We start from the raw sequence: 121,896 nt of genomic DNA on the forward strand, positions 1-121,896 counted from the left end.
ACCGCCCACAGTGGATAGGGAATGGCACCGCCCACAGTGGATAGGGAATGGCACCGCCCACAGTGGGCAGGTCTTCCCTCTTTGAGGCTATCAAGATAATTGTCCGTAGGAATGGCCAGAGGCCCAACTCCTGAGCGTCTTGACATTTCTATCAAGTTGACAACAATAATCATCACAATGAGGAGTGTTTATTTGTTTACTTATTATTTATTGCAATGCTGGAAATGTGTTTTACCAAACACTCGGAAACGGAGTTTGGAAACTAGACTCAGTTGTTGGAAATGCTCTCTGCTCTTCCAGAGAACCCAAGTTTAGCTCATAGCTGCCTGTAATTCTAGCTCCATGGTATCTAATACCCCTTTCTGGTCTCCTTGGGCACCCACATACATGTAGCATACACTCACACAGACATATTAATAAAATAAAAATATTTTTTAAAACGAGATAGCAGGGGGCTGGTGAGATGGCTCAGTGGGTAAGAGCACCCGACTGCTCTTCCGAAGGTCCAGAGTTCAAATCCCAGCAACCACATGGTGGCTCACAACCATCCGCAACGAGATCTGGCGCCCTCTTCTGGAGTGTCTGAAGACAGCTACAGTGTACTTACATATAATAAATAAATAAATCTTTAAAAAAAAAAAAAAAAACGAGATAGCATTTTCAGCTTATCTTTGCTAATTAATTGAGACCTGTAGACCAGATGGCTTTGAATTCCCTATGTAGGCGGGGATAGCTTTGAACTCCTCCCTAGTCTTCCTGTTTTCACCTTGTAATCCTGTGCCAGGATTACAACTATGTTGCCATCATCCCTGGCTTAGGTGGCGCTGGGGCTCAAACACAGACTTTCCTGCACGTTACGGGAGCAGGCAACCAACTGAGCCATGCCCCAGCCCCAGCCCACCCACCACAGTCCTTACAAGGTGCTTTCTCAGACCGGAGCAGCATTTCGGACTCCGCCCCCTTTCATTAGTAATTTGCATATACCTTACTAACTGTGGTCTCAGGTAGACAGGCAGGCCTCGAACTTGAGATCTTCCTGCCTCTGCCTCTCCAGAGCTGTCCTATTAGGCCTGGCTTTGCTAGCTCCATTCTGGAAGATAACCACAGAAAATCTGCTTTCAGCTGGGCGGTGGTGGCGCACGCCTTTAAGCCCAGCACTTGGGAGGCAGAGGCAGTCGGATTTCTGAGTTCGAGGCCAGCCTGGTCTACAGAGTGAGTTACAGGATAGCCAGGGCTATACAGAGAAACCCTGTCTCGAAAAAGAAAGAAAGAAAGAAAGAAAGAAAGAAAGAAAGAAAGAAAGAAAGAAAGAAAGAAAGAAAGGCAGGCAGCTTTGGTCTCTGATGAAACCCTGCTCCATTTCTATGTGCTAACAGGACGGACACCATTTCTATGTGCTAACAGGACGGACACCATTTCTATGTGCTAACAGGACGGACACGCTTCCTTACAGGCCTTCTGCCTAGCATGGAAGGAGGTCCTAGGTCTAATTCCCAGCTCCACAAACCAACAACAACCGCCAAATACCCCTTGACCCTCCATCCCTGTAGTGTACAAGCTTAAAATTCTGTTGCAGAAAATTAAAAATACCTACTCACATTTTTTCAGTTAAGAGCATTATTATTCCAGTAAGTACACCGTACCCTGGGGCCTGGAAACTTCCCTATTTATAGCAATGTTTATCCAATAATTGTATTTATTCCCGAGTGTAGAAAGCACCCAGGCAGCCTGAAGGGGAATGCCCCTGACTGTTTTTCGCTCCTTTTATAGCTTCCCACCACCAGCGGAGACGGAGACAGCGCTGGTTTTCCAAGGGTCTCCTAACTCAGGATCGTTCCCAGACTCCCCACCCCCACCGCCCCTCTGCAGACATGAGAATAGTTCAAAAAGCTGTGCTTTGGCCAAAGAAAATTTATCCCTGTCAACGTTAGTACCCAGCTTTGTAGGCGCAGGCTTTTCTCAGGTCCGGGAGCCTTGCTTCTTTAACGGAAAGTGAGAGCAGATCCCGGGATGGATTTCCGGGAGGCTCCCTTTTCATAGACAACCCAGGCTGACTTGTGCACCTCTTTCTCGCAGCCTTTGCTGCTCTGCCTTAACTTTCTCCCCAAAGCCTAACCCCTGGGCCTTTTAAAAGCTCTATGAGCCGGGCGTGGTGGCGTACACCTTTAATCCCAGCACTCCGGAGGCAGAGGCAGGCGGATTTCTGAGTTCGAGGCCAGCCTGGTCTACAAAGTGAGTTCCAGGACAGCCAGGGCTACACAGAGAAACCCTGTCTCGAAAAACCAAAAAAAAAAAAAAAAAAAGTTCTATGTAAGGCTCGTCCATCTTGTTTCTGACCCGATTTGCGCATCCACCTCCGTGCATGTTCACATGACTAAAATTGTATGACTCCTCCCTAAATCCTGTTAATCTCTACGTTGTCAGGTGATTTCATAGGTTAAATTCTAGAACCTTCTGAGTGAAAAAATAAATTAAATACCTTCCTACAGCCCGCGAATCACTAGCCTCATCTTCTACCCTAGACCAAGTTAGGCTGTTTTTCTTAGTTCTTTTGTTATTTTCATCAAATGGTTGTTTTAGTTTCAAAACGTGGCACCAGGTTGAATTTTGTTCTTGCGGCCAACCGAACCCCAAAGCCCAGCCCGCTTCTTCCTGAAGCAGCTTCATTCCCGGGGATGGGAGGGGGTGGGGGGCTATCCTAATCTGCTCATTGATGCGTTTTTTTGGTTTGGTTTCGGTCCTGGGCACTGAACCCAGGGCCCCCAACATTCTAAGCACAGGTCACTTTGCTATATATACCCTCAGACCCTGTTTTCTTTGTCTAGATGCTACATCTAAAGACACCTCTCACCCACACCTCTCACCCAGCACTCCAAAGTAGCCCCCTGGGCTTCATCCCTATACCAAGGAATTCCTACGCTTCAGCTATTTATACTTGGTCCCTATCCCCATCCCCTCCCCATGCCCTGTTGGTTGGTTGCTTGCTGTGACAGGGTCTCCTATAGCCCAGAGGGTGGAGGCTTCTCAGTATCAGATGACTTTCAACTCCTGACTTTGCTGCCTCTACCTCCCAAATGCTGGGATTTATAACTGGCCTGTGCCACCATACAAAGATTTATTTATTTATTTATTTATTTATTTACTTACTTACTTACTTATTGGGTTTTTTGAGACAGAAAAGCATACTTAGGTTCAGGCCAGTTTGGGGGGGGGAGGGGGGAGAGAGAGAGAGACAGAAAAAAGAAAAAGGAAAAATTTGCATTTCTGCCTCAGGCCTCAAAGGTTGGGAGATCCAGGCGAACCTCCTGGTATCTTCTGTAGCTTCATTCCAGCATTATTCAATCACATAATATTTAAATTATGTATTATTTATTTTCTGGTTTTTAAAGACACAGTTTCTCTGTATAGCCCTGGCTGTCCTGGAACTCACTCTGTAGAACAGGCTGCCTGAAGCACAGAGACCCGCCTGCCTCTGCCTCCCCAGTGCTGGGATTAGAGGACTTTGCCACCACAGAGGAGCTGGTTTATTTATGTTCACTTCATGTGCATTGGTGTTTTGCCTGCATTTGTGTCTCTGTGAGGGGGTCAGTTCCCTTGGAACAGGCTTTACAGACAGTTTTGAGCTGCCATGTGGGTGCTGGGAATTGAACTCAGGTCCCTCTGGTAGAGCAGCCAGTGCTCTTAATTACTGAGCCACTTCTCCAGCCTCAATTCCACCACCTTTTCTCTTTTTCTTCCTCTATCTTGTTTGTTTTTTCTTTTGACAGGTCCCGTGTAACACTGGTTAGCTCTAAGACTGACAAAGATGGCCTTGACCTCTCTGTGACCTTGACCTCTTCGATGAACCTGCCTCTGGCCCTCAAGTGATATGATTATCTACGGGGTGCAGCACTGTGCCTAGATGGGGGGGGGTGGGGAGAGGGGGACAGAGTCTTGTGTATTTGAGACAGGGTCTCAGGATGTAGTCTGGCACTGGAGACCAGGCTGGCCTTGAATTTGTGGTGATCCTGCCTCTGCCTCTCAAGTGCTGGAGTTACAGGTATATACCATGTATGTGACCCTGGCTGACCTCTGACCTCTGACCTGCCCTTCCTGGGGTCCTTCTGCCTGCTATTACTGTGGTTCAAGGAGTAAGCAGATGCCCAGTGTGGCTAATGCCTTCCTTTCTGAAGCACCATCTCCTGTCAAAAACAGCAGCGTATCAAGTGTAGACCACATGCTGCCCCAGCATTTATGAGGCTCAGGCTAGAGGGTTAGGAACCTCAGAGCCAACTTTAGCTATGTTGTGAGTTCATGACCAGCCTGGGCTACACAAGTCCCTCTTCTCATAAAACCTAAACGGGGCTAGGAAGATGGCTCAGTGTCTCAAGGTACCTGCCACAAAACCCAGTGTTCTGAGTTTGATCCCCAGGACCCCCACATGACAAGAGGGGAGAACAAGTTACATAAATATATCAGAATGAGCCGGGCGTGGTGGCACATGCCTTTAATCCCAGCACTGGGGAGGCAGAGGCAGGCAGATTTCTGAGTTCGAGGCCAGCCTGGTCTACAAAGTGAGTTCCAGGACAGCCAGGGCTATACAGAAAAACCCTGTCTCGAAAAAACCAAAATAAATAAATAAATAAATAAATAAATAAATAAATAAATAAATAAATCAGAACAATCAAACATACTAGTATAGAACCACCTTCATATATACAATGTAAGCATATCTATTTCCGCTATCATTCAAGTCCAGAATGGTCCAGCCCCCGTGGAGATTTGGTAAAGGACGAGGACCTACACTCACAAGCCTTTGTTTTTAAAGCTCTTTGCGAGTTTATCGTGCACGGCAGTCTGGGCACTTTTCCCTTCCCCTCCAGCATAGTTTGTTCCAACCGAGTCTGGAATATAAGCTGTTTAGAAACCCTGGAAGGTCTCATGTTTCTGGTAGATCAAGATTTCCTCATTTTAAATTACATAGTTCTCTGTTTTGGTAAGCCGTGGTCCCTGCTGGCTTGTAAATACTTGATGTGGAACAGCTTGTAGCTACAAAAATCAACTTACTCCCTTCCCGCCGCCCCAGCTCCACGTATTTGTATGGAGCCCAAGGGACAGAGCCTGGCTCACATACTGCAGAGTGGGGCGAAAATTCCTTTGTGTTCAAAACAAAGAAACAAACTTAAAATTCAGGTTGCTTGGCTGTCTCGCTCCTTCTTCAGAGAAATGAACAGTAGTAAGGCAGTTATTGTACAGTGAGAAAAGAATTAGCCAGGTCTGTGGGCCGCTGGCAAGCGGCGAAACCACCTTTTCCTGGTGCTTGTTTGTTCCTTTGTGCTGGGGGCTCCATGGCCTCTTGGCCCGCAAGACCCAACTCTAAATACATCGTTAGGGAATTGGAAGAAGAGGAAGCCAGGTGAAAGGCAGTCTCGTTCTCAGTCATCCACGGCCAAATCTAAAGACAAGGCAGGGTGAAGCTCTATGGGGAAGGCACTGTGGGAAGGGGAAGCAGGTCGGGTAGCAGGAGGCAGGCATGGCTGATTGCTCCTCTGTCAACAAGCGCGAAAAACCTGAGCTACTGCAAGTGCCAGGAGTACAGGAAAGGCCCCCAGCTATATTTGGGCAAAGTTTTCCCTGTGTGAGGGGAGGATGACCCTTGCTCTGGGTGGCCTGGGATTCCAGAAGGCCTGATCTGACTGTAGGCTAAGTAACTGAACAACCAACCAGGTTTCATCATCCGCCAGACACAGTTCAGCCACTCTACCCTGCACCCTGAAAACTGTAGCGACTTCCTGATGATTCATGGGGCTGCGGAGATGGCTCACTGCTTAAGTATACTCGTTTGTAGCTGGTGGTACATAGCTTTAGTCCCAGCACTCGGAAGCAAAGGCAAGTGGATTTCTGATTTCAAGGCCAGCCTGGTCTACAGAACAAGTTCTGGGACAGCCAGGACTACACAGAGAAACCTTGTCTCAAAAAAAAAATAAATGAATAAATAAACAAATAAATATATTTTGTAGATTTTCATATGATATATTTTTATCATATTCTTTTCTAGTCCCCAACTCTTCCTAGGTCCTTCCCATTTTCTATGCTCCCATGTTCTTGCTATCTCTAGAAGGAGAAGAAGAAGAAGAAGAAGAAGAAGAAGAAGAAGAAGAAGAAGAAGAAGAAGAAGAAGAAAGAAAGAAACAAAAAGCCATTAGAAATTGATTTGTCTTATTTGTCTTTTTAAAGATTTATTTATTTATTGTGTATATGAGTAGCTGTACAGATGGTTGTGAGCCTTCATGTGGTTGTTAGGAACTGAATTTTAGGACCTCTGTTGGCTCCAGTCGACCCCACTCTATCTGTCCCTACTGGCTCCAGCTCAAAGATTTATTTATTATTATAAATAAGTACAATGAAGCTGTCTTCAGATGCACCAGAAGAGGGCATCAGATTTCATTACGGGTGGTTGTGAGCCACCATGTGGTTGTGGGATTTGAACTCAGCACCTTCTGAAAAGCAGTCAGTGCTCTTATCCTCTGAGCCATCTTGCCAGCCAGATATGTCTTATTTGTGTTGGGCATCTACTCTTGAGCCTTCCCTGAGGTGTGGCTGATATACACACTTCCTGGAACTCATACCCATTGCGGGATATTTGATCCACACTGTGAACCCCGAAATTGTGTTATTAACTGGGGAAAACCTGCTTCTAGTTATGGTGTGGCTCAGCCCTAGCACACACCTTTAATCCAAGAGTTGGTCATTGTAAACAGGATTAGTAAAGTCAACCAGAGGCTAAGAGGCAGAGCAAGCAACCAGCTGACAGAGGGTGAACATAGGAAAAAAACACAAAACAAAAAAACAGAGAGTGAGAGGAAGTCAGGAGGACATAGAGAGACACACAGGAAGTAGAAGGAAGGGACATTCAGCATTAAGGAGGCTTTAAAGAACTTTCTTTTGGGACATCAGCTGAGGAGGAAGGTCAGCCGGGTGCTTTCTCTGCCTCTCTAAGCTAGCAGGTTTTCACCCCAGCATCTGGCTGGGTATTTTGTTAAAACACACACACACATATGGATATTGTGAGTACTGCATAGTTTGTGGGTTACAATATGAATAGCTGCCACCCCAGTAACATTAACAGTGGTGAAGTGGAATGCCCAGCTTGTTAATGATCAAGAAGACAGCCCAGAAAGCACCTGTTTCGAAGGCAGCTGACAAGAAAGCATAAGGCCATACAAGGAAGAAAGGTTCTTCTTCTTTTTTTTTTTTATTATTATTATATGTAAGTACACTGTAGCTGTCCTCAGACACTCCAGAAGAGGGAGTCAGATTTCGTTACGGATGGTTGTGAGCCACCATGTGGTTGGTGGGATTTGAACTCAGGACCTTCGGAAGAGCAGTCAGTATTCTTACCCACTGAGCCATCTCGCCAGCCCCGAAAGGTTCTTTTTGATAGACATAAAAGAACAGGGCTGGTGAGATGGCTCAGCGGGTAAGAATACTGACTGCTCTTCCGAAGGTCCTGAGTTCAAATCCCAGCAACCACATGGTGGCTCAAAACCATCTATAACGAGATCTGACTCCCTCTTCTGGAGTGTCTGAAGACAGCTACAGTGTACTTACATATAATAAATAAATAAATCTTTTTTTAAAAAAAAGAACAGGGCTGGTGAGATGGCTCAGTGGGTAAGAGCACCAGACTGCTCTTCCGAAGGTCCAGAGTTCAAATCCCAGCAACCACATGGTGGCTCACAACCATCCGTAACGAGATCTGGCACCCTCTTCTGGAGTGTCTGAAGACAGCTACAGTGTACTTACATATAATAAATAAATAAATCTTTAAAAAAAAAAGAACATAAATAACTTTAAACATCTCATAGCCTTTACAAATTCAAACACATTAAAATCTCAGTCCCTTTAAAAATCCAAAGGTCGGCCGGGCGTGGTGGCGCACGCCTTTAATCCCAGCACTTGGGAGGCAGAGGCAGGCGGATTTCTGAGTTCGAGGCCACCCTGGTCTACAAAGTGAGTGCCAGGACAGCCAGGGCTACACAGAGAAACCCTGTCTCGAAAAACCAAAAAAAAAAAAAAAAAAAAAATCCAAAGGTCTTTTAAAATCCAAAGTCACTCAACTGTGGGCTCCAGTAGAATAAAAAAAAATTATTAACCAAATATTTTCTTATCTCTTAGGGAAAATAAAAATCATGGCACAAATAAGTCACGATCATATCAAAGCAAAATTAAACTTCAACTATTTAAAACACAACGTCTGATGTCTGGGATCCACTCACAGTCTTCGAGCTCCTCCAAAGGGCTCAGGTCACTTCTGTAGCTTTGCCCTCTGTACCACACAGCTTGCCTTCTCAGCTCAGGCTGGCTTCCCTCCACTGCTGCTGCTGTCTTTGGTCGTCATATCCCGTGGTACTGGCATCCCCCAAATGCTGGGGTCTTCTCCTGCAATTGGGGTGCACCTTCACCAATAGCCTGTCATAGGTAAGCTTTCTTCATGGTGCCAAGGTTCAACTTCTCTGCTTGACCCCATTCAGTTCTGGGCCTTCAAAACCAGTACCATGTGGGCGACTCTTACATGTCACCAAGTCAAGCTGGCAACACGAGGTACAACCATGACCACCTCTGGAACACAGCTTTGCTGTGTTCTCAAGAAACACCTCGGGCTGGTGAGATGGCTCAGTGGGTAAGAGCACCCGATTGCTCTTCCGAAGGTCCAGAGTTCAAATCCCAGCAACCACATGGTGGCTCACAACCATCCGTAACGAGATCTGGCGCCCTCTTCTGGAGTGTCTGAAGACAGCTACAGTGTACTTACATATAATAAATAAATAAATCTTTAAAAAAAAAAAAAAAAAAAAAAAAGGAAACACCTCGGTGATGCTGACACCGTCCTGACCACCGCTAAACTCTCAGCTCCAACCAGCCAGCATTGAATATCCCAGTAAAGCAAAGGTTTCACTTTACCAGTTCTGGTATCTTGTTAATCTTAGCTGATTCTTTAGCTCCAGATAATCAGAACCACAGAATCTTTTTTTTTTTTTTTTTTTTTTTTTTTGGTTTATCGAGAATGGGTTTCTCTGTATAGCCCTGGCTGTCCTGGAACTCACTTTGTAGACCAGGCTGGCCTCGAACTCAGAAATCCGCCTGCCTCTGCCTCCCGAGTGCTGGGATTAAAGGCGTGCGCCACCACGCCCGGCCAGAACCACAGAATCTTAAATCAAAGTAGCAAACGGCCCTGGTAAAGTCTTTACTCTTTCCTCTGAAGCTTCACCAGCCAGGCCTCCATCGTCCCAGGCCTCCATTGTCTGCACCGCTCTCAACAGTCTGATCGTCCAAGCTCCCACACAGCTCACTGAGCTCTCAACACTCAATGGCTTTTCTAGTCCAAAGTTCCAAAGTCCTTCCACAATCCCCCCTAGAAGGTCGGAGCAATATCTCACCCCTGTGGCAACTTGTCTTAGTTAGGGTTTCTATTACTGCAACAAAACATCAAATTCAAAGGCAGGTTGGGGAGGAAAGGGTTTATTCGGTTTAAGCTTCCATACCCCTGTTAATCATCAAAAGATATCAAGGCAGGAACTCCAGCAGGGCAGGTGCTGATGCAGAAGCTGGGGAGGGGAGCTGCTTACCAGCTTGCTCTCATGGCTCGCTCCTGGTTTCATTCTTTCTTGTTTTTCTTTTTCTTTTTTTAAAAGATATTTTATGTATATGAATACACTGTAGCCGTACAGATGGTTGTGAGCCTTCATGGGGTTGCTAGGAATTGAATTTAGGACCTCTGCTCACTCTGGTCAGCCCCGCCCTCTCCCTCCATCCCTGCTCCCTCCAGCCCAATAAATGAGTACACTGTAGCTGTCTTCAGACACGACAGAAGAGGGTTGTCAGAAGAACCCTCCTCTTTGTACAATAAATGAGTACACTGTAGCTGTCTTCAGACACGACAGAAGAGGGTTGTCAGATCTCATTACAGATGGTTGTGAGCCACCATGTGGTTGCTGGGATTCGAACTCAGGACCTTTGGAAGAGAAGACAGTGCTCTTACCTGTTGAGCCATCTCATCAGCCCCTCACTCTCACTAGGAAAATGCCTCACAGCTGGATCTTATGGAAGCATCTTCTCAATTAATATTCCCTCCTCTCAGATATCTCCTTTGCATGACAAGCTGACATAAGACTAGCCAGCCCAAGGGGTGAAGACACATGATGGTCCAGCCTCTTCTAACCTCCCTCCTGCTCCTCCAGCCCTGACCCTGGTTCTAATCAGACAGCCACTAATCATTAGCAAGTAAAGACAGGAGGATTTGGAGAGGCCAGAGATCTTATGAGTTATATCTGAGGAAACAGACAAAGATCAAGTATGTCTTACAGCATCCTGTGACTTCCAGGGGCTTCCCATAAAGTTTGATATTTCTGTATATAGTTCCTGCTTCTTTTACATTTTGTGATGCTGTATTTTCATTTTCATTCAGTTCAAAAATATTTTAAAAATTCCTAATGATGGCTCTTGGGCTACTTTAAGGTCTGTTTAAATTCTAAATTCTTGGGGGATTTCCCAATTACTGATTTTGCTTTTTCTTTCTTGTTTGATTCTTTAGGTTTTGTTGTTGGTTATTGTTGCTGCTGTTTTTATTTTGTTTGTTGGTTTGGTTTGGTTTTTTGTTTGTTTGGTTGATTATTTTGTTTCATTTTGTTTGGAGACAGGATTTCATTACATAGTCCTGACAGACCTGGAACTCTCTATGTAGACCCGGCTGGTCTTGAACTCATAGAAGTCAACCTGTCATTTCCTACTGAGTATTGAGAGGAAAGGCATGTGTTACCATAGCTGGTTTATTTTGTTATTTTTATTTTGAGGCAGGGCCTCATGTAGCCAAGGCTAGCCTCAAAACCCTGGTCTCCCTGCCTCCGTTTCCCTAGTGATAAGATCAGCTATAGCTCTCACAACTATCTGAGCCATCTTGGAATTCACTCTGTAGACCAGGCTGGCCTTGAACTCAGAACTCAGAGACCTACCTGCCTCTGCCTCCTGAGTGCTGGGACTAAAGGTGTGTGCCACTACCTTATTTACACACTTTTCACATTCTTTTTCATTTTAGTTTATTAAATAGACTAAGCTGTTCTAGAATCCATTATGTAGCCCAGGCTGGCCTCAAACTTTTTTTTTTTTCATCATTTTGCTTTGATATGATTGTGACTGTGCCCTGATTTGCTGGAATTGCAGTCCTCAGACACCACAGCCATTTTAAACTGTCACTATTTACTAATTTATTGTGAGTATGTATGTGAACCTATAAGAGTTTCTGGGCAGGCTGGAGAGATGGCTCAGCGGTTAAGAGCACTCCTCTTCCAGAGGTCCCAAGTTCAATTCCCAGCAACCACATGGTGGCTCAAAACCATCTGTAATGCAATCCGATGCTCTCTTCTGGTGTGTCTGAAGACAGAGTATACTCATATGAAAAAAAGAAAAGGAGAGAGAGAGAGAGAGAGAGAGAGAGAGAGAGAGAGAGAGAGAGAGAGAGAGAGAGACTGTGCACTACATATGTGTAAGTACCCTCTGACCTGGTGGCAGATCCCTCAGGAACTGGGGTTACTTGCCCAGTGTGGATGTCTGGTTCTCTCCACCAAGATCTCCCGCAGCAGCGCCATCCTCCCCCTCCCACGCCCACATCCCCAGCGTCTCTGCCACCATCTCTCTCCAGCCCCAGCTTTCACTCGTTTCCATCTTTCCCATTTTAAATGTTCCTTCTTAAGAACTGAAGTTGCTCCCAAGTTCAAAACTAGGCATCAATTTGGTGGTTAGAAATGGGCAGGGGTGAGGGTCGGGGTGGGGGTGGGGGTGGGAACCTTAGCCTAACAAAATATGTGGAATTTGAAATGGAAATGCTGTGGTGGGCCATTTGGAGCTGGGGAAAACTTGGTTCTTTGTGCAGCAACTGCAGTTTTTAAAAAGTGCCTCTTGCTTGTTTGTTTTTGCTTTGCTTGCTTTTCTGTGACCCTTCCCTTGGTTAACCTGGGGCTGTGTCAGTCATCCTACCATTAGTTTTTCTAAGTGTCAGTTAGTTTTGGGTTTTTCACACACACACACAGGATTTTTTTTTTTTTAAGCGTGCGTTGGTGTTTTGCCTGTGTTGAGGGTGTCTAATTTCCCGGAGTTACAGACATTTGTCAGCTGCCAAGTGGGTGTTGGGAATTGAACCTGGGTCATCTGGAAGTGACCCTAACCACTGAACCCTCTCTCCAGCCCAGCAGCAGTCAATTCTTTAATATTTTCCACCAACTATTGGGGAGTGTACCCATGGCCTTGGCTCCAGCTGGTCTTGAGTTTGCCTTCCTTCTGACTCGGTCCCCCTGAGCAGCTGGGCAGATAGGCATGTCTACTACGGTGTCTCTTCTGGTTCTCTGAAGGTGGTCTCAATAATTTCAAAGATCCTTGATGCCTGCCACTGTTCTTCAGTGTCACCTCCAATCAACAATGAACTCTGTTCCACTCCTTATTTAGACGTCTTTGGTGTTTCTCTCTTTTTTTTTAATTTTTTAAAAAAAGATTTATTTATTATTAAAAGGAAGTACACTGTAGTTGTCTTCAGACACACCAGAAGAGGGCGTCAGATCTCATTATGGGTGGTTATGAGCCACCATGTGGTTACTGGGATTTGAACTAGGATCTTTGGAAGAGCAATCAGTGCTCTTACCCACTGAGCCATTTCTCTAGCCCAGTGTTTCTCTATTGTTCCTAAAAGTGTTCCTGGATCCGCCTGACCTCAGGTACTTATTGGCACTGTGGTTTTCTTTACCGCTTTTGTATGTATGTATGTATGCATGTATGTATGTATGCATGCATGTAAAGTATGTGTATGTATTTATGTATAACATGTACATATGTATACTCTGTCTAAATGCAAATGTCTACAATGTACTTGGAAATTGAATGCTTTAAAATTATGCTTGTGGATTCGTGTGTGTGTGTGTGTGTGTGTGTGTGTGTGTGTGTGTAGAACTAGTTCTCTCCTTCCAACTTTATGTGGTTTCTGGTATTCAAGCTCAGCTTGTCAGATGGTAAGATGACTTCTGGGGTAAAGATGTTTGCTGCCAAGAGAAACAACTCCAGTTATAGCCCTAGGACACACATCGTGATCAGAGAATCGGCTCCCTCAAGCTGTCCTCTGACCTTCACACACACACACACACACACACACACACACACACACACACACATACAGAGGAAACAAACTGGACTGGAGAGATGGCTCACAAATTAAGTAAAAGCCCATACTGCTCTTTCAGAGAGCCTGAATTTGGTTTCCAGCATCCATGTCAGAAAGCTCACAGTCACTCACAACCCCGGCTCCGGAGGACCTGACACTCTCTTCTGGTCTCCACTATACTAAATCCATAAGTACAAACCCACATGCAGATATTACACTTGTATCCATAATTTAACGTTTAAAAATAAATAAATAAATAAATAAATAAATAAATAAATAAGGGCTGGAGAAGCCGGGCATGGTGGCGCACGCCTTTAATCCCAGCACTTGGGAGGCAGAGGCAGGCAAATTTCTGAGTTCGAGGCCAGCCGGTCTACAGAGTGAGTTCCAGGACAGCCAGGGCTACACAGAGAAACCCTGTCTCAAAAAACCCAGAATTCTTTTAATTAATTAATTCTTTCTTTCTTTTTTTTTTTTTTTATTCATATGAGTACACTGTAGCTGTCTTCAGACACACCAGAAGGGGGCACCATATCCCCAGGAGGGGGCCATCTCTCTCCAGCCCTTAACTTTTTCTTTTTCTTTTTTAATTCATATGAGTACACTGTAGCTGTCTTCAGACACACCAGAAGGGGGCACCAGATCCCCAGCCCTTAACTTTTTATTTTGAAACAGGTTCTCAACAAGCTGTCCTGACTGAATGTACACTTACTGATAACCCAGGCAGGCCTTGAACGTGTGAACCTCTCACCTCAGCAGCCCAAGTAGGTAGGATTACATAGAACACCTGGCTCAGGGATCTGTAATATTGTTTGTTTGGTTTTTTGATGGATGACTGATCTATGCAGCTCTGTCCCTGAACTCCTGCCTCAAGTGATCTTTCCACCAAAATAGTTTATCTCTGGGATCTTAACACTTCAATCTAGGGCTGGAGAGATGGCTCAGCGGTTAAGAGCACTGACTGCTCTTCCAGAGGTCCTGAGTTCAATTCCCAGCAACCACATGGTGGCTCACAACCATCTGTAATGGGGTCTGGTACCCTCCTCTGATGTGTCTGAAGACAACTACAGTGTACCCACGGACATAAATTGAATAAATCTTGCAAAAACAAAAACATCAATCGTCTTTATACTTTTCAGAGAATAGTCACAAACTCTCAAAGCCCTGTTATAGAACAAGCTGAAGGCCGAGGGAAAGGTCAACTCTAAAGAATTTTCCCTTGCGTGTTGCCAAGCACAAATATCTGAATTCTGAGTTCAGTTGCTGAGCCTTTTATAGGAAGCTCTGAAGAATGTTGCAAAGAAGGGTCCGGGTATCAGGAAGAAGAGGTGGGCAGCTCCTGTGGGTGTAGCTTGTTTCCTGGAGCATTGGGAGGAGACATTGATGGGCAGCTCCTGTGGGTGTGGCTTGTTCTAGTCTCATAAAGTCTTTCAAGTCAGCAAATCAGAGAGGTCCAGAAAAGCAGAGAGGAAAAAACATCCTGGTTATGGCTTCTCTGTGGCCACAGCTGGGGCTGAGAGAGGGTGAGGTGTCAAGAGCCCTGAAGAGCCCTGAAGAGCCCTGAAGAGCCCTGCTTCGCTTTTACAGCTGTGCTCCAACAGAGGCCTCTGAGGCGCGGCAGAAGAGAAGCTCAGTTCTACTCAAGGACAACAAGCTGCTTGCTTCAACTCAAGATATCTATACAAAGCCAGACATGATGGGACACGCCTTTAATCCCAGCATTCCAGAGGCAGAGGCAGGCAGATTTCTGAGTTCGAGGCCAGCCTGGTCTACAAAGTGAGATCCAAGACAGCCAGGGCTACACAGAGAAACCCTGTCTCGAAAAAAAAAAAAAAAAAAAAAAAAAAGAAAAGAAATCTATACGGAGTTAATACGAGGGAAACATAAAAGAAACACATTAGCGGGGGCTGGTGAGATGGCTCAGTGGGTAAGAGCACCCGACTGCTCTTCCGAAGGTCCAGAGTTCAAGTCCCAGCAACCACATGGTGGCTCACAACCATCCGAAACAAGATCTGGCGCCCTCTTCTGGAGTGTCTGAAGACAGCTACAGTGTACTTACATATAATAAATAAATAAATCTTTAAAAAAGAAAAAAAAAGAAAAGAAACACATTAGCTATGTCCTTTAGGGTTCACAATTTGAAATGCAAGACTAGTTTCCTCAGAATAAAACATACACTGGCACACGTGTGCACATGTACACGTGTACACACACACACACACACACACACACACACACACACACACAGAGATTTGTTTGTTTTCAGACAGGGTTCCATGGAGCCAATTCTGGCCTTCAAGTTAGTATTTAGCCCAAAATGACTTTAAACTTTTGATCTTCCTGACTCTGCCTCACAAGTTTTGGGATTACAAGTGTCAGCTGCTTTCAGTGTTTTGTTTTCTTTTGTTTGTTTGTTTGTTTGTTTGTTTGTTTGTGTTTTGGTTAGATAAAGTCTCTGTAGTCCAGACTGACCTAGAATACACTATGTCATCTAGTATGACCTCAAAGTTGTGGCAATTCTCCAGTCTCTGCTTCCTTTTTTAAAAATATTATTTATTTATTTTTATTTACACGAGTACACTGTAGCTGTCTTCAGACACACCAGAAAAGTGCATCAGATCTCATTATGGGTGGTTGTGAGACACCATGTGGTTGCTGGGAACTGAACTCAGGACCTCTGAAAGATCAGCCAATGCTCTTAACTGTTGAGCCATCTCTCCAGCCCCCTGCCTCAGCCTCCTAAGTGATAGAATTATAGGGATGAGTCACTGTGCCTGGCTTCTTTTTTAATTTTAATTTAATTTTATTATAACAGAGTCTCACTATGTATCCCTGGCTGGACTAGGACTTGCTATGAAGACCAGGCTGACCTATAATTCGGAATCACCTGCCTGCTTCTGCCTCCCGAGTGCTGGAATTAAAGGCCCATGCTGCTACCCCACCCACTTTTATATTTTATATATGTGAGTACACTGTAGCTATATTCAGATACACACCAGAAGAGGGCATTGGATTCCATTGCAGATAGTTGTGAGCCACCATGGGGTTGCTGGGAATTGGACTCAGGACCTCTGGAAGAGCAGCCAGTGCTCTTGACAGCTGGGCCATCTCTCCAACCCCCGACCCTCAATTTTATTTTTAAAGACTTATTTTTAGGGGCTGGGGAGTTGGCTCAACAGTTGTTAGCACTTACTGCTCTTTCATAGAACCTGAATGCAGTTCCCAGCAGCCCTGTTCGGTAGCAGATACCCTCTTGCTCTTCCTGTTTCAGGCAGATCTGCCTCTGGCCTCCAAGAGCACCTGTACCCACACAATATACATAATTAAAAATAATACTTAAACCCGGCGCGGTGGCGCACACCTTTAATCCCAGCACTTGGGAGGCAGAGACAGGCGGATTTCTGAGTTCGAGGCCAGCCTGGACTACAGAGTGAGTTCCAGGACAGCCAAGGCTATACAGAGAAACCCTGCTTGAAAAAAGGAACCAAAGGTAAAGGAAAAAGTAAACTCACAGCAAGAAAACTGTCGACATCAGCAGCTTTCCTGAGGACAAGAATAGAGGAAAGGCTGGCGTGGGGGCATCCATCTTTAATCCCAGAACTGAAGCGACAGAGGCAGGGGCAAGTCTGTGAGGTCAAGGCCAGTCTGGTCCATGGGTGAGACTGAGTCTCAACAACAGCAACAACAAAGTACACAAATAGGAAAACAGAACAGAGCAATGAGAGGAGGAGATCAAGCCAGCAAGGAGGTCAGCTGACATGGCGGGCAAGTGGTCACATGGTCGGGGATGGAGGGAGGGAGGGAGGGAGGAAAGGAGGCCAAAGTAGCAGAAAAGTATACTTGGGGTCAAGCCAGCTTCCAGGAAAAAAAAAGAGAGAGACAGGAAAAAAAAAAAAAAAAGAAAGAAAAAGAAAAATTTTGCTTTTTTTTTTTTTTTGTAGGAATCGTCTTTTATTGGGAGAGGGTTCATCAATCCTTGGCCGCCGCCTTCCTCATGGCTGCCAGCCTGTTGCTCAGCTCCTCCCGCTTTCTCTTGGCGTGGATGTGCGTGCTCACCCTCTTCTTAATGAACTTGAGTGTGTGCTTGTCCTTGGACTCTTTGAGCAACTCCATGGCTCGCCGCTCATAGGGCGCGAAGCCGCATACCTCCTGGATCATGCCCCGCATGAACTTGGTGTGTTTGGTGAGGCGCCCCCCGGCGCCAGCTGTGTCTTGCTGACGTTTTTTCGTCACCTTGTGGCCCTTGTTGAGGCCCACGGCCATGAGGTAGCTCAGAGCCATGGCTGCTGCTCTCCAATTTTGCATTTCTACCTCAGGCCTCAAAGACCAGGAGACCCAGGTGAACCTCCTGGTGGCTTGTGCAGCTTAAATTCCTTCACTCTTCAATCGCATAGCATTTAAATTACATATTCTTTATTTTCTGGCTTTTCTTTTCTGTTTCGTTTTGGGGGGGGGGGCGTTGGGGTGTTTTGTTTTGTTTTGTTTTGTTTGAGACAGGGTTTCTCTGTATAGCCCTGGCTGTCCTGGAACTTACTCTGTAGACCAGGCTGGCCTTAAACTCAGAAATCTGCCTGCCTCTGCCTCCCAAGTGCTGGGATTAAAGGCGTGTGCCACCACGCCCGGCTATTTTCTGGTTTTTCACGACACGGTTTCTCTGTGTAGCCCTGACTGTCCTAATTCACTCTGTAGACCAGGCTGGCCATGAACTCAAGAGATCCTCCTGCCTCTGCCTCCGGAGTCCTGAAGTTAAAAGCTTGCACCAATACCATCTGGCCCTAAGCATTATTTAATTAAGTGTGTCTGTATGAGCCAGCTCATACAGGAATGTAGGTGCCAGCTGAGGCCGGAAAGGGGCTACTTATCCCCTCAGAGCAGAAGTTATGGTGGTTTTGAGCCATCACCAAAAGTGGGTACTTGGAACTCAGGAAGAACTGTGAGACCCTTAACCACAAGCACACAACCACAGAGCCATCTCACCAGCCCCGTGTTTAGTTTTCTTTTTTTTTTTTTTTTTTAAAGATTTATTTATTTATTATATGTAAGTACACTGTAGCTGTCTTCAGACACTCCAGAAGAGGGCGCCAGATCTTGTTACGGATGGTTGTGAGCCACCATGTGGTTGCTGGGACTTGAACTCTGGACCTTCGGAAGAGCAGTCGGGTGCTCTTACCCACTGAGCCATCTCACCAGCCCCGTGTTTAGTTTTCTACTGCCACGTGTGGTAGCTCGGGAGTCTGAGCCCTCCCTCGCTCAGGAGTAGTGTTCTGAGTTTGAAGCTAGCCTGAGCTATCAAGTAAGTTCTAGACCTGTCTGAGTTGAGAATGAGTCTATCTCAAAACACAAACCAACAAAAAGATTTAAAAACAAACAAACGAACAAACAAAAACAGGCTCACAGTCCAGTTTCCTGCCGGTTCATCCATTACTACATTCATTGCTACATCCCCACTCCGTTTTCTTGGCTGTGAGCATCTTCCCTGAGTCCCTCAGGAGAGAGCTAATGTTGCTAACAGTAGAGCGGGACAATTTCGCCCACCTGGGCTTGGAGACTTGGCAGAGAAAGCCCTGGGAAGCATTGGCTGACACAGACCCGGAGGCCCTCAGGATCAGCCATGTTCCAGTAGGCAACACCATTTTTATCATTTTTATCAAAATAAAAATAGGGAGAGGCGTTACGCACACTCAGCGCAGGTGCCAAGGCTCCAGACCTTCTAACCCCGCCCCACGTACAGAGGATGCTGATTGGCTCAAATGTTCAAAATAACTCCATGGAGGTAGGTGAAAGTAGGAAGGCAAGGCAGCAGCGAAGGCAGAACACTGGACCAGGTCACTTGAGGGAGTAGGGAAGGCGTCGTTAACAAGGCCAGGGCTTGGCCTCCATCTTCCACACTAAAGACAAAGTTTTAACTGTTCATTTCATTTAAACATCCGAGTGTGTCGTCATGGAGACAGATATTCTCAGCTGCCCAGCAAACCAATGTTCAGAGAGTTCTTGGAGGACCAAGATGGAGGGGAAGGACCTACGAATTGAGATGAACGCCTGGGATAACATGGGAGGTCACCCCACGGGAACCAGTCTGTCATGGGAGGAGTGGAGCTGTCTTGGTGACCAACTTGCGAGGGAAGCCCAGGAGATTTGTGGTTCAAGCTGACTGATTTCAGAGCTGAGGCCAGAGCTATCAGGTCAGTCCCGGATCCGTATCCGGTTCTCTCCATCCTGAAGCCCCTGGTCGCTGCCAAGGCACAGGAGGACACTGGCCAGGGAGAATGCAGTGAGCCATCAGGAAAGGTGTGGGTGATTCTGAGCTATAACATTTTGCTTTTGCATTTTGTTTTGAGGCAAGGTCTCTTTAGGTAGTTCTGGCTGTCCTGGAGTTTGCTATGTAGACCAAGCTGGCCTGGAACTCATAGAGATTCACTCAAGCCTCTGACTCCTAAGTGCTGAGATTAAAGGCATGCACCTTTATGACTTGACTAGCCATACCATTTTGGCCAAGTAGCTGGAAAGCATTGGAGTTGATTGGCCAAACCACTTCATGGTGTTTGAAAAGCAACAAGAAGCCAGCCGTGATGGCACACACCTTTAGTTCCAGTGAGGCCAGTAAGGGCTACATAGTGAGACCCTGTCTCAAAAACCAAACAAATAGGGCTGGAGAGATGGCTCAGTGGTTGAAAGGCTGTCTGCTCTTCCAGAGGACCTTGGTTTGGTCCCCAGCACCCACTTGGTGGCTCGGCTCACAGCTATCTGTAACTCTACTTCCATGGATTCTGATGCCCTCTTCTGGCCTTCATTAGCATTGCACACACATATATATATATATATATATATATATTTTAATAAAGATGGATTTCTTGATTAAAAACTGTAGCCTTGGGGCTGGCGAGATGACTCAGTGGGTAAGAACACTAACTGCTCTTCCGAAGCTAGCATGCCTTTGACAGGGCTGCTTAGGAGGCCGGGGCAGATCACAAGTTTGATTTAATTTAAGTGAACTTAAGCGTGTGGAGTCCTGAGTAACTGTGCAGTGTTGTCATGGGAGCATGACCACGGCGAGGATGTCAATGCCTCCCCTGCTTGGGATTGAAGCTGCCTCCTCCAGGGGTCTACACACCTGGTTCCCAGGCAGCTGGTGGTACAGTTCTCTGCGGGGCCATGGGTGTGGGGGAAAGAGGGGAGTGAGAGAGAGTCTGCGACCCGCCAGAGTTCTGGTGCTTTGGGCAGGTGCGGGAGGACTGCACACGCTTTCCACGCGGCCCCAGGTGGGCATCTGGGCTGTGTGAAGCCACTGACCCCACAGGGTGGGTAGTGGACAAGGGGCAGCCCCAGGTACCAGGTTCTCAGCCTCCGGCATCCCACACTGGATATGGAGGAGGAGCTGAGAACAGAATAGGGGCCCCAGGGGCGGCACTCGGCCCCGCAGGGGGAAGAGGGGGTCCTGGATGGTTCCCATATGGGCGAGAGTCCTTGGTCAGATCCATGGCTGGAGCACAGGATGGCCTTCTGGCGGGAGGTTAGACGCGGGGCTTTTTAGGAGAAAGCCCATCCCATCGTTCAAGCACGTGTAGAGAGGGGGAAAGGGAGAAAGAAGAGGAGGGCTAGAGATTAAGAAAGGCGAGAGCTTAAGAGAGCGAGGAGGGGCCAAGCAGCCCCTTTTATAGTGGGCTGGCTATCTTGCTGTTGCCAGGTAACTATGGGGAGGAACATACCTGGCTATAGTCAGGTAACTTTGGGGGTGGATTCTACCCAGAATGCCAGAAGCTTGGCACATTGTCTGCAAGACTGATAGTCACAGAATTATGGACAGTCACCTTATTCTGGGAACGTGGCTCGCCTTTCCCCGTCCCTTGTAGATTTCTCTATTGGGTCACAGGAGCAAGGCCCATTCAACCAAAATAGGCAGCCTATCACAGTCCCACAGTTCTCCAGCAGAGAGCATGCCCCCCCCCCCCCCCCCCCCGCTTCTCCGTACTTTTGCCTGTGTGTCTTTCTTCATCCCCTTGTTCCCCAAGTCAGGTTCCCCGGACCTTTCTGTGTAGGTCCAAACACTTAAAGACCAGGCCATCTCTTAACTGTAACCCTCAGTAAAATTGAAAAGTAAATTACATTCTGCCGATATACAGTGGCACAGAATACAGATTATAATTCCAAGAGGAGGAAGTGGGGCACGGTGAGGAAATCCTAGACCAAAACAAGGCCGAAACCTGGCCCAGGCAAATCCCAAATCCTGTAGTCCATGTCTGATGTCAAAGCGCTCTTCAGATCTCCTACTCCTTCTAGTTTTAGTGACTGTAACACTCTCCTCACCCTGGACTGTTCCACTCCTGTCTGCAGCTCTCCTGGGCAGGTATCCCACGGCTCTGGGATCGCCAACATCTTAGTCTCCAAAGCAGGGAGGGGCAGGTGGGTGGAGCTTTTTGAGCTCCAGGCCAGCATGGTCTGAGAGCTGGTTTCAAAAATTAAAAGGCGGGGAAGGGTCGCGGAGGAGATGGGAGGGGTTGGAGAGGGGAGGTAAAGCGGGGAGGAAGAAGAGGAAGACAAAAGGTCAAAAGATAGCCCCAGGACAGGCGCCGGCTTCTCAAGAATGCTGTGTCTGGCCGGGCGTGGTGGCGCACGCCTTTAATCCCAGCACTCGGGAGGCAGAGGCAGGCAGATTTCTGAGTTCGAGGCCAGCCTGGTCTACAAAGTGAGTTCCAGGACAGCCAGAGCAAAGAATGCTGTGTCTGCAGTTCTCAACAGCCACGAGTGACTTAGCCAAAGTTCCCGCTTTGCCGCTGCCTTCCGTCCAGAACAGAGCTGTCACATCCTCAGCAGAGCCGCTGCGACCCCACTAAGATCAGGCCGGCCTCCATTCCCTCATCCAACGACTCTCAGCCCAGGCTGCAGTCACACCCTCCTGGGCACCAGCCCCTGGTGCAGGGGATACTGTGCCAGCGGCTCAGGACTTCTGGGGTATTAGCATGTACAGGAAGTAAAAGATTCATCGTTAAAGCTATGCAGCTTTCAGGAGGCTGGCTCCCACGCGGGGGCGGGGCTTCTGCTATTCGGCTGTTTGGGGGTCACCCAAACAGATAAACTCACTGACTCATCAGAAGTTCAACTTGGGTGGAATTGGTCCTTGGTGTGCTGGCGCCCTCTGTGGAAAGAACGGGCCTTTGTGTCTGGGGGGTGGGGTGGGGGGGCAGACACACGGTATCGGTGGCTCAGAGAGGGATGAAGGAATGTTTTTATTTTAGACAGGGTTTTATTATATAGCCAGGGCTGGCCTAAACTGGCTGTGGAGAGAACTCAAGGCAGTCCTTTCTCTGCCTTCCAAGCGCTAGGATCACGGGAATGTGCCGCAGTGCCTGCATGGTTTTTCGTTCTCCTCTCCTTTTGAGACAGGGTCCCCTGTAGCCGAGGGTGGCCTTTGCCCAGCTGCCCTCTCGTCCCAAGTCCCCTGTCTCCTCCCTCTGCTCCCTCTGCTTTCATACATGGGATCACAAGGCAGCTTTTCAGGTACACTGGACACGATTATAGGCTGATAAGATAAAAACATAGGTCAAGTTGTGTGGAAAATTCTTTCCTGTAAGATTTATTTGGGGGCAGGAGAGATGGCTCAGAGGCTAAGAGCACCAGCTGCTCATGCAGAGGATATAGAGAACAAATCCCTGCTCCCACACGGTGGCTCACAACGGTCCCAACTCCAGTTCCAGGGGATGCGACCCCCTCATCTGACAGCTGTGGCAACCAGGCAACACATATGGTGTACATACACTCTAACACATAGATAAACCATTTTAATAAACGGTTTTAAAGTATTCTCACACAGTAAATGAATTGTAAGCTTGAGATCCATGCTAATGTTTGCTGCCCCCTACTGGAATCTTTTGGAAGAAAACCCCGAGTCCTGGTTATGCATTCAAATAAAAATAACCCTGAGTGGACAGTTAGCGGATGTTACCTTCTAGTTGACATTTTCCGGAACTCGCCATACTCCGTCTCCCATTTCAGAGATTGGAGGCACGTTTCTGCTCTTCCACGTGGCCTTGGTAGCTCCAGGCCCTGGGGGCTCCTCTCAGGCCCTGTCTCCACAGAGCAACCTGAGGGCACCAGGAAGCGTCTTCTCAGAGGTGGCTTTGGCTCTGACATTCTGAGACACCTGTCATAACTGCCGAGCCGTCTCTCAGCCCAATATAATCAAATATTTTGTATTCTAAAAGTATATCCTTGGTGGGTTTGAGGTTGGGGTTTGTTGTTGTTGTTGTTTGTTTGTTTGTTTGTTTTTTGTTTTTTCGAGACGAACTCACTCTGTAGACCAGGCTGGCCTCGAACTCAGAAATTCATCTGCCTCTGCCTCCCAACTGCTGGGATTAAAAGTGTGCACCACCACGATGGGCGAGGGTTATTTTTTTTTTAGGATTTATTTATTGTTATTTATATGAGTACACTATAGCTGTCTACAGACACACCAGAAGAAGGCATCGGATCCCATTACAGATGGTTGTGAGCCACCATGTGGTTGCTGGGAATTGAACTCAGGACCTCTGGAAGAGTAGTCAGTGCTCTTAACTGCTGAGCCATCTCTCCAGCCCGAGGGGTTTTTATTGCTTTTTTATACAGTCTCCTATATCCTAGGTTGACCTCAAATGATAGATAGAAAGATAAATAGATAGATGATAGATAGATAGATGATAGATAGAGAGATGATAGATAGATAGATAGATAGATGATAGATAGATAGATAGATAGATAGATGATAGATAGATGATAGATAGAGGAGGCTGACCTTGAACTACAAATCCCCCTGCCTCTGTAAGTGCTAGAATTACAGGCATAGGCTCCCACATCTGATTTATGTTGTGTTAGGGATCGACCCCCTGGACCTGTTGCCTTCTTGGCAAGCATTCTGTCTGCTGAACTAATAATTCCCATAATTCCCAGCTTTCCTGTTAGCAGTTTTGTTTTCTTGTTTGTTTTTTCAGAAGGCTCTTTTGAAAAATGTGTATGAGTGGGGTTTTGTGGTTTTGGGTTTTTTTGTTTTTATTTGCATGTAAGTTTGCACCACATGCACTTGGTGTCAAAAAAGACCAAGAGAGAGTGTGTCAGATCCCTTGAAACCGGAGAGTTACAAGCTGTCATTTGTGCACTGGGAACAGAACTTTTTTTTTTTAATTTATTTATTTTATTTATATGAGTACACTGTAGCTGTCTACAGACACACCAGAGGAGGGCATCGGATCCTGTTAGAGATGGTTGTGAGCCACCATGTGGTTGCTGGGATTTGAACTCAGGACCTCTGGAAGAGCAGTCATTGCTCTTAACCGCTGAGCCATCTCTCCAGCATCTGAGAATTTTTTTTTTTTTTTAAATGTGTGTCTTAGGTCCTTTTCCTGTGGCAGGAATAAAACAGCAAACAAAGGCGACTTAGCATAGGAGAAAGGGTTTATTGTTTCCTGTGGTTCGCGGTTCAGTAGAGGGCACGAGGTCCTTGTGTTCACTGAAAAGCACTGGAACAGACACTGTCAGCCTTCCTGAGGCTGCAGCCCTTTAACACAGTCCCTCATGTTGTGATGACCCCCAACCATAAAGCCATTTCATTGCTACTTCATATCGGCAACTTTGTTGCTCTGAATGATAAATGTCTCATATGCACATTATCTGAGATTCGACCCCCACCACCACCCACACTTGAGAAGCCAGGGAAGGTAAACACTCGGGGAAGAGATGAGATTATAACCTACCTCTTCTCCACCCAGGAGGCTGGAAATGGATGTGGTTAGTAGCCAGGGTGACCTCTGTCCTATATGGCTGAGAACACACTGGATCTTTCCCAGGCCCTTCAGATGACACAGTAGTCTATCTATAGAACCCGTCTTCATGGAAGAGGTGACATGTACTTTGGAAAGAGTTGTGATGTCATTGTTCACACAGCTTTTATTGTACACACAGGATTGTGTTACACCGGGAAACTTTTTTCCAGGTTTTACTGTACTTAAATGTGTCTAAAATAAACTTCCCAGTGTCCAAGTCTTTGAAGTTGGGACCAACTAGACTTTCTTCTTGGCTCACGGAGACAGACACTCTGCTGGCTGGCTTGTGTGTGCAGAGACCCCGCACAACCGTCCATCTTATCAGGGAAGTCCAGACATCAGCAGCTTAAAACAGAAATCCCTTTGCATTCACAGCCAGGAAAAGCAATGGATACAAGCTGCTGCCCAATCCCTCTCTCTCCAGTTACACAGTCCAGGATCCACCAGGGAATGAATGGGCCTTGCTGCACACACAATGGATCGGGCCTCAAGGCAACCGAGAGAATCTTCCAGGGGCATACCACCAAGGGTGCCCATCTTTAGAGTCTATCAAGCTGACAATTAGCATTAACATCACAATGAGGATTTTTCTTGGTTTGCTGTGATATAAAGAATGTGTTTTATCAAACCCTCAGAAAGTAAATTTGGGCTCTTTTCCATTTCTCTTATTTTTCTATTTGAGACAGGGTCACACTCTCTAGACAAGGCTGGCCTGGAATTCACTATGTAGCTAAGGATGGCCTTGAACTCTTATACCTCCTGAGTGCTAGGATTGCAACTATGTCACCATCATACTTGGCTTAGGTGGCGCTGGGGCTCAAACTCAGGACTTCCTGCATGTTAGGCGAACACTCTACCCACTGAGCCACACCACGGCCCCCCCATGAGTCCTTACAAGTTGCCTTCTCTGAGCTGAGCAGCATTTTGGACCCTGTGCCTTTTCATTAGGGGTTTACATATTGCCATACTAGCTACCGTCTCTGTAGTCAGGTAGGCCTTGTGCTTGAGAATTTCCTACTCCTGCGGTAACAGGGCTGCAGGTCTTAGCCCGATTGACTCCATACCATTCAGGCTGTAGAACTCAGCACTTCGACAGCACCACCTACCAAAACTAAAACAAAGACCTAATCCATCAATGTCCATAGCTCTGGGAAAGTCTCTAAATGTACTAAGCTTGCTTTTTGGCTTCTGTAGTTCTGCTCCTGGCTAATTGTTCTTGTTTACTGAAGGATGTTGATCCAGGACATGGTTTTTGTGCTTAAAAGCTTACCTGAGAAAGGCTTGGTGCTACCGTGGGATTTGAACACCCAATATAGTCTCTGCTAGCTAATAAAGACTTTCTATTGGCTTACATCCCTGTCTCACCAGTCTTCTCTGGTGGATGCCCCCACGATACTGCCTCAGCCTCCCTAGTAACTGTGATTGGAAGCCTGTCCCACCAGGCCTGGCTTTTGCCAGCTCCATTCTGGAAAGCAACCACAGAACATCAGCTCCCACCTCTAAGATATCACAGTTCCTTTCCAACCAGATGGCATTTGGTTTTGCTCTGATCAGCCCCAAACTGGAAGCTTTTGAATCCTCCCTTTCCTCACAAGGACTGAAATGGCGCCTCTGTTTTTACTCCACAATGCAGCATTTTGAAAAGCCTTCTTCTTCAAACCTTCCCTGTAATCAAGAATCATGCCTTTTATAGCTTCTTGCTATCAGCTGAGACGGCGCCCGTTTTCTGAGGGTCCCTGACTCTCAGGATAACCTTTTCCCCTTTCAGTTTTCCTAGCTGCCTCTCTACCTGCTCCCTCCTTTTCCTCCGAGGACATAAAACCAGCCATTTTCATGGCTGCTATGCATTTATTGTTCCCTATATGATTAGCAGAATGGAAACTCGATATAGAAGAGCATCCGTGGGCTGGAGAGATAGCTCAGTGGTTAAGAGCACCAACTGCTCTTGCGAAGGTCCTGAGTTCAAATCCCAGCAACCACATGGTGGCTCACAACCACCCATAATGAGATCTAACACCCTCTTCTGGGGTGTCTGAAGACAGCTACAGTGTACTTATATATAAATAATAAATAAATCTTAAAAAAAAAGAAGAGCATCCGTGCATAATTTATGGTTACACAAGTTACCCTAGTGCTAAGGAAGCTGAAGCAATGTTACCCCAAGTTTGGGGCTAGCCTGAGCTACACAGAAAAATTGTTTTAAAAGCCAAGCAAACTGACAAAGCCCCTCTCTCATCTTCCGACAAGCCATTCAGCCCTTGCTAGAGGAGACATTTATCTCCTACTCTGTGTTCTTGGTGGCTGCTGTATCGTCTCCACATGTCCCTTGAGAGGGCTAATGCTGCTAGCAGTGGATCCGACAGTCTCACCCTGCAGGGCCTAGTTATTGAAGAAGCAGAGGAAGCTCTTAGAGCACACTGACTGAATATGGACGTTACCTAACATGAACCCAGGATTTTGTAATCAGCTGGGCTCCTGCAGGCCACAAGGTTGAAGTTATTTCATCTCAGGAAAACCATTAAAAGCTCATCCCAGAATATAAAAACTTAGTCTTGTTCAAGGTGACTCTGAAGCGCCAGTGGTCAGAGCTATGTGTTGTTAATATGTTTCCATTACCAAGGCTTCTGCAAGTGCAAGCCCGATTTCCCAGGTGGGTGGGCCAGTTTTAATCTGATCTACATTTCCGCTTTTCCCGGTTTTCCCCAAGTGGCTTCTGAATGTGTTGCAACAAAAATTGCAAGGATGCTGAATGAAGTATTTCAAATAAACAATGTTTACCTGAAAGCCTCTGAATAAATGTGTTTGCAAATGGGCTTAGACCCTTGTGTGGAAAGGGCCTGCCTCTCCTAAATAGAAAAATCTTCAAGTAAATCGAATCTTACCCAAGAGTTTGAAAAACTGGAGGCAGGGCTTAATGAAGAGTTCCAAACCCCGCCCAGGCTACCGCTGACCACCTTCAAGCTCCCAGCTCAATTTGCCACACTTTTACATTTCTTTCCTTCAACAAAATCAGTCCGTTCAGGAGAACAAGGGAACAGTGACGTCTCTGTCCCGGATACTCAGTTGTGTGCAGTGCTGAAAAACAAGCTTTTAGTTTTCAGCTAATGCTCAACATGGGGGCATATAATTAAGTGAATTCTGCCTCGTGCCATAGGGTATGTGGCCATGGGCTTGCCTGTGACCATCATTCCCAAAGCATTTTTCTATCAAAGGGCCAGTTTCGTAGGGGTTTGTTTTGGTTTTTTCAAGACAGGGTTTCTCTGTGTAACCTTAGCTATGCTAGAACTCACTTTGTAGACCAGGCTGGCCTCGAACACACAGATCGCCTGCCACTGACTCCAGAGTACTAGAATTAAAGGTATGTGCCACACCTTCCCGGCTAAGTTATTATTATTATTATTATTAGTGTTAGTGGTATGTATGTATGTATGTATGTATGTATGTATGTATGTATGTATGTATGTATTTGGTTTTGGATGAGCATGTAAATACTGCCTTGGCGATATTTCCTGGGCAAAAAGGGAGGTTTTCATGACCAAACGCCACACCTTACTGATTCGACCTGCACGTTCTTGCAGCAAGTCAGAGTGTCCAGCAGATGGCGCCACAGCTGAATTTTCTCTGGTTTTTGTGTATGCCATGCTTGTAGAAGGCAGGGGGGGAAAAGATTAAAAAGATATTCTCATTTTCAGCATATAATGCCTTCTTCGTCGCGTCAGAGGCCCTTTTTTTTTTTAAATTAGAACTGGTGAAATTAATGTTGAGATCTTTAAAAAAGTTAATTGATAACAACTCAAAAAATGCAGGTTGGTTTTGTTTTAGAAATATTTGCACTTTGTTCATTACATGTTCCACTTTTGTTTTTTTATATGTCCCATATGTAGCTGTGTGAGTTTATGTGCTCCACCTGCATAGAGGCTTGAAGTCACCTGATCTCTTAGAACCTGAGTAACAGGCAGTTGTGAATGGTGAGAAATGTCCGGTGCTATGGAGCCGAACCTCATCCTCTCCAAGATCAGTAAGCACTCTTTACTGCTGAGCCGCTGCTCCACGCCTAAGTATGTGAGTGGGGGCATGTGTGCAGGGCAAAGTACCACTGTTTGCGGTGTCGTGGTTTCCAAGTGTGCTCCAGGAATTACTCTCAATGAGCAGGGCCTGAGCTGCAAGCGCTTTTCTCCACTGAGCCCTTGGGCCTGCCCACGTTTTTCAAACAGTAGTAATCGCCACGGGAGCACAATGGGGCTGGGGATACAGCTCCGAGGTAGAATGCTCGGCTAGGATCAATACTCGCCGTGTAAACGTATGAAGCGTTAAAAAGAAATCAAAGAGATGTTACATAAAAGAAGAAGCACGTTGGTCCAGAAACTTAAGCAATCGCCCAGGGTGACTTCCAAGGCGTGGCGGCGGTGAGCTCACCCGCTGCGACGGAAATGGCCTCGGAGGAAGCCGGGCGGTGGCAGCAGCGCGGGGACAGCGCCGCCTGCTGGTTACAGGCGACAAAGAGCTGGGCCCGCAGGGCGTGGACCCTGCACATTCCAGAGAGCTCACCAGGACTTTAGGAGCCAGGGACATAGCTGGAGCCGCCCCTCTGTCAGAAAGAGAAAGTTCGATGCCTGCTATAGTTAGGGAAGGCAGTCTCCCTGGGGGTTTTAGCGGCTTTAATGATTCCTAAAGCTAAAAAGGGTGGATTTGATTTGTATAACGTTGTCATTTTAGACCACTCCCGTGGAGGATGGCAAGCAGAACCTGATAGGGGTCCACTTTAATTTTATTTTATCCCTGTCTTAATGGGACTTGTCAAATATTAATGGGGCTATAAGGCAGACTTTAAATATGAGCAGGGAATTGCGTTTTAAACGTGGATGCGCTTGTCATTTCTGTCTGGCAATATTATTCTAGGAAGGTTGCAGTGAGGTTTCTGGAGTCCCGCCTCCTCTCCCCACTTCCGTTTTCTCTTCCCTCATTTGACAAGAGCCTCTGCACCCATCTCCTTAGAACACGTCACCATCATCCACTGGAAGAGGATTGTGGTACCACGTTTCTCCCCTATAGCTGAAGCCGGCAGAAAGATGACGATTGCTATCTGCTCTTGAGCCTGCCCGGTTGCCGGGAACCCGGCAGGATGATGCTAACGCAGCTCTTACTGTGTTTCTTTCATTAAGTAGCAGGTGCCGTCTCATGGACAACCAACCCTGTGTTCACATTATTCGGTGACTAGGTCTTCCTTAGTATCCTCCACTCACAGCGACGGCTGATTTTAAGACTCTTTCCTAACTGCGTTTGACTTCTTGTAAGAGAATGAAGATCCACAGATGGGCGCTTTCATAGCACGCTTGCACCTGAAATTAGGTAGTTGGCCAGGGCTGTCAGAGATCCAGGAGGCCACACTTCCAACCTGAACACTGAACCACTGTGATGCACTCTGGGGAGGGACAGGCCTTGTCTTCAGCCGTGTACCCAAGCAGTTCAGACTGTTCCAGTGAAAGCAGCAAACCAGCCTGTGGCCACAAAGGGAGCCCTGGCTAACTCAGTGGGCACAAAACAGAAACAATAAGAGGTTCCACAGACTGGGAGGGAAATAGAGAAGCTGGGTATAACAGTGATTAGAATGTAAACAATGATTAGAATGTATGCATGTGTATATATAGAGCTGATTTTGTTTGTTTGAGACAGGGTCTCATCATGTAACTCTGGATGGCATTTAATCCATAGAGATTTATTCTTCTGCCTCCAGAGTGCTGGGGTTTAAAGGCATGCGTTTCCACGCCCAGCTGTATGAAATGGTAAAAGTCCCCATGGCAGGAAAAGTAGAAGGGATGCTATTTACTGGGTCCCTGTTTGACCTGAAGACCGTGATTCCCATCGCGGCCCATCTGTAAACATTAATTATAGGCTCTTGTTCACAAAGGCAGTGCCAGAAAAACCTGAATTAGGAGCTCAAAGGCAAGAGGAGAAAAGCTGGGTTAGTAGGTCCCATAGGTGTCTGGGCTCCAAGCCCTGGCAATCTGGATCCATCCTGATGAGCACTAGGGGTTCTTTGTTTTGAGGACAAAGGGGGATATTTAGTAACTTTTAGTGAATCGGGCCAGGAAGATGTTTGACATTTGTTTATCTGCCGGGAGGAAGGAGGGGAAAGCCTCCCCGAACTGTACCTAAGTGTCCTTCAGCTAAAAGATACAAGAACAGAGAAGCTGAAAACATTAATACAATGCAGGCACACATCTCCCTGCCGGACCCTGGACTATTGAACCAAAGGCTACTAAACTAAGCATGGACACGCAGAGGCCTCCCTTGGAGGACTCCCCAGAGAGAGTCTGCTCACACAAAGCCAAGCACTTCTGAGGGGGGAGGGGAACGGGCTTTTTCTTTGTTAAGGAAAAGGCTCCTTCTCTTCTTCTCCCCTCCCCCTTTCTCACCTGTCCCTCCTCCACCAGCTGGTCCCCTCTCTTAGGAGGTGTTGGCAGAATAAATCCCTCACCCCTACTATCGGTCTTGGATCTTCTGGAGCCCTGAGCTCCGGGAAAAGCAAGGTGGCCGGTCTATATTTAGAATTCTAACCTGCTGTGAGTTTTGCTTTTCTCCTTTAGTTGTGCAAAACCCAAGGCTTTGCAGCCTGCTTAGGCAGCGACACTCTCACCTTTTAAAAATTTGAATCTGAGCTCCCAGGCAAAATTTCCGAAGTGTGTCCTTTCTCCTCAAAATGAAATAAACCACAAAGATCGCCTTCGGGAAGAGGCAACTCAGTGCAGATCCTAAGCTGTAGCTGTATCGGGAGAGAAAGAGCCCCCGGAGCCCTCCCTTCTGCCACCACACCCTTGGCCGCTTTTCATCTGCAAAATCAGTGTGCTAAGCTAAGAGTGAGAGCCCGAGCTTACCTCTGAGAAAAAAAAAAAAAACAAAACTGTTACTTGGGGAAGAAGTCTGCAGTGCGCAGACTGGGTGGGGCACCAAAACACCAGGTCATTTTCTCTTTCCAAACTGGGGATCTTTCCATTTATTAAAATTGTATTTACTACTATTGTTTGTATATGAGGTGGGTGTTACAGTAAACACACACAAACACACACACAAACAACTGATGAAATATCTGGCCTTGGCGGAGGCCTAACTTTTCAGTTAGGCTGAGTCAGTCGTTTAGCCAAGGGACTGTCCCTAGCATCCTTAAGCCATGATAGAGACACACATCATAATCTAACAGTTCTTTAATGAGATACTGTGCTTTCCCCCCCCCCCGCCCCCCACTGCACCTCTAGTGCTGACGCTTGCAGGGCTGTGGGATCACAGCCAGGTATTATTCTGAATTATCCAGAAAAACATAACTTCTCCCACCTTGCTCTTTCTTCCTTCTATCTCTTTTCTAAGCATGCTTTGCTGGGTTCTTGCCCCCCCACACACACACACACTCTGAGTCGCCCTCCTTTGCCCCCCCCCACACACACTCTGAGTCGCCCTCCTTTGCCCCCCCCACACACACTCTGAGTCGCCCTCCTTTGCCCCCCCACACACACACTCTGAGTCGCCCTCCTTTGCCCCCCACACACACACACTCTGAGTCGCCCTCCTTTGCCCCCCCCCACACACACTCTGAGTCGCCCTCCTTTGCCCACCCCCCCACACACACACACACACTCTGAGTCGCCCTCCTTTTTCTCCAAAGCCTCTAAAGTACCACGTGGCCCCTTGTCCGCCATGTCTGACCTAATACAGATGGCACGGGGGCTTTGTTGTTATTAGTTTCCTTTCAGCCTCTCCCGGAGCTGCTGAAGCTTAGAACTGGCCTGCCTTGATTTTTGTTGTTGTTGTTTAATTTGAAAAAGACTCCATTCTCAAATCTTTAGCTCTTGTAACATTGCAGGGCTGTTGGGGGGCATGCAGATGTGAGAGGCCCATGTGGAGCAGGTCCCCTCTTTCCACCTTTATTTGGGCCCTGGGTGTTAGCATTCTGTCTAAGCTCCGCCCCACAGTTAACTGGCAACAGCCAGGTAGGCCTGGCCCACTATAAAATGGGCTACTTGCCCCCTCCTCTCATTCTCTTGATCTCTTGCTTCTCTCTTTCTCTGTCTCTCCCCTTCCCATTGCTTTCCCCCATCCCTCTCTTCACGTGCTCATGGTCATGAACAGCCTCCTCTACTTCTCTCTCACCCTCTTTTTGTTTTGTTTTTGTTTTGTTTTTTCAAATCAGGGTTTCTCTGAGTAGCCCTGGCTGTCCTGGAACTCACTCTGTAGAGCAGGCTGGCCTGGAACTCAGAGATCTGCCTGCCTCTGCCTCCCAAGTGCTGGGATTAAAGGCGTGCACCATGGTGATTCTACTACCCTCTTAACTCCCCTCCCCATGCCCTGAATAAACTATTCTATTCTATACTGTCCTGTGGCTGGTCCCTCAGGGGGAAGGGATGCCTCTGCCTGGGCCCACTGAGACATCCCGTTCCCCCTTACCTCACCGCACCCCCATGGAACAGATCCCCCCCCCTTCTCTCCTTATCTCTTTATAAACACATCACTGGGTCTCAGACTCCAGTTCTCAGGCTTGCACGGTGGGTACTTTTCCTCGGTGAACCATCTCGCCAGTCCTGGGAAAATTGGTGTCCCCTCTGGGTTTCTTAGTCTCTTTAAGAAAATTCTTTAGGAATGGATGCAAACAGAAGATGAAGGACCATTGTATTAGAAGTTAAAACAAACAAACAAACAAACAAACAAACAAACAAACAAACGGGCCAGGCAGAGAAGCTGGAAATCTCAGTAGCTTCCCAGAGGGGACTGGAGAAGAGAAAAAGAAAAAAACAACCCCATCCCATTCCAGCCAATCTGAGGTTGGAGGTGGTCACACACACACACACACACACACACACACACACACAGCGGGCAGCCACTTGCAGCCAAGATAGAACAAAGGAAAAGTTACATTTTTTTTTTTCTAAAATCCTAAAAGAAAAGCACTTGTGGCTGAGTGCAGCCCTGCAAACCTGCAGGGGTGTGGGAATTCTGGGAAGGGAAGGCACAGTCTCTCATTAAGAGGAGAAGTCTTCTAACTATCTCTTCAGGGGCGAGCCCTTTCTGCTGGTGGTTCAGATCCAGGTCATTGGCCCCCTAGACTGAAAGTGTTAGGCGTCCCATCTCCCTTAGCCCTTTATGCTTGCTGTGTCGCTGCTCAAGGTCTTTCTGGCCCCACATCCTTGGCCCAAACTTCAACACAAATGGACTCCTTAAAGACAAATGGGATAATCAGGGCCCAAACCTGCACCTCAGGAAAACGCTGGTTACCGTTCTCAAGGTTATAGTACACGCTCAGATTTCTTGGCTTTCGAGGCGTCTGTTCTGCTAACCTGTAACGCGGGTGAGGAGAGAACTCTGTCTTAGCCACGCTATCATTAAATCTCTTTTCCCTGATCTCCTTGACCAGCTCTTTGCAATATAAGGGGCGACGGCCTGACTTCATGAACCTAAGCACCTTATAGTAGTGGTGTTGCTAGTGTCCGACCAACTACACACTGCTCAGTTTCAGACCCAGGGACAAGGCACTGAGCTGCATATTTTACACATCAAAGCAGAGCTGGCCTCCAGACTCTGCCAGCATCCCTCAGTCCCTACCTGGCATAGGGGCCCCAACCCTGAACTCTTCAGCCCAGGGCTTGGGCTGCCCTTTCCCCAGAGGCTCTTTCCTATATAATTCAGAGATTTTGGGCTCTCTCTCTCTCTCCCTCTCCCTCTCCCCCTCTCTCCCCCCTTTCCCCCTCTCCCTTTCCCCCTCCTTCTCTCCCCATGTTAACTCCCTTGGCCTCAGTGAGTTCACCCTCATAAACTTGTCTTTAGTATAATCTAATCTGGCTTGAATTGGCTCAGTTCGCAGGTAGCAGAGAATTAACCTCCCACACGCCATCAGAGACACTTGTCTGCTAAGAAATTTCTTCAGTGTTAGGAGGCAAAGGCCAGGAATCAAGAATGCCAGGGCCAAGAAACCCACCCTCTTGCAGGCTGGGGTTGGAGAGAAGGAGAAGGGAAGGAGGAGGAGAAATCTCCGTGCACTGTGGCACCCTGAAAAGGGGCTTTCTTAGCAACGCTCCCTTTTCACGCTACTTACTAGTTGGTTTTCTTAGAAAAGTAATCTGACTTGGGCATGGGTGAGACATACCTGTCCCTATCACTCTGGTGGCCAAAGTAGGAGGGTGTCATGTTCCAGGGCACCCTGGCTACAAGGTAAAACCCTGTCAACAAAACAAGAAGAAAAAAAAGATGTGTGTGCGCCTCCCCGAATTCAATCCCTAATGCCTCAAGTCCATAAATAACACACAAAACCAAAAGGATATTTTAACGTTGTCCCTTTAAAAGAAAAGCATTCCGAACTGCTCTTCTCTGAGCTAAGCCTGGAATTAAGGCAAAGGGGCTTGGCTCAGGCCTCAGGCCTTGTCACATTCCACAAACACTTGGCCCATCTGCTGTCTGACTGATTTTCAGACCAGAATTCACACGTGGCTTCAGCTCTTGACAGCTGAAGTCGTCTTCTTGTTGAATTGGAATCTCAGTTTGGGGCTGGTTGGGATGAGTTCACACACACACACACACACACACACACCCTAAAATCAGGTTCTGTGGGTTAGAGAAAGCTCTCTGAGCCAGGAGGGATAGGCAGACATTTTAGAAACAACACCGGCTTATTTGTTGGAAACTGCCCCCAAATCAGGCTTGTTTCATGTCTAGTACCGCTCATTGCTCGTGTGTGTTTTAGTTCCTACTAAATTTCATCTACCCGCTAAGTATCCGCTTGTATTGTGTTTAGAACAATGGAATATTTGTGTGCTTCAGTGAGAGCTACGCAGCAGGAGCCCGGCTGCCCACAGCTGCCCCAGCCCTCAGACAGCCCTGAGACCAGACTGGTTAGCCCTCCCGGAGACCCTTAGAAGGTTCCCTTTCACATTCGAGGCTCAGCTAGAATAAGCAGATGTCACGGGCTTATCTTTACCTTTGTAAGTAAAAAAAAAAAAGATAAAATTTTTCATCATTTGAAAAAATATTAATATTCACAATTTGTGAATATTCATAATTCTGCCTTGTGTTGGTTGATGGCAGCTACCCCTACAGTGGGCATTAGCAAAGCTTTTAATCTCGGGGTTCGAAATTCCCCAAATATGTTACCTCATATTTTAAAGAACCACGATTTAAAAATCATAAGCACTTTTGGGGACAAAATCTCTGTTTTGCACTTCATATTTTCCACACATACGTCAGGCTTTAGGCATGCAGCAGATATCCAGGGAGTTCATGAGTAGTAGCCAACCAGGTGCGCTGGCTGGCACACGCTGGTAATCCCAGCACTCAGGAGGCAGAAGCAGGAAGTTCAGGAGTTCAAAGACAGCTCCCACCCCCACCCCCATCCTTGAAGGTCTCAAAAGAAATAAAGCAACTAAGAAAGGCACTAAAGAGACAGCGAATGTGAGCTCATGCCATGTTTAGGCCACACCGTTGGCACAGTACAATAACACATACATCATTGACTCCAAAAATACCCTAAGTGCTTTCCAGTCATAGATTATCTCATTTAGAAACTCAGGCCATGGGGCTGGAGATGGCTCAGCGGTTAAGAGCACTGACTGCTCTTCCAGAGGTCCAGAGTTCAATTCCCAGCAACCACATGGTGGCTCACAACCATCTGTAAAGGGATCTGGTGTTTCTGAAGACAGCTACAGTGTACTCATATAAATAAAATAAATTAATTTAAAAAGAAAGAAAGAAAGAAACTAACTCAGGCCGCGTCACAGGACGGTTAAAGGGGGCTGCACTTGGAAAAGACCAGATGTCACTATCATCACCCTTACCTTTTTTTTCTTTTGTTTTTCTTTTTTTTTTTTTTTTTTTTTTTTTTTTTGGTTTTTCGAGACAGGGTTTCTCTGTGTAGCCCTGGCTGTCCTGGCACTCACTTTGTAGACCAGGCTGGCCTCGAACTCAGAAATCCGCCTGCCTCTGCCTCCCGAGTGCTGGGATTAAAGGCGTGCGCCACCACGCCCGGCTTCTTTTGTTTTTCGAGACAGGGTTTTTCTGTATAGCCCTGGCTATCACCCTATTTTATTTTATTTTATTTTTTGGTTTTTCGAGACAGGGTTTCTCTGTATAGCCCTGGCTGTCCTGGCACTCACTTTGTAGACCAGGCTGGCCTCGAACTCAGAAATCCGCCTGCCTCTGCCTCCGGAGTGCTGGGATTAAAGGCGTGCGCCACCACGCCCGGCTCACCCTATTTTATATGTGACAAAGCTCACTCACACAAGAAACACCGCTAATCAACAGTATTCCCGGCTGGCATTCTCCAGTTTTGTTATAGTTGTTTCTGTTTTGTTTTGGACAGAGTCTCCCGGTGTCCGACAGACTGGCTTCTTCAGTCTCCCAAGGGTTTGGATCACAGCTGTGCATCCCCGTGTCCATCCTCTGGGACTTTCCAAGCTACCAACCACACCCACAGCTCCATTCCTTAACCACCCTCCCTCGAGCCACAGTGAAGTGCTTCCTCTGAAAGACCATCCCAGAAGTGAAAGCGCTCAGTACACCAGGTTTGCGATTCGTTCCCTGGGCTACCTCACCTCGTCTTTACAACATCGCCTTTGTGAGTCGGCTACTAATACCTTAGGTGTAAGGAATAAAGGACCGGACAGTGGGAGTTAACCACCCGGAGGCAGGGGGCTAACGATAAACGGTGAGAACACAGCGCGCCTGCGCTGGGTCTCTGCGCTCACCGTGCTGCTATGGGCCGCCTGCTTCTCCTGTTCCTCTGTGTTGTTAGTGACACTCCAGTCAGCCATGATGCGTGTGCCTGTTTCAACCCGCCCCGTGAATACAAACCCAGTTAGATGTTGGCTTGTGCCGTGAAGTCATTTCAAGAGCCCAAGCTCCGGGCTGAGTGAAAACAAGGGAAAGGTTCTGATGCTAGCCGCATCAGCTGGGAGGAAGAGGCAGAAACGTTTAAAAGGAGCTGCACAGGGCACAGAGAGGCAAAGGACTGACAAGTCAAACAGAAAATACAGCATGGCGCGGTTCCTGTTTCTAAAAGTCACACAAAACAATGACACACTTATACACATACATCCGTGAAGACCGAAGGAGAAATGTTGGTAACATTGGCTCTCTGGACCGGGACCTGGCTTAAAGTGACAGAGTAGTGACATTTTATAAGATAGTTTATTAACATAATGGGTATGTAAGAGAAAGGGGACAAAGAACTGGGCGGGGGCAGAGACGTTGTCAGAAAATTAAAAGATCAGAATAAATAAATCTAATAAACATTTAAAAAAAGAAAAAGAAAACAAAAGATTACCCCCTTGCTGTAAAGGGAGTGGCAGGAACACACCAGGCTAAAGCCACTGTCTGTGTCCATAGAGACAGACAGATGTCGGCTTAACCTCTCATTGTGAATTCGGTGGTTTTTAATATTTAATATTTCTTACTTCTACCAAAAAGGTTCTCACACTGTGGCTCTTGGAACGGGACCAGCCTGGGCGGGGGAGGGGAGGTACCGACTGTGTTTCTTTGTGTTGTTGGACTAATTTCCTTATCTACCAAGGGGAGAGGCTAGAAAGAGACAGGCTCCAGAGAGTGGTGTGAGGATTACATGAGAGAATAAATGGACAATAACTCAGGCCACAGGGACATGTGGGCCCCAGCCCTCCCACTTCACCTGATCTTTAACTTTATCTTTAAGATAATTAAATGTCCCTCTCTGAGAACTTTTGTTCATTACTAATGGCCTGCACCAACGCCAAGTTAAACGAATAAAGCCTTGGAATTTGGTATAATAGCTTGACAGACAGGCTCCACGGATTTGAAGCTTTGCATTGTGCAAATGTATCTTTCTAAGCATTAGTCGTATGGTTCATCTATTAATCTTAAGAAATATATTTAACTGGATTTAAAGAATAATACATCTCTCTTCCCTGAGACATACAATTTTTTTTTTTTGAGAAATCAAATTTTTGATGCGAGAGACCAATCACCCAGATCAGAGAGGCCATTTAAAGTACAAATCAGCCGGGCGTGGTGGCGCACGCCAGAGGCAGGCGGATTTCTGAGTTCGAGGCCAGCCTGGTCTACAGAGTGAGTTCCAGGACAGCCAGGGCTACACAGAGAAACCCTGTCTCGAAAAACCAAAAACCAAACCAAAACAAAACAAAAAAGTACAAATCAAAAATGTAAATAGTGCCGGGCGTGGTGGCGCACGCCTTTAATCCCAGCACTTGGGAGGCAGAGGCAGGCGGATTTCTGAGTTCGAGGCCAGCCTGGTCTACAGAGTGAGTTCCAGGACAGCCAGGACTACACCGAAAAACCAAAAAAAAAAAAAAAAAAGTAAATAGTTTTGCATCTTACAGCGTGTTTATTCATGACCCCAATAAAACTTAAGACGCTTGTGAAATTTCAGCAATGAAACCATAAGCCTTGTATAAAGAGGATTTCAAAGATGCTAGTGTCACTGGTAAAACCTAATACAAGAAAAGAAATGAGAACCCACTCATAACATTAACAGCAATAAGAGCATACACACACCCCTATGGTCAACAGCACACACAAAGCCCCATGGTGATCAGCAGACCCACAGTGCCACGCCCAAGGTTACACATGACGTAACCTTCTTCTGTTTCAACCTCACCTGCGGAACAAACCGGAGCTCTCTCTGGCCTGTGCTGGATGTGCGTGAATTTTAAAAAGCGAAGAGACCAGAAGATTTGCGGTGCAGTAGATAAGAATCCAGTGAGAGACGTTTTTACACTCTGAGTGAAGGAAAGGTTTGATCTGAAGGACTGTTCCCAAGCACCCGAACCATATCCCCCTGAGGTCCTCCCATCCTTAACCGAGGCTGTCAGCTCAGAGCCAGGCACCCATTGTTCGCTTTCTTCTACTCTAATTAGATTTGACAGATTGCTCTCTGGCTTGACTGGCTGTTGCCAAGCACACAGAGAAGAGTTGGGGCTGACCTCGTCACTGTGCTGCTGGGAGCAGAGCCCCTCGTCCTAGTCAACAGATGACAGAAAAACATACCAGCGGCTTCCAATTTGTTCCTTGCCTTCCTTCGTCTCTGGCTCTTTCTATAAAAGCTCCTGACGGTCTGAGTTTTCTTATCCTCCATACTGAGAAACTGATCGCCTGAGTAGGCTATGGGAGAATTGCTCGGGGCTACTCTAGATTGTGCATATTAACACTATAATCTTTGTAACATTGTGACTTTTGTCTGTAACACTGTGACCTTTGTTTTTCTGCAAGCTTCAGAAAGAGGGTAAGTAGGTGGGCACAGTCTCTCCCCTTCCCCTTCCCCTTCCCCTCCCCCCCCTTTCCCCTTTCCTTTCCCTCCCTTCCCCCTTCCCTTCTTTCCTTTCTCCCTTTCTGTGTTTCTTCAGGGCCTCCTATATCTCAGACTCAATGCTGAGGGTCTAATCTAGGAACTGCACACACCAGTCAAGCATTCTTCCCACTATGATGCCCAGGATACTCAGTCTAGCCATATAGCCCTGGCTGTCTTGGAACTTGTTTTTTTTTTTTTTTTTTTTTTTTTTTTTTTTTTTTTTGGTTTTTCGAGACAGGGTTTCTCTGTATAGCCCTGGCTGTCCTGGAACTCACTTTGTAGACCAGGCTGGCCTCGAACTCAGAAATCCGCCTGCCTCTGCCTCCCGAGTGCTGGGATTAAAGGCGTGCACCACCACGCCCGGCGGAACTTGTTATATAGACCAGGCTAGACCTAAATTTGTGGTAATCATCCTGCCTCTGCCTCCAGCAGTCTATTTATTTATTTATTTATTTATTTATTTATTTATTTATTTATTTATTTATTTATTTTGGGGTTTTCAAGGCACGGTTTCTCTGTATAGCCCTGGCTGTCCTTAAACTCACTTTATAGACAGGCTGCCCTCGAACTCAGAAATTCGCCTGCCTCTGCCTCCCAAGTGCTGGGATTAAAGGCGTGCACCACCACGCCCGGCTTTTTTTTTATATTTTAAAATTACATTCATTATGTATTCGTGGAGGAGGGGCACAGGTATGAGAATCAGTGTCCAGACTGACCTCAGGGTATCAGGCTTGTGGCAAGTCCCCTTCCCTGCCGAGCTGGTTCACTAAGATCCACCTGTTTCTGTCCCCTAGAACTGGGAATGTGTAACACCACGCTCCATGACCTCACCCCCCCACACACACACACACACACTAATGTTACAACGTATTAGTTTAGATGACCTTATTCAGACATATGATCTCACTGTCCCTCCCTCCCCCGTCCTTGATTAAAAAAAAAAAAAAAAAAAAAAAACACAGGGAATTCATTCTTTCCCCCAGAAGGAATCTCAGTGGAGGACGGCATTGTAAGAGCTAGTCTCTTGTAGAGGGTATTCCTACAGCAGATGCTGACTCATCAAACAGTGGTGGACTCTTGGGGACAACAGGTTTGGGAGTGACCCTGGCTGTGACCTTGGCCTGAAGACTATTAGAAAGTTCTTGAGGCTGGTGGCTTACCAGGCTCCGATGTAAACCAATTCACCGTGTCCACTCGCCTACTTGAAAGTCTTCTAAAGGACATGGTCACTGAGCTCTGACCTCCAACCCCCCACTAAAACTGACTCCAGTGAAGATCTAAATCACTGAGTGGAGCTTCCGAGGAGCCAGGAGCCAGGGGAGGAGTTGCCTCTGTGCGGAGGAGCCCCCTACTAGGGGAGCCATGATGGAAGGGAGGAGTGGTGAATTTTCCTTGCGTGAGTCTTACTCAAGTGGTTACAGAAAGATCACAGAGGAGGTGATACTGTAGCTAAGCTGTGGGAGATAGATGTTTTCCCAGGGGGTGAAAGGATGCATGTTGGTGGCTTGTAGCTGCGGATCTGCCAGTAGCTTGGGATGGGAATCGATGCTGCAATCCCAGCACATAGTCCTAAAAGCTATCCTTTAAGATGATCCTTAGCTGTCTAGAAAGACTGAGGCCAGCCTGGGCTACGGGAGACTCTGTCTCCAAAGAACAACAGACAAACAAACAAAAACATCCAAAAGTATGTGTTGGGGAGGGGGGGAATTGCTAGGCACAGTGGCACCATACAGAATCCCAGCACTTGGGAGGCAGAGGCAGGAGGATCTCTCTGAATTCTAGACCAGCCTGGTCTACAGAGTGAGTTCTAGGTCAGCCAGAGCTACATAGTGGGACCCTGTATCAAAAAAGATAAAAGAAAATGATGTGTTTATAAAAAGATAAAGAGGTATAACAATATGTTCTATGGGGGTGTGGTGAGGTATGGGGAGAGGGGTGTCTCAGCAGGCCCATGCCAAGGCATCCCTTCCCCCGAGGGACCAGCCACACGATGGTTTAGTATAGAATAGGGTTTATTCAGGGCATGGGAGGGGAGTTAAGAGGGTAGTAGAGGCAGAGAGAGGGAGAGAGAGTAGAGAAATAGAGGTCAGCCATGACCGTGTGTGTGTGTGTGTGTGTGTGTGTGTGTGTGTGTGTGTGTGGTGGTGGTGGGGGAGGGGATGGGTAGAGGGAAGAGCAAGAGGGAGCAAGAGAGCAAGAGGCAAGAGAGAGAGGAGGGTGCAAGCAGCCCCTTTTATAGTGGCCCAGGTCTAGCTAGCTGTTGCCAGGTAACTGTGTGGTGGAGATTGGACAGAATGGTAACAGAAAGAAAGAAAGAAAGAAAGAAAGAAAGAAAGAGAGAGAGAGAGAGAGAGAGAGAGAGAGAGAGAGAGAGAGAGAGAAAGAGAGAGAAAGAGAGAAAGAGAGAAAGAGAGAAAGAAAGAAAGAAAGAAAGAAAGAAAGAAAGAAAGAGAAAAAGCCAACATTACCTACATAATAAAGCCAGTCTGAGCTGTAGGCTACAGAAAGAGAGACAGAGACAGAGACAGAGAGCCAGAGAATATGAGCCTGTAGGGGGAGAGTTTTAATGCATAGTTTAAAGAAGCCTCAAACAGAAGGGAGCTCCCTGGAAATACAAAAAAGACAAAGGAGTCTGCTTTGCAGGCTGTTTGATTGATATGGTTGATATGGGTTTTTTATGGGGGGGGGGGGTTGTGGGTTTTTTTGTTTTTTTGGTTTTTTTTTTGGTTTTTTGAGACAGGGTTTCTCTGTATAGCCCTGGCTGCCCTGGAACTCACTTTGTAGCCCAGGCTGGCCTCGAACTCAGAAATCTGCCTGCCTCTGCCTCCCAAGTGCTGGGATTAAAGGCATGCACCACCACTCCTCGGCCCTTCTATCGTCTTCTTCTCCTTCTTCTCCTTCTTCTCCTCCTCCTCTTTCTTCTTCTTCTTCTTCTTCTTCATTCGTTTGTTTGTTTGTTTGTTTGTTTTATTTTTCAAGACAGGGTTTCTCTGTGTAGCCCTGGCTGTCCTGGAACTCACTCTGCAGACCAGGCTGGCCTCAAATTCAGAAATCTGCCTGCCTCTGCCTCCCAAGTGCTGGGATTAAAGGCTTTCGCCACCACTGCCCAGCCAAACTCTTTTTCATTTACTTCATTCTTCAACGTGTCTCTGAAATCAGTACTCTCTGGCTGGGCCTTCTCCCTGAACCCAGTTGTCAGTATTTAGGTATCTTTTCTCCTCTTCCTGGGCCTCATGAGCAGATTGCTCTTCCTGAGCTCAGCCCAGCATGCAGGATCAGTGCCTTCGCCGGGGTGACAGGATGATGACTTTTGCAAAGAAGGCCAATTGTGTCAGAGCCCAGCTCAGGTGTCACCTCTTCTTCAGGGGCCTTTCCTTTACCTCACCATGTGGCTCAGGCTGGCCTTCAATTTGCAGCAATCCCCTTGGGTCAGCCTCTTGAGTGCTAGGATTACAGATCTGAGCCACCAGAACTAGCAACCAAACACATCCTCTTTAAACATCCTTTTGTTAGGCGGCTGGATTGATCCAGGGCCTTTAATGACTGTTTTCTTGTTAAGCTGTAAGCTTAAACTCTGCCTGACTTTAAAGGCCTTCAAAGCTGGTCTGGCCAGGGCCATCAGTGCCACTGGGCTGTGACAGGAGGGCTGCTTCAGCCTCTAGGACAAGGTCCTGCTCAATCCTCTCCACACGAGCATCTCAGAGATCATCCAACGCTCAGCTCCGAGATCTTTCCTCCATAAGATCTTGCTTGCCCAGTCCCTGCCTCCACAACCTCCAGACTCCTGAAGCCCTTAGCACTTAATTATATATGCTTACATCATGTAATTGACTGGGCTGCTGAAAATGCACATTAGTCATGTTCCCTTCAGCTGGATTTATTGAGTGTATGGATCATAATTTATACTTCTTTAAGCCATAAGGTCTAGAATTTGACTATAGCCCTCTGTCCTGGCTGTTTCACAGAGCTATCTTATGCCATCAAGCAAATGGCCCACCTTCTCTTGTCCAAGTCCTAATACCCAAAATTAATACAGAAATAAAATTTTCAGGCCAGCCTGAGTATTGTGGTAAGACTCTTTTATCTTTTTTTTTTTTTTCTCGTTTTTTTGAGACAGGGTTTCTCTGTATAGCACTGGCTGTCCTGGACCTCACTCTGTAGACCAGGCTGGCCTAGAACTCAGAAATTTGCCTGCCTCTACCTCCCAAGTGCTGGTAATAAAGGCATCACAACCACCCAGATCACAAATAAACATTTTAATAAAAATTTCTCATTTGTGTGGTTTTCTCCTTTTGAGTGCATATTCTCAAAGGAAGTCATTCCTGCGGCGACTGCTTGGCGGCAGAGGGGACAGTGTGTCTAGGAGAGTGGAAGACGGTAGATAAGAAAGGTGAGGAGGAGGTAATTAAAGGCACAAGGCCAAGCTCCAGACACATCCTGTTATTACATTTTATATCATACCAATTACCACAGCCCTCTCCTTACTACTTTAAACGCCATCAACCGGCTTGCTTTGAAGAGGTGACGCTTTGTGTCTCGTGGGGTCCCTGGATTGCATCCTAGTAAAAAGGCCTTGGGACTCTGTTGCTATGGAGAAGACAAATTACTGCTGTGCAGCAGGTTCACGCGGCAGCGGATGCCACCAAGAAGGCCATCAAGCCTGTGCAGAACGCAGCCTGTCGTGAAAGATTGCTGAAAGTGAATTGTTTAAAGAATATCTGTAAGATGCTACCTGCCCCTGAGACACCCCCCACCATGCCTATGTCCACTGTCTAGTACACTAAAATACCATATTTGCGAAGGAAAGATTAGAAATTAAGAGAGGTGATTGGAAAACAGAATTGATGTGTGGTTTAGGGTGGGGGAGACATCAGTTATGTGGTTGCTGGGAATTGAACTCTGAAAAGCAGTCAGCGCTCTTAACTACTGAGCCATCTCTCCAGCCCCACCCAAGCCTCTTAAAACGCTGTACTGGGTGCATTGCCAGCTGAGGAGCCAACAGGCCCAGCTCTGTCGATACCAGGTTCTGCCTCTGTGGATTTTGCTTTTCTGGTTTAAGATTTCTTGTTAGTGCTGGGCAGTGGTGGTGCACGCCTTTAATCCCAGCACTTGGGAGGCAGAGGCAGGTGGATTTCTGAGTTCGAGGCCAGCCTGGTATACAAAATGAGTTCCAGGACAGCCAGGGCTAAAAAAAAAAAAAGAATTAGAGTATTTTTTGGGAGGAGGGTATGGGGGACTTTTGGGATAGCATTGGAAATGTAATTGAGGAAAAGATGTAATAAAAAATATTAAAAAAAAAAAAAGAAGAAGAAGAAAAAAAGATTTCTCGTTAGTAAGTTGACCGCAGACAGGAAACATTTCAAATCCTCTTCCCTGTCCTGCCTGCCCACCCACCCTAGCCTCTGACTTTCAGTTCTGAGGTACAAAAGCATCATTAACCCTACCTTTGCCAGCTGAAATGGTGCACTCTCTATACCTTCCCCTCCTCCCCCAGGAAGTGTCTGGGAAGCATTTGGGAGACACTTAGATTCAAACTGGCCACATCAAAGGCACAGACAGGGTTGTGACACTGAATATCGCCCTGTGGAGCTGTCTCAAGGAGTGTCCCACCAGAGCCGAAGAGAGCCACTCCGCAGAGAGCTGATGGATTTGCCAGCTCTCTAGTTTGCTTCTTAGATTCTCAGACTTCAGATTGCTCAAGAGTCGCCATGATTGTTTCAAAGCTTACTGAGCCTTTCGAAGCAGTTCTCTGGTAGAACTTCGGGGCCAGCAGACAGCACTAAGAAAAGAGCTCCGTCAGCTCTCTGCCTGTCCGTTGCTTGGCAGCACCCTCCCCTGGGATGTCTCCTGGCATCCATCCAGCCTCTCTTGCAACATTAAGCTGCTCTTTGTGCTTCCAGTAAAGACTTCTCCTTTGCACCTGTTTTCTAGGAGAGCTTCTTTCATGCCCCTCACCCCAGGTTGAAAAAGAACCGCCCGTGCCTGCCGCTTTAGAAAACACCTTTCAAATGCCCACCAAGAAATGGTTCCTTTTCGTCTTTTCCAATCGAAGTCATTTGGAGTAAAGTTTAAGTCACAGCCCCTTCAGGTTTTGAGGCCACCAGCCTTCCGTACATTATGCTGATTGCCTTGTTAAAGCTCTCTAGCCCTCAGTTCTCGCCCGTGGAGAAGGAGTTCAGGAGAGGAAAGAAGGACTGGTTCCCTGAGCAGAAGGGAAGGGCCTTCACTGGTACAATGTCACATGAAGGTAAAAGGACTAGACTGTCAGGGACTGCCAACTCAGCAAAACAGAGTTCCTATTTGACCAAACAAGAAAGCAGCCAACTAGAATTGCAGTCCAAACAGAGTCGGCATTGCTGACAGGAAACCCCCTGGATCACCAGGCCTTTAGTTACCGTCTGAGAGGAACGTAGCCCTGCTTCCCAGCAATCTGCAGAATGAGGTCAAGCAGGTTTTCTACAGCAGCCAACGTTCCCGGCAAAGGTGTCTGCTGAATTCTGCCAGCAGTGAGCCATTTCAGCTGGTTGGTCTCCCAGTTCACACAGGCAGCATGTGTCCTGGGGCCAAAACAAAAAAACAAAACAAAACAAAAAAACAAACAAACAAAAAAAAAAAGCAGGGGTTTCCCCTCTTGCATTCCACAGGTTGGGAAAGGCCTGAAGGGGCCAGAGTGAGCATCAGCAGAGAGAGTTGGCTTGGTTCCTATAAAGAGAGATTGCTAGCATGGCACGCTGACAGCTGCCTTTAATGTCAGCAAATGGGAGGTGGAAATTGGAAGATCAGAATCCGAAAGCCAGCCCCTGCTTCTTACGGAGTTTGAAGCCAACCTGAGCTACATGACATAAGATCCTGACCAAAACCAAAAAACAAGGCAAGGGTGGGTAAAGGCTTTGGGCATGAAGCCTGACGATCTGGGTTCCACACCCAGAGCCCACATGGTGGAGTGAGAGAACAAGATACCCAACAAAGACCAGTCTCGAACTGCAGGTCTCGAACTGCAGGTCTTCCGTCTCAGCCTGAGTAACGTGGATTATAGACACACGCCACCTTGGTCCTGACTGCTACTGTACTTTCACACACATGTACATGCACACACTTTGTGTATGTGTGTGTGTGTCATGGTACTATGTGGTTCCATACATCCCAGACAGACCTCAGGTTTACTGTGTAGCAGGGTGCCCATCGTTTTTGACTTTCCTGTCCTACCTCCCAGAGGGTCTGAGTGTTGGATTATAACGGATATGTGAAGCACCTGAGTTATTTTTGGTTTTGTTTGTTTGTTTTTATGTCTTGGTGGTAAGGGATCTTTTGGGTTCTTTGTTTTTGGATTTTGTTTATTTTTTGTTTTTTGTTTTGTTTTGTTTTGTTTTGTTTGAGACACGTTCTCTAAGCCCAGTGTAGTGTTGCACACTTTTAATCTCAGCACTTGGGAAGCAGAGGTAGGCAGATTTCTGTGACTTTGAGGCCAACCTAGGCTACACAGGGAGTTCCAGCAGGCCAGGGCTACATAGTGAGACCCAGTCTTGAAAAATAAATAAATAAATAAATAAATAAATAAATAAATAAAATTTTAAAGAGAGAGAGAGAGAGAGAGAGAGAGAGAGAGAGCCTTGACTGTCCTGGAACTTACTATGTAGACCAGGCTGGTCTTGAACGCATCGAGATCCACCTGCCTCTGCCTCTGGAGTGCTGGGATTAAAGGCGAGCGCGGGTCACCACTCCCAGCACCTGCTTTTTAAGGTGCCTTGTGCATACCGGGCAAGCATTCTACCAAACAAGCTATGTCCTTAGCCCTAAATGTGAATCTCTTTATGAGTTTATTTCCTTATTTACTATATTTAGAGTTTTTGCTAGTGTTGCCCCTGGTGCCTTTTTGTTTGGTTTGGTTTGGTTTTATTCTGGAGACAGGATTTCTCACTGAACCTGGTTTTGGTGGCTAATGAGCTTTAGGAACCCAAGTCTTAGCTCTCTAGTGCCGGCCTCGGACTCGTAGACTGGATCTGCCACGCCCAGCTGCTCTGCATGCATTGTGTATCCAAACCCAGGTCCTAGGGCTTTCGTGGCCTCCCCTTTCCCAACTGGGCGTCTCTCCAGCTCATACTCAGGTTTTCAGGTAGGGTCTCAAGTAGCTCAGGCTGGCCTTGAACTCAGGATGTGGCTTAGGATGTGTCTTGGATTTCTGGCCAGTCTCCCTCCATTGCCCGAGGGCTGGGATTACAGGCTGTGGTCCAGTGCCAGATTCTACAGTGAATTTAGGATGAACGAACTATTAAGTCATTGAGATAACTCAGGAAAAGTCACTTCTCACCAAGCCTGACAGACTTGAATTCAATCCTTAGGAGAAAACTGACTCCCTAAAGGTGTCCCTCTGTACCTGTGCCACAGGGGACCCCTCCCCAATAAAGAAATACATGTAAATTTTAAAGGTGGTGTCTTAGTTAGGGTTTTACTACTGTGAACAGAAACCATGATCAAGGCAAGTCTTATAAAAACAACATTTAATTGAGGCTGGCTTACAAGTTGGTCTCAAGTTGAGGGTTTTTTCCTTGTTATTGCTGTTTTTTAGAGGTTAAGTCTATTATCTTCAAGGTGGGAACATGGCAGTATCCATTCAGGCATGGCGCAGGCAGAGCTGAGAGTTCTACATCTTCATCCAAAGGCTGCTTCCAGGCAACTGGGGTGAGAGTCTTAAGCCCACAACTACAGTGACACACCTATTCCAACCAGGCCACACCTCCAGATGGTGCCAATCCCTGGTCCAAGAATATACAAACCATCACAGGTGGTATCTAAAGGGGGGTGGGAGTGCTGGGCAGACAGCCCTCACAGTGGTCCTGGATGTTATACTCGGCACTGGTGTGGAGCCTACGGTCGTCTCTAGCTCCTGCTCCAGGGCATCTGATGCTTTCTTCTGTCGTCCTACGGCACAGGCACACACAGGGTGAACAGGCAGACATGCAGGCAAACACTCCCAACATTTTTTTTAGAAAAGCCTTTAAGCCGTGGTGGTGCAAGCCTTTAACCCCAGCACTCTGGAGGCAGAGGCAGATGGATCTTCAAGTTCAGATCCTTGAGTTACAGACAGTTGTGAGCTGCCATGTAGGTGCTGGGAATTGAACCCAGGTCCTCTGAAAGAACAGTCAGTCCTCTCAATTGTTGAGGCATCTCTACAGCCTCAGATGTCACAATTTTAAAATTCCATTTTCTTTCCTTCTTTCTCCCCACCCCTCCTTTTTTTGGACAGGTTTTCTCCTGGCTGTCCTGGAACTCACTCTGTAGATGAGGCTGGCCTGCCTCTGCTTCCAGAGTGCTGGGATTACAGGCATAAGTCCCCCCTAACAGTTTACTGTGCTCAACAGGCAAGCAATCTACTACTCCCTGAGCCCCCAACACACACTGGTTCCCTTTTCTTTTCTCCACTATATTTATTTATACTATTAGTGATGTTGTCATCTGCGTGTGTAATGTGTGCACGGTAACACATACTTGTGGAAGTCAGAGAACACCTTCTTCCTGCAGTTATTTCTAGGGATGGAGCTGAGACCATCCAGTTTGCAGCAAGAACCTTTACCAGCCCAGCCACCTCCCCAACTCTGTGTTCAGACTCCTTTACATGATTTGTAGTTAAAGCTGGCAGCACCAGAACATGTATGTTATCTCAACTCATCTAATCCCCAGCATCTTCCTAGTGCTCGGCCATGAAAACTGGCATTCGTGAGGTCATTTCTGTGGAGCCGCCATTTTAGACTGACTTTCGCTGAACACAGAACAGACTGTTCACCATAAAATCACTGGAGGATAACGGAACCTGGATGTTTTGCGATGATTTTTATCTGTGGTGCCTCCAGCACTGGCTTGGGGTTTAGGCAAACAGAAGCTCCAAACTGCCTTGCATCATAATCCGGTTGCTGGTAACAGCAGCTACCATCAGTAGTAGCTACCATGGAGCCCCAAAGACTCAGCCTTTCACAGGACTCTGTGAAGCCTGGAGCTGGGTTTCTTGTTTCAGACACAACAGAGACAGAGCACAAAGGGGAAATCATCTTCCAAACACAGCAGGACTGACATATGTCTAACTCAGGGAGGTGGTGGCAGCGTGCACAGGCATGCACAGGTTCCTGCTACACAGGGTTCTAGCACAGAGAGGGGGAAGTACACACAGGATCTCATCCGTGACCAAGAAGCTATTTACAATTAATACCTGCTGGCAAAGGGAAAAATCAGCTTTCTCCAATAAAGTATCACTGGGTATATCAACCACACTCCAGGGCAGGCTTCATGCCCAGAAATGGCTCCATATTTGTTTGTATATGTTGGGGGTAGGGAGAACATTTTTATACTATTGAGTTTTGTTTTGTTTTTATTATTGTTGTTGTTTATTTTTTTCCAGGCAGGGTTTCTCGTTTGCTATGTAGACCTACCTGGCCTTGAACTCACAAACATCCCCCTGCCTCTGCCTCCGGAATGCTGGGATTAAAGAATTTAGCTTTATTTCACCGTTTTAATATTTAATTTTATTTATATTTATGTATATGCATGTGTGAGTGTATACCACATATTTTGCATGTCCGTGGAGGCTGGTAGAAGACATGAGATCATGGAGTTGTAAGTCATCGGGTGTGGATGCTAGAAACTGGACTCAGGTCCTCCAAAAAGCAGCTAATGCTCTAACCACTGAACATCGCTGCAGTTCCCAGAGTAGATTATGCATGCATGCATGCATGTATGTATGTATGTATGTATGTATGTATGTGTGTGTGTATGTATGTATGTGTGTACGTATGTATGTGTGTGTGTGTATATATATGTGTGTGTATGTATGTGTGTATGTGTGTGTATGTATGTATGTATGTATGTGTGTGTATATGTATGTATGTATGTATGTGTATCAGGAAAGCTGCACCCTAGTCTGTCTGACCCTTTTGCTTCTAATTTTGGTCAAGAACACATATTCTAATTTCTTGTCAATTCTGACATATTTTACTATTGTGATCTGTCTCAGGCTGTTATATTAATTTTTATATTTTTTTACATATGCACACATGCCACAGCTCATAGAGAGGTTAGATTACTCCTTTATATGGGGTTCGGGGATGGAACGTGGGTTCCATCTCTCTCTCTCTCTCTCTCTCTCTCTCTCTGACTCTCTGAGCCAGGCATGCTTCAAGCTCGGTCTGTATCAGAGGGATGACCTTGTATTTCTGCTCCTCCCTCTGCCCACTGTGCCTGCCACCAGGTCTGTTTTACCTGGTCCTGCGAATGGAGCCATTCACGCAGTTTATGAGCTGGGCTGCACCCACAGCCTCCAGACTTGGGATTTTTAAGTAATCTTGAACGTTTTTGTAATTGTCAGTCTTCTGTGAGCATTGCTATCGATTTCCACTCTCCCGTACACGTTTAGGAAGGGTAACTGGAAGATTCCGTCTGGGGGTTCATTCCCTAGTTTGTCTTTCAGATAAGGGCAGATAGATGCTCGCAGAAGATCAAATTCAGCAGGGCAGTTGAAGGTCTTTCCATGACTAATGTGAGCAAATTGCGTAAGGGCCTCTCCTTGCTGAGCCCACACACCCTTCCCCCCAATCCTTACTAGCTGCGGTATTTCATTCCCTGAACACCCAGCTCCCGTCTCTTGCTACACTATGCTTTATATGACACATTTTCTCTTATGCCTGAAGCTCTAAAGTCAGATGACATGAAGGGTGGTGACTGGATTAAGAATTACCCCCCCAACCTTGCTAGTCCGTCTCCTAGCAACTGTACGGTTTGTTGCTTAGCAACAAGAGAGGTGAGAGTGCTGCCCCTCTTAGGAATCTAAAAATACAGGAAACGTTTGTTTTTGTTTTTGTTTTTTAAGACAGTGGGGTCCTTTATTAAATATACTAAATACAGAGACAATCTTACAAGCGGAGGTGGGGCTTAGCTTAGGTGAACCTCTACATCTCTTTCAGTGTACATCCTGGAATCATTTGCTGTTTATAGAAGCCAGAAAGAAAAAAACCCTGCAGCCTTCTCTGATCGTTTAGCTTCTGTGCATCCATAATCAGTGCTTAAGCTCATGGGAAGGGAGAGCTACCGAGATGGATCCACAGGTAAAGGTGCTTGCCACCGGGCCTGATTATCCCTGGACCCAAGTGGTAAAAGGGGAAAGGCAGCTCCCACAAGCTGTTCTCTGAGCTTCACAAGGATGTTGTGGCACACACATGATACTCCACATATTAAATAAATGTGTTTCATTTTTAATTCAAGTTTAGGGGCAGGAGGGATGGCTCAGTGGTTAAGGTTACTGGCTGCTCTTCCAGAGGACCTGGGTTCAATTCTTACTCAATTTTTTAAATCTAAAAGAAGATGAAGAGTTTTTTTTTTTTTTTCCTAAATATCCTCGTAAGCCTGAAGCAATGGCTTGTGTCTATAATTCAAGCATTTGGGATGTAGAGACAGGAGGAAAACTAGTTCAAGACTAGCCTGGACTACATGAAACCCTGTCTCAAAGAAAGACACAGGACCTGGGATGCAGCTTAGCAGGTAAAGAAACTATCTAACCCCTAAAACTCAGTTTGAGCCCTGAGGCCCAGAGGGGCAGAGAGGAAACTGGCTCCCTGAAGCTGTCCTCTGACTTCTGCTGTGTTCCATCACACACACACACACACACACACACAAGTAAAGGAATATAAAACAAACAAGACCTCAAGCCAGGCACTATTGGGAGTTGTATCTTTTGGGATTATTATGATAAAGGGGGCAATTTTCAGTTTCTGTAAGAATTATCAGAGTTTAGAAATAACATACCCATACCACTTACACCAAACTACAGTTTCCAAGAGGGTAAACTGCTATTTCTTAAAGAATCCTATTGGCTGACTAGGAGACTAGCTATTGAATTAGCTCTGGTGAAGAAGACAGAAACCTTTAAGCAGCACAGCTGATTCAGCACACTGCGAGCCAGCGCTCAGGAGTCTGGAAGCTTGGCTTGTGTTTGAATTTACATATTTGTGGTGGTTGGAATGATCAATATCTCCCACCAGCTCAGGTATTTGAACACTGATCCCCAGTGAGTGAAGCCTTTTGGCCTCGGTACTGTTTGGGGAGGTTAGAAAAACTCTGAGGGTATGACCTTGTTGGAGGAAGTCCCCGGGCGGGCTTCAAGCCTTGACCCACTTTCTTTGCTCTGCTTCCGGTTTGAGGTGGATGAGAAGCCGCCTCAGCCTCAGTTCCTGCCATACGCCTGCTGCTTGCCTCCGGGCTATTAGGGATTCTCCCTCTAAGGTTAAATCCTTTCTTCCATGTTACTTTTGGTCCGGGTGCTTTTTCACAGTAACAGAAAAGTAACTGTGCTAGAAAACTGATACAATGTTTAAAGTCAAAGACGCAGCTGCAACCATTCGATGAGTGACATGCTGCCTTCTGTTAGGCCCTTCAATTAACAAAAGAGGTGGAGCTCCCGAAGTTCCTTTGCTCACTCCCGCAAGTATTATTAGGACGGTCTTCAAATGTAATTGACAGAAGTTAGTGATTGGCTGAGATTCATTTAAATAAATATAATATTTAAATAAATATAATAATATAATATAAATATTTATCACAGTGCACGGAAGGGATTGTGCTTGTCATACAAGCCATGAGGACTCGAGTTGGATCCCCCTAAAAAACCAGGCCAAGTAATCTCAGCACTGGGGAAGTAGAGACAAGAGGTTCTGTGGGAATCACTGACTACGCAGCTTAGCCACAAAGGACAAGAAATGTGAGAAGCCGGTACTGGAGCATGGGGGAGGGGACTCCGGAGCTTCTTTTGATTACTGTTAAATCCCTGTGGCCACAGCACCATGGCAACCTTCCCAGTCTGCCACCTCATTTCCATCTGCTTCACAGAACAAAGGGAGCTGGACAAAGGTGGCTCAACGTACCTTCTGCAATGAAAAGCGACTAAATTAAAAATTGTGTTTTACAAAAACTGGGATTCCAGCTGGCAGGGGATGGTAGAGGGATGGTAGGGGATGGTAGAGACCTTGCTTATCACGGGCTTTGATTCCCCCAGGCACCACAAACGTAAACTCACTTGTGATAGCACAAGTCTGTCAAGCACAGTGCAGGCTGGAAATCAGAAGTTGTTCAAGGTCATCCTAATCACTATAGAGAGTTTGAAGCTAGCTTGGGGTACATGAAACTGTTTCAAGAGAAGAAGGAGGATGGAGAGAAGGGAGAGGAGGAGGAGGAAGAGAGGTTTAGTTTATAAAAACCAGTGAACAGCTTAGAAGCTAGCTATTGGTTCAGTAAGTGACTGCATATCAGTGAGAGACTTCAAGACAGTTTTTATTTTTTCCTGAGACAGGGTTTCTTTGTACAGCAATGGCTGTCCCGGAACTCACTCTAGAGACCAGGCTGGCCTCAAACGCAGAGGTCCACCTGCCTCTGCTCTGCCAGGCTCTGCCTCCCAAGTGCTGGGTTAAAGGTGTACCTGTACCTGTAACGTTTTTTTAAAAGATTTATTTATTTATTATATGTAAGTACACTGTAGCTGTCTTCAGACACTCCAGAAGAGGGCGTCAGATCTCATTACAGATGGTTGTGAGCCACCATGTGGTTGCTGGGATTTGAACTCTGGACCTTCGTAAGAGCAGTTGGGTGCTCTTACCCAATTCTATCCCCCCATTTGGTTCTTAGGAGAAGGTCCCCTAGAGACCACTGAGCCATTTCACCAGCCCCATGTAACTTTTATTTGCCTGATGTAAGTATGATCTCCAAGGCTTATTGCCTTAGTCTGCTAACCTAGGCCTAGTCCTGGAAGTTTCTAACCTCTGCACTATTTTATCTAGTGTTGGGAGCCATTAAGACAACACAATTGTCCTGATCTCTGAATTGGGCCTCTCCCCCTTGCCCCGAGAAGAAAAGGGGGTCAAAAGCGGGCCACCGACGCACCGCTCCGAGAACAACCACAGATTGTTCCAGCCCTAAATCAGCGCAGGATGTCCTAATCTCAAGATGTACCCTGATACTACCAAGTTCCTGCTTCCCAGTGTAGTCACCAAAAGAAAATTTTCTGCTACCCCATCCCTCCTGCTGAGGTGCATTTCCACTGCCCCATTCCTCCTGCTGAGAAGTACTTCCCCTTTTGCTTGTGCATTTAAACCTTGGGCCTGGCTAATACAGTGGGACCTTGATGCCACTCAGAATGTTTCTGTGTCGTTCTTACACTTGGTCCTCGTCTCTTTCTATCCCCCCATTTGGTTCTTAGGAGAAGGTCCCCTAGAGACTCTCGAATAACTGGACCTGCTGGATGGGTCAATCTAGGCCTAGAATGTTTTCAGCCTCTGAGACTTAAAGCTGATAAAGCTCACCCCTTCCTAGTTCTTTCTGAACTCTGGCTGGCTGGGTCAACTCAGCTCTTCTGGCTCAAACTCCTTTTCAAACTGGCTGATTTAATCTAGCTTCTTTCTTTGCCTCTCCTGAATTGCTATGCTTAGCCTCATGCTAACTTTGGCAAACTGTTCTAATCTTCTGGCTCCTTCTCATTCTCTGGCACCCTCTGTCTTCACCTGTGTCTACTTTGTTCTCTCTCTGCAATCTGTCTCTGTACAACTGTCCTGGTGAAACTGTTTCCTATTTTCTCTCTGCACTGTTTCCTTAAGCAGCTTCCCTTTCCTCTCCTCCTGAGAGTTGGGCACATCCTATTCTGTCAAATCTTTCTCTGATTCATCACTTTGTCTGCCATTCAATTAGATATCACTTTCAAACATGGGTGTATCCTTCTACAAATTAACTTTCTCTCCATTGTTTGGGATTAAAGGTAAGTTATCCAGTCTTGCCTGCATTTCAGCCAGAGGGATTAAAGGTGTGTGCTAGGGCTGAGCCGCACCACAACTAGAAACAGGATTTTCAGTAAATAACACAATCTCGGGGTTCACAGTGTGATCAGATATCTTGCGACCTGTAAGTCACCACTGCCTCTGACTCCAAGGTTCTCTCCCAGTGCTGGATGTGGTAGTAAGATAGAGGTGACAGTTTCATTTTGTGCTGGGGATGGAGCTCAGGGTGCTGTGCAGGGTAAGCAAGCACTGAGTTATATCCTCAATTGTTGTGGTATTCTATAAGTCTGCTGCTGCTGCTGCCTCCGCCTCTGCTTCTTCTGCTTCTCTTTCTTCTTCTTCCTCCTCCTCTTCTTCTTCTTCTTCACTGATTATTTGGTTATCTCAAATCATGCACCCCAATCCATCGTGCTCACCTCCCAGTTTTCCCATGCTTGCTCCCCACCCTCTGGAACCACCACCACCACCACCCCCCAAAAAAGAAAAGAAAAACTCCATATACTCACTGGAGTCTAATTCCTAGTGGCCAGCCCCAAGTTTTACTTCTGAAATGGAAATTCACTCCTGTTATTAGGGAGATACCCTCATGGACTTCCAGCACTATGGATGTAGGGGTTGGCTTAGGAGCTGAAGACCATCCTTAGCTAAATATCAGGTTCAAAGTCACCTCGACTACCAGAAACACTCTCTCAAAACTAAACACAGGGCTGGAGAGAGGGAGGGCTTAGACGTTAGGATAACTTGATTCTGTAGAAGATGCGACCATGTGTGTGTGTGTGTGTGTGTGTGTGTGTATGTGTGTGTGTGTGTGTTGTGTGTAAAACTCATACACAGAAAAGAATTTTTAAATGTAAAAAAAAATTCTGTCTCACTCCTACAATTACAGCAACTGAGAGGAAGGTCGTCAAGATTTTGAGGTTGAGCTAGGCTAAGCAGTGAGTCAGCTAGTGAGAGACCCTCTTTCCCTTCCCCAACACGCTCACACACTGCACATCTGCAATCCCAGCACTTGAGAGGCAGAGGTAAAAGGATTGCTGTGAATTTGAAGCCATGTTGAGCAAGATCTGGTCTTTAAAAAACAAACAAACAAACAAACAAACACCCTGAAAATTAAAGTTCTGATTTTCAAATAAATAAAATTCTGAATTCTAGAGAGAGGGTAATCTTTGGATTCCATGGTTGTTTATTTATTTCATGTATATGAGTACACTGTAGCTGTCTTCAGACACACCAGAAGAGGGCGTCATATCCCATTACAGATGGTTATGAGCCACCATGTGGTTGCTAGGAATTGAACTTAGGACCTTTAGAAGAGCAGGCAGTGCTCTTAACTGCCGAGCCATCTCTCCAGCCCTCCATGGTTGTTATTTCTGTTGTTTTGGAGACAGGATCTCATCTAGCCCAGAGCAGCCTCAGACTCCCTATGTAGCAGAAGATGACCTTGAATTCCTTATGCTCCAGCTTCTACTTCTGAATGCTGGAATTATAGGACTATGCTGCCATACTGTGTGTGTGTGTGTGTGTGTGTGTGTGTGTGTGTGTGTGTGCCTGCGTGGCTGCCTGCCTGCCTGTCTGTCTATGAGGCCTGGGAGTCATAGTCTTATCTAAATCTTTAACACTAGAACTCATTCTTTTAAGGCTCTACAAGTGAGAGCCATCTATTCAGTACATTGGTAGTAAACCCTAAAATTAAGATGGAAGTCACGTTACTACGGTACCATAATCATCACATCATTGCATTGATTAAATGAGAGGTTAGGACCAGTCTGACTAAGGAAAAGAGTAGTTAACTGTAGATCTTCGCTCTTCTCATCCCAGCCTCAGGAGCCGACCACCTGCTGAGCACCTCCCTCCCCTGTATCTCCAGTGGCTCACACACATCTACCACTCCTAAAAAAAGAACCCACACTAATTGATTTATCCAGCCTCCAACGTAACAGGGTCCCAGATCTAAACACAGCTGACTCCATGCTGGAAGTACCTTCCAGGCTGTAAAACTCTGCATGTAGACAGCACCATCTGCCAAACAAAGACCTAACCCACCAGCACACACAGCTCTTGGAAAGTCTCTAAATGCACTAACTTTGTGGTTTGCCTCCTGTAGTTCCACTTCTGGCTAACTGTTCTTGTTCACTGAAGTATATCAGCCCAGGACATGTTTCTTGTTCTTAAAGGCTCATTCATCCTGAGAGAGGCTCCTGACAATACCCAACTCCAGAAGACAGCTCCTGGGAACCCACAGTCCTGCTGGGAAGCAGGCAGGCTAACTACAGATCCTCACCTCTTCCTCCATTCCTCCAAGTCCAGTCCCCTGGTCTCCTCCCCAGCTCTGTATCAGTTCTGTATCAGCTGTGTATTCTGCTGTGGCCTCTCCTTGCTCTCTGCCCCCCAATCCCAGGATACTACACAGACCCTAGAGGGCCACTCTGCTCTCCTCCCCTTTATTGATCTCTTCAGCAACTCCAGCCCATCCCCATTCCTGTCAGCTCCCAATATCTAAAAACATATTTTACCTAGAACCCCAAGTGGCCATACCCATCAGGATCCCAGAAATTTTTCCTACCAGACAACACACAGTCACCACACTCTCCTAAGAAGCAGAAAGGTCAAGAGAAAGCAAGGAACCGGGCAGTTACAGCAAGCCCATAGCCAACATCAACTTAAAATGCCACCAGAAAACTCCTACAGCTGATAAACACTTTCAGCAAAGTAGCTGGATACAAAATTACCTCACAGAAGCAGAAGCACTTCTATGTTCAAACAACAAACAGACAGGGGAAGAAATCAAGAAACAACACCCTTCACAACAGCCTCAAATAATATAAAATCTCTTGGGGTAACTTTACCCTAACCAAGCAAGTGAAAATGTGTATGGTAAAAACCTTAAAACATTGAAGAAAGAAGTTGAGGAAAATGTCTCAGAAAATGGAAATCTTGGGGGCTGGAGAGATGGCTCAGCGGGTAAGAGCACTGACTGATCTTCCAGAGGTCCTGAGTTCAATTCCCAGCAACCACATGGTGGCTCACAACCATCTGTAATGGGATCTGATGCCCTCTTCTGGTGTGTCTGAAGACAGCAACAGTGTACATAAAATAAATAAATTAAAAAAAAAAAAGAAAATGGAAATCTCTCCCATTCTCATGGCTTAATATAGTATAAAATGGTATTTCTCCCTAAAGCAACCTACAGAGTCAATGCAACCCCCACAAAACTCTAACATAGTTCTTCACAGATCGTGTAAGAACAATTTTTTCAGCTTCATATGGAAACAAAAACCCAGGATAGCTAAAGCAATCCTGGATCCTAAAAGAACTTCAGGAAGCATCACTCTCCCTGATTTCAAGATGTCTATACGACAAAGCTATAGTGATAAAAACAGCATGGCATTGCCACAAATCAGACATGCCGACCGTGCTGATCATGGATTCGAATTGAAGATCCAGATGATAATCCACAGACCTATGAACACCTGGTTTTCGATAAAGAAGCCAGAAATACACACTGGAAAAAAAGATATCTTCACCAAGTGTTGCCGGTCACGATGGATGGCTGCCTGTAGAAGAATACAAATAGACCCATACTTATCACCCAGCACAAAACTCAACTCCAAATGGGCCAAGACCTCATCATAAACTCAGATACACTGAGCCTGACAGAAGAGAAAGGGGAATAGTCTTGAACACACTGGCACAGGGAAAGACTTTCTGAACAGAACACCATTAGCCCAGGTTCTAGGATCAACAATAAATAAGTGGGACCTCATGAAACTGAAAAACTTTTGCATGGTGAAAACCACCAACACTCAGACAAAGCCACAGACAAAGATGGGGAAAGATTTTTTTTTCCAACTACACATCCCAGAGAAGCTAACATCTCAAATATATAAAGAAATAAAAATAAATAAATAAATAAAACAAAACTAGACTAGACTAGACTAGACTATCAAGAAAACTACCCAATTTTAAAAATGGGTAGATCCAAACAGAGAATTCTCAATAGAGGAAACTCAAATGGTTGAGAAACTCTTGAAGAAATGTCCAACAAACCTAGCATAACTGTCTCCTGAGAGGTTTCATCCAGCCGTGGATGGAGACAGATGCAGAGACTCACAGCCCAATATCAGGTGGAGCTGGAGAGTCTTGTGGAAGAGTGGGAGATAGAATTGAACAAGCCTGAGGGGTCAAGGACACCACAAGATCTACAGAGTCAACTAACCTGGGCCAATTGGGGCTCACAGAGACTGAACCAACCAACCAACCAACCAACCAACCAACCAACCAAATAACCAACCAACCAACCAAGAGCATGCAGGAACTAGACCTACGCCCTCTACAAATTTAGAGCAGATGTGCAGCTTAGTCTTCATGTGGGTCGCCTAACTTTTGAAGCAGCGGCTACTTCTGACTCTGTTGCCTGCCATTGGATCCCCTTCCTCTGACTAGACTTCCTGGCTAGGTCTCAGTGGGAGAGGATGTGCTTAGTCCTGCTGTGATTGGATGTCCCAGGGCAGGGTGGTACCCAACTGAGAGTGAGTAATGGGGGAGGGATTTATAAGGGTGGGACTGGGAGTAGAGGAGGGTGGGGGGGGCTGCGATCTGGATGTAAAGAGAATATAAATAAATAAATAAATAAATAAATAAATAAATAAATAAATAAATAGAAATGCCCAACATCTTTAGCCATCAGGGAAATGAAAGTCAAAACTGCTTTGAGCCGGGTGTGGTGGTGCACGCCTTTAGTCCCAGCACTCAGGAGGCAGAGGCAGGTGGATTTCTGAGTTCGAGGCCAGCCTGGTCTACAGAGTGATACAAAGTGAGTGCCAAGACAGCCAGGGCTACACAGAGAAACCTTGTCTCGAAAAACAAACAAACAAAAAAAAACTGCTTTGAGATTCCCATCTTACACCAGCCAGAATGGCCAAGATCAATAACACAAGTGACAGCTCATGCTAAGGAGGACATGGGGTAAGGGGAGCACCTATCCATTGTGGGAGGACATGGAATAAGGGGAGCACCCATCCCTTGCTGGTGTGGCTGCAAACTTAAACAGATGCTATGGTAATCAATGCAACATTTCCTCAGGAAGATGGGAATTGATCTACCTCAAGATCCAGCCATACCACTCAAGCCTATGCCTGCAGGACCCTTCATCCTATCACAGAGACACTTGTTTACTGCTGCTCTGTGCATAATAGCCAGAAACTAGAAACAAACTAGATGTCCCTCAACAGAAGGATGGATAAAGAAGATGTGGGAGCCGGGCGTGGTGGCGCACGCCTTTAATCCCAGCACTCGGGAGGCAGAGGCAGGCGGATTTCTGAGTTCGAGGCCAGCCTGGTCTACAAAGTGAGTGCCAGGACAGCCAGGGCTACACAGAGAAACCCTGTCTCGAAAAACCAAAAAAAAAAAAAAGAAGATGTGGGATATTTACACAACTGAGTATCCCCCAGCTGTTAAAAAGAATGAAATCATGAAATTCAAAGGTAAATAGATGAAACCAGGGAAAAATATCATCCTGAATGAGGTTTATCTCAGACCCAGAAAGATAAATATGGTATGTACCGGCTTATATGTGGATATTAGCTTTTTTTTCTTTTTTTTTTTTTCTTTTTCGAGACAGGGTTTCTCTGTGTAGCCCTGGCTGTCCTGGAACTCACTTTGTAGACCAGGCTGGCCTCGAACTCAGAAATCAGCCTGCCTCTACCACCGGAGTGCTGGAATTAAAGGTGTGCGCCACCATGCCGGGCTGGATATTAGCTTTTTAAGTCCGTAGTAACAATGTTGCAATCCATAGACCCACAGATGTTAGGTGTAGTGCAAGGAAGCAGAGGGCACATACATACAGATAGACCTCACTGGGAAAGGGAAATAGAATAGATATGGATGGATGGGTGGAACAGAAAGATCAAGACGAGATGGGGGAGGGGAGAGGGAGGCTAAGAGGAGAGACAGCTAGTAGTTAGGGGCATTCGAGGGGTAGTTAGGAAACCTAGCACAGTAGAATCTTCCTAAAATACGTACGTATTTGAAGGCAATTTAAATGAAATCACCAGGGCTGGCGAGATGGCTCAACGGGTAAGAGCACTGGCTGCTCTTCTGAAGGCCCAGAGTTCAAATCCCAGCAACCACATGGTGGCTCACAACCACCCGTAATGAGATCTGGCGCCCTCTTCTGGTGTGTCTGAAGACAGCTACAGTGTAGTTACAATAATAAATAAATCAGCCCCCCCCCCCAAAAAATGAAATCACCAAATACTGGGGAAGACAGAGCCCCAACTCAACATCTTTCATCGTAAAATGAATCTCCCTGTACCAGGATTGGGTTACATGTCATTGAGTTGTTGGTCAAAGGGGTCTCATGGGAATCCCCAAACAACCAAGGCTTTTGCCGAAACTATAGCTTGCTCTCCCTAATTGATGGCCAGGCTCCACAGTGAGCCCAGCCCCTACACAGCTCACCGAACACTAGAGCTGGTGCCTGCACAGAGCCTTTGCCCCTAGGTTCTAGTGTGTTGGTATAGGAAGGTACTCCGCACCCTACCAAAGGAGAAACATAAACACCAACCCAACCACAAACCCTTTCATATACAATTCTATCCTGCCTATAAGATGAGCTGAGGCATCGGTGGCACAAAGCCCCTGGGAGTAACCAATCGATATCTGATTTGACTTAAGGTCCACTCCACGAGACAGAACCCGTAGCAAGGTGACCAAGAACCCAGACTAGATAGCCAAAGAAACCGGGGTAAGTCCAAATTCCACTAGTCTTAAAACAAAAGAAAAAAAAGGCCCCACAGTAATAAATGACATCTAAGGACATTCTGCTGCAATCCTAGATCAGTACCTCGTTCAGCCATCCTCAGAGACGCTTCCTCCTGCCCTGCAGCGGATGGAAATACAAAAACACAGCCAGACTTTGTGCAGAGAGGAAATCTTGGGACACTCAGCCCTTAACAGGATGCCTCTATCAGACTCCTTCCCTCAGGGCTCAGGGAACCCTGTAGGAAAGGAAACAGAAATCATCTGAGAGCCAGAGGGAATGGAGGACACCAGGCCAACAAGGCCCTCTGAACAAACATGGCCAGTGCGCCTATGAACTCACAGAGGCAGCCCGCACAGTGCCGGCACCAGTCGGCACCAGGGCTTCTGCATTTTTATTATGGCTTCCAGTTTAGTGTTTTCCTGGGACTCCTGAGTGTGAGAATGGGTGGGTCTCTGATCTGATGTGTTAGTTTTTGTTTTTATTTTATTATAATTTATTATATTTTATTACTATGTCTTAGAAATATGTTTGTTTTCTAATGAGAGAGTGCGGATTCAGATAGAAGGGGAGTTAAGAACTCAGAGGAGTAGAGGCAGGGGAAACCATAGTCAGCATATATTATGTGAGAAAAAAAATCTTTTTTTTTTTTTTTTGAGACAGGGTTTCTCTGTATAGCCCTGGCTGTCCTGGAACTCACTTTGTAGACTAGGCCAGCCTCGAACTCAGAAATCTGCCTGCCTCTGCCTCCCAAGTGCTGGGATTAAAGGCCTGCACCACCACAAAAATCTATTTTCTTCTTATTATTTTTTCTTTTCTTTTTTTTTTTTTTTTTTTTTTTTTTGGTTTTTTGAGACAGGGTTTCTCTGTGTAGCCCTGGCTGTCCTGGCACTCACTTTGTAGACCAGGCTGGCCTCGAACTCAGAAATCCGCCTGCCTCTGCCTCCCAAGTGCTGGGATTAAAGGCGTGCGCCACCACGCCCGGCTCTTTTTTTTTTTTTTTTTTTTGCTTTATTCTTCTATTTTCAAAAAAAGGAAAAAAAATAACTTTAAAGTTTTGGGTTGTTCTGTTGGAGAAGTTAGGGTATCTGGCTGCTGGACTCTACCTATATTTACACTCAAAGGTCTTGCTATGAAGGCAGGGTCACATGGGCACATAGGGTCATTTCCCAAAGGATGAGAAGAAAGGTGCTGATGCAGGTCAGAAGGACAGGGATGATGTGATGTAATTGATGTTTATTTATTTATTTATTTATTTAGACATGGTTTCATGTATCCCATGATACCACCAGATCCACTTCATGGCTGAGATTGGCCCTGGGCTGATCATCCTGTTTCCAAGTTCTGGGATTGCAGGTATGTGCCTCAAACACCCGAATGTGAAATCTACCTGCCTCTGCTTCCTAAGTGCTAGGACTAAAGGCGTGCGCCACCGCTGCGCTGCTCAATTGCCTTTTTTATACAGCCCAATCCCACCTGCCTAGGAATGGTGCTGCCCACAGTGGACTGGGTCAGCCTACATCTACTAGCAATTAAAGTCTGCCCTCACAGATACGGCCACCGGCCAGTCTGATAAAAGCAATTTTTCAGCTGCTGTTTCCGCTTCCCAAGTGACTCTAGGTCTGTACTAAGTTGACAGCTGAAGATAACAATGACAGTCCACCCCCGACCTCCATCCCAGTCAACCCTGGCACACAAACATGTCATTTCAAACCATAACCTTTCAATGCTTTAAAAGTTCAAGAGCTCAAACAAATAAATACATACATACATACACAAACAAACAAACATCCAAGACCTTTTTAAAAACTGTATCTCAACACTGGGCTCCAGTAAAATTAAAAAAAAAAAGTCTGTTCCAAACACAACAAAAGACTGGGCCTCCTGGCTCACACCTTTAAATTCCAATGCATCGGAGGCAGAGGCAGACAGATCTTTGTGAATTTAAGGTCTTCAGTGAATTCCAGAAGAGCCAGTGCTACACAGTAGAATTCTGATTCAAAAATATATATACTTTTTCATTCCAGTAGGGGGTGAAAAAAAAAAAGGTGAGTCATCAGATCAACGTGAGACCAAAACCCAACCATACAAAAGCCTCAGGGTCCAGTATCTGAGCTCACTTACAAACTACTGGGCTCCACAGGGCTCGGGCACGCTCTCCTCTCCTTCTGCCATCCACAGCACAGACAGCTTTTTTTTTTTTTTTTTTTTTTACAGTCTCAGGCCAGGTCCATTGCACAACTGCCACTATCCTTAGTAAATGGCCCATGTTTCTTGCATTTCCAAAATCTTGGGGAGGGAGGGGTCTCCACTGCATCTGAGACTGCAACTTCCCCAATGCCTCTTCTGGCCTCTCCAAGTGCCAGGCCTCAGGTCCTTTCCATGACTCCTTCAATCCTGGGGCCCACTGTGTCTACCATTTCCATACCAACTTCTAGAACAATTATTTAAATTTTTAATGTCAACTTAAAATCAGTGTGTCCAGGGGCTGGAGAGATGGCTCAATGGTTAAGAGCACTGTCTGCTCTAATGAAGGTCCTGAGTTCAATTCCCAGCAACCACATTGGTGGCTCACATCCATCTAGAGTGGGATCTGATGCCCTCTTCTGGCACGGAGGTGTGCATGTAGATAGAGCACTCATACACATAAAATAAATCGTAAAAATAAACAAACAAATAAACAAACAAATAAATAAATCAATAAATCAGTGTGTCCAGCGAGGGATGAAGTTTTGTGCCTAGAGTGCTTGTGTAGCATCCTTGAAGCCCTGGGTTCAATGCCTCGCACCACATAAAAACATTGTCTCAGCTCTTGGAACACGGAGGCCTGAGGAGTACAAGTTCAGGGTCATTCTCAGCTACAGAGCAAGTCTGAGACCAGACTGAAATAAATCGATGGGCTCAGTGGGTCAGATGCTTGCCATGTGAGTGTGAGGGCCTGAGTTTGGATCACGGGAGCCATGCAAATCTGGGGAGCAAGAATGAGGATCCTACCCTAAAGGTGGACGTTAAGGGGTGATATCCTCCGATCCATACGTGTGCTATGGTGCTCACATGCACACACAAGCACACATGCACATGCATGAGCACATACATGCACAGGATTTTGAAAATCAAAAGCAATGAGGCTCAGAACCATCTGTAAAAGCAGATGGTAGTGGCACACGCCTTTAATCCCAGCACTTGGGAGGCAGAGGCAGGCAAATTTCTGAGTTCGAGGCCAGCCTGGTCTACAAAGTGAGTTCCAGGACAGCCAGGACTACACAGAGAAACCCTGTCTCGAAAAACCAAAAAAGCCGGGCGTGGTGGCGCACGCCTTTAATCCCAGCACTCGGGAGGCAGAGGCAGGCGGATTTCTGAGTTTGAGGCCAGCCTGGTCTACAAAGTGAGTGCCAGGACAGCCAGGGCTACACAGAGAAACCCTGTCTCGAAAAAACCAAAAAAAAAAAAAAAAAAATCACGTATCTGTGTTTTGCCTGCATGTGTATGTATCATATATGTGCCTGGTAGCCAAGGGACCAGAAGAGGGAATCAAATCCCCTGAACTGGAGTTACAGATAGTTTGAGCCACCATGTGGGTGCTGGGGACAGAAAGCGAGCCTTCTGGAAGAACAGCTGGTGCTCTTCATACCCAGCGAGCCATCTCCTCAGCCCAGAACTGTCAGATATTTTTAAAGTATAAAATGTGCTACTTCTGGTATGAAATTCAAACAGGCAAACAAGATTTGGGGTTGTTACCTTACACAATCACTGGTCTGCTTTCAACAGTAGAATGACGACATGACCTGCAGTACATACCTGCTATTATTCTAAAAGCGGCGTGGCTCTCCCGTAGCGATTCAGTTGGATGGCATTAGGAAATAAGAGGAAGAAGAGAAAGTCATGAACTTCTGAGAGGGAAGGGATAGTCTGGGAGGAAGTGGAAGGTGGAGGGTACTTATGTATGAAATTGCCAAACACACACACACACACACTCTGGTGGTTTGAATAAGAACACCCCGCATAAAGCTCACGTTTGAACACTTGGTTTGGGAAGGATCAGGAAGTGCATCCGCATTGGAGGAGGTGAGTCACTAGTGGTGGGATCTGAGGTTTCAAAAGACCAGTGAAGCCCTGTGACTTTGCTTGCGGCACATGACTTTAATCCTAGCACTTTGAAGGCAGAGGCAGGTGGAATTCTGTGAGTTTGAGACCAGCCTGGTCTACAGAGTGAGTTCCAGGACAGCCGGGAATACACAGAGAAACCCTGTCTCAATACAACAACAACAACAACAACAACAAATTTTTTAAAAATGAGAATTGAGTGTTACTTGTGACGGCATATGCCTATAATCTCAGCACTTGGGACATGGAGGCCGGAAGATCGGGAGTTCAAGGCTAGCCTTAGCTACATACTAAATCAAGTTGGAAGCTAGCCCATGCTACATGAGCCATTTTTTCAAAATGACAAACAGGAAAGATTTATGAGATAGACTTGACACGATGATTCCATGGGGCCTGAAACAGGTAAGAAAGACGTCTATAGCAGTTGTTTCTGACTTCAGAAGCCAGGTATACTGAGCCATTAGTGAACCACAGAAACTTCCAGGTATACACGGCCATTAAGTGAACCACAGAACCTTTCACAGCTGAATGTTTGAGATCGCTAAGACTATCCAGAGCTAAGAGGAGCCACCATGCAGGGCTGGGATGTAGCTCCGGGGTAAAGCGCTTGCCTGGCATGCATGAGGCTTGAAAGAAGGGATAAAACGATAAAGTATAAGGCCAGGTCTGAACCTGCAAATAGATAATTAGACTACACAGGCATTAATTAAGATTTTCTACTAATATCTATGTGCACAGAACGGACCTGTTAGCAGCACGCACTATTATATACCTGCTTGTTGATGTAAGTAAAGAGGTTAACAGTAAAATTAAGAGCTAGCAACATGTAAACAAAAATATGTTTTTTCCCCCCATAGTTTGTATTTGATTAAATCCGGTAAGGGACAAAAAGAACGGACTAACATCCCCCTACTGGTCTCAGTCATATATGTAGGATTTCAGTGTTTAAGTGAATAGCCTGTTTCTGACCTAGATCTTAAGTTATTTATGCTCAAGGAGTGAGAAAAAAAAAAAAAGCCTCTCATTTGCATAAGGAACAGAATGGCTCTGAGTGGTGTGACCAAGGATCCTCCTTTTAATCCCCCTGTAAAACAAAAGAACAGAAGACATTTCTCATCTTTTTCTATTGTCAGGAACTAGAAATGAATCACCATACGTGAAAAAAATTGTATTCTCCTTCATCGCAGCTCTGTCGTGTATGCTTATCATTATTATTGTTATTGGAGGGAAGGAGGGGAGGCTTAGCTGGTAAAGGCACTTGCTACCATGGCTGAGAGGGTGAGGTTTGTCCCTTGAACTCCCACGGTGAAAGAAGAGAATCTGCTCCTGTAGTTGTCCTCTGGCCTCCAAAGACAAACACACACACACACACACACACACACACACACACAAACACACACACACACACATTTTCTAATACACATGCACACCTGCACAATACATGCACAAATGAAATAGTTTTTAATTGTGACGATATTTTCAACAAGCTATTTGTCAATCTTTATATTCTCTCTGCCATTTAATTTTTTTTTAATGAAGCACAGTTGGGATTTATTCATTACTATCAATTTTAAACATAAGAGTTAAGAGAGAAGTGATCAGAACAATATCGGAGCACATGGGTGTGGCCTTCTCTGAGAGAGCGCTGACACCATTTAGTTCTTGTTCTTGCTGATATACTTACATGTTCGGGTAGTCAAGTCATCTCTCTTCCCTCTGTTATAAAATAATGAAGACGAGGGGGTTGTTTTCCTAGGAAATATGCTAGAAGTAAACAATTATTTGTCTGTATGTGGGTTATATTGATTTGTTTAGTTTTTCCTTAGAAAAGACTTTTATGATAAATTTAAACAAGAAAGGCAGAGCTGTGGACCTCAGGCTAGAAGAACTCATGGCCACCATTGTTAGCTCACAACCTGCAGCTGCTGTGTTCCCAATCCCCTCCCTCCCACACCAGTGCCTTGTGCCTTGTGAGCCCAGCCGGAATGAATGGACTCCACAGGGCTTGCAAACAGAGCTGCGGGCGACCAAGACTCTGCTACTGAAAGGGAAGCCATCTGTCAAAATTCACATTTTTAGCTCAGTGCCCAAACAAATATCTCTTTTCCTCTAAAATTTCATCCTGCAAATTACCAGTGGTTCGAAGCTCGGAGACTCACTGTATAGAGATCTTCCTTGCTGACAATGGAGCCTTTCTACATAGCAAAAGAGTGCCACTGTAATCTATTTCCTAGGAGTGAAAGCAAGGCATTTTTGTCCCAAGGGGCAATTGAGCAACGACCACAGTCTCTGGCTGAGCAGCCTTGGGGAGAGCAGCTACAGTTCCCACAGTCAGAAGCCCAGCTGTGGAAGGGGCTATTTACAGAATTCAGGGAACTACATAAAACTGCAGCAGGGCTGGCACTGCACAGTTGTCTGGGGATGAAAACATCACAAAATGGTTTCCTTTTATATTATAAAACGCTCCTCTTTTTAGTTTGGCATCTCAGTTATTTTTTACTTGATATCACCCCTCCCCCTCAAAAAAAAAAAAAAAAAAGACTGTAGAAATACAAGCCCACACAAAGAGCTAGTTTTTTAAACTCAATGTTTTCTCCTTACAGTTTCTGAATTCCATATTAGAAAGGATGGCTCATTTCTAGGGACAAAATAACACAGGCTCTGGGGTGAGGTAGGGTGGGGTAGGGGGCCGGGCACGAAGGGGTGATGGGAGAAAATTACCGCTAAAGAAAGAAAGCTCTCTAGTAAACTATTAAGTACTACTTTGTATATTATTTCTCTTTTCTTCTTTCTTTCTTTCTTTCTTTCTTTCTTTCTTTCTTTCTTTCTTTCTTTCTCTTTTGGTTTTTGAGACAGGATATCACACTATATATCCAGGGTGGGCACAAATTAGCTGCAGTCCCCAGCTTCCCAATGCTGGGATTTACAGGCATAAACCACTAAGGCCAGTTATGATGACCTTGAGCTGCAAGTCTTCCTGCCTCTGACTCCCAGGTGCTGTTGAGGTCACAGGCATGGTACTCGTACTGAATTTTGCTCAAATAATAATAAAAAATAACAATAATACAATAACTATGAAACTAAACATTCAGCCACGCCTTTTTGACCACCCCCACATCTTCTGCTACTTTTTAAAGCAAATAGAGATGTTGAATTCTGACAGAACGTAATTAAATTCAGTATACTATAAATGAAAAGCTGGAATTTTCCATAAGGAATCTAAACATAAATTCTGTGATTAAGTGTTGGGAAAAACCTTAGATGATTTTAACTACAGTTTAAGGTTTAAACTACTTATAATCATCCAACCCCAGTTTTCTTTCTTCCCTTTCCACCCCTCCCCAACTCCACCCCATAATGGATGCTCGGCTAGCTGCCTTTGCACGGCCTTTGTCTGAAGGATGCAAAGTCTACGGATGCTAGGGGGAAGGGGTGGGGGAGAGATTACCTCATACCATGTCGCTTGCACCAATCACCACTCTCCTGTCGCGGCTTCTCTGGGCAGACAGAGGGGTCTGGACCAACAGGAAAAGGCCCTGGCCCATCCCCATGGTGACAGAGCTGTATATAAGGAGCCATCCGCCCAAGTGCCGCAGGTTCTCTTACATCGACCGCCTAAGAGTCGCGCTGTAAGAAGCAACACCTCCTCCTCGCCTCCGCCATCCACCCGGCAGCCGCGAAGCAGCAACCATGGTAAGCAAGCCTTCCCCGGCTCTCGGTAGATAGAGGGTGGGTGTCAGTCGCCCCAGATCTGCAAGGAAACGCCTAAGGCTTTGGTCACCTCTGCGGGGAAAGGGTGGTCTCCATGGTATAAGTTTAGCTTAGTCCTTGAGTCCCGCCGCCGCAGTGCGGGACACGGAAACGCCCAGACCGGGAAGAACAAAGGCAGCGCCGGTGAGCGAGCGCTGGCAGAGCCAGGGACTGCAGGGGACCACGGGGACCGCCGGGGACGGGTTGGGGGTCGAGGGTCCGCTGCTGTAGGAAGACAGGGCGGCGGCCGAGCCCGCACTCCAGAAACACCGCCCCACTTCGCTAGGAAAATGGTTAGTTTGTGTCGGATCCATGGCAGCCGCTGTCAGGGAGGCGCAGGGGCGGGGTTGTTTGTCTCTTGCTTCCGTGGCGTTTTGGGAGGGGTTGGTTCTCACTAAGCCTCTTCCAAGCGGTTTTTTTTTTTTTAATTATTTTTAGTTTTACTTAAAAAAAAATCGTTGTGGAACTGTAGTCTTACGGGATGTTTCGTTTGCAGGGCTGTCAAAAATACGATTTGCTTAACGGGGACCTCTCGCTGAGGGGGGAGGGGAGCTGGATGGTTGGGGAATGACAAAGCCCACTTTGTGAAGCCTAGGGTACTCTGATGGTCAGAACCCAGGGAAACGCCCTTCCCCGCCCCCCACCCCCGCAGACAATGAAAGTTGCCCCTCCACAACAGACGTGTATCTCTATAGAATGTAATATTAGTGGTATGTAGAGATTCATCGGATAAAAATATTATTTTCTACTTTTAAATGTTAGCTATCTTTTCACTTGTTTGTTAAAAAATTGGCGCTCATTGTTTCTAACTTAGCCTGCTTTAAGAATGTTTCCATTCCATACAGTGGAAAACCTTCAAAAAACAATGGATCTTCTGCAAATAAAAAAAAATATACTCTGCGCCCAACCATCTTTTGTTCTAATATATGTGCACTAATTCATTAATTCAGGCTAATGGCCCCAGCCAGGGTTAGGAGGGACCGTGAAAGCGGCACAAAGAGATCGCATAGACAGCTGCTGGAAATAGAGCTTTCTCTGTTAAATAATGTAACAGCACAGGCTAGCACCAGGCACAGAGAACGCCGCAATGCAGAAATCAGACTTTGTCTAGCTTGTCAACTAGCCAAAGTACTGATGGGGTCTGCAGAAGGGTGTGGCTCCTGGCCTCAGCCGCACTGCAGAGGTCAGTGTTGAAACAGAAGGTCCTCTAGTGTGAGACTCTTATCTATTATGTAGCCTAGCCAGAGTGCTGATGGGGTCCACAGAAGGGTGTGGCTGCTGGCCCCAGCCGCACTGCAGATGTCCATGTTGAAATACCAGGTCCTATAGGATGAAAACTTCATCCTTACTTATCGGGGAAAGAAGCAATTAGTATTATTATGGATAATTATTTCGTTTTACAGAATCTATGCTTTGAATATTTATCAAATATGAAAACTGTTCTATTCAAGCAAGGCTTTGGAAACAATGGGCTTGCACCATGTCTTAAGCAGTATTAAGGTGACATCTAGGCCACACCCACTTTTGGTGTTTGTAGTGGGTGCTCTTCATTGTTCCTGTTATATTAGGGATGTGACTCCAAATAAATTTCAACAATATTTGTATTTTTAGAAACACTTTAGAAATCTATTAAGATCTAAAATAGAAATACAGCTTAATATTGTAACAGCTTAATTTTATAATTTTTTTCCCTCTTTCCACAGCGTGAGTGCATCTCCATCCACGTTGGCCAGGCTGGTGTCCAGATCGGCAATGCCTGCTGGGAGCTCTACTGCCTGGAACATGGCATCCAGCCTGATGGCCAGATGCCAAGTGACAAGACCATTGGGGGAGGAGATGACTCCTTCAACACCTTCTTCAGTGAGACAGGAGCTGGCAAGCATGTGCCCCGGGCAGTGTTTGTAGACCTGGAACCCACAGTCATCGGTAAGCTGGCTGAGGGCTTCCCCGAGGTATTCCTTCTTGGTCACATACTCAGAATCTCTCTCCAGACCCAGAAGGGTGAGTGAGCTTGTGTGTGTCCTTGGTGGCCGATGGCTGACATCTTCTCCCTTTCCAGATGAAGTTCGCACTGGCACCTACCGCCAGCTCTTCCACCCTGAGCAGCTCATCACAGGCAAGGAGGATGCTGCCAATAACTATGCCCGTGGCCACTACACCATTGGCAAGGAGATCATTGACCTTGTCCTGGACAGGATTCGCAAGCTGGTAAATGCCATATATGGATGGGTTTAAAATGCAGTGGGAAGGTGTCTTGGTTCCCAGTCTAAAGGAATTGCAAATAGTGCTAAGAGTATGCCCTCCTAATAAAACATTACATTTCCTTTTCTCCCACAGGCTGACCAGTGCACAGGTCTCCAGGGTTTCTTGGTTTTCCACAGCTTTGGCGGGGGAACTGGCTCTGGCTTCACCTCCCTGCTGATGGAGCGGCTCTCTGTGGATTACGGAAAGAAGTCCAAGCTGGAGTTCTCCATTTACCCAGCCCCCCAGGTTTCCACTGCTGTGGTTGAGCCCTACAATTCCATCCTCACCACCCACACCACCCTGGAGCACTCTGATTGTGCCTTCATGGTAGACAATGAGGCCATCTATGACATCTGTCGTAGAAACCTCGACATTGAGCGCCCCACCTACACTAACCTAAACAGGTTGATAGGTCAAATTGTGTCTTCCATCACTGCTTCCCTCAGATTTGATGGGGCCCTGAATGTTGATCTGACAGAATTCCAGACCAACCTGGTACCCTACCCTCGCATCCACTTCCCCCTGGCCACTTATGCCCCTGTCATCTCTGCTGAGAAAGCCTACCATGAGCAGCTTTCTGTAGCAGAGATCACCAATGCCTGCTTTGAGCCAGCCAACCAGATGGTGAAATGTGACCCTCGCCATGGTAAATACATGGCTTGCTGCCTGCTGTACCGTGGTGATGTGGTTCCCAAAGATGTCAATGCTGCCATTGCCACCATCAAGACCAAGCGTACCATCCAGTTTGTGGACTGGTGCCCCACTGGCTTCAAGGTTGGCATTAACTACCAGCCTCCCACTGTGGTACCCGGTGGTGACCTGGCCAAGGTGCAGAGAGCTGTGTGCATGCTGAGCAACACCACAGCCATTGCTGAGGCCTGGGCTCGCCTAGATCACAAGTTTGATCTGATGTATGCCAAGCGTGCCTTTGTGCACTGGTATGTGGGTGAGGGCATGGAGGAGGGTGAGTTCTCTGAGGCCCGTGAGGACATGGCTGCCCTAGAGAAGGATTATGAGGAGGTTGGTGTGGATTCTGTGGAAGGTGAGGGGGAGGAAGAAGGAGAGGAATACTAAATTAAATGTTACAAGGTGCTGCTTCCACAGGGATGTTTATTCTGTTCCAACATAGAAAGTTGTGGTCTGATCAGTTAATTTGTATGTGGCAATATGTGCTTTCATACAGTTACTGACTTATGAATGATTGATTTGACAGAGACCCAAGCTGCCCACTTCACTATGGGTTTTAAATAAAATACTCCCTGTCTTAAAAGTTGTCTTGTGTTCTGTATTTGAGTGTGTCCCAGCTTTCATGCTTTGGCTGAAATAAATACCACGACCTCAGAGGAAAGGGTTTATTCTGCCTTACTGTCTGTCCATCAAGGGGAGCTGGGGCAGGAGCTGAAAGGGGCAAATGGGGAATGGCACCTTCTGGCTTGCGCCACGCTGTGCTCTGCAGTTTATCTGACCCAGGACCACATGCTCAGGGGTAGTGCCACCCACTGTGGACCCAGCCTTCCCACACTAATCATTAGTGAAGAAAATGATGTTCCCAAAGGACTAATGTGATGGAGGCACATCTTCCCATGTGACTGCACATTGTGTGAAGTTGACAGGTTACCACCACATTATATGGAAATTATGTACTATATAAAAATAATGTACTATATAAAAAAGATTTCATGGTGCAGGCCTGTCGTATGAACAGTTGGGAAGCAGAGGCACAAGGATTAAAAGGTCACATGCTGTATAACAAACTGCAGACCAGCTTGGGCTACGTGAGACCTTTTCATAAAAAGCAGTTGGGAAATAGAGTATATACATATATACATACATACATACATGCCAGGCATGTGGGTGCATGCCTTTAATCCCAGTACTCAGGAGGCAGAGGGAGATCTCTGAGTTTAAGGCCAGTCCACTCTACACCGCAAGCAAGGTCCAGGCCATCCAGGGTTGCAAATAAGACGTCTAGTAATAGAACTCTTGCTTCTAGTTTATGCATGTGCTACAGTTACCTTTAAGCTATCTTAGTGTATTAAACCATATGATGCAAAATCTATATGTGGGTATTACCACCAAAGGGAAAGGGGAGGAAATAGCTAATGGGGAGCCCAGGACAGTGAGAGGAGTGCACTGGACAGTGATGAAGAAGGAAGGATTGCACACAGAATGAAAATGCATCACACAGGCAGAGCTCAGTGAGGTCAAGGCCAGCCTGGTCTACAAAGCAAGTTCCAGGACAGGCAGAGCCATTATAAAGAGAAGCTCTGTCTCAAACATCAAACAAACAAACAAAAATTGAAAAAAAAAAATGCCATCACAGAGATTTAAAAAAAAGTTTTAGTATTTACATTTACACTTCATTAAAGTTACCTAAAATGGCAGGTTTTTGTTTTGGGTTTTTTTGTTTGTTTGTTTGTTTGTTTTTTTCCCTTACAGGCTGCTATAGATAGCATGGGCTGTCCTTGAACTTTAGGTGGTGAAAGTTGCTAATTTACAGTGAGAATCTTTCTGTTAACTGCTAATGGTATGCCACTAACAGAAAATGCTGACTTGTAAATGTGTCCTGGGGTTCTACTTTTCATGCTCCTTGGCAAGGGTCAAGTGCCATCCCACACACTTCTGCACTTCTGCTTCTGCTGACCAAATTCCCCCAAAGATGACTGTTCTCCAAGCAAGTGCCTCCTACCTTTGACCTAGATCTTTAATCTTTTTTCTCAAACCCATCTTTAGTTGAATATCAAGTTTTTCAAACCTACTGAATTTAGTCAATCTAATGTGTTAATTAAATCTGAATAACTCTCTAAGGATATCCCTTTTGTAATACAGGCCGATAAATTCAAAGGAAAGTAACCTGGACTATTGGAGGCAGCAGCAGCTCCACTCCCAGACAGCTAGGTTTACAAATGACTTTTAAGCATTTTGTGTGCTCCTGGCTGGGAGGCACAGGTTGGAGCAGCAATGTGGAAGGCAGAGTTCCCACCTTCCACTGTGTGGCTGCAGGGATGGATCAGGTGGCTGACATTGTCATTGGCTGAGCTGTCACACAGATTAGAAATAGTTTTAGACTGAGCATTTCTTTAGAAACTGAGCCCCCCCACCCCCCACCAAGGTCAGTCCAACTGGGCAGAAGAGTCTATTGTCTGTAACATTGTTACAATCCATTCTTCTCTGAGATGCTACTTAGTGGAAACAAGTTATATTTTTTTGTATCAGCTGCTCTTTTTATTTGAGACTGCCAGTTAAGGGGTTGTAATGGTAAATGTAATTACTCAAATGCCCAATTGTGTATCCACTAGTGAGTCCTGAACTCCAGGAAATAGCTGGGCTTTTTTTTAAATGTATATGAATACACTGTTTTTAAATTTTATTTATTATATTTATATGCATACACTGTAAGCTGTCTTCAGACACACCAGAAGAGTACATCAGATCCTGTTACAGATGGTTGTGAGCCACCATGTGGTGGCTGTCAATTGGACTCAGGACCTTTGGAAGAACAGTCAGTGCTCTTACCTGCTGAGCCATCTCTCTAGCACTTGTTTCTGTCTTTTAAGACAGGGTCTCACTACTCTGCCCTGGCTCTCTGGAACCTCACTGTGCAGACCAGGCTGCTCTCAGAGATCTCTGCCTCTTGAGAAACTGGGATTAAAGTCTTGCGCCACCAAGGACTTTAGCCCAAAGGCTAGTTCTGAACCCACAGTTATAGACATGGCCTTGGTAAAAGTCAGTTGTCACAGAACAAAAGAGAGAGACATGAGTTCGAGGGCCAGAGAAATGGCTCAACAAGTAAAGGTGTTTGTCACCACATCTAACCACCTCAGGATCCCCATGGGAGAAGGGAAGAACTGAGACCTGACAGTTGTCCTCCAACCCCTCCCCCCTCCCCACACATACACGAACAGGAAAGAATTAAAACCAAGTGCAATGAGGCTGGGCATGGTGGCATGCGCTTTTAATAATTTCTGCACTTGGGAAGCAGAGGCAGGTGGATCTCTGTGAGTTCAAGCACAGCCTGGTCTTCTTAGTGAATTCTGGACAGACAGGGCTGTGTAGAGAAGAGACCCTGTCTCAATAAAAGAAAGCAAATCAACAGGCTGGCAAGACCGCTCAGCGGTTAAGAGCACTGACTGCTCTCCCGAAAGTCCTGAGTTCAAATCCCAGCAACCATATGGTGGCTCACAACCATCTGTAATGAGATCTGATGCCTTCTTCTGGTGTGTCTGAAGACAGCGACAGTGTACTTATGTATAATAATAAATACATCTTTGAGCCTGAGCAGCAGGGACTGAGCAAGTGGGGCTAACTGGAGTGAGCAGAGGTCCTAAAAATTCAATTCCCAACAACCACATGAAGGCTCCAACCATCTGTACAGCTACAATGTACTCACATACACAAATAAAATAAATAAATCTTTAAAGAGAAAGAGAGAGAGAGAGAGAGAGAGAGAGAGAGAGAGAGCAAAAACAAAACAAAACATGAAGTGCACAAAAACAGGCTTACCAAATGAACATAGGAAAGGGATTTGTAGAGAGGAGCAGGGCTTGGCAGGGCTGGGAGGAAAGGAGATGTGAGAAGAGGATTAAGGTAATTAGAATGTATTATATACAAGGGTGACATGGTTAAAGGACAGTTAAGTGGCACTCCTCTGAGAAGCCCAAGCACAAGCACTCTTGAGTGTGCCTTGCTTTTTCTCTCTGAGACCCTGCACTTAAAATCCCATTTTACATTGGGCTGGAGAGATGGCTCAGTGGTTTAGAGCACCGACTACTTTTCCAGATGTCCTGAGTTCAAATCCCAGAAACCACATGGTGGTTCACAACCATCTGTAACGGGGACCGGATGCATTCCTCTGGTGTGTCTGAAGTCAGTGATAGTGTACTCACATACTCACAATACATCTTATTAAAAAAAAAAAAAAAAAAAAAAAGCCCAGTGTGGTAGTTCCAGCACTCAGGAGGCAGAGGCAGGCCAAATTCTGTAGGTTCCTGTGGGGAAGTGGGTTGTGCACAGATAGCCTGGTACCTGGTCGAGCAAAGGTCTGGAACCCTGTGACCCGGTGGGTGGTGATTTTCACCTGCATGGGACAGAAGGTGTTCGTCCATGACTCCTGGGTCCCTGGCTCCTATCAAGTAGCTACAGCCTCCCACACGCCAACAGTCACATAAGAGTAGCACTGACATGCAAATAAGGTTTCCCCAAGGCTCTCAGACCGAACCAATGAGAAGTACCTGTTGTCAGTACCCACCCCAAAACTGTATATAAGAATCCTGTCGGGCTGGTGAGATGGCTCAGTGGGTAAGAGCACCCGACTGCTCTTCCGAAGGTCCGAAGTTCAAATCCCAGCAACCACATGGTGGCTCACAACCACCCATAATGAGATCTGATGCCCTCTTCTGGTGTGTCTGAAGACAGCTATAGTGTACTTACATATAATAAATAAATCTTTAAAAAAAAAAAAAAAAAAAAGAATCCTGTTGCCGGGTGTGGTGGTGCCCCCAGCACTCGGGAGGCAGAGGCAGGCAGATTTCTGAGTTCGAGGCCAGCCTGGTCTACAAAGTGAGCTCCAGGACAGCCAGGGCTACACAGAGAAACCCTGTCTCAAAAAACAAACAAACAAACAAAAAAACCAAAAAAAAAAGAGAATCCTGTCTGGAAGGATTAGGGGTGCTAGAACTACTCTGTCTTCAGAGCTTTCTGTTCTAAGAGGTCTGCTCTCCTGAAGCGCTGCCTGAAGCTCCACCACACTCCTCACTGGCTAATTGGTCTCTCATCCCTCTCAGTGCAGGGTGACTCATAGTAACCAAGTAACTTGGACAGCACGACAAACACAGAGGTGGAGACGATTACAGCAGCAGTTAAGAACACTGACTGTTCTTCCAGAGGTCCTGAGTTCAATTCCCAGCAACCACATGGTGGCTCACAACCATCTGTAATGGGATCTGGTGCCCCCTTCTGGTGTGCATGAAGACACTGTAGTCATATATACTCATAAACATAAAACAGATGTACTCTTCTGGTGTGGCTGAAGATAGCTATAGTGTGCCCATATAAATAAAATAAATAAATCTTTGGGGAAAAAAAAGTTGTGCTTTGGTCATGGTGTCTGTTCACAGCAGTAAACCCTAAGTAAGACAGTTTGACCAGGAACAGTTCCCATAGATTCATGTGTTTCAGTGCTTGTCCCATGGGGAGTGGCACTCTTAGGAGGTGTGGCCTTGTTGGAAGAAATGTGTCACTACAGGGGAGGCTTTGAGGTCTCTCATGCTCAAGCTATACCCGAAGATACTCCGTCTCCTTCTGCCTGAGGATCGAGATCTAGAACTCTCAGCTCTTTCTTCACCACCACGACCAGGTGCTTCACCACCATGGTGCTACGTTTCCTACCGTGATGATAATGGACTAAACCTGAAACTGCAAGCCAGCCCCACATAAGTGTTTTCCTTTATTAGCGTGGCTGTGGGGCTGGAGAGATGGCTCAGTGGTTAAGAGCACTGACTGCTCTTCCAGAGGTCCTGAGTTCAATTCCCAGCAATTGCCCTCTTCTGGCTAGTCAGTCTAGTTGAATCAATGAACTCCTGGTTCAGTAAGAGGCCCTGTCGAAAAAAAACAAAAAAACTAAGGTAAGAAATGCAAGGTGCCGGGCAATGGTGGCACACGCCTTTAATCCCAGCACTCGGGAGGCAGAGGAGAGGCAGGCAGATTTCTGAGTTCGAACCAGCCTGGTCTACAGAGTGAGTTCCAGGACAGCCGAGGCTACACAGAGAAATGTCCCTGTCTCGAAAAATCAAAAAAAAAAAAAAAAAATAGGGAGCTCTCTGAGTTCAAGGTCATGAGGGATTACAGATGTGGTGGCCACGCCTTCTGCTGGAGCCCTCTCTCTATGAGGACATTGGCAGAGGGAAGGCTTACTATGTAGAGACCACCCATGAGTTCTGTGACTCTAGAGAACCCTGACGAATGCAGATCCCTTGGAATAGCAGTTACAGGTGGTTCCGAGCAGCCTTGTGGGTCCTGGGAACCAAACTCTGGTCCTTCCTCCACAGAGCAATAATTTCTCTTAATCATTAGGCCATCTTTCTGGTCCCACCCGAGCAAGTGTACACGCGCGCACACACACACACACACACATGTGCATTCTTGCAAGCACCTGAATGAACACAGGTAACACACATAAACAAAGAAAAAATTAATTGGAAAAAATTGGAGAAAGACCATAGTGTATAAACTTCAGTATGTAGCTTCCTCACTGGTCACTCCCACATCTTGACTGTGGTTCCAGGGTAAACGGTAATTTTGATTTGGAATGTCCCTAATGGCTTAGTGCCCTCGGTTCATGGTATATGGAAGTAGTACTGTAGTGCCAGGGGAATATTAGTGAGCTTCCAAAAAATGGGGGGGGGTGTGAGTGTGCAAGCATCTAACTGGAAAGCTACTGTGGCCTTTAACACAACTGGCTGGTGCTGGGAGTCATGTCATAAACTTAACTCCTGCTCTTCTCTGCATTGGTGGTCATAACGCAGGGGGCGGGCTTGTAACCTGGGCTACAGGTTTGACGGGGAAATAACCTGGAGACACTGGTCTTGTTGAGGGTGTAACCTGGCCTTGTTGGGGATTAGCCTAGAGACTGGAGCTAGGCTTGGGTTTGTTGGGGGGCAACTTGGAAACTAATGCTGTTAGTTTACCTGAGTTCAAACTCAGGTCAGGTTCTCTAAAATGAAGTCTGAACTTACAAATTTATCAGGTGGGGATGAATAAGGTGTTTTTAATTTTTCATTTGTGTACGTGCGTGCCTGAGAGTGCTGCTCTTGCAGAGGAAATCTCAGCCTGAGCAGCACCACCCCCGCTAGGCTTCCCTACCTGTCCCAATATGGGGGGGAGGGGTGGGAGGATGGCAGGGGAGTGGGGGGAGGGGCTGGCTGATGGTTTACTCTTCTGGGATCCAAAGGGACTGCAGGTTTAAGACAAGGTCTTAGCTTCCTGCCTTTAGCTCTATGGCCCCAGTGAAGAACCAATACTTTGTAACAAAAGTAGCTGCTAATAACTAACTGTTGGAATTCCTCTCTTGTATTTGACTACTCCTCAGTCTCGAGGGCACTGGGGTGTCTGCTAACCCGGCTGGCTTTCTAGAGTTCTTGGCCTGGTGATAAACTAATACAGGAGAAAGGGACGGGCTGTGATGGCCGGAGCATACGCACACATAAAAAGTACTAATTACAGGAGGCAGAAACAGCAAAAGAATTTTACTCTCCAGTTTTGTAGGTTAAAAGCCTAGGTACAGCCAGGTGCTGGTGGTACATTCCTTTAATCCCAGCACTTCAGAGACTGAGACAGATGGGTCTCTGTGAGTTCGAGGTCAGCTTGGTCTACAAAGAGAATTCTAGGACAGCTTGTGCTACACACAGAAACCCTGTTTTGGGAGTCGGGGGGAGGGAGGCGGGAGGGGGCACAGAGTCCAAGCTTCCCTGGCACCTTTAGCAGATGCCCAAATAATTCAAATGTCCTCAGATTGCTCAAAAGAGCCCAAAGACAAGGCCTGTTAGACAAACAGTGGATCCTCAAATAGTTCAAAAGAACCCCGGAGCAAAAGAGACAGGATTTCAGGGCAGATGGCAGATGTCCAAACAGCTCCAAAGGGCCTCCAAGCTGACCTGGGACAGCAAGGACAGCCAAGTTAGGGGATTTAAGTCAGTCTCTCGAGCCCACGGAGCTCTGCTTTATCAAATGAGAGATGCAGTAATCTTCGCCCAAGTCAAAAGAAAGGAAAAAGTCTCTATAATACAAGTAATCCCGGGCTGGAGATGGCTCAGTGGTTAAGAGCACTGACTGCTCTTCCAGAGGTCCTGAGTTCAATTCCCAGCAACCACATGGTGGTTCACAACCATCTGTAAAGGGATCTGACGCCCTCTTCTGGTGTGTCTGAAGACAGTGACAGTGTACTTACATAAAACAAACAAATAATATCTTTAAAAAAATAAATAGAAGTCATCCGATCTCTCTACAGCACAGTTCGATCCTCCCCACTCTTTTCTGGTTGTTCCTAACGGCTGAGGCCCCAAGCTCTGTGACTCACCCGAGTTCTAAGTGGAGTTTTAGAACAGTAACCTCAACTCCAGAGGCCCCAAGGAGCCAGGCTTCAACATTCACCCCAGTGTCACCACTAAAGCTGGAAATAATGGTGGGAATCAGGGAAAGGAAATTTCATCATTCCGGGGCCTGGGGGGCACACATCAAGGGAGCCCAGGAAGTCAAGGGTTCATCCTCAGGGCAGGGGTACAAGCTCAGCTTTAAGCAAAGATCTGGGTCAAGAAGAAAGAGATATTCAGAATTATGAGTCATGTCTTTAATCCCAGCACTTGGGAGGCAGAGGCAGGCGGATTTCTGAGTTTCGAGGCCAGCCTGGTCTACAGAGTGAGACCCAGGACAGCCAGGGCTACACAGAGAAACCCTGTCTCGAAAAACCAAAAAAAAAAAAAAAAAAAAAGAGCATTGGCTGCTCTCCCTGAAGACCCAGGTTCAATTCCCAGCAACCCAACATGGCAGCTCACAACTGTAATTCCAGTTCCAGACACCTGACCAGCTGCTATTCTCATCTTTTGTTGTTAATACATCACTTCTGTACCAGGATCCTGCACTACCTTCATCTGATCTGGTGTGTGTGTGTGTGTGTGTGCCTGGCTTCCAAGGCTTCGTTCCAAGGAACTCGAGTGACTGTAGTTGTGGGACAATGAGGTGTCTCGGTGCCTTCAGCCTTGTAAGTCATCGGTGGTTTTGTAGCTGAAGCTGTGTCTAAGGGCTTGATGCACTTGACTGCTAGCCTGCAGCAGGAGGGACTGTGTGTCAGATCCAGGTCAAGCCCTGAAGACGCCTGGAGCTTTGTTCTCGTTCTTTTAAAAGCAAGCCACCCTGCAAAGAGGCTCTGGCTAGATTACCAGTGGATAAAGAACATGTGGAGGGAGAGAGGGGTGATGAGGAAAAGAACCAGCCTATCGTCGCATCCAACAGGGGACAGAGCCCAAGGCATCTGTCACGCCAGACCTCCCCAGTTGATGCCAGAATAATATTTTTTTATATTTATGAATAGTTGTTTTTTTTTTTTTTTTTTTTTTTTTTTTTTTTTGGTTTTTTGAGACAGGGTTTCTCTGTGTAGCCCTGGCTGTCCTGGCACTCACTTTGTAGACCAGGCTGGCCTCGAACTCAGAAATCCGCCTGCCTCTGCCTCCCGAGTACTGGGATTAAAGGCGTGCGCCACCACGCCCGGCTATGAATAGTTGTTTTAAGTAAGTCTTGGGTTACCTGTCACAGAACAGATAACAGAAAAGGGCTTACACACACGTGGGGAGAGAAGATAAATACACTGGTACCATAGATTCCAAAAAAAAAACTAGACCCACTAATCTGGATGAAAAGTATCTAGAAAATATCTCTCAAACAACGCTTTATTGATTATGCTTGTGCTTTGAGGGTTTTTGCTTAGTTTTTGTTTTGCATACTCTCAGGCCAGGGTGCCGGGTCAGACACCTTTCATCTTTAGTCCCAGCATTTGGGAGGCGGAGACAGGTGAGGTGAATCTCTGTGAGTTCAAGGCCAACCCAGTCTACATAGTGAGCTCTAAGAGGGCAATCTAAACAAAACAATAATCCCAAAGTCTCACTAAGTTCTAGTCCTGGCTGGCCTAGAACTATGTAACCACCCTGTCCTTGAAAACACATCCACCCTCCTGCTTCGGCTTTCTCGGGGCTGGCACGACAGGTGTGACTATACAATGGTCCATTAGCTCCAAAATCACACAAACACACCCCAAATTCCTAAACAAACTATTTTCTTCTACAACGGGAAATCCAGAGGTAGGCAGCCTGTGGCCCTGCAGTACTGTAGGAAAATCTCTTATATCCTAAAGGACTGGAACTCCTGCTGAACCTCACAACATACCCCTTGACGTGTGTTGTGCGGGGGAATTCAGCCAGTTTAACCTGAGAACAATCAAAGGTTTTTGCCTTGGATTTGCAATGTAATTATTTTTTACAACCTAAAACTTTTGTTGCCCCTGATATGTGTGTGTGTGTGTGTATTACAGTAATAAATCCTGAAAACAGCAAGTTTATGAGACAAATATTCACTGTAAACGCTGAAGCGGCGGCACTAGGATGTTTCTTGACAACATTTGTTATCTGGGTTGGTGACTTCATTCATCGTAAAACTCTTAAAGACTTCGATGAGGTACCCTCCATTGCTTTCTGCGCTGGTCAATAAAAGCAAGAGCAAAGCACTTTATTAGGAAACACAGAGGAGCACAGACATGGGGCAGCACTCAGGATGGACAGAGGACACAGGAGACACAGGAAGAGCCGAGCAGAGAATTCAAGTCTGGGCTCACTCGTGGTTAAATGTCACCAAGGGGAAAGGCTTTGACTCCTTTTCCTATTGTGCCACCGATGCAGTGTTGGTGACTCTGAGTTTATCACAAATGTGCTCGGCCAATGCAGCAGGCCAAGGCTTCTGTAGCTGAGCATTGTCACAGGGACCTATGCTCTGTCTTCCTCCACTGTTAGCTTGTGGCTTAGGGTTGCCTTGTGCTCAGGGTTGTCACTGATCCACATTCTAGCAAGAAAAAAAACAGGAGACATGGAGACATATATGCGTTAGCAACAGATTGTTTTCTGTTGTTTGCTTTTCAAAGATCTACCTTCTTCCTAAGTGCTGGCCCTTAAAACTGTCTGACAAATGTCACCAAACCACTAAAGCACTCACACAGACATGGCTAATATACAGAACCTTTCTCCTCACAAAACCAGGGCTCTGTAATTAAGGAAGGAAGACTGAGGGGCAATCAGTGTGTATGTGTGTGTGCAGGCACATGCGTGTGTGTGTGTGTGTGTGTGTGTGCCCGTGTGCGCAGGCACATGCATGTGAGTTTATGGTTGTATGGGTGCATATACATGTGCATGTGTGCAGGCGGTCAGAGATCTACAGAGGGGATCTTCTTCAGTCACTCTCTATTTTCCTTGTGCTCTCTCTCTCTCTCTCTCTCTGACAGGGTGGGTGTCTTTCCAAACTCACTCTGTAGCCCAGGCTGGCCTCTGCCTCCCGAGTGCTGGGATTGGAGGTGTGCACACCACTATGACTGGCTTCTACCTTTCTTTTTTTTTTTTTTTTTTAAAAAGATTTATTTATTTATTATATGTAAGTACACTGTAGCTGTCTTCAGACACTCCAGAAGAGGACACCAGATCTTGTTACAGATGGTTGTGAGCCACCATGTGGTTGCTGGGATTTGAACTCTGGACCTTCGAAAGAGCAGTCGGGTGCTCTTACCCACTGAGCCATCTCACCAGCCCAGGCTTCTACCTTTCTTTTCTTTCTTTCTTTCTTTCTTTCTTTCTTTCTTTCTTTCTTTCTTTCTTTCTTTCTTTCTTCTTCTTCTTCTTCTTTTCCTTCTCCTCCTCTTCCTCTTCTTTTCCTTCTCCTCCTCCTCCTCTTCCTCTTCTTCCTCTTCTTCTTCTCCTTCTCCTCCTCCTCCTCTTCTTCTTTTCCTTCTCCTCTTCCTCCTCCTCCTCTTCCTCTTCTTCTTCTTCTTCTTCTTCTTCTTCTTCTTCTTCTTCTTCTTCTTCTTCTTCTTCTTCTTCTTCTTCTTCTTTTTGTTTTTCAAGACAGGATTTCTCTGTGTAGCCCTGGCTGTCCTGGAACTCACTCTGTAGACCAGGCTGGCCTCGAATTCAGAAATCTGCCTGCTTCTGCCTCCCAAGTGCTGGGATTAAGGAGTGCACCACCACCGCCCGGCTTTTTGTTTTTGTTTTATTTTGTTTTGTTTTTTCTTCTTATTTTTTAATTCTGTTTGTGTGTGCCTCCATGTGGGTATGTGCACATGAATGTGGTGCCCTTAAAGGTAGAGGCATCGGATCTCCTGGAGCTGAAATTAACAGGCAGTTGTGAGTCACCTGATACAGCGTACAGAACTGAATTCAGGCTTTCTCAATCATGGAGCCATCTCTCCACAGTATTTTCTTAGGCAAGGTTTTCTCACTGAACATAAGAGCTCATACAGCCGGGCGTTGGTGGCGCACGCCTTTGATCCCAGCACTCGGGAGGCAGAGGCAGGCGGATTTCTGAGTTGGAGGCCAGCCTGGTCTACAGAGTGAGTTCCAGGACAGCCAGGGCTACACAGAGAAACCCTGTCTCGAAAAACCAAAAAAAAAAAAAAAAAAAAAAAAAAAGAGCTCATACAGTCAGTTAGTATAGCTACCCAGAGAGCACCAGGATACTTCTCCCCCAGTTCCTGCTTTCCACACTGGGGGGCTCCTGATGCCAACTACTGGGACCAGCTTTGATGTGGTTAGTGGACAGAGAGCTCAGGTCCTCACAGCTGTGTGACAGACACTTTGCTGACTGAGCATCTCCTGAGCCAGTGTGCTTTGCTTCACGGGGGCTGTATTTTACTTTATATATTCTAAACACTTATTTACAGAGTTTGTGTGTGTGTGTGTGTGTGTGTGTATGTGTGTGTGTTGGGGGGGTGCACATGCAAACTGTGGAAGGGAGCCCCAGGACTGCAGCTTCTGTGGGACTTCTATACTGTTTGTAAGACTTCCCCTAGACTGGGGTGGCCTTTTCGGAAATGCAACTGCTTTGGTACAGCAATGTTTGGGGTGCCTTGGAGAAGTAGCTTGTGGCAGCCAGGAAGTGAAAGACAGGAAGACAAGGGCCCACATCCTAGTTCCCACTTCTAAGTCATCCTTCCACTGACTGAGATTTCCTTCCATCAGGTCCTACCTCCCAAAAGTCCTACTACAACCCAGCGGTGCCACGGGCTGGGAATCGTGCCTTCACATGGAAGTCAAAGAGACATTCAAGATCTAAGCCATAGTAAGTGTCTAACCAGCCTTCTTCCCCCACTTTCCAACTGAGAGAAGGGGGGGAGTCAGTGGTCACTCCTGGGGGACGAATTAGAGCAAACTCCTCCTTTGCCAACACTTGCCTTCCCAGCCTCCTCCTTCAGAATTGAACCTGGATTTAGTCAATGGGATATAAAAACGAAGTCACTTCTGGGAGGTTTCTGATAATGTTCCCCTAGCTGTTAGTGACTGGTCCTGGAAAGGACCCATGTCACCATCACCCCCATTTATTCTGAGAAACAGGAACTTATTACGCTGCCTAGGCTGGTCTCAAACTTACCGTTTTCCTGCCTCGGCCTTCTATGGAACTGAGATTAAGAGTATGTATCAAAGCCGGGCGTGGTGGCGCACGCCTTTAATCCCAGCACTCGGGAGGCAGAGGCAGGCGGATTTCTGAGTTCGAGGCCAGCCTGGTCTACAGAGTGAGTTCCAGGACAGCCAGGGCTATACAGAGAAACCCTGCCTCGAAAAACCAAAAAAAAAAAAAAAAAAAAGAGTATGTATCAAGCCAGGCAGTGGTGGCACAAGACTTTAATCCCAGCACTTGGGAGGCAGACGCAGGTGGATTTCTGAGTTCGAGGTCAGCCTGGTCTACAAAGTGAGTTCTAGGATAGCCAGGACCATACAGAGAAACCCTGTCTCCAAAACCAAAAACAAAACAAAACAACAAATATATATATATGTGTGTGTGTGTGTATGTGTGTGTATGTATACATATATATATATATATATTTAAGTTTGTGTTGTGGCAATATGGTTCAAAGGGTCAAGCATTTGCCTCAAGCCTGATTTCCTGAATTCAATTCTTGGACTGAATGGACTGAGAACTGACTCTCAACAGTTGTTCTCTGTCTCCCAGTGTGTACTGAGAACTGACTCTCACTGACTTTCAACAGTTGTTCTCGGTCTCCCAGTGTGTACTGTAGCATGTGTGCACAACCCGCCCCCCCCCCACTTATTAAATTTTAAATAAAAAGTTGCCAGACATGGTGGCAGATGCCTTGAATTTCAGTGCTCAAGAATCAGTGGCAGGCAGATCTCTGCACGTTTGAGGCCAGCCTGGTCTACATAGTGAATTCATACAACAACATAGTGAGACTCTGTTTCAAACAAAATCGAACAAGGAAAAGAAAGAAAAAAAAGAAAGAAAGAACGAGAGAGAATTAATTCAACGTCATTCTTGGCTAAGTAAGTTCCAGAGCGAATTGGAATATTTGAGACAAAAGAAAGATCACTTGTCTCGAAAAACCAAAAATAAAGAAAGGTCAGAAACCACCACGCCGAAAATTCTCTCAGCCTGGAGAGACTGGAGGGTCTCTGTAATCCTAGCATTTGGTAGAGACAGGAGGGTCAGGAAGAGTTCAATGCCAAGGAACTCTGCGCAAATGTGAGGTAGCCTGGGTTATAGAAAACACTGTCTCAAAACAAAACCAGAAACCTTTTGAACAAGGAAATTGGATCATGTTTTCCTCTTCCTCGGTGTTAATGGCAAATTACAACTTTTATTTATTTTGGGGTGTGTGTGTGTGTGTGTGTGTACACGGCACTTGGGTGAGCATCATGTGTATGAGCAAGCCTGTGGAGTCCAGAGATTAACTTTAGGGGTTTTGTTTTAAATTGATCACACTTACCAACTTCTATTTGGGTGTATTTCTGTCTTCCCCCTTGTTTGCAATGGTTTCGCTGACCTGGAACTAGTCCAGAAAGGCCTAGTCGGGCTAGCCACTAAGCCTCTGGGGCCTGCCTGTCTCTGCAGCACTGGCAATACAAGCACGGGCTGTCCCCCACGCCCTCTGGGTTCTTGGGAATCAAGCTCCGGCCCCCAAATTACCCACAGGGCTGCTCTGAAGCACTTCCAGACCCTCCCACTTCTAGCACCAGGCACCCCGCTCTCAACTCGACCGCTCCTAATTAACTGGCTAAGGCATTCCTTTCCAGTGACTCCTGGGATTCTGTTTAGCTACACTATGACAAGAATCCCAGGGCACCTGACTAAGAGACGCCCGAGGGTCTGAAAAGGGGGAGTTCTTAGGCTGCACAGCTGCAAGGATTCCGTGCTCCGGGTTGTGGCTGCCAGGAGGACATTTTGAATAGTTTAGCGATTGCAATGTGTTTCTGGGAGGGCAACTCGGAAGCCACACCTAGCCCCATCACCTTATGAATAGTAGTAATTTAGGTTCCTGAAATAAATTCGGGGGTAGTTTATAATCTGGTACTGAAAACAACGCCAAGCAATCCAACTTACATTGCACAAGAAATCCCTAGTATTTTTCTGTAAGAAATTTTCCCTCTAGTTTTGCCTCACTTGTTCAATTTAGCTACTATTTCAAATGTTTTAAATCTTTCAAAATCTTTTGAAAGAGCCTTTACTTGGGTTATTCCATTAAGTTAGTAGTTTAAGGCTAAAGACGGGGAGGGGGGCTAGTCTGCCCTTATTTTAACAAGCTCAACACTCCGTGCTTAGCTACCCTTTGGGTGATTCAAAATGCTTCCAGTACTCGATACCCTTAGAATCGGGAACAAGCCGTTACAATGTATCAAGTATGGCTACTCGCCTTCATAAGGGACTTTCTCAGCAGGTTAAGTACAGAATGCACAGCCTTAAAAGAAGCGAGGAGCAAGGTAAAACTCACTCATCCAGTGTGGCCACGTGAATATAATCAACTGAGCTATCTGGACCACAAGCATATTGGGATGCGCTTCACCTCTAAAACGGCGGACATGCCAAGTCCCAGGGATCGCCCACATGGAGCGATTCTCCTCTAGATTCTGCCTCTGCGACAGTACCCGTTGCCGCCCCGCATTGCAGCGGCGCGCCCCTGTCTGCAGCATGGCGCGCGCCCCGGCGGCGGCCCCGCCCCGCGCGCGGGCCCACGCAGGGAGGGGGCTCCGAGGCGAGCCCGCCTCTGCGGCGGTCAGGCCGGGCGCCCAGTGGACGCGGCTGGCCCGGGGAGGGGCCGTGACCAGCGACCGCGCCCGCCCCTCCCCAGCTGCTACTTAAGAGGCTCCGGCGCGGGCGCCTCCGCCTCATTGCGTTACTTACCTCGACTCTTAGTTGTCGGGAACGGTAACCGAGACCCGGTGTCTGCTTCTATCTCTCACCCTCGCCTTCTAACCCGTTGCTATCATGGTGAGTGGGGATCGGTGTGTGGGGCGGAGGTGATGGAGGAGAGGAAGGAGCTCGCCCGGGGCTGTGATGGAGGGGGGCGCGTGCGAGAGAGCTTGGGGCCCATGCTGCTGGGGGCGTCCCTGGATGGGGAAGAAGGGGCGCACTCGGATCTCCCTGGAACCCGGTCTCCAATCATCACACCCTGCACGGAACGTGCAGCATGGCGCTTTCAGACTGCACTCTTCCCGCGCGGGCCCTTCCCCCATCCTTCCCTTGCTTGCTGCTTTTCGGGCGCGCGCGCAGATTTTCCCCGCCCTCACTTCCTCTATCGTGTGAAAAGGCGGGGGCGGGAAGGCGCCGTGCACAAGGCGCATGCGCAACCGTTACTTTCCCGCCGGAGAGCGGCGGGAACAGCCTCCGCAGTGTGCGCGTGCGCGCTGAGACACTGCGGGTTTAATTCGTTTAGGGTGTGTCTCCAGTTGGATCCTTGTTTTGAGCCCAGGGTCAAACGCAGGATCTCTACCATTCTAAATCAGCTATTACCGAGTTGCAGTCTCAGCCGCGACCTTTTGGCTTTTAGTGAAAGCCATAAGAAATACGGGGAATATTTCCTCGACTATAGTCCACAAATCGTAGTTATCCAAAAGCAAGAAGGTCGACTATCTCGATATAGAAATTTGTGTGGTACCAGATGACATTGAAGTGTTTTGAGGGTACAGAAATCGGATCTCAGCAGTTGATAATCCCTTGCTGAATCAGGACAGATGTAGAACAGCAGAGCTCTGTACCTACAAATAGACGAAGCTAAAGACCATCAGCCTGCAGGCTGCTTCAGGTGCATGCTCTCAACACTGCTCCTTTACCACATTGCGAAGAGCCCCTGCCCCTTGTCCCCGAAGCTGGGCCCCTCCCCTCCCTGCTCCAGCCACGTGCTTCCTGTGCCTAGAATTGTTCCAAGATATGGACACCAGAGCAAAAACAGAGCTCAGCGGGTAGATGAAAGGCCTTTGTATATTGGTTTTCAAAAAGAGAAAGCAGTAGTCACACCTAGGTGTGGAACAGGGCCGGATTTGTCACATAGTGCCACTAAGAACTCCAGTTACTTTGCAACATTGCTAATATATATATTTTTTTCTCTTCCCTTCCACAGCGTGAGTGCATCTCCATCCACGTTGGCCAGGCTGGTGTCCAGATCGGCAATGCCTGCTGGGAGCTCTACTGCCTGGAACATGGCATCCAGCCTGATGGCCAGATGCCAAGTGACAAGACCATTGGGGGAGGAGATGACTCCTTCAACACCTTCTTCAGTGAGACAGGAGCTGGCAAGCATGTGCCCCGGGCAGTGTTTGTAGACCTGGAACCCACAGTCATCGGTAAGCTGGCTGAGGGCTTCCCCGAGGGATTCCTTCTTGGTCACAGACTCAGAATCTCTCTCCAGACCCAGAAGGGTGAGTGAGCTTGTGTGTGTCCTTGGTGGCCGATGGCTGACGTCTTCTCCCTTTCCAGATGAAGTTCGCACTGGCACCTACCGCCAGCTCTTCCACCCTGAGCAGCTCATCACAGGCAAGGAGGATGCTGCCAATAACTATGCCCGTGGCCACTACACCATTGGCAAGGAAATCATTGACCTTGTCCTGGACAGGATTCGCAAGCTGGTAAATGCCATATATGGATGGGTTTAAAATGCAGTGGGAAGGTGTCTTGGTTCCCAGTCTAAAGGAATTGCAAATAGTGCTAAGAGTATGCCCTCCTAATAAAACATTATATTTCCTTTTCTCCCACAGGCTGACCAGTGCACAGGTCTCCAGGGCTTCTTGGTTTTCCACAGCTTTGGCGGGGGAACTGGCTCTGGCTTCACCTCCCTGCTGATGGAGCGGCTCTCTGTGGATTACGGAAAGAAGTCCAAGCTGGAGTTCTCCATTTACCCAGCCCCCCAGGTTTCCACTGCTGTGGTTGAGCCCTACAATTCCATCCTCACCACCCACACCACCCTGGAGCACTCTGATTGTGCCTTCATGGTAGACAATGAGGCCATCTATGACATCTGTCGTAGAAACCTCGACATTGAGCGCCCCACCTACACCAACCTTAACCGCCTTATTAGCCAGATTGTGTCTTCCATCACTGCTTCCCTCAGATTTGATGGGGCCCTGAATGTTGATCTGACAGAATTCCAGACCAACCTGGTACCCTACCCTCGCATCCACTTCCCTCTGGCCACTTATGCCCCTGTCATCTCTGCTGAGAAAGCCTACCATGAGCAGCTTTCTGTAGCAGAGATCACCAATGCCTGCTTTGAGCCAGCCAACCAGATGGTGAAATGTGACCCTCGCCATGGTAAATACATGGCTTGCTGCCTGCTGTACCGTGGTGATGTGGTTCCCAAAGATGTCAATGCTGCCATTGCCACCATCAAGACCAAGCGCAGCATCCAGTTTGTAGACTGGTGCCCCACTGGCTTCAAGGTTGGCATTAATTACCAGCCTCCCACTGTGGTACCCGGTGGTGACCTGGCCAAGGTGCAGAGAGCTGTGTGCATGCTGAGCAACACCACAGCCATTGCTGAGGCCTGGGCTCGCCTAGATCACAAGTTTGATCTGATGTATGCCAAGCGTGCCTTTGTGCACTGGTATGTGGGTGAGGGCATGGAGGAGGGTGAGTTCTCTGAGGCCCGTGAGGACATGGCTGCCCTAGAGAAGGATTATGAGGAGGTTGGTGTGGATTCTGTGGAAGGTGAGGGGGAGGAAGAAGGAGAGGAATACTAAGTCCATTCCTTGAGATCCTGTGTCATGTCAAACTGCTCCAGTATTAGCTGCAGGCACTGATGCTTCTGTGCTGTTTCCATTCTGTGATCATGTCTTCTCCATGTTGTACCTCTAAGTTTTCCATGATGTCTCCAAGTAAAAGCTTTAAGAAAAGAGTTTTGTTTCTGGATACTTTGTTTCAGATCCTGTATCTCAGATGAGTCTAGGCCTCCCCCTCTAATTGTAATCCCCTGTGAGAGTAATTATAGGTAACCACTCAGCTGATTCATTGCCTCTTAGGTACTAGGGGAGCACTGAGAAAGCTGTATGGCATGGTAGCTTTGCTTGACTCCATGCTACCTAAAATATTTGCCAAGATGTCAAATGGTCTTTAAGGCTGGTTGTGCATTCCTTTAATACTTTCATTGAAGCCGGGCTGACACAGGGCATGGAGGGTGTGATGTTTGAACTGCAAATATCTTGAGGGTGGTATGAAAGCCCTGATTCCAGTTTGAGGATTGGAGCTTACCAAAAGTCATGAAGTCTAAAGGGTTTTGTCCCTTACTGCTAAGGTAAAGTCTAAGGGGGTGACAGTTAACTGGTCATTTCCTACTAGGAAAGAGCCAAAGGAAGAATACACTGTCTACAGGATGTGGGAACACTGGTAAATGGCAGAAGGACTCCCATTTATACCACTGTGTGTGAGGATATTTGATACTTGGGATTGAACAAAGGGCCCCAGACATGAAAGACAAGTGATAAACTGCTGTTGCACTCTACTTTTTATTTTGCGATGTCTTAGTTACCTATGCTCATCTTGTTATCCATTTGGTATGTAGCCGAGGGTTGCTACTGCCTCCCAAGTGTGGGATTAGAGGCCAAAAATAAAAGCTGGAGGACCAGGAATACAAGGCTGGCCTGAGCTGTAATGACCCTGTCCCAAGAAAAGCAAGCAAACTAGGTATCAAGGCTTATGCGGAATATTCAGAGGAAGATTCCCTTGTGTTTGCTAACCAGCAGACCTACCTAGTAGACCCAAGTTCACCCAAGCACCCACATCTAGTTTAGTTTACTAGCTCTAGCTAGGGATCTGGTCCCCATGCCTCTGGTGCCTGCACATTATCCACAGGTGTACATAATAAAAAGTCTAAAGCACCCAAAACAAGGTGGACAATGTCTGTGAAACAACATTGGGCTTGACCTCTGGCCTCCACACATGTGCACAGTTTTGTATGAGTGTGCACGCGTTCACACACAGATACAGAACATCTTCACAAGAGAGATTGTGCCAGGTGTGGCGGCACACACTTTTAATCTCAGCATGCAAGAGGCAGGGGCAGGTGAATCTCTTGAGTTCAAGGCAGTCAGTCCTCTGAGTTCCGGGACCACCAGGACCACTTAGACCCTGTCACAAAGCAACACCTTTGGGGATGCAGAGGTGCATTTGTAGGTTAGTTTGTGGGATGTTTGCCCAGCATTCATGAAGCCTTGGGTTTGATCCCCAACACTGCATTCATCCTGGTATGGTGGCTGAGGCCTATAATCTCAGGACTCGAGGTGGAGGCAGGAGGATCAGACAGAAGTTGATCAGGGTGCAGTGCCTGGTGACGATGCCTGTGACCCAGAGGAGGCTGAAAAATTATTAAATCATGATTTTTCCCTCTTAAGCCCAGTTTGTTGTAGTTACCATTTTGAGGTTTTGTTTGTTTTTGTTTTTTCGTGATAGGGTTTCTCTATGTGTAGCCCTGTAGTAGACCAGGCTAGCCTAGAACTCAGAGAGAGATCCTCTGGGTCTGTCTCACCTCTGCCTCTCTGCCTCTCTCTCTCTGCCTCTGCCTCTGCCTCAGGCTAGATGCTGGGATTAAAGGCATCTGCCTCTACATCCTGGCTTTTTTTTTTTTTTTTTTTAATTTATGGCAGTCCTTCTGCCTCAGCTTCCCAAATACTAGGATTACAGGAAAGTACAAGCGTTCGTGGCCATCTTTTTTTTTTTTTTTTTTTTTTTTTCGAGACAGGGTTTCTCTGTGTAGCCCTGGCTGTCCTGGCACTCACTTTGTAGACCAGGCTGGCCTCGAACTCAGAAATCCGCCTGCCTCTGCCTCCCGAGTGCTGGGATTAAAGGCGTGCGCCACCACGCCCGGCTGGGTTCGTGGCCATCTTAAGATCTTTATTGTTTATAGTCAATGTGCATTTTAAAGGTTTGTAAAACTCCCACATTCTCCTTCCAGCTCACATCCTCTTTAAGCAGTCTCTGGAGAAGGGGAATCCTGAGGGGTTAGGGGTAAGAGAGAGACTTGGCTCTTGTTCGTCCTGACGCTCCATCCCCTTCTGGGCCCATTTCTTCCTTTGCCCTGCGGATGGACATCGTGCTTTGCTCACAGGAGTTAACAGGACCCTGTCAGGCCCTGTAGGTGTGGGAGCCAGAGATGGTTCCCTTCTTCCAACGTATGGATTGTGGGAGTCAAACTTAGGTGGTCGAACTTGGCCTCTCATTAGCCTTAACATTTGCTAAAAACAAAACAACAAACAAACAACAAAACCCACAGCCGGCTAAAATGCGTTCAGAGCTCAGCGTTCTTCACCTTCAGCCTGAGGTCATTGTTAAAGTGGGAGGACCCGGGTTACTCATCTCACAGATGACACATTTAATTGGCAAGCAAGGAAGGAGATGATACCACAGCTTTGAGTCCAGCCTTAAATATTGCCTGTTAAAAGATTAGAGCGAATATGGGCCTTTCAGCCTTAAGGAGGTCCATGCTGTGATCCAGGGTAGACATCAGGATTTCATCACGGAAGGCAGGAAGAACCTTTTAGTCTGAGACGGCGGAAAGAGAAGACATACACCCCTCCCATTCCCATAAAGCGCATAGCAAATTCCTTAATGCCCTGCAGATGGCACCACCGACAAGGAGTTCTCTGTCCAGGAAAGCCAAGCCAAGCCTTGCGAACTCAGTCTGCCCTTGCCATCACCTTGGAGGTAAGGCTCAAAAAAAAAAAAAAAAAAAAGAAAAAAAAAATGCAACAAACAGGAAGTGACCCACGGGGCGTGCCTAGAATTCACGGCTTGTCAAATTTTGTTTTGACAGCTACTGGAGGAAGCCGTGCCTGGTGTTCCATCACAGTGAAAGAAGCAACCTCATATCCAAGAACTTTCACGACCTGAGACCCAAACTCTCCACTCTTACTCCAGGACAATAGTTTAAAAAAAAAAAAAAAAAAGGCATGGCTTCGAGGTCAACCGGAACTAAAGAAGAGAATGTGGCTATATTAAACTAAACTAAACTCAATACTGATACAAAGAAATAATCACTAGGGCTGGAAAGATGGCTCAGCGGTTAAGAGCACTGACTGCTCTTCCAGAGGTCCTGAGTTCAAATCCCAGCAACCACATGGTGGTTCACAACCATCTGTAATGGGATCCATCTGATGCCCTCTTCTGGTGTGTCTGAAGACAGCTACAATATACTTATATAAATAAATAAATCTTAAAAAAAAATCATAGGTCATCTTTAAAAAAAAAAGGAAAAAGAAATAATCACTAGTGGTCAATCACTGGTGGTCAATCACTGGTGGTCATCTCCAGGCTGCTAGTGTTGACACTGTGTTGCTAAAACTAGCTTCTTCCCCTGTTGCCACTCTCAACTGACAGCTTGTAGATGCTGTGTTCCAATGTTCAGAGGAAGAATTTGAATGAGGAAGGCAGAGGTGCTGAGCAGTGGTGGTGTATGCCTTTTATCTCGGAATGTGGGAGGCAGAGGCAGGTGGGTGGATCTCTGTGGATTCGAGATCTATGAGTTCCAGGACACCCAGGACTACACAGAGAAACTCCCTGTCTTGAAAACTGAAAAAACAAAAACAAAAAAAAAAAAAAAAAAGAAAGCAGAGTCATATCCCTCATCTTGTGTTCCTGTGCGCAGGAGTGTGTGTGTGCACATGTGTGTGTGTGCATGCTGGGCAATCGTTCTGACAACTGAGCTACAGTCCCAGCCCTTCTTTGTCTTTTTATTGGCTCTGTGGATGAACTCAGGGGGCCGTGCATACCACACAGTTACTCTTGCACTGAACCAAGTATGAAATGAAAGGTAGGTTTCATCCAAATGGAGGTTTCCTTTAACATCATTTAAAGAAAAGGATCGTAAGCACTTTACTCGACTGAGGCAGGAGAGACAGGTTGAGAATCCTGGGACGGTGCAAAGCATGGACCCTCGTTCAGTGCTCACTGGTACTTTTTTTTTTTTTTTCATTTTTTGAGACAGGGTTTCTCTGGAACTCGCTCTGTAGACCAGGCTGGCCTTGAACTCAGATCCACCTGCCTCTGCCGCATGAGTGCTGGGATTAAAGCTGTGCTCTAGCCGGGCGTGGTGGCGCACGCCTTTAAACCCAGCACTCGGGAGGCAGAGGCAGGTGGATTTCTGAGTTCGAGGCCAGCCTGGTCTACAGAGTGAGTTCCAGGACAGCCAGGGCTATACAGAGAAACCCTGTCTCGAAAAACCAAAAAAAAAAAAAAAAAAGCTGTGCTCTACCACAACCACTCGGTGCTCAATGGTAATTTTGAAACTTAGAGAGGTAGAAATCCCTTTGAGGAATCTGGAGAGAGTGTGTTATCAAATCTGGGGGTCACATCCTATGCCCAAGTCAGGTACCACCTATCCCCAATAGGCCAGTAAACATTAACAGCCATGTTAACAGTGGGAAGCTGAGTGAGGAGATTCATTCGGGGGAGCTCTTGGCTAGTTTGGCTACACAGGAAGACCTATCACAGAAGAAAATGTAAGGTACTGGGCTTGCAGAGAACCCTCTGGTCACTCGGCTACTTCTCCTAGATCTTTTAAGCTCTTTCTGCTGTAGCTTGAATTTACACCGTACAGTTCTGACTTGACTAACTGTATTGATATGTTTCTTTCTTTTCTTTTCTTCTTTTTTCTTTTTTCCTATCCCTGGCTAGGTGGAATAACTATGTCACAAAGGTTGACCTACCCCTGCCTCCCCAGTGCTATGAGTAAAGGCATACACCAGGTCACCTGGCCTGCATTTTACTATTTATTTAGAGATGGTTTCTCTGTGCAGCCCTGGCTGTCCTGGAAGTTGCTCTGTAGATCAGGCTAGCCTCGAACTCATAAAGATCTGCCTGTCTCTGCCTCCTAAGTATGAGTGCTGGGGTTAAAGATGTGTGCCACCACTGCCTAGCTCTGCATCATCATCATCATCATTATATCATCATTATCAAATTTTACTTTTGTTGGGTATGTAAGTTTGAAGCCAGCCTAGTCAACATGTTCTAGGCCAGCTAGAGTTACACAGTAACTCAAAACAAACAAACAAAGTGTGCATGCGCCTAAGGAAAGCCAGGTCAGAAGACGGCATAGTTTTGCCTGGGACTAACAGTTACAGGTCATGAGCTGCCATGTAGGTGCTCGGAACTCACTCAACCCAGGCCCTCTGCAAGAGCAACAAGTGCTCTCACCTGCTGAGCCATCTCTGTAGTCCTGGGCATTTTGCCTTCTAAAGTGCACTTCAGGCCAGATTGTAGTGTTATATTTCCATAATTCCAGCACTAGAGGCTAGCCTGAGTTACACAGCGAGACCTTGTCTCAAAATAAATAAAACAGGCTCAAAATCAGTTCTCCGTATCTTTGTGTGGTAGATGTTCAATGTATACTCAGATTCCATAATAATGAGTGCCTGTGAGAGTCTGAGGCAGGAGGACCTCCATGAGTTTGAAGATGATAGCCTAGACTACATAGTTCATTTCTAACCAGCCTGGGCTACGGAGTACAGCCCTGACTTAAAACAAAAAAAAGTGAGGTCTGGAGGGCTGGATTATAGATCAATGGTAGAGAGTTTACCTAGCATGTACTAGCAGGTCCTGGATTGGATCCCCGGCACAGGCCAAAAACAAACAAAAAATTCTGACTGGAAGGTGAGATAAAGCATAAAGTGTAGTGTAGCTCAGAACAACAGACTGGTAGACTCAGAACCTAAATCTTTTGATTATTAATAATGCTAGCTATTTTGTTTTCTTCCTATGTTTGCAAATGTTTGTCCTTGGGTATGTACAGCAGGTCAAAAGCTAAGAAAATCACTTAGTTCAAGACAAACATGATTCTTTCTCTAGAGACGTCTATATGGGAGGCCAGCAAGTTAATGTACGCAAGTTAAATCCAGCTATAGCAATTTCTGTAACATGAAAAAAAAAAAAAAAACAACAGGTTGCTTGGGCTGGCGAATGGCTTTAGCCTGGCAAGGTGCCAAATCTGAAGACGTGAGCACGTCTCAACACCCACAAGATAGAAGGAGGGAGCCCAGTCCTGGAAGTTGTTCTCTGACCTCCATACAGTACAGCACTATGAATGTGCCTGGACACATATACAAAACAATTTAAAAATTAAAAAGAGGGTGGCTTTAGATAAGGTGGTGAGGGAGACGACTGTGAACTGTACAATTTAAACCAGGAGATAAATGGGGGAAAGATCAGATGTTTCGAGGCCGCCCTGGGTTAGGGAGCCAGCCAGGAGTGAGGGGGAGTGATCCTCAACAGATCCAGAGTCCTGAGGTCAGACAGGGCATGGAAGGCCTACTAGGGACTGAATAGAAGGCTGGAATGAGGACAACACCGGGTTACAGTAGAGAGGACCTAGATCTCAGATACAAAGTCTGAGCCAACAAAATAAATAGAAAATCTGGCAAGGTGTATGTGAGTGGGCTGTGGACTAGGCACACATGTCAGCCCATCCAGAGAGCAGTAGATCTGCAGCCCCTGATCTGGTGGGATATTTTTTGTTTTTTGTTTTGTTGAGACAGGATTTTCTCTGTGTGGCACTGGCTATCCTGGAACTTGCCCTGTAGACCAGGGTAGCCTGCGACACAGATATCTCTCTCTCTTTCTCTCTCTCTCTTTTTTTTTTTTTTTCCTTTTTCGAGACAGTGTTTCTCTGCATAGCCCTGGCTGTCCTAGAACTCACTTTGTAGACCAGGCTGGCCTCGAACTCAGAAATCTGCCTGCCTCTGCCTCCCAAGTGCTGGGATTAAAGGCTTGCGCCACCACGCCAGGCCGCCAGATCTCTCTTTAAGAAACATTCTGGGGCTGGTGAGATGGCTCAGTGGGTAAGAGCACCCGACTGCTCTTCTGAAGGTCCAGAGTTCAAATCCCAGCAACCACATGGTGGCTCACAACCATCCGTAACAAGATCTGGTGCCCTCTTCTGGAGTGTCTGAAGACAGCTACAGTGTACTTACATATAACAAATAAATAAATCTTTAAAAAAAAAAAAAAAAAAAAAAAGAAACATTCTGGAGGCGGGCAGTGGTAGAGCACAGAGTGAGTCCCAGGACAGTCAAGGCTACACAGAGAAACCTTGTCTCAAAAACAAAACAAAACAAACAAACAAAAAAAAGGACTGGAGAGATGGCTCAACGAATAAGAGCACTGATTGCTCTTCCAAAGGCCCTGAGTTCAAATCCCAGCAACCACATGGTGGCTCACAACCATCTGCAATGAGATCTGATGCCCTCTTCTGGTGTGTCTGAAGACAGCCACAGTGTACTCATATATAATAAATAAATCTTAAAAAAAAAAAAAGAAAGAAACATTCTGGGCTAATGTGTAAGTCAGCAGGAGAGTGCATGCAATATTTACTCAAGACCATTTATTCAGTCTTCAGCATCACACACATACACACACACACACACACACACACTTGCACACAGATTCCACCTAGAGCTAAAGTTGCAGGTAGCAATGAGCTGTTCAGTGTTGGTGATAAGAATCCAGCTCAGGGGGCTGGTGAGATGGCTCAGTGGGTAAGAGCACCCGACTGCTCTTCCGAAGGTCCAGAGTTCAAATCCCAGCAACCACATGGTGGCTCACAACCATCCGCAACGAGATCTGGCGCCCTCTTCTGGAATGTCTGAAGACAGCTACAGTGTACTTACATATAATAAATAAATAAATCTTTAAAAAAAAAAAAAAAAAAAAAAAGAATCCAGCTCAGGTCCTTTGTAAAAGCAATGCATGCTCTTAAACTCTGAACTGCCTCTGCAGCCCTCTCTCTTTAAAATTCATTAACTAATTAATCAATTAATTGAGACAGAGTCTTTCTACATAGCCCTGGATGTCCTGTGTAGAGCAGGCTGGCTTCACACACACAGAGATTTGATTGTCTTGTTCTCAAGAGTGCTGTGATTAAAGGCATGTGCTGCCACACCTGACTTACTTTTATTTTTAAAAAGACTTTATTTTTAATATTTTAAATTATGTGTATGAATGTCTCAGTTACTGTTTTATTGCTGTGACAAAACCAAAACAAACAAACAAACAAAAACGTGACCAAGGCAACTTATAAAAGAAAGCATTTAATTTGGGGTTCACAGTTTCAGAGAGTGACCATCATGGTGGGGAGCATGGCAGCAGTCAGGCAAGCACAGCGCTAGAGCAGTAGCTGAGAGCTTACATCTGATCCATAAGCTGGAGCCAGAGAGATAACTGGCTCAAAACCCACTCCAGTGACATACTTCCTCCAACAAGGCCACACACCTCCTAGTCCTTCCCAATCTACTGGATAGTGCTATCATAATTGCACTCCCCAGCTCCCCCCGCCCCCCAAATCACAAGAATGATCTCTAGCCCAGTCCAACCTCAAAAGTCCCCATAGTTGTTGACAGTCAACATAATTTAAAAGTCTAAAATCTCTTCCAAGACTCAGCAATCTCTCAATCATAACCTGTAAATAAAATACAGGAGCAAGATGTATACTTCTAACATGTAATGGAACAGAGTAAACATTTTCTATTTTCTTTTTCTTTTTTTTTTTTTTTGGTTTTTTTTTTGGTTTTTTGAGACAGGGTTTCTCTTTATAGCTCTGGCTGTCCTGGAGCTCACTTTGTTGACCAGGCTGGCCTCGAACTCAGAAATCTGCCTGCCTCTGCCTCTGCCTCCCGAGTGCTGGGATTAAAGGCGTCCTCCAACACGCCCGGCTAGAGTAAACATTTTCATTCCAAAGGGGAGTAATGGAATATAGTGAGGAAAGACCAGACCACAGCAAGACAGAAACCCAGCAGGGCAAACTCCAGCTCCTGTAATTCTGTGTCTCAAGTCCAAGGATTCACGTGGCTCCACTCATCTAGCTCTGCTGATTACAACACATTTTTCTCTCTTAGCCTGGTTCCACTCCCTGTCTGAACGGCTCCTTGGCAGGTATTCCACAGTTCTGGCACCTCCAACGTTTTGGGGTCTCCAATGCAATCCAGGCTCCACTGTCACTGCTTCATGAGATGGCCTATTCTGACCTCCACCTTATATTTTCTGATGTTGTCACCTTGTCTCTCATCTGTGCCTTTTGTGTTTCTTTTTACCCCATGTGCTGGGCTCTCTCTCGTGGTAGAGCTGCAGAAGAGGGATCACTAATAACGAATGACTAAATGACAAGGTCCATATGAAGCTGTCTGAAATCACCTCCGCCAGTCAAACTCTTCAGTTTAGTCTTAGGTGGATTCTTAGGGCAAGAATGGTCTCTAGCCGGGCGTGGTGGCGCACGCCTTTAATCCCAGCACTTGGGAGGCAGAGGCAGGCGGATTTCTGAGTTCGAGGCCAGCCTGGTCTACAAAGTGAGTGCCAGGACAGCCAGGGCTACACAGAGAAACCCTGTCTCGAAAAACCAAAAAAAAAAAAAAAAAAAAGAATGGTCTCTAGCCTAGTTGTTAATATCATTCCTTCTGGAACCTTTGAAGCTAGACCTCCATAGTCCACATTGCTCTCAGTACTACTGTCTATTAAGTCCCAACTACAGCATTCATTAAATTTCTTATTGCAAAGTCCCAAAGTCTTCCATGGACCCACAAAACCAGCATTGTCAGGCCCGTCACAGTAATGACCTACTTCCTGGTACTGATTGACATCTTGGTGACTTTTTTTTTTTTTTTTTTTTTTTTTTTTTTTTTTGGTTTTTCGAGACAGGGTTTCTCTGTGTAGCCCTGGCTGTCCTGGCACTCACTTTGTAGACCAGGCTGGCCTCGAACTCAGAATCCACCTGCCTCTCTCTGCCTCCTGAGTGCTGGGATTAAAGACGTGTGCTGCCATGCCTGGCTATCTTGGTGACTTTTAAGTTGCAGTGATGAGGCACTATGACCAAAAAAACTTATAGAAAAAGAGGTTATTGGGGGTTTAGAGTTTGGAGGGTGAGTCTATGACCATCATGGTGAGGAGCTTGGGTCAGGCAGGCAGGCATGGCTCTGGAGCACTAGCTGAGAGCTTACATCAGACCCACAAGCAGGAAGCAGAGAGAGAATGGCTTTTGAAATCTCAAAGGCCACTTCCAGTAACATGCCTCTTGCCACAAGGCCACACCTCTTAATCCTTCCTGAAGGGTTCCACCACTTGGATACTAAGTATTCAAACATAACAAGCCTGTGCTCAGTCTCATTCAAGCTTCCACAATGTATCGGTTTGTGTGTGCATGAATGCCTCCAGGGGCCAGACTGCTCAATTTCCTTCAAACTGGCGTTACACCTGCTCTGGGTCCTGGAGCCCTGCCTCTTTCCTCCTCAGGAGCCTGAGCACTTTTAACCTCTGAGCTGTCTCTTCAACCCCACACAGAGTGGCCTTTTGGGCTGCAGACACATTTATGTTTTTTTATTTTGGATTTTCAAAATAGGGTTTCTTTGTGTAGCCCCAACTGTATTGGAACTCACTTGTAGACCAGGCTGGACTCAGACTCAGCCATCTATCTGCCTTTGCCTCCCAAGTGCTGGGATCAAAGGCATGCACCGCCGCCACCACTGCCTGGCCTGAACTTGTCACATAGGCAAAGGTGACCTTGATCTCTGTATTCAAGTGCTGAGATTACAAATGTATACTACCAGACTCATTATACATATACTCATTATACTACATTATATTCATTATACAAACGTATACTACCAGACTCACGCATTTGTTGGGGATCAAACTCCGGGTTATGTGCATGGTTGGCAGCACTCTGCCTACTAAACTACCCTGCCCCCAGCCTCCTACTGGCTGTTTATCATTCCTACAAGTTCTAAGTTCTATGAAGGAGAAGCTAGGTTCTTCATGTCTGTCTACTCAACACACCTAACACCTGACATATCATGGACCTGAATCTTATGCATGCCAATAGGAATGAAATGCTCTGGTTTGACTCTGAGGGTTTCTTTTTTTCTGTTTTGTTTTGTTTTTCCAGGCAGGGTTACTCTCTGTAGTCCTGGCTGTCCTAGAACTCACTCTGTAGACCAGGCTGGCCTCAAACTCAGAAATCCGCCTGCCTCTGCCTCCCAAGTGCTGGGATTAAAGGCAGGCGCCACCACTGCCCAGTGACTCTGAGTCTTAGTTATTTTTGATCCATTTTGTTGAGACAATGTCTTCTTTTGGTTTATTTTTTGCAACAAAGCCTTGTTAGGAAGTTCCAGTCTAACTGGGAATACAGTTAGACTGGAACTTCCTAACCCAAGCTGGCCAACCTACATTCTTCTGCCTCAGCTTTCAATCCTTCTCTGTGCTGGAATTACAGGCCTGTGCCCAGCCTGATTTGCACTACAATACTGTCATTAAAGCACCATGCTTCTCATAGTTGAAATAAAAGTCTGAGGACTCTGGTGGCTTTCAAAAGCATTTGCTGGCCAGGCCTGACAAGCGCAGCTCAGTTGCTGGAGCCTACACTGTGGAAGGAGAAAATTAGCTCCCCAAAGTTATCCTGTGACTCCTCACATGCATCTGGGCATGAACTTGTTCTCATGCGCACACACACACACACACACACACACACACACAGAAACACATGTATAAGTGTAAAACTTACAACTGTGGTGTGGGGTGGGGCATGGTGGCACGTGTATTTAATTCCAACATCAGGAGGAGCGGCAGCTAGATGTCAGTGAATCTGAGGCCAGCCTTCTCTAAACACTGAATTCTGAGAAGACCGGGACTATAGAGAGGCCTTGTCTTAAAAACAAACAAACAAAAAAAAGCCGGGCGGTGGTGGCGCACGCCTTTAATCCCAGCACTTGGGAGGCAGAGGCAGGCGGATTTCTGAGTTCGAGGCCAGCCTGGTCTACAAAGTGAGTTCCAGGACAGCCAGGGCTATACAGAGAAACCCTGTCTCGAAAAACCAAAAAAAAACAAAACAAAACAAAACAAAAAAACCAAAAAAATGCCAACAGCTCAGAATTTGTATATAACGTATGCATATCGCCCAAAAAAATATTTAGAACCAATCCTCCAGCACCTATACTTCTCAATACGGTGTAAACATTATATAAATAGTTTAGGGTATAGCCGGGCAGTGGTGGCGCAGGCCTTTAATCCCAGCACTTAGGAGGCAGAGGCAGGTGGATTTCTGAGTTCGAGGTCAGCCTGGTTTACAGAGTGAGTTCCAGGACAGCCAGAGCTACACAGAGAAATCCTGTGTCTTGAAACCCCCCCGCCAAAAAAAAAAAAAAAAAAAAAAAAAAAAAATTTAGGTTATACCAGCAAGGACACAAAATCTGCGCATGTTCAGTACAGACATAATTTTGTTCCCAAGACTTTTTTTCATGGTGTTGGGGATCAAATCCAAGGTCTTGCTCATGCTAAGTTCTTTATCACTGAGTTACGTTCCCAGCCCTAGATGTATTTTGCTGTTGTATTTTGAAGCAGGGTCTCTCTTTGTATCCCAGATGTGTTTGGTTTCTCATTAGGACTTGGGGCTACATGAATAGGGTTCACTGACTAGTCTAGTCAGTAGACCCTAGGGATTCTCCCGTTCACACCTCCCCGGGTTCACCAGCCTGCACTACTAATTAATTGTGGGTGCTAGGAATGGAACTTAGGTCCTTTTCCTGTTACCAACTGAGCCATCTCTATAGCTACCCCTCCCAAATGGTTTTTGCTTTGTTTTTGAGATTACCTGAACCCACAGATGTAGAACCCAACAATGCAGAGGGCCAACTATATAAACATATATGTATACACAGGATGTATTTATTTTGTTTTTGTGAGACAAATTCTCACCATGTTACTCTGGTTGGCTTAAAACATTATGTAAATGGCAGACTGGCCATGAATTTATAGATCCACCTGCTTCTGCCTTCCTAGTGCTGAAATAAAAGATGTGTGCCACAATGCCCAGATGGTTTCTGAGTCTCAAGTAGGACCCGGCCAACCTCTATTTTCTAGTTTCAAATTCTTGTTAAGACGTTAAAATTAGATAAAGGCTATAAAGAGAATGGCACATAGCAGGTAGTTAATGTTTGACTCAATCCACTCACCAATATTCTCTGGGACATTTCCCCAGTTTGGGGATAGCCTGGGCCTGGTAATACATGCAATCTACTAGGAAGCTGAGGATTCAAGGCTACCCTGGTTTGCATCGCAAGACCTGTCTCAACAAAACAAAAGTTTCATGAAATTTTTAAAAAGTCTCCAGTTTTTTTTGTTTTTGTTGTGGTTTGTTTTTTAACTATTTATTCTCTAATACCCTAGGCCTTCCACAAAAATAATTGTGTGAAAGCTGTCTGGAGTGGCAGGGAAACTCCAATAACAAATAAAAAACATGTCGGGCAGTGGTGGCACAAGCCACTAATCCCAGCACTCGGGAGGCAGTAGCAGGCGGATTTCTGAGTTCGAGGCCAGCCCGGTCTACAGAATGAGTTCCAGGACAGCCAGGACTACACAGAGAAACCCTGTCTCGAAAAACCAAAAATAAAAATAAAGAAAGAAAACGCTATGGGCCCTTGGGTTACAGGCAGCCGTCCCTTCTGAAGACCCCGTGGTGCTTACATCTCGACGGGCTGACCTGATCCCAACCTTATTCAGTTTAAACTAAAATCCTGGCGGATACACATCCTGGAACCCTCACATCTCAGCCGCGGACCACAAGGACTCTTAGTTTTAGAACAGCTTCGACAGGCCAAAAACATCCCGCCTCCTTTCCCAGAATGTCCTATCAGCGCACTTCTAGCGATGACCGACAGTCTACGAGGAACCAGTAAGTTCCGCTCCTCTGAAGAAACCCGCCCCGGCCTTGTGTCGTCACTGGGCACCAAGCCTGGCACTTCCGCGTAGCCGGGCGGCGGGTACTTGCGTTGAAACGTGCTTACGAGTGACCCCACCTTAAAGGGGAGGGGACCGAGGGGGACCCGAGCCCTTTAAGACTAGGCGGGCTGGGGCCTGCCCCTTTAAGGGCGGGGCGTCCGACCGCAGAATCTGAGCCCCAGATTACCTTGAGTTTCCGTCACGGGCAGCGAGGAGAGGCGCTTAGGCTGGGTCCGGGTGCTTGGCGGGCGGCGGCGGCCTCATCCCCGCTCGTCCTCCCCGGGCCCGGAGACACCCCCGCCCCAGTCATGCTGAGCAGAGTATGGAAGCAGCTGACTACGAAGTGCTATCCGTGCGAGAGCAGCTGTTCCACGACAGGGTCCGCGAGTGCATCGTGAGTCCGGGACCTGGGCGGGAAGGGGCCGGGCCGAGGTGGGAGGGGCGCGCCGAGATGGAGACGGGAAGTCCTGCTGCCTGGGCTCCGGAGCACCTCGACCCCTGCGAGCGCCGGGGCCGGGCTGGTGAACTCCCGGGTCGGGTCGGTTGGGTCCCTGAGCCGTAAACAAAGCCGCCGGGTTTCCGTTCCTTGGCCGCTCGCCCCTCCCCCTGCCCCTTCTACTCCACCCCCGTGGGCGTTCCTAGCGATGGGGGTCCTCTAGTGTGGAGCGTCTGATCCTCTGGAAAAGGATGGATTTGCTTCGGGCAAGTTAGTGTGCGTGTTCCCCCTTTAAAGTAGATGAAGGGCAACCATGGCTGATGTTGGAATGAAGGGAGACTCGGTCACATTGAGCAGTTAACCGGGGACATGCGATGGTGGCGCGAGGGGCGAAGGAAAAGTGGGAGCTGTAGTGGGTCCTCCCACTAAGGAAGAAAGAAGTCCTGTCCGAGATGGGTTGTAAGAAGTGGAGATGGAGGAACACCGAGGTTTCCCCGTCTGTTTTCTCTCCCCTGTAGTAGTGGTTGTTTTCATTCCTTCTGTGATTGAATCCTGGGCCTCTGGCATGCAGCATGCCAAACACAAGCCAATACAATGACACACACCCCGCACGACTTCCGGATAATTTGTTTGACACTCTGGAAGACTGGGTTTCCACCCATCCCGTGTGAGTTCTCTTGTGTGTCTCGGGGGGGTGGGGTGGGGGGATGGGGTCCTGGGTCCGCAGTGATCCTGAACGCATCTAGCCTGTATTTCTTATTCCTTTTTTTTTTTTTTTTCCTTTTTTCTTTTTTGGTTTTTCGAGACAGGGTTTTTCTGTGTAGCCCTGGCTGTCCTGGAACTCACTTTTTAGACCAGGCTGGCCTTGAACTCAGAAATCCGCCTGCCTCTGCCTCCCAAGTGCTGGGACTAAAGGCGTGCGCCACCACGCCCGGCAGTATTTCTTATTCCTTAAGCATTAATCTAGAATTGCAGCTGAACTTTCCATACAGCAGTGTACTACTCTAGGGTAGGAGCACCCATGGGACTTAGGGAAATCTATTTTCCTTGAGCCTGCTTTGAATGATAATCTTTCTGTCTGCTGTTTGTTTTTGTTTTTGTTTGTTTGTTTGTTTGTTTTTGTTTTTCCCAGACAGCTCTACACATACTAAATGAAAACGGAAGGGTTTGGAGGAGTGGAAGGAGGTCTTACTGAATAAAGGGGAGGGCTCAGATGAAGTCATTCTTCATTTTTCTCAGGCTGAGCTTTAGGCTATCCCTTGGCACGCTTAGATTGAAGAAAGGGTAAAGGGGACTAGGTCTGCCCTTACCAATGAGGGCATACGAGTATCTAGCCCCAGGATAAGAGTCGAGTAGCATCTCTTCTGTGTTCCTTGGGAGAGGTACACATTGGGGATTGGGCATATCACGGTGGGGGGCGGGGGGCACATCCAGGCCTTATAAGATACTGACCACCTGGAGGAATGAGGCCTCAGAAACTGCTCAGTATATGTTTCTGCCTCCTTAGCCATTAGCTTAGGACCTCAGCTCCAGCCAAGGGCAAGTGAACGTTTCTAGTGTCTCCTGAATGTGGCTCCCATCTAGAAACTAGAGAACAGCCCAGGTAGGAGGTGGGAGTGCATACCTTCAGTTCCAGCACTCGGGAGGCATAGGAAAGCGGATCTCTTGAGTTTATGGCCAGCCTGGTCTACAGAGTGAGTTTCAGGACATCCAGGGCTACACAGAGACACCATGGGAAAGGGAGAGAGCGAGGGAGGGAGGGAGGGAGCGCTGAAACAGCTTAGCCTGTCCTGGAAGTGGGTGGAACCCCAAGCCTGACCTTTTGAGCTCTACTACCTTCTTGGCTGTTAATCAAGTTCAAGACCAAAAGGGGCAGAACAGCCTGTTGGGAAAAGTCAGCTTCCATCTTAGTGGCTCTTCCTATGGGGACTTCCTACATCAAAAGCTGCCACTTTATTCTAGACACAGGACTTCCTTGGTCTCCTCTTTGTCACTGTACAGATTTCCTCTAGGGTCTGTTTATCTTGGAGACTAGAAGACACGTGAGATCGAGCTTGTCTGTGCCTACCTCAAATGCAATGACATTTTCCCTTTGTTTTTCTGATGCCTTGGAATGGTGTAGAGATGCAATGCTTGTACTAGTTATCTGTCCAAGTTGTGTCCTGTCATTTGGAAGTCTAACCACTCGAGGCCATGTGTAGGTCCTAAGATACTTGGCCCTGAAGTTAGAAATTAGGGTCTCAGGAGTGACTACTTTTAGAGTGACAGATGACCTGCTCTGGAAATGTTGGGCCCGACTAAAGCCTTCTCTTAAGCCGAGTGGGCCGTGGTTTGGAGTGGAAGTTGTGATTTGCCCTCCAGATGGGATTCTTATGCCTGGGGCATACGCTCGCTCTCACTACAGCAACTGAAGCTGGGTAAGAGGACATGCCAAGGCAACACAGGCATCTTTTCCCAAGCCTGTTTCTTTCCTAGAATGTTCTCAATGTCAGCCCCTCTCATTCTATGGCCTGATGTAGGATGTGGGGTATGTGTGTGTGTGTGTGTGCATATGTGTTATTTCTGCGAGTTCCTCTGCTTGAAGCTTGTGGCCCCAGCACAGTACCAGGACTGGGTTGGCCTTCTTTTCCCAGGGGTGACCTCTGTTTGGTCCTTCTTAAAGCCCTCCTCTCCTCCCCCCGTAGCTTAACTGAAGGGAAGTCACCAATGAGAACCCTACGATGTATGGAGCTTTCTATAGCGGCTATAGAACGTCTCATTCCAGCTTGCTTTTTTGCCACAGATCTCAATACTTCTGTTTGCAACACTCTACATCCTCTGCCATATCTTCCTGACCCGCTTCAAGAAGCCTGCCGAGTTTACCACAGGTACTCTGACTTCCCTACTCTCAGCCAGCAGCCTTGTTGCCATGGGGTTGGCCTCAGAGGGGTGTGTACCGGTGCATGCTGGGAAACGGCAGGTGACTGCTGGGCCGCTCTGCAGCCTGTGCCTCTTGAGCCCTGTTCTGCACAGAGTTGAAGGGGTGGTAGGTAGGACGTCCAGATGGAATGTCTCCAAGCTTCAGGCTTCTTGTTACTTAATTACTTTATTTGTATATGTTTTTAAGTTAGAGAACAAACTCATGTTTTATAGTGGATTTTTCAAAATCAGATACCTCTTTCTTGGTTTTATTTTATAGACAGTATCTCACGTAGTCCTGCCTGACCTTGAACTCCTGTCTCTGCCTTCCAAATCCTGGGCTCCACGGTGCGGTGCGTGCTGCCACATTCCTGTCCCAGTAGTTTCTCGTGCCTGCCCCCCCACCACTTTCCTTTTCCTCTGTGTAGTTGAGGCTTCATGGAACTCACTGTGTAGACCTGGCTGGCCTTGAGCTCACAGAGATTGGCTTGCCTCTGCCTCCCAGATTCTGTGATTAAAGGTGTGCGCCTCCACTACCACCTGGCATCCATTTAACTTTTCTTTTTTTTCTTTTCTTTTTTTTTTTTTTTTGTTTTGTTTTGTTTTTTGGGGGGTTTTTTTGTTTTGTTTTGTTTTACAAAACAGAGTTTCTCTGTGTAGCCCTGACTATCCTGGAACTCACTCTGTAGACCAAGCTGGTCTCAAACTCAGAGATCTGCCTGCCTCTGCCTCCCAAGTGCTGGAATCAAAGGCATCCGCCACCACGCCCAGCTCACCATTTAGCTTTTCTAATCCTGTTTCCTCCTGCAAAATGGACATCCTGAAGTCCACTTGGCGTTTTATCACTGAGAGGACCAAATGAGAGCCTTCCATAAACTTTAATTAAGTAGGCGACTGCAGGGTGTATCTTAGGTGTATGTTTTATGTTGGCTCATTTCCTAGTGCTCTCCCACTGGGACCCAAAGCTTCCTGAGGTCTGGTGATGGTAGTCTTTCTCTGTATAGAGTCCCATACTGTGGCTTTTCGTCCTGTAGAACTCTGATGGGGACACAAAACACTTTGTTTCAGAGCCTAGACCCAACCTACTCAAACACCCAGCTAAGCTGTCTCCATCAGTACTCTTCTGTGGGGACTTTCTCTGGGAACCCCCTCCTCCCTCTAGCAGTTCTCTTCCCCCACCCAGCCCCCACCCCGTGTGAACAGCCTCACAGACTGCAGTGTGTTTATTGTATCTGAGCCCATTATAAAGAGGGACCTGTTATGATAGTGACTGCAGGGAGGAGGGGCAGGAGCAGGGAAATTGGAGTCTGTATTCTGTGTAATGGTCGAGGACCCCTGATCACAACATTGCTACCTCGTTCAGGGAACAGGCTGTGAGGTTTGTTGTGTAAGATCTACCAGAGCCTCTTGTTGAGCACTGTCTTCAGTGTCAGGGCGGGGCAAGGGACACGCTCTGATACATTTGGTCCCAGAACCGCCCTCTGATGTCTTGCTGCTTCCCCTTCCTGTCTGTTTCTTGCAGTGGATGATGAAGATGCCACAGTTAACAAGATTGCGTGAGTGTCACTGTTCTCAAGCCCCACTCCAGTGACTTAGGAGCTGGGATCTAGAGTCCCCTGGAGGCAGGAGAGAAGGAGCTGTCATGCAGCCAATAGAGAGAGTTTCTACTTCCACCCTATGCCTGCCACCTTGCGGCTTCCCCTCACCCCGGGGATGCTAGGGAAACTGCTGTTCCTGTCCCCTGGCCAGGCCAGGAGCTTCACCATCAGGATGTTGGCTAGGGCCTGAGTCACCAGGAATGGCTTCAGCTTGGCTTCACCTCCCAACTGTCAACGTGGGTGGGGAATGGAAGGAGGAGAGAGGTCAATGCAACTAGGACAGGGCTTGGTGAAGATTAAAACCCTTGAGGGGTCAGAGAAACCATGTCTCGACCCCCTGTCCCCACTTCAAAACAAAACAAAAAAAAAACAAACAAAAACCAAAAACCTCTCAAAGACTATTAGAGGCCTCCTTATAGGCACTGCCTAGGCAGTAGTGCCATCTACAGAGGAATATGGAGATGCCCTCTGCACTGACCAACCAAAGGCACTAGTCTTCTTTTGTGAATTTGCTTCCAGCTGGTGCAGCTCTTGGCATAGGCATTGCCTCTGAGGTTGGTTTTTAGCTGGCCTTTATCCTCTGTGCTAATGCCTTCTTGAAGGACATACCATATGGAGTGACTGAGCTCCTAGCCAAAGAGGCCAGCCGAGAACCTGGATCCCTAAGCAGAGAGAAGTCATGCCCCTTGTTTTGTCAGCCCTGTAGGATGCATGGGGAGGGTCACAGACCTGGGATAGCCCAGACAAGTGACACTGCAGGTAATCAGGTACCCATGAGTGCCTGAGCTGTGCCCATCCTATGTGCCAAGGCTACCCTGTAGGTGAGGACTAGCCTGGCATGGCAGTGGGCAGAGCCCAGATGGATAGCTCCTTCCCATAGCTTCAGCTGGTTCTAAAAGCCCTGGGTGCCCTTGGGAAAGAAATGGCTTCTAGGGCAGCAGGGACAGCGAGTGCTGGGCTGACACAGCCTCTACCCTTCATAGGCTGGAGCTGTGTACCTTTACCCTGGCGGTCGCCCTGGGCGCCGTCTTGCTCCTGCCCTTCTCCATCATCAGCAACGAGGTGCTGCTCTCGTTGCCACGCAACTACTACATCCAGTGGCTCAACGGCTCGCTCATCCATGGTATGTGGCTAGACCAGTGCCTGGGGTGGGAAGCAGGGTGGGCAGTCAGGAGACCTGGCAGGCAGGCAGCCTTCTCGGGGCTCAGCAGGCATGCCCCCACCTGAGCCCCCACTCTCAGTGACCAGCTCTGATTTTCCTTTTTGGCTCTAGGTCTGTGGAACCTCGTTTTCCTCTTCTCCAATCTGTCCCTCGTCTTCCTTATGCCCTTTGCATATTTCTTCACAGAGTCTGAAGGCTTTGCTGGCTCCAGAAAGGTAAGCAGGGGATGTGTCAGTCAACCCTAGTCAGAGAGCTAGGGAGCTGGCATCAGCAGATGGTTTGTAGCCTTCAGTCAGAGTTAAGGGCTAGAACAAAGAGCCTGAGGCTGTAGAGACATGAGAAGTCAGTGTCAAGGCCCCTCCTTTGTAGAACCATTGAGAGTTAAATTGAGACAGAGATCTCTTAGCAGGAGAGTTACTATCTCACTGTTGTAGCCACCGCTGATCCTTGCATTGAGCAGGCTGACCCAGAAGCGAGGAACAGAGAGCACAAGTGCCGCTGAAATCAGGAGGAGGCTGAAGGTGTCTGGGGGTGGGGCTTACAAGTGAGAGAGAGAAATATTCTTCTTATCTTGTGAATCCTTGGTCCCCAAGCCCAGGCACAGTTCTAGGGTCTCCCTCCTCCCTGATGTTGGTTGACCCTTTCCTCTGCTTTCCTCATTCTTCCCATTGTAGGGTGTCCTGGGCCGGGTCTACGAGACAGTGGTGATGTTGATCCTCCTCACGCTGCTTGTGCTGGGCATGGTGTGGGTGGCATCCGCCATTGTAGACAATGACAAGGCCAGCAGGGAGTCGCTCTACGGTGAGGATTAAACAGTCTGTCACTGCCTTAAAGGAGAAAGTCTCAGCTCACAGGGCTTCAGAGGTTTCGGGCTGTGCTCATCCTGGCTCTGGTTTCGGGGCTGGGATGAACCTCAGGTGCTGCCAGGCTCACGAATCTATGCACAGCCACAGCTCTGCGCTCCAGTTACTCCCTAAAGCACGACTCTGCACACTGCAGTGCCACCAAACCTTCAACAGCCACGGTTTGGCTTTTTGTTTGATTGTTTTATGAGACAGTTTCTCTGTGTAGACCTGGATCTCACTTTGTAGGCCAGGCTGGCTCTGAACTCAAGAGCTCTTTCTGCCTCCTGAGTACTGGGATTAAAGGTGTGCACCACCACTGCCTGGCCAAACATTCAAGTTTTGAAAGACCATTTTATATCTAAACCAAAACAGAGCTCCAGCCTTTCCGCTTTTTTTTTTAAGGTTTATTTATTATTATATCTAAGTACACTGTAGCTGTCTTCAGACACACAGGAAGAAGGCATCAGATCTCTTTACGGATGGTTGTGAGCCACCATGTAGTTGCTGGGGTTTGAACTCAGGACCTTTGGTTCGGAAGAGCAGTCAGTGCTCTTAACCGCTGAGCCATCTCTCCAGCCCTTTTTCCTCTTTTTTATTTTATTTTTTATTTTTTATATTTTTGGTTTTTCGAGACGGTTTCTCTGTATAGCCCTGGCTGTCCTGGAACTCACTTTGTAGACCAGGCTGGTCTCGAACTCAGAAATCCACCTGCCTCTGCCTCCCGAGTGCTGGGATTAAAGGCGTGCGCCACCACGCCTGGCCTTTTCCTCTTTTTTAAAGATTTACTTGTATGTGTGTGTGTGTGTGTGTGTGTGTGTGTGTGTGTGTGTGTGTGCGTGCTTTCCCTGTCTATGGGCCACATCTGTGAAGTGCCTACAGAAACCAGAAGAGGTCAGTGGGTCCTCTGGAACTGGAGTTACAGGTGGTGGCGAGCTGGCTTATGGGTGCCAGGAACTGAACCTGGGTCCTCTAGAAGAGCAGCCAGCTCTTAAGTTGTCTTAACCACTGAGCCACCCCCTCCCCCATTGTACCTCCTAAGATTGACTCTTTTTTTTTTTTTTAAGATTTATTTATTTATTATATGTAAGTATACTGTAGCTGTCTTCAGACACTCCAGAAGAGGGCGCCAGATCTCGTTACAGATGGTTGTGAGCCACCATGTGGTTGCTGGGAATTGAACTCTGGACCTTCGGAAGAGCAGTCGGGTGCTCTTACCCACTGAGCCATCTCACCAGCCCAAGACTGACTCTTTAGAGCTTGTAATTTGAGCTCCAGAGACTAAGTCTCTGCCTTGTGTTAGTGGATTTGTATAGTGAGTTTGAGACCATTCAGGGCTATAGAGAAAGATGCTGTCTTAAAAAACAAAAGAAAAGGGGCTGGAGAGATGGCTCAGCTGTTAAGAGCACTGGCTGCTTCTTTAGGGGACCTGGGTTCAATTTCTAGCACTCACATGGGACCCCACAATTGTATATAATGCTAGTTCCAGTTCCATTGGACCAGGCATGTGTGTGGTTCACATATCTGTAAAGGAAAAGAAAAATACTGGCTCTTCAATTAGCCTTGTGCATTTAATCAGCTGTAGTCCTCTTAAAGTGGAAAAGACTGTCACCTCTTCTGTAGGCTGAAGTTCCAAACTGAGAGACTGTGTATACATTGAACATACAGAGGACCCCTTGTCTACAGTGACTTAGAAGATAAGTAATCAGCCAGGCTTGGCAGCGCACAGTTTTAATCCCAGCATTCAGGAGGCAGAGGCAGGTGGAGCTCTTGAGTTCCAGCCCAACCAGGGGGTTTTAAAACTAGTGAGACCTGTTTTAAAATATATAAATAATAGATGATAAACAGTTGTAAAGCCCCGGCTGTCCGTGAAATCTTTCTATGTCAATGTCCTGGTTCTCCTAGGATCAAAGGTATAGGCTACCATCCCTGGCCTCCCATCTTAGAATTGAGAAGTTTCATTGTAATATCTGCCTCGCCTAACGAGGGAGAGGATCTGGTTACACTTCACCACTGGTCACCTGCATCAGATGGCAGCTGTCCTCTTGTATAAGTGAGGATCCTTAGTGTACTCAGTGCTCCATCTGTAACTCTGGGCCAGCTGTCCCACCTGTGCTACTTGACTGTAGGTGTCTGAGATGTGTTCTTGTCTAGACCCTGGGCCCTGTCACCTCCTATAGATCAGACATGAGCAAGACAAGTTGACATGCCTTTTATTGTCCTAGACTTCTGGGAGTACTACCTCCCCTATCTCTACTCCTGTATCTCCTTCCTCGGAGTTCTGCTGCTTCTGGGTGAGTGTCAGAATCTGGGAGAAGAAGAGAGCACCTTGGGTATCAGTCAAGGTGGAAGGAGGAGGGGTGGGGAGGGAGTGAAAGGTCTGGCAGGTGACTGACCAGCTCTTGTGCCTACAGTGTGCACTCCACTAGGTCTCGCCCGCATGTTCTCTGTCACTGGGAAGTTGCTGGTCAAGCCCCGGGTATGTAGTGCTCCCTGCCTCTTGCTCAGGGTCAATTTCAGACATCTGAAGGCCGAGCCATGAAATGGACCTACAGTTGTGTTGTGCATGGCTTGCAGAAGGCCACACCCTTGCTTGACTTCTGTGTCGTTCTCCCCCACACTCCACCCAAGCACCCCTTCCCATCATCTGGAGTTGGTCAGAACACAGGGAATTGGAAGGGGTACAAGCTGCTGGGCATGGGATGGTGCATACCAGTCAGAGGAGAGCTGTCGGGATTGGGAGCCTCTGACAGCTCCTCCCTGTCCTCTGCCCTCAGCTACTGGAAGACCTGGAAGAACAGCTGAACTGCTCAGCCTTTGAGGAGGCAGCTCTGACTCGAAGAATCTGCAGTGAGTCTAAATCCCGCCTTGCTTGGGTGGTGGTGGCCTGGCTTTGGCAAGGACTGAGTATTGGAGGGAAATATGTCCTCTGCCCTCAGATCCCACCTCCTGCTGGCTGCCACTGGACATGGAACTGCTGCATAGACAGGTCCTGGCTCTGCAGGCACAGAGGGTCCTCTTGGGTACGTGGCTTGGTAGTTTACCCAAGGAGAGCTGTTCCTTGTTCCGAGTACTTACTAACAACCTCCCACCCCCACACAGAAAAGCGTTGGAAGGCGTCAGCCTGGCAACGGAACCTGGGCTACCCTCTGGCCATGCTGTGCTTGCTGGTGCTGACGGTGGGTTCACGTGCCTTGGTGGGGGCGGGAGTAAGTGGGGCCTTGGTACTTTAGCTTCCTCCGGGATGACAAAGGTGTACACTGTCATGGCTGTCATCCGTAGTAGAAGTTGCCACTAAGAGGGCCTACCTTAAGTGCTGCCCTGTGCCCTGTAAGAACATCAGTTCCCACTTTGTAGACAGAGAAGTACAACTGACTTGTCCCACATCGCACAAAGTCCCTGGGGAGGCATACAGACTTGCCTTGGAGGGAGAGTAAATTAGGACTTCATTTCATGCAGGGGAGGGGAGGGGGGCGGTAGTTGTGCTGGAGACTGACCCAGCGCTTTGCACGCTTTGCACGTATTAGTCAAGGGCTCGCAGAGCTCCTCCCCATCCCTGTAGGTATGCTCTTTCTAGTTAGGCTGAGTAACATCCTCAAAGGGCTGTACTGTACATGATGCTAGCAGTGGCCTGGTGGGAAGCAGAGCACGCTGAAAGTGCTAAATGAAGAGAGTGCTTCTAACTCAGCTGTGGGCAGAGAAGGGATGATGGGCGTGGTGACCTTGCCGCACACAGGGCCTGTCTGTCCTCATCGTGGCCGTCCACATCCTGGAGCTGCTCATCGACGAGGCTGCCATGCCGCGGGGCATGCAGGTACCAGCTCGAGGGCTTAGTTCAGAAAGGGTGGGGAGACTGGCTAGAGTGTGTTGCGCTGTCAGCCCAGCTGTAACAGGTGGATTGCCATGAGGCCAGGCCAGAATGGGCTATGGGGTCAAAGGTCTACCAGTTTGTACTGCAGCAGATGGGGGGGGTGTTTGGAGAGAGAGAGAGAGAGAGAGAGAGAGAGAGAGAGAGAGAGAGAGAGAGAGAGAGAGTTGAGGAGAGGACAGAGGGAAGGCTGGGTGGTCCTGGTGTTCAGGGTGGGGTTGTCTGTCTGTCACTAATGCCACCCCACCCACAGGATGCTGCCCTAGGCCAGGCCTCCTTCTCCAAACTGGGATCCTTCGGCGCCATCATCCAGGTTGTGCTGATATTGTATCCTTCTGGAATTCCTGTGGCCTCTGGCCTCTGCCTCTGGGACTCTTTTTTTTTTTTTTTTTTTTTTTTTTTTTTTTTTTTTTTTTTTTTTTGGTTTTTCGAGACAGGGTTTTTCTGTATAGCCCTGGCTGTCCTGGAACTCACTTTGTAGACCAGGCTGGCCTCGAACTCAGAAATCCGCCTGCCTCTGCCTCCCGAGTGCTGGGATTAAAGGCGTGCGCCACCACGCCCGGCACCTCTGGGACTCTTAATAGACCCCTGAGAGCACTGGGGAGATCAGGGCGGCCATGTCTTAATCTAACTTGGGCTCAGAAAGAAGGACACACTTGGTATTGAGGACTGAGGAGATAACTCAGTCGGTTAGGTACAGACAGAAATCCTAGTGGTTGTGCAAGAGTCAATCTAACCAAACTTCAGGATTGAAATACCCTGTCCCAAAAAATAGTAAGGAAGTGGGCTGGCAGGATGGGCCAGCGAGGGCCAAGGAAGGACTCAGCCATTTGGAGTGCCTGATGCTCTTTCAAGAGAGCCTGAATTGAGTTCACAGCCCCCAAGTCAAGTGCTTCACCACTGCCTGTAACTCCAGCTCTCGAACCCGACACTCTCGACGTATATCTTTTTTAAATAATTCAATTTTATGTGCGTTGGTGTCTTGCCTGGATGTGTGTTGAAACCCCCAAAACTGGAGTTACTGACAGTTTTGAGCTGGGAATTGAACTCAGGACCTCTGGGAGAGCAGCCAGGGCTCTAACCACTGAGCAATCTGTCCAACCCTAGGAAATGCTGTTTTAAAAAGACGGTTCAGAGCCGGGCGTGGTGGCGCACGCCTTTAATCCCAGCACTCGGGAGGCAGAGGCAGGCGGATTTCTGAGTTCGAGGCCAGCCTGGTCTACAAAGTGAGTTCCAGGACAGCCCGGGCTATACAGAGAAACCCTGTCTCGAAAAACCAAAAAAAAAAAAAGACGGTTCAGCGTTCAGTGCCTGTGTGCAAGAAGCCCTGATGACCTGAGTTCATCCTTGGGAATTCCCAGTGTTGGGAGAGAACTGACCCCTGAAGTTGTGTGTGTACCAGTGCCACACAGGTACACAGGCACACAGCATAATAGGTAATGTAGAGAATGATAGGAGACACCCAGCCTTGATCTGTGGCCTCTGCACACACGTGTATACACCACATGGAAAACTTTGATCTAGAGAAGGTCTGAGAGAGGCAGTCATTGCTTCTTAGAAGCTGGCAGGTTCTTCCCTAACGCGGTGGCAGTTACCTGATGGTGTCCTCAGTGGTGGGTTTCTACAGCTCTCCACTCTTCGGAAGCCTGAGACCTAGGTGGCATGACACATCGATGACACAGGTACCCAGCTGGGGGGATGGGCAGGGGAGTGCTGGGCGCTGGCAGCTTTGTTGTTGTTGTTGTCGTTGTTGTTGTTGTTGTTGTTGTGTCCACACTCCCCCTGAGACAGGGTTTCTCTGTGTAACAGCCCTGGCTGTCCTGGAACTCAGAGATCCTCCTGCCTCTGCCTCCCAAATGCTGCGATTAAAGGGGCGGAGCACTGCATTAGCCGTGCTGGCAGCTCTTGCCACCTTTGTCTCTTCTCTGCTCCCGTTCAGATCATCGGGAACTGCGTCTGCCTCCTGGTCCTCAGCTCAGCACTTCCTGTCTTCTCTAGAACCCTTGGTGAGTAGTGCAGCGGAGGGGCCGGCAGTCTGAGCTTAGGAGGGAGCTTCAGGCCTCAGCCACATAGGGAGGCCTGCAACAAAAGAAACCTGCCCGGTCTTACTAACCACCCCGGCGAGCCTCCACGGTGCTAAGGACGGTCTCTTTAATACCTTCCTTCTCATTTTTAAAATGACACTTATTTACTTTATGTGTGGGTGGGGACTGTATCGGAGAACAACTTGCAGGAGTTGGTTCTTCCCTTGGATCATGTGGGGAATTGAACTTGGGCTGTCATCTTGGCAGCAAGTGTCTACCCCCTGAGCCATCTCTCTTGGCCCACATTTTGTAATTTTGGTCTAGGAATGTTCAACACGTGCTTTCTCTTCTATGCCATAGTAATTTGGAGGAAATTAGGCTTACTGGTCCATTAATTATTTCCAACGGATGCAGTCAGAATGTATATTTAAATGGGGGTTCAGGTCTGTGACTTGAGAAGGTTGTGACGGGGTTTAGAAGTTAGGCACGGTGGCTTACACTTACAGTCCTGGTAGACTGGTGGCAAAAGAGTGACGACTAGTTCGTCATCCTCAGCTGCGTAGTCCAGACGGAAACTGCCTCAGAGGTGGGTGGTTTAACAGCGCCTGGCACAAGCAGACATGATGTATACCGCCTTCGTTGTCATAGTCCGTTGTTTCTGATTACACGGAAGGAACAGGTGCAGAGCGTAAGGAACTTGCCCTGTGTCCCTCGGCTGTCTAGAAGTGGAACAGGGCTAGGGAAGCCCTGTGATGACTGCACTCTGCTGTGCACTGTAACCCGGCCAACCTGTAGCTTCCTAGTCAGGAACCACTTATAGTCCTGGGAGCCTAGAGCTACCTGAGGCTACAGGCAGCCCCACTGAAGGAAATGACACAAGTCTCTGGGAGGAGCAGTGAGCTTAGCTACCAATACATTCAGTAGTCCTGGTCTGGCCTTGGAGTGGGCTTGTCAGGCATGCACAGCAGATGCTAGGTAACCGTTGTGATGCTCAGTCGTGGCCGCTAGGAGGCAGCAGAAAGTTGGTCTCCTTTGAGGAGAGGGCTTGGGGAATTGCCCCTTCTAATTGTGGACTTTGTACTTCAGGGCTGACACGCTTTGACCTGCTGGGTGACTTTGGACGCTTCAACTGGCTAGGCAATTTCTACATTGTGTTCCTCTACAATGCAGCCTTTGCTGGCCTCACCACGCTCTGTCTGGTGAAGACCTTCACGGCAGCTGTGAGGGCAGAGCTGATTCGGGCCTTTGGTAAGGGCGTGTGGGGCACGGGCTAGCTGCTGGGAGTTCATTCTGCAACAGGGGTGGCCCCAGCAGAGGAGAGGGTGTGCTCCCTGTCTATAGGTCACCCATTGTTCTATCCTGCCGCCTCACCTCTGAGGAGCTGACCCATGCCCCTCCTCACTGCCTACTTCTCTTTCCAGGGCTGGACAGACTGCCACTGCCTGTCTCTGGGTTTCCCCGGGCTTCTAGGAAGAAGCAGCATCAATGACCTCCAGCTGGGGGCTGAGAAGGAGCGAACTGGGCAGTGCCTAGGCCTGGCGGCGAGCCCCAGGGGGCTGGACCTCAGGACCTGGAATCTGCGAGAGTAGGTGACAGAGGGACGGACCATCTGCACTGTTGCTTAATCTGAGCCAGAGTTTGGGACCTGGCTGGCCTCCTGCCTTTTCAGATGTATCTGTGGCCTGAGCATCCATCCGGTAGAGCTGGGGGACTCCCTCCAGTTCCTGGTCCCAAATACGTTTACACATCTATCTGCCTCAATCCTGTTCCAGGCCATGCCTGAAGCCATGTTTACATGATTTGATGTGCAATAGGGTGGGTGGGACTTGGGGGACTGCGCCGGGGTAGGTTCTAGAGACAGGTTGTCTTCCTTGCCTCTGGCCCAGAAGAGCCGAAGCACTGTGCTATCCTGTGGAAGGCTTTGGACCACTGGAGAGACCAAGGGTGCTGGGAGGAGGCGGCTGCACCCACAAGCAATAAAGTTGATCCCAGGGTTTTCTTGGTTCTTTTGTAAAGAGCCTGTCCCTGTGTCTATTTGAGTACCTTGTTCCAACTAGTCCTGAGCCCTTCTCAACCATTCCTTTCTCTCTGTGGAGCCGTCAATCTGGTGTCCGGCCAGACAGTTCTGCAGAGGGCTGCCATTCTGCCCACAGCTTTACTTAAAGTGGGTTACCTCTGCTGGGAATAGCAACCCACCCCTCTAACCACTCAGGAAGCATGGGCAGGCAGGTGTATGATTTCTGTGAGGCCAACCTAGTCTACAGTGCAAGTTACAGGCCAGCCAAGGTTACATGGTGAGCCCTTGTGTCCAATACCCCCTCCTCCCCAAAAGTTGGCTAGTCTTTTGGACTCTCCCC

General features: G+C 47.0%; 3 protein-coding genes, 2 long non-coding RNA genes and 1 pseudogene across 6 annotated transcripts; 3 read left to right on the forward strand and 3 right to left on the reverse strand.

Annotated features, from left to right (window-relative positions):
- Positions 1-17,152: 17,152 nt before the first annotated feature.
- LOC110310100 (large ribosomal subunit protein eL36 pseudogene) lies at positions 17,153-17,464 on the reverse strand (annotated as a pseudogene).
- Positions 17,465-56,915: 39,451 nt separating this feature from the next.
- Positions 56,916-70,651, reverse strand: LOC147000707 (uncharacterized). 2 transcript variants are annotated; one of them, XR_015045546.1, is made up of 4 exons: positions 70,398-70,651; positions 66,644-68,665; positions 62,930-63,083; positions 56,916-59,639 (listed from the first exon to the last, which is right to left on the reverse strand). It is a non-coding gene; the product is annotated as an uncharacterized LOC147000707 (long non-coding RNA). The 2 variants fall into 2 exon arrangements; XR_015045545.1 differs by lacking the exon at positions 70,398-70,651 and having other exon boundaries at positions 66,644-68,832.
- LOC110310099 (tubulin alpha-1A chain) lies at positions 70,463-74,213 on the forward strand. Its single transcript, XM_029469526.2, has 4 exons — positions 70,463-70,642; positions 72,403-72,625; positions 72,759-72,907; positions 73,037-74,213. Exons 1-4 carry the CDS (start codon positions 70,640-70,642, stop codon positions 74,015-74,017), a joined length of 1,356 nt encoding a protein of 451 aa, XP_029325386.2. The 5' UTR covers positions 70,463-70,639; the 3' UTR covers positions 74,018-74,213.
- A 9,975-nt stretch (positions 74,214-84,188) lies between these two features.
- LOC110310468 (uncharacterized) lies at positions 84,189-107,055 on the reverse strand. The gene is made up of 2 exons (XR_015045547.1): positions 106,899-107,055; positions 84,189-84,544 (listed from the first exon to the last, which is right to left on the reverse strand). It is a non-coding gene; the product is annotated as an uncharacterized LOC110310468 (long non-coding RNA).
- Positions 89,702-92,862, forward strand: LOC110310098 (tubulin alpha-1B chain). Its single transcript, XM_085831506.1, has 4 exons — positions 89,702-89,965; positions 91,095-91,317; positions 91,451-91,599; positions 91,729-92,862. The coding sequence occupies exons 1-4, from the start codon at positions 89,963-89,965 to the stop codon at positions 92,707-92,709; spliced, it is 1,356 nt and encodes a 451-aa protein (XP_085687632.1). The 5' UTR covers positions 89,702-89,962; the 3' UTR covers positions 92,710-92,862.
- Lmbr1l (limb development membrane protein 1 like) lies at positions 106,871-121,556 on the forward strand. The gene is made up of 17 exons (XM_085831504.1): positions 106,871-107,105; positions 109,930-110,014; positions 111,568-111,601; positions 112,627-112,766; positions 112,917-113,020; positions 113,480-113,606; positions 115,873-115,941; positions 116,062-116,126; positions 116,425-116,497; positions 116,587-116,670; positions 116,750-116,826; positions 117,384-117,461; positions 117,769-117,842; positions 119,107-119,197; positions 119,455-119,521; positions 120,626-120,787; positions 120,961-121,556. Exons 1-17 carry the CDS (start codon positions 107,034-107,036, stop codon positions 121,026-121,028), a joined length of 1,470 nt encoding a protein of 489 aa, XP_085687630.1. The 5' UTR covers positions 106,871-107,033; the 3' UTR covers positions 121,029-121,556.
- Positions 121,557-121,896: the final 340 nt, after the last annotated feature.

This window comes from Mus caroli, unplaced genomic scaffold (genome assembly GCF_978045245.1).
Source record: "Mus caroli unplaced genomic scaffold, Mus_caroli_1 scaffold_16, whole genome shotgun sequence".
NCBI classification, from domain to species: domain Eukaryota; kingdom Metazoa; phylum Chordata; class Mammalia; order Rodentia; family Muridae; genus Mus; species Mus caroli.

What these genes read in the sequence shown, in the direction of transcription:
- LOC110310099 (XM_029469526.2), top strand. An exon ending in CCTGGAACCCACAGTCATCG is followed by an intron (nt 72,626 to 72,758) that starts GTAAGCTGGCTG and finishes CTCCCTTTCCAG; the next exon opens with ATGAAGTTCGCACTGGCACC. An exon ending in TGGACAGGATTCGCAAGCTG is followed by an intron (nt 72,908 to 73,036) that starts GTAAATGCCATA and finishes TTTCTCCCACAG; the next exon opens with GCTGACCAGTGCACAGGTCT.
- LOC110310098 (XM_085831506.1), top strand. An exon ending in CCTGGAACCCACAGTCATCG is followed by an intron (nt 91,318 to 91,450) that starts GTAAGCTGGCTG and finishes CTCCCTTTCCAG; the next exon opens with ATGAAGTTCGCACTGGCACC. An exon ending in TGGACAGGATTCGCAAGCTG is followed by an intron (nt 91,600 to 91,728) that starts GTAAATGCCATA and finishes TTTCTCCCACAG; the next exon opens with GCTGACCAGTGCACAGGTCT.
- Lmbr1l (XM_085831504.1), top strand. Translation starts at nt 107,034, where the DNA reads ATGGAAGCAGCTGACTACGAAGTGCTATCCGTGCGAGAGCAGCTGTTC. An exon ending in CAACGGCTCGCTCATCCATG is followed by an intron (nt 112,767 to 112,916) that starts GTATGTGGCTAG and finishes TTTTGGCTCTAG; the next exon opens with GTCTGTGGAACCTCGTTTTC. An exon ending in ATGACACATCGATGACACAG is followed by an intron (nt 119,198 to 119,454) that starts GTACCCAGCTGG and finishes GCTCCCGTTCAG; the next exon opens with ATCATCGGGAACTGCGTCTG.